At 41.5% G+C, this 144,179-nt stretch overlaps 6 protein-coding genes and 1 long non-coding RNA gene across 15 annotated transcripts; 2 read left to right on the top strand and 5 right to left on the bottom strand.

Annotated features, from left to right (window-relative positions):
* Window positions 1-12,984: 12,984 nt before the first annotated feature.
* LOC100692222 (SLAM family member 7) lies at window positions 12,985-45,329 on the bottom strand. Of its 5 annotated transcripts, XM_019359422.2 has the most exons (7): window positions 45,237-45,329; window positions 45,024-45,138; window positions 27,471-27,773; window positions 19,070-19,360; window positions 18,874-18,993; window positions 13,929-13,990; window positions 12,985-13,395 (listed from the first exon to the last, which is right to left on the bottom strand). In XM_019359422.2, the coding sequence occupies exons 2-7, from the start codon at window positions 45,058-45,060 to the stop codon at window positions 13,282-13,284; spliced, it is 927 nt and encodes a 308-aa protein (XP_019214967.1). In that variant the 5' UTR covers window positions 45,061-45,138; window positions 45,237-45,329; the 3' UTR covers window positions 12,985-13,281. The 5 variants fall into 5 exon arrangements, with proteins under 5 accessions (XP_019214967.1, XP_019214970.1, XP_005462585.2 ...); XM_019359425.2 differs by having other exon boundaries at window positions 18,870-18,993; window positions 45,024-45,280; XM_005462528.4 differs by having other exon boundaries at window positions 45,024-45,280.
* An 11,164-nt stretch (window positions 45,330-56,493) lies between these two features.
* Window positions 56,494-76,459, top strand: LOC109202346 (uncharacterized). 2 transcript variants are annotated; one of them, XM_019359427.2, is made up of 6 exons: window positions 56,494-56,565; window positions 70,655-70,957; window positions 74,505-74,795; window positions 74,872-74,994; window positions 75,610-75,659; window positions 75,913-76,459. In XM_019359427.2, exons 1-6 carry the CDS (start codon window positions 56,532-56,534, stop codon window positions 75,994-75,996), a joined length of 885 nt encoding a protein of 294 aa, XP_019214972.1. In that variant the 5' UTR covers window positions 56,494-56,531; the 3' UTR covers window positions 75,997-76,459. The 2 variants fall into 2 exon arrangements, with proteins under 2 accessions (XP_019214972.1, XP_019214973.1); XM_019359428.2 differs by lacking the exon at window positions 75,610-75,659 and having other exon boundaries at window positions 56,496-56,565; window positions 75,913-75,962.
* On the bottom strand, window positions 59,287-61,000 carry LOC109202350 (uncharacterized). The gene is made up of 3 exons (XR_002062272.2): window positions 60,702-61,000; window positions 60,540-60,610; window positions 59,287-59,722 (listed from the first exon to the last, which is right to left on the bottom strand). It is a non-coding gene; the product is annotated as an uncharacterized LOC109202350 (long non-coding RNA).
* Window positions 64,561-68,738, bottom strand: LOC109202349 (uncharacterized). Its single transcript, XM_025908080.1, has 3 exons — window positions 68,387-68,738; window positions 68,225-68,295; window positions 64,561-67,407 (listed from the first exon to the last, which is right to left on the bottom strand). The coding sequence occupies exon 3, from the start codon at window positions 66,795-66,797 to the stop codon at window positions 65,031-65,033; it is 1,767 nt and encodes a 588-aa protein (XP_025763865.1). The 5' UTR covers window positions 66,798-67,407; window positions 68,225-68,295; window positions 68,387-68,738; the 3' UTR covers window positions 64,561-65,030.
* Window positions 76,460-87,969: 11,510 nt separating the features above from the next.
* On the bottom strand, window positions 87,970-108,457 carry LOC109202345 (uncharacterized). 2 transcript variants are annotated; one of them, XM_025908082.1, is made up of 6 exons: window positions 107,836-108,457; window positions 105,572-105,648; window positions 95,037-95,068; window positions 94,663-94,778; window positions 94,456-94,491; window positions 87,970-88,989 (listed from the first exon to the last, which is right to left on the bottom strand). In XM_025908082.1, the coding sequence occupies exons 2-6, from the start codon at window positions 105,603-105,605 to the stop codon at window positions 88,248-88,250; spliced, it is 960 nt and encodes a 319-aa protein (XP_025763867.1). In that variant the 5' UTR covers window positions 105,606-105,648; window positions 107,836-108,457; the 3' UTR covers window positions 87,970-88,247. The 2 variants fall into 2 exon arrangements, with proteins under 2 accessions (XP_025763867.1, XP_019214971.1); XM_019359426.2 differs by lacking the exon at window positions 105,572-105,648 and having other exon boundaries at window positions 107,836-108,010.
* Window positions 108,458-112,275: 3,818 nt separating this feature from the next.
* On the top strand, window positions 112,276-127,252 carry LOC109202347 (SLAM family member 7). Of its 2 annotated transcripts, none has more exons than XM_019359430.2 (6): window positions 112,276-112,292; window positions 114,425-114,715; window positions 117,046-117,336; window positions 117,413-117,538; window positions 125,960-126,009; window positions 126,263-127,252. In XM_019359430.2, coding segments are annotated over exons 1-6 (843 nt in total). In that variant the 5' UTR covers window positions 112,276-112,291; the 3' UTR covers window positions 126,347-127,252. The 2 variants fall into 2 exon arrangements, with proteins under 2 accessions (XP_019214975.1, XP_019214974.1); XM_019359429.2 differs by lacking the exon at window positions 112,276-112,292 and adding an exon at window positions 112,716-112,803.
* On the bottom strand, window positions 126,823-143,294 carry LOC106096819 (SLAM family member 7). Of its 2 annotated transcripts, none has more exons than XM_025908084.1 (5): window positions 143,088-143,294; window positions 140,219-140,521; window positions 139,034-139,324; window positions 138,861-138,957; window positions 126,823-126,891 (listed from the first exon to the last, which is right to left on the bottom strand). In XM_025908084.1, the coding sequence occupies exons 1-5, from the start codon at window positions 143,122-143,124 to the stop codon at window positions 126,852-126,854; spliced, it is 768 nt and encodes a 255-aa protein (XP_025763869.1). In that variant the 5' UTR covers window positions 143,125-143,294; the 3' UTR covers window positions 126,823-126,851. The 2 variants fall into 2 exon arrangements, with proteins under 2 accessions (XP_025763869.1, XP_025763868.1); XM_025908083.1 differs by lacking the exon at window positions 126,823-126,891 and adding an exon at window positions 137,847-138,482.
* Window positions 143,295-144,179: the final 885 nt, after the last annotated feature.

Here is a 144,179-nt window from a genome sequence, read left to right as displayed (position 1 = left end):
GCCATGCACAAATAATCTCAGGGTGGTTACATTCCTTTCAACACCAAGGTGAGCCACCCATAGATACTTGGTGATGTGACCCTCTTTCGCCTCTTAGTCTTATATCTATTGATCTGGCTGACCTTCCTCTTGGTGTCAGAAATAATTGTATTTTGATGCCTACACTTAAGGTTTGGCATAATATTGCTGCCCATGTCAGAAGAAGAGGTTTCTCTAGTGCACTGCAGCCTCTAATTAGGAATAAAGCTTTCCTTCCAGGTGTTGGCATTAGTATATTTGATGATTGGCGTTCTAAAAATCTAAGATTTGTTTGCAATCTCTTTGAAAGGGGTAGTTTTATGGCCTTTAATCAAATTGAAATTAAATATAATTTACCACAGAAAGACTTCTTTGGGTTCCTGCAAGTAAGACATTTTGTAAATTTTTCCAGCCAATCAACCTGTTTTGAATCCTGTTGAAAGCTTTTTCCTTAAATTTAATGAGGAAATAATCACAAAAAAGAAATGTATCTCTCTTTGTTATGGGAAATTATTGTCTTTGAATTTTGTAACCACTGATAAGGCCAGGGTTCGGTGGGAAACTGACCTCGAAGTTCAGCTTAGTGCAGAAGGATGGTCCCAAACTTTTAGATCTGCCAAGAAATTGTTTTCCTGTAACCGACTCCAGGGGTCCGTTCTTCATACCTCACTAAGTAAGTTAGCTGGATTTGATTGTTGACGATTTCGCGTGATCTTGGATTGTTCGGTTCTCCGAAGCTCATCCGGGACTTGCTGTCATAGCAACAGATCCGTAAGCGTAAACCTGCTCGGGAGCAGGTTTACTTTATGTAAACAGGATTAGATCGCGGCCACTCAGGTATGTCCGCTGCAGTTATATGAAAGCAACAGCGATATTTCGCCACTGTTTTACCATAAATAAATATTATCAATGTAACTAAAGATAATGCAGCATTTGATTCTTTTATTGATTTCATACAGATACATACAGGTCATTTCCTAAAAAAAGGGAAATGTACTAGTAATCATTCTATGTCATGTATTTGATTATTTCAGATGTAATTCATATTTTAGAGTAGTAATAGTAAATTACTACGTGCAATCAAGATGAGAGACCACGGCTATAAAAGCGAAGGTGGATTTGGGAAGTCTGTCGCAGCCATGTCCTGTCCGTTTGTACGCGAGCAAGGAAGGTGCAAGATTGATAAGGAGAGTTTACAGAATTCAGCGTATATTGCGGGATAGACAGGATCCTTTAGCTCAGCGCGACGGTGTGCTCATAGAGAGATATCGATTTTCCCGTGAGGGTATTATTTACTTAACACTCTCTCTCTCTCTCTCTCTCTCTATATATATATATCTCCCGACTTACTGTGCATGCTTCAGTCACCCCTTGCATGGGAACAGGTAAAAGTGATGGAGTGTTATGTAAAACTACACAAAAAAAACCCCACAATGTCAATAAATGTCACAGTACAAAAAGCCGGGGTGTGACGAGGGGGTGCAGGACCACCACCTGTCTTTATTTGCTCTGCCCTTTTCTTGGTTGCTGTTATAAACAAACAAACAGATTATTCCAGGGTCTCTTGTCATAGACTAAAAGCAATATAAGTGATAAATATTACCATTCTGTGGAATATTCTTATATTTCACTTTTACTTGTTCCCATGTTCTAGTGGGTCCTGTTGTGGCTCTAATGTGAAAGAGGATATAATGTAATATAATATAATAAATTACTTACGAGTTTAATTTGTCAGCAACTTTCTGCCAGCCCTCTCTCCTTGCTTTTGCAGCCTTTGCAGTGTTCCCCTGCGTTTTAATTAAACTCTGAAACTCCTGAAATCCCTCAATCAAGAGTTCTTGGTCTGCTGCCGTAAAATACTGAGCGCGCTCCTTCGACATCTTCGCCGACCAATCAAAGGGTTGCCGATCAATGTTTCTACTATCGATGCGTAGCCCCTTTTAAGCCACCCAGTGATCTCAGATTACTTCATCCAGCTATACTAATCGTCAACAACAGGTGTGTTCGGAGAACCGGATTAGCGAGCTCAAAGTTGGAGCGATGATTTGATCTTGGATGTGTCATTTGATCTTGGATGTAGTAAGCGAGGTACGAAGAACAGGCCCCAGGAAAGCCATTACAGAATCTTACATAGACTGCAGCGTACGCCAGAGTTTCTAAATAAAATTCATCCTCAGATTTCTCCTCTTTGTGTAAAGTGCAATACGGCTGTGGGGACCTACTATCGTGGCTCAAGAGTTGGCAGTTTGTCTTGTAATCGGAAGGTTGCTGGTTCGAGCCCCGGCTCGGACGGTCTTGGTCATTGTGTCCTTGGGCAAGACACTTCACCCGTTGCCTACTGGTGGTGGTCAGAGGGCCCGGTGGCGCCAGTGTCCGGCAGCCTCGCCTCTGTCAGTGCGCCCCAGGGTGGCTGTGGCTACAATGTAGCTGCCATCACCAGTGTGTGAATGTGTGGATGACTGAATGTATAAAGTGCTTTGGGGTCCTTAGGGACTAAGTAAAGCGCTATACAAATAGAGGCCATTCACTACCATTGCATATGGCAATGTCCTTTAAATACTAGGTTTTGGAAAAATATTGCTATAGAGCTTCGCTCAATCTTTCAGCAGACGATCCCACTGAACCCTGTGCTGTTCGTTCTGGGTCTATCTATAGAAGGGCTCTCTCTGTCTTCTGTACAGATGCTTTTGTTATGTAAACTTTTATGTAGCCAAGTACAGGATAGGGTAGGGGAAGTTTAAGCAAGATGGAGAGAATGGGCCAATAGCTAGATTCGTAGGAGGGATAAGGTGAGTTGCGTGGAGAAGAATGACTGGAGCCACAGGTAAAGTTGCTTTGAACTGTATTGAACTATTTAGCAACAATTTAACAGCACTTCATAAACAGGAATGAAAACATAAAATAAAGTACAGTGACAGCAATAATAATAACCATCAGAATCCTATGTGAGCTCAGATATGTCAGTCTTGCCGGCTTAATAGTCAGTGTTCAGTCAAGTCAAATCCAAAAGGTCAAAAGTTTGTGATTGGTGCGATTTCGTCCTACCGCACTGTTGCAATTGTTCGTGAGAGAAGAGCAACCTGCCCTTCTGGGCCAACTCAGAATGGCTGTGGTTCGGTTCAAAGGGAAAGGCTCGCCATCTTCCTCGTCAGGAAGAAATCCAGGTCTCACGATCCCACAAAAAAAACCTAGCCTGTAAACAACAGGGCTATTATACACTATGATATATATGGCCATATGTAAATAATGTAAGTGCTATAACAAAACAAGCACAAAACATTAATTCTAATTTCTAACTATAGTCTACAGTGCATCTTAATCATGAATGCAATCTTTAAATCACAATCAGCTTATTCTATCATCAAGGTGCACATTTCTATCAGAAATCATAAACCATGAACTATGGTAGATTATTTTTTATAGTACTGCCCCTTTAACTGGATTACAGGAGCATTGCTTTGCACTGCATAGCAATGAAGCAATATGTTACTTACACTCAATGTACAGAATAAAATTACCAAAAAATATACAAAAGCCCACAGGCTGTAGTTTTACAGTGTGTGGTAAGGCATTGGCACAATAAGAACATGCAGGGACATCTATGCAGTGCCGCTCAAGCATCAAATGTAACAAAAAAATAAAATAGATTCATGACCTTTAAGATCAAATTAACTTATCCCAACATCTTATTTTAGTGCGTTTAATATTCAACAAGTAATACTAAACCATCATCAGCACACAAGCTGAGTGCTCAGAGCAGCTGAACTCCGTGAGAAACCCCGTGTGTTCTCCCACAGTGAAAACGTGGTTGGCTCCAGCTGCAGCTATGAGCGTTAGGCTAGTTAGCTTTTCAATTAGCCTGATTCGCCCAGTCCCAGTTTAACTCACCAGCACGCTTCTAATGTTCAACTCTCAGAGAGGATCTTGTCCGCTTCATCTGCACCCGTGCAGATCTACAACATTGAAATTGGGTCATTATATTCCCTGTTAACTTCTTGTTAGCTTTTTAGCTTCAAGGTTAGCTTAACAGCTTCCGACTCACCGCGATGGTTTCAAAGTCCAAAATGTTCACAACAAATCACGTCCGGTTCTCCAAGGTCCATGCAGATCTCCGGTATGGATATTTGCTCAATTTATCAAGTTAATGGTTATTTTCCAGCAACAAGCTTGGCGGTGAAAATCAGCAATGGTCTCGTGCACCTCCGTCTCTCTCTGTGTCTGAGCACAAGTGACGGTACAGAGCAATACAATACAATACAATTTTATTTATATAGCACATTTAAAAACCCGAAGGCACACCAAAGTGCTTCACAGTAATATGGAGAGTCAACATAAGTCAATAACAGGGTACAAATCGGGCACTAGCACAGACAGGATAGAGGCACTAACAGACCAGGAGAGTTAGATAAATACAAAATCTGCTAAGACAAAAACAGCAGTAAAATTAATAAAAAATAATAAATTTAATAAAACCTAATAAAAGATTTAAAAGTTTAAAATTTAAAACATTTAAAAGGGTGTTAACTGGTCAGGAAAGCCAAGTCAAATAGATATGCTTTTAATCTTGATTTGAAGAATTGGATAGAGTCCAAGGCTCGAATAGAAGCAGGGAGGTTATTCCATAGGTTGGGTGCAACTGAAGCGAAGGCACGATCGCCTCTGGTCTTCAGTCTAAACTTAGGTTGGGCCAGGAGTAACTGACCTGATGATCTTAATGCACGACAAGGAGTGTACAAATTGAGGAGGTCAGTGAGGTAGCTGGGCGCAATGTTATTCAGGATTTTAAAAGTGAGTAGCAAGATTTTAAACTCAATGCGATATTTGATAGGTAACCAGTGTAGATCAACAAGAGCCGGAGTAATAGGGTCAAATTTTCTAGCTCCAGTAAGAAGGCGAGCCGCAGCATTCTGAACGAGCTGCAGCCTTCGAAGAGAGAAGGCTTGGAGACCACAGTAGAGAGAATTACAATAATCTAACCTGGAGCTCACGAAAGCGTGGATAAGTTTTTCCAGGTCCCTGTGTGGTATATAATGCTTAGCTTTAGAAATCAGGCGCAGTTGAAAAAAAACAGATTTAACTACAGATTATACTTGCTTATCGAGCTTAAAGGAGCTGTCCAAATAGACACCCAGGTTACGCATAGAATCAGAGAGAGAGTTAGCTAGGGGCCCCAGCAGGGCAACAAGCTGGTCTCGAGGAATATGGCTGTCGAACACCATAACTTCAGTTTTTTTCTCATTTAAAACGAGAGAATTTTCTGACAGCCAATCTTTAACCTCTCTCAGGCAATCGTACAGGGAGCTCAGTGATGCTGACAAACCATCAGTCAGTTGACAATAGATTTGAATGTCATCAGCGTAAAAGTGATAGGAAATATTGTATTTTTCAAATACGGAGCCCAAGGGTAGCACATACAAAGAGAATAATAAAGGGTCCAATACAGACCCCTGGGGCACACCACAGCAGAGAGGGGCAACAGAGGAAGAGTATCCGCCCATCACAACAGAGTAGGATCTATCTGTGAGGTAAGAATTAAACCAATTAAGGGCAGAACCCTTGATACCTACAACATGCTCTAGCCTCCTCAAGAGTATATTATGATCAACCATGTCAAAGGCTGAAGACAGATCCAATATATCAGAGAATGGTTCTGTGTCAGCGTCATCTTCTGATGTTGAGAAAACGTCAGATGACCTCGCCTTCTTCCTCTTTGTGAGCGTTCTTGTAAAATCTAAATCTGAGACCAAACAGTCTGTGTCTCTGTCAGCAGAACTAGACGTGGCCATCAACCGTCTGAGAGATCTGATCAAGCCTGAACTCAGCAGCACAGAGTCCACCACGAGTCTCATGAATAACGGGAAACAGTTCATGAAGAAAATAGCCAAATCCCTCATCAAGGAGTTTGGCTCCCCAGAAAGTGTCTTAAATGCTGCGATGGAAAGTGATTCATCTTTCGATGAGGCTGTGGTAAGGCATCTAAAAATCAGCCTTGGAGTCATCCCCAGTCCTCCAAAGAAATCCAAAATTTCCAGGTTCTTTTTAGCGGTGGGAAAAGCTCTGCGAAAGCCTTTAGGTGGTGCATTAAAGCCAACGATGATTAAAATCACCATCCTGGCTTTCCCCCACTGCCCTGCTTCTTTTAACATCTTGAGGCAGAATTTTAGCACCAAATCAAAATTTAAACTATAACATTTTTAGCTCGGCCCTCAAATCCAAATTTTAACAACTGTAGTTCACGCCGTCTCGCCTCCTTTTTGATTTCCATCCCCCCCAACCGGTCGCAGCGGATGGCCGCCCCTTCTGAGCCTGGTTCCATTGGAAGTTTCTTCCTGTTAAAGGGAGTTTTTCTTCCCCACAGTTGCCCAGTGCTTGCTCAGAGGGGGATCACTTGATTGTTGGGGTTCTCTGTAGCACTGTAGGGTTTTGACCTTACAGTACAAACAGGGAGGAGACTTTGTGATTTGGCTTGATTTTTAAAATATATCATTCGGCATCAAATAAAAAAATCTAAATGAAAAATACATTCCAACTTTCTTTGTGTTTTTCTTCTGTTATCAAATATGTAGAAAGTGTTGCAGGTGTGATTTCAGTCATTTTGCATCAACATGTAGCCAACGTGTCTGTTTGTGATCATGTTGCATCTGTTTTTGTCTGATTTGTGTCTTAGTTTAGTCGGTTTACATCTATTCTGTGGACCAGTTTAGTTGTCTTGCATGTATTTATGGCAGAATGTGTGGATCCTGTTTGACAGTTTTGTCTTAATGCTTCACTTTGGTTGTTGGTGTTTGTGCTCATTTTGCTTCTACATGTAGACCTGCCATCTGAAAATCAGCACCTCGCCCACTTGGACCATTTCCTTTTAGTCCAGGGGTTAGCACCTTTGTTCTTTCACTGACCTTGTGGAGTAACATGAAAACAAGCACAAAGCAGTAAAAGCATCGTCAGTTTCATTGACCTGTAGACCCTTCTGCTCCCGCTCTTTTATTGCCAACATGAATTTATGTAAACTTTTCTCACTTAGTGGAACAAATGATTTAAAAGCGCTGACTGAGCTCTTCAAACTGTAGTCACATTTATAAAAGTCGGTGTAACTGCACTGGTGATGGATCAACTTTTCGTTGATGACTTACTTGGCCTTTGTGTATCAGTGAAGATGATATTAGCCAAAGCTTTCACTGGAAGTCAGTTACTGGTGTCCAGCGTTAGACCTTTTCTCACTGTGTGCGTGTGCAGTGTGCTGCTTTGAACAGGTAAAGGAAACCAGCATTAATGAAATACTAGTCAGATGTTCTACAAGTTTACACAACGAGACATTGAGACCTGAATTAAAACTAAAAGCCACCTTTGAGTGAAGCTTGGAGATGAACAAACACTGTTTAATCCATAAGAACAACTAATGACAAACAACATTTCACAGCTTCTACTGAGGGAGGCGCTACATAACCAGCCCACTGGATTACTAAGAACCTGTGAGACAGGCCACAGCATGTGAGACTGAGCAGAGCTCGCTCTGATGTGATGATGTGCAGTCCAGGAGGATCTGTTAGATCACAGGAAAGAGAAACGTTTCAGCAGTTACATGAGCTCACAGAGTTTGAATATACAGAGAGCACAGCTGGGGTCACTTTGTTGGGATGATGATGACGATGATGCAGGGGTTCTGCTGCCTAGTAAGAAAATGATTAGCTCGTCCCCGTACTCATCTCCAAAAATGAACCTGGAAGCAGTTTTGAAGCTGGGGTCTCTCAGAGGTCAGTGAAATTTTGTAGTGCGCTCAGTCTGTGAGAAAGAAACTTGTGATTTTATTGTACTTTTGTGAAATCGTGAGCTGATATTTTTCTGTATGTTGATGTTTTTGTCATCTTTAGTCAATTCAATTCAATTCAATTCAATTTTATTTATATAGTGCCAAATCACAACAAAAGTCGCCTCAAGGCGCTTTATATGTAGATATAGTCCTCCTCCATTCCAGAGGAACAGGCATAGAAAACTAATTTTTAAAGATAACTGTGTGAAATCATTTCACCAGCCTCACACTGATCCCGCTCAGCTCCATCTGTGACACAGCAGCTAAATACTGATAGCTGATAATACGCAGACTGACATTAAAGGAGACACCACACAATAAACCTTTGTTACCTCGTTGAGAACTCATTATTATGACCTCAGGGTGCAGGAAGAGAGAGAGCAGGAACGTTTCAGTAGGCTGGCAGGGCTGGAGACAAAACAGAACGTGAGTCAAAGGATGAACTCACTGAGGACAGCAAGACTGGCACAAAGATCTGAGGACGAGTGGGAACCAAAGCCAGTGAATAATGGAAGTGTTGATGAGACCAGGTGTGTCGTTGCTAAAGGGCACATGTGGAAGGAACAAAGAGGCAGACAGGAAGGAGGCAGATGGGACATAACAAAGCGCCTCAGCCAAGAAAGACCCCACAGACAGTGAGTTATTAACATCTGGCTTCTGTTTTTAATGAACATGCCCACTCATCTTACTGATCTCAGTCAATGAAGCTCTGTGATGTTTTATTTTTTAAATACATTTTTCAATTAAATTCACTAAATTACAACAACAGTTTATTATGAAGTAAATGTAAAGAGAGAGCACACCAATGCAATGACCACACAGCACCACCAGGGGGCAGAAGCGTCTCACTGGTGACAAGTTTTACACCAGAAAAATGAATAGAAGCAAAGAAAAGACTGTTTAACAGATTTTATGTGAGTACATTTTAGTAAGAGATGCACAGGAAGCTGATTCAAAAGGCTGCGGGTTTGAATCCGAGAACAAGAAAACAATGACTAGAATAAAATGTGCTCAAGTTTGTTTAGATGATAGGGTGCAGCTGTAGACCAGAGGAAAGGAAAGAATTTGGGTGTGTGTGTGTTTTATGTTGGTTTAGCTGTATGCCTGGGTGTGTGTAATTGTAGAGAGAGAGGGATTTATTGACAGTGGGGGTCTGCCTGTCATAAAGGAAATAGGAAGCCACAGCTGGGGGTGGACAGGTGTGCACAGAATAGAGTAAAAGTAGATGTAAGTCATGAGCATACAGTAAGATGTTGGTTACATGAGTGTTTTTTGTCATTACTGATCATGCACCCAGCATCCACTCTGCACATGCTTACGTAGCACACACACACACACACGCACACACACACACACACACACACACACACTCACTCAAGTATCAGCACAACCTGGTACCACACAAACACCCCCACACAGGGGTGCTCCTAGCCTGTTTGGGGCCTGGGTTTAAATGTTTTTGCCGATGCCATGATGCCGCCCCCAGCACGATGTTGCCCTGGGCAACCGCCCATGTCGCCCATATCAAAAACCGCTACACACACCACTCTGGCGGTGAGTTGCTGTTGTTGCCATATAAGGGAATCCCCACAGTTTTATAGCATGTTTTAAAGCTCATGGGGAACCTCCCCCAAAGGGTGAGGCTGAATGTATATATGTGTAGGACTGAGGGAGGGGCTGCCCCTCAGATCTGCTGGTTACAATTGCAGGATCTCCCTCTGCGCAGAGGTTCGGTTTAAATAAAAGCATAACAAGTGTTTGTGATGTCAGAGTTTCTTTTCAGCTACGTGACAAACAGATGTGATTTATAACAGTTTGAATGTGAGTGTGCAGGTCTGTGAAGCCCCCAGAGGCCCTCCACACGATAAAGAGGGTCTGTGGGTGGGTTGTAGAGGGAATTGTGTAGGGTGTGGTACATTCTTCAGAGTTAATAACCCTGAGAGATAAAGAAAGAGCCAGAGGAGGTGGAGGTCTGGTGCTTATTCTGGCTGCCTCGCTGTGTTTTCATGCTTCTCTATGAAGCTGTCACAGAAAGTGTTTCTCTCCTGTTTCTTATTAAATATTCAAAGGTTGATTATTAGTTTGTTTAATATTTACATTCATGTTTTTCTTTAGTATGTTCAGTTCTTACTGTTTCAGTTTGTGGGAGTTTATTTTATTCCCTCCGTTTTTCTTATCCTCTCGTGTTCCCTCGATTACGTTCTTTCATGTTTCGGTGTTTCCACATTTTCTTGTGATTCTCACCTTCCTGTTTTTCTTTCAGTTCTATTATAACTGTTATTTTGCTAGTTACTTGTCTCCATCTTCTCTGATTGCCTTGCTGTATATTTGTAGCGCTGTCACGTGTGCTCCCTGTAAACACACATTTCACAGTGTTTAACCTGCAGAAACGTCGCTGCCTCTCATAGCTTTGGTTCGTCGGAGTGATGGATTTGCAAACTGTAACATTAATCTGAAGGAAATGTTCTCCGACCTTATTGTTTTCACTCAGACTCAGTTTTACACTTTTTTATACGTGATTCCAAAGAACCAAACATATGTCACTGAGACAGATCAGCTATTAGAGTCATAAATAATAATACATGAACAGTTACAGCCCAGCTTTCACATAATCATTAACTGACTCTCACATCTGGAGCCAGACATCACGTCTGCATGTGTGCTGAAATGGTGAAAAACATTAGAATAAAGAAAATTGTTCAAAACATTCCCCGTGAACCGGGAGAGCCTGTACATCACATCCTGTCCTCGTCGGTAAAATTATCCCATCGACTGTGGCTCCTGCCATCAGCTCCTGACCTGTAACACTGATGGCAGCTGAGAGGAGTGTGGATATAATAAAGTAGCTGAAAACAAACTCCACACTTCCTGTTCTCAGTTTTCCAGGTGAAACATGATCTGACAGGACAGGTAAAGTCTGCAGAGCAGCATGTTAGAATATCCAGTAGAAATAAGGACATTTACAGCCTGGTATCTGCAGCCTTACAGATCATTGGTTCTGCAGTGTTTTGAGAATAAACTCGGCCTCTCCCTGTCTGTGAGCAGCTGTTGATAAATAATTCAGAGGAGTTGTTTCTGGCTCTGGTTTCTGTGCATTCCTCATTAGTGTGTCACTCATGACACCCACAGCAACTCATGCTTCACCCTGTGAGTCTTCCCCTGGATATCAGCTGTTTGAAGACTTTAAGGGGAAAGTTGCCGTCCCTCCATCCAGCGTGATGTAGAGGGCGACCAGAGGGGCGTTAAGGGTCGCTGACCAGAACCATGTGCACTGCTACCTAACCAGCGCCAAAATCCTCAGACCTAATTTATAAGTCATTTGGTATCTTCCAAACAAGCTCACTTCCTGTTTTACTGACCTCTGAGGTTAAGAGTCCACCACAAAAATGTCCTTTTAGTTTCCAGCAGCACTCAGTGACTGTAGCAGCGTTATCAGTAATACTAACTTCACCATAACAGTCTAATAAGTTCAGTCTTTATTGGCATGCAAATATAAATAAATTCATTGTTAAAAATTACAGATTGTGTCATTAGTTACATGTTAATTACACGTTTGTAGATATCAGAATATGTGGGCAGAAGAAAGAAAAATATGTTAGCTGTCACACTACTAAAGTAAGACTGACATCACACAGGCACAGGTGTATTATTGATTAGGACATTATAAACTAATAATTGTTGTAGAACATATGTGTGGTCACGTTTAGCTCCAGAACAGGACAGAAACCAAATCTTAAAACGTATAAAACCACCAAATATTAATTAATATTAATTAAATCATTAATAAACACCAAAATTAATTAAATGTGCCTTTGCATAGGCACACTTAATAATAATAATAATACTAATAACAATAATGATGTTGAACTGATATTAAGGGGAAGATATGGAAACCCCAACAAAACACGCATTAAGAGGCTCTAATGTCTGTGTCTCAATCTCACGGCCCATGTCACCTCTACTGGCGGCCCACATAATGACGTGAAGAAATATTTTTTTTAAATTATTATTCAAAAAATGATTTAATATGAAGGCAATAGTCAGAGTGTTACAGGCAAAGCCCTAAAGACTGTAGCCTCATGGGCAGTGTAGTCCGTGCTGCAGGGAGAATGGACTGCTATACCCGTGATGTGTCTGTGAGCGAGGGAGGGAGAAAAAGGAAAAGTCCGAGCTGTCACGGAGCAGAAACGGGAGCTGGAAGCATGTAAATATAATAATAACCACTGCAGCCAAACAGAGTGCCTGACGAGCCCAGCTGTAAGTAAGCTATTAAGACTCGACTGTACACTGTGTTCGTGTTTTTCTCTGAAACAATAAGTTCGGTTGGAGCAGCCTTTCAGCGCCTCTCTCTGTCTCTCGCTAACAAAGTTGACCCAGACAACAAAGTAAAGCTAGTTTTCGGCTACGAGCCCGACATGAACCCACCGTATTAGCCAGAGGTCCCTTTACTACGGTTCGGAGCCGCGGACCTGTTTTATATACGCGCGGAATAGTTTTCTATACGAGATCGCTGCAAAAAGTGCAGCTTTACCTAATGTCCACCTACTGTTACTCATTTATATTAAGATTTAAACATCTAGTTGGTATTGGTATGGCGAGTAACCTTCAGTAATAGTAATAAATCACAGCAATAGTACATTCATGTAGTTGTTAAAAGCTTGATAATATATTAAGTAATCCAAAGTATTCAGAATACGTTACTCTCAATGAGTAATGTAATAGAATACGTTACAAAATACATTTTGGGGCATGTAATCTGTAGTGGAATACATTTTAAAAGTAACCTTCCCAACACTGGTTATTACATATTTCTCCAATGGAAAAGTGTCTTTTTTTGGTAAGAGAAGTTCCAGATGATGTTGATCCACTGCAGGATGAAAGGTTTTTGGGAACAAGTCTGAACATAAATCACCAAAAGTATCAGCCAATAGTCCGGGTGAGATTCCACCATCAGCCTGCACAGTCTGAGGTGAACAAGGAAGATAATTTTAACACTGGATGGAGAAAACATGTAAAGACTGACTCGCTGCACGTCTTGTGGTACAAAATTGTGTAACTCAAAAGTGGAACCTGGTTGATCTCTTCCACACAAAGCCGATGTTTGGACATCATGGCTGCTTCGCTGCATTCAGTCGACAGCTTTAACTATGAAACCAGTTCAGCTGTACCTGAGCTGAGTGTGTTAGTTGTTTTTAAATCATTGACTCATTTCCCAAATTCCTTCATGCACAGACTTTTTATTAGCTGCAGGAAGTGAAAACAAGCTTTGCTGTGAATTAAACTGAAACGTGAGATTCAATAACAGAAATCTAACAGGGTGACACAGAGGCACATGCAGTTTATAAAATAAATGAAATGATATAAATAAAATAAAAGCAACTAATTCAGTCAAAAAAAACAATAACCTGAAATGTTTTCTTTCTGGAAACTCTCAGTTGGGAATTTCTCATTTGGTCTCAGGTATTTTCAGCATCGTTGTCCGTGATCATGCGATGGACCTCCAGCTTATCGTATACTGTGGTCAGGTTGGTGTGGTAGATCGTTGTTGATGACTCTGGTAAATTTTCCCCCTGGAGAGGAGAAAATACAGGCATCAGATAACAGAGTAAAGTGGAAGAGATGAAATAGATACTGCTGTTCCAGTAACAGCATCAGGGCGTTCCTGTTATCACAGTCCATCCTGCTGATGTAAACGGGGCTACTGAGCATGACTCAATAAATGGCAGGAAATGAGCTTCAAGGTTATTGTTTTATTTTCCTTGGAAAAAAGAAGGAATTCTCCAAAATGTTCATGTCAGGTAAACAACGCTGTAAACGCAGACGCCACACCAGCCGAGTATTTATGGTAGACACACGCACGCACGCACACACACGCACACGCACACACACACACTCAGGGATTGAACCACAGCCTTCTGATTGGCAGATGACCTGTGCACACCTGAGCCTTTGTGTGCTGCAGCTGCTATTTGCATTCAGTTTCCAGGAACTGGTGAGAACAAACACAGCATGTTTGCTAACAGACATGATGACATCTGCCCTGCAGACAGGCTGGATGAGCACAGCTGCTAATGATAGAGTTTCTCAGTGAAACATCACCAACCTGTCTGTTGTTGGTTATTTGTATTTCACTATATTGGACCTCTTCCTGCGTGCCTGCGGGGCCTGCAAAACATACAAAGCTGAAGTTAAATTTAAACTGATATCACACTTTAAAACCACAAACTGACAAGAAAGAGTGAAACAAAAAAGTGAAAGAACAGAAAATAATCAGGTCATGGACGCATGGAGGCAATAAAATGCTTCTGATGTTTTATGGTTCAGAGGAGAAAAAAGAGGGAGCAGGAATAAACTCTCAGAAATCAGGCAGCAAAAATGTTTGGGAAAGTACAAGAGGATGCTGGAAAATGGGGAAAACTGTGGGGAAGTCCATCGTGTTACAAAGTAAACCACATCAGCCACACCTGTGCTGGCTTTTCTGACCATCACAGCTCTCTCTACAATCCTGTGGAGTCTTTAGTTTAGAAATCTCCATGAGAAGACAGCTGCTGCTGCCTGGAGCTATAGATTTGAACTGATGCCAGGAAATGAAAGCACATGGAAACAATAACACACAAAGACTCTGTAAGGTTTGTACCAGTCAGCACAAACTGTTAAATACAAATTTCTTGATAAAAACTGAAGTTGAACGAGCAGAGAAAGGTGTTCCAAGGACATGTGTATGTTATTCATGTGTATATAAAACGAGTCTCAGTGAAACCAGAATGAATCCACACAGATTCATGTTCATGGGAAACAAATGTCTCCATAGTAACTCTGTTTGCATCACATCCTCCATCAGGCAGGTGACGCTGGTGGTCATAGAAACACTTCAGGTGCTTGGCTGCACAAAGGAGAGATACACAACCCTTACATGACCTTCAGACTCACAAACATACCTGTGCTGTGTGCTTGGCTGACTCTAGATGAGCGTTTGACTCTTGCATATGCTGAGCGAGCACAGACACGTCGAGGCCTGAAGCAAACTCTAAAACTCTCACAGCCGTCACAAAAACAAAGAACAGGAGGAGAAAAAACTGTTCACCTCCATGTAACATCTGGCAGATGTTATGATGTTCATAAAAGAAGAAGTTCTAAGTTCCCCTCTGCTTTTAATTAAACTGAGCTTCCTCTTATAATTACCTATAATACAGCAGCAACGCTGAACCGATGCTAACACTAATCAACAGCGTGCATGAATTTTAGGCGAAGTGTTAAATTCATGAGTTAAAAAGGTAAAAATAAGTATCTTTATTTATGTACCCAGTGTGTGTGTACAGGCTGTTTCTAAAAGCAGCATGATGTGAGGTTACTGACTCAGCAGCCAGTTGACGCCTGATAACGAGCCGAAGGTTAAAATCTCACACAGTCTTTCTAACTTCATCTACAGACTTCCCGTCTGCTATCAAGTGTTATTTCCTCTCCTGCTCCTCTTCTCGGTTTGCTTCACCAGCTCTGTGCAGGCTTCAGGTATGAACTTTGACTCTCATGCATCAGTGGAGTGTGACTCTGCAGCGCTGCAAACCTGATAGAAGAGAAGGTGTTGAACCTCTCAGGAGCCACAGCTTTGCTCTTTATGTGCCCAACACTGAGCTGAGCTACATCAAAGCTCTCAACTCTGATTAATCACCAATCAGATCAAATCACCTGGTGGAGTTAATGCACTACAACTGTCACCAAGGTGCTGCTTAGCAACCACCATTAAACAGCAGGATGGAGGAAGAACTGCAAACCAACTAAGGTCTGTGAAGCAGGATTTCATCATAGTCGGGTGATGACAGGGTTAACCTGGTGTTCAGTATTACCAAAGCCTCTGAGGTAAATCACCTGAGTAAGAGATCAGCAGGTATGAGGTCACTGCCTGATGATGAGTCAGGTCTCCATAAAACAGAGTCGCCGTTCCCAGAAGAGTTCTTGGAGCTTTGTGTGGACAGTGGGAGGGTCTAAAGTTTCCCCACTAGTGTCAAATCTCTGTTTTATTTTCTCCTAAAACAGGATCTTATATCAAATGTTCATGTTTGAGTTCTTTATTTTCACACCTCATGAGGCGATAACCAGCTTTGTGTAACAGCTGACTGCTGATGTTTGGTAAGTGATCCTGATGATGGAAAGATAACTATAAATCGTCATAACTCACTTTGATTGTCTAACACACTTTCTCAGGCTTCTGTACATGTTGAACCTGTGTTTTTATATCACTGGAAACTGAATGTGAGTATTTTTAAAGCATTTTAAAGCTTCTTTTTAAAAATTGTGATTTAGATCAAACTGCCTGGACCTGACAGCTGACATGAGAGGAGATTATTTTCATTCGTTCTCATAGTTCAAAACTCAGGTATACTTTTCAACTCTAATAAAAAACAACAACACAAATTTGACACTTTTCATTGGCTGAATACTTTGACTGTGTGATTATAGTCTGCAGGTAATCAGTCTGCTGAGGTAACAACTATGATGACCAATAACAGTTTAACATTAACAAACACTGAAGAACCAACAGCAGTCATGACAGAAACATCACTTTCACCACCAGAGCCAGGAAGTAACAAAGTACAAATACTCTGTTACTGTATGTAAGTGGATTTCTTTTGGTATGTCTACATTTACCTCTTTAAAAAACAGACTTGTTACTCTCAGTACTTCAGTGTGTAGCTCGCCCTGCAGAAGAGGAGCGAGCATAAAGGGAGCAACATGTTGTGTCAGGTAATTTAAAATGCAGCGTTTCTATCAGCTCAACAAACGTCATTAACACACAAACTGTTTGTGTGCAGTTTGTCTCACAGTGTGTCGCAGCCAAAGGTCCAGCTGCTGATTTCACAGGGAGGGAAAAGTGTTTGTACAGAAATATTTACTGCTTCAAACTGGAGCAACACACAGAATAAAGAGATTAAAGTAACGACCTGATACTGATGTGAACATTTGGATCAAACAGCCAACCTCAGCCATGTAAAGCCAATAATAACTAAACCTGTCAACTTCATCATGAAGCAAAAAAACAGTCCAAACTCCACCAGGTGGAGGTGCATGAAGCAAAGTGAACAACCTGCAGAACTACAGGTGAAAATCTGTAGTTTCAACATCGACCTGCAGATGATCAACGATGGATGTTCTTAAAAAGAGTCAGTAGCTTTTACTCTGAAGTGCTAACAGGACAAAGATGTGAAACTGATGCTGTTTGTCTTTAGCTCATTAGGTCGGCCGGGAAGTTGAAATTGATTTGATAACAAAGTGAAAGCTACAGTTTAACGTACTTTTAATAACAGATTCTTCTTTATATAAGATCAGTTGTGTGAATTCAGCTGAAAACATTCTTTCTTCCCCTTCATCACATGATAACGCCCAGAAGCTCAGAGCTCACACGCTGCTTCTCATTGATAACAGTTAGTGGGTGCGGTTACTTGGCTGCTGCTCTGGCTCCTCGTGTCCTCTTTCACTTTCCTGCATTAACGTCTGACCCTCCTCCACCTTACATCCTGCCTCGCCCTCCTCTGTCCTGCTGTCTACACACAGACGACTGAGTGAATGTTCTGTTCTGAAAAGCTTCAAACTACTGCAGATTTCTGAAAACCTTTTATGTTTTCAGGTAAAGAAACTATTTGATTTTTAACAATAGAAACATAATCGCTACATAAAAATGATCAGCTATTGCTGAAAACAGACGTCCTTGTATTTGAATCAACCTGCACAAATGTAGCATCACTGGAAGTCCAGGATGTCCTCTTCGCAGTACAGTAGGATCAAATTAATCACAAAGTTTGCCTGATGTAGATCTCTCAGACACGTCTCCCACAGAGGGCGAGTATCAATTAAGGTCATTGATTTTTAATCATTGCTGATGTGAGCAGGCAGCACTGAGAGGAAGAAGAGTCCCAACTATCAGAACCAGAAGCACAAAGACAGATTCACTGATGTTATGACCAAAACTATGAAGAAACAAAAGGACTGTTGATGGACACAGCTGGGGAACGAGACACAGGTGGAGGTAATCGAGACAATGAGACTGTAAGAAAGAAAGAACTACAAAGTAAAACATGGACAACAACCACTGAAGCAGGAAGACATGAACATAAAAACACTAAACATGAGAGAACTGTGTCAAAAAGGAAAACAGGAATAATGTTTGAAAACACAGCGGGGAAGGAAACGGGAAAGACACAAAGAAGGAAACCAGAATATCATCACACTTAAGTCTGACACTGAAAGTGACCCAATAATCTCACAAGACATGAAAGTCACAGTTAGAAGAAGTCAGACAGACAGGAAGATGATTAGTCCTCAGTATTAATAGATACAGGAACCCAAACGTTAGCTTAACAATGAAACTCCCCGAACTTCTTCAACAAAAACCATTTGTCCACGACACACAACCTCACAGAGTCCCACATCCTGCTTTTAGTACTTGAGTCCAGAGTGGGCGTGTCCTCCTGAGACCAGCCTGCTCATTACATCCTCTGTAGTGGATTCAATACTTTTGTTCTCAGGAGGATAAACGACGACAGACCCAAAGGAGTTAATGAGCAGAGACATTTACAGTTTTGAAGTGAACAGAGGTTTACCTTCAGTACGTGTTTGCTTTCTTTTCAGTCAGTTCCTGTTGTCATATATAAGACGCACAGTTTACATGTTAATGGAGATTTAAAAACCTTATACGGAGTAAATGCACTTTAACTTTTGCTCTAAGCTCGTCAGGTTTAGTCAGATGTGATCACAGTGACAGCTGCATGTGTCTACTGAAGCAGTTCATATGAACCAGAAGATCCTCTGTGACACAACATGGCAGCATCAGCCTGTTCTTAGTGCTGATAGTGATGCACTGGAAGCAGCTCATAGTTCCACTAACAGGACAAAGACTCTACTGAAGTCGGTCAAACGCAGACGTGTTACAGCTGACGGGGCTGAAATGTGTTTTTGTCTAATGTGATCTGGATCTGAAGGTTTAGACCTACAAGCTCCAAAGAGGTTAGAAGTAAATAGAATAAATAAAATAAAAAGAGAAAATAAATACCTGCCTTGTGCCTGTCCGTTTGTCTTTGTTTTGTTTCGGGGAAGATACTTTGACTTGATGAAAAAAGCAGCAAGTATGATCATCACAACCGACAGGACACAGAAGATTATAATGAGGATGTTATCTGTCAAACAGGAAATCAGATGTCAGCAAACACAGTGAACAACATGTTTAAAAATCACAGTTGGAAATAATCTCACAGCTTCTTGGTTCAGTCGAGCTGTTGGTGTCGTTGTTGGTGTCTCCACAGGTCGTTCTCACATGGACAGGAAGAGTTTTATTCTCTGCAGGGTTTGCAGCCACACATCTGTAAGAGGAGCTGAAGTCCTGTTTGTGCACAGTGAGAGGCAGAGAGAGCGCAGAGCTGCTCTGGTTCAGTCTCTGCTCGTCTTTAAACCACAGCAGTTTGGTCTCTCTGTCCACCAAACACAGTAAGGAGCAGCTCTCAGAGCTCACACTCACTTTCTTCACTGCAGGAGTCGGTACAGAGTCTGGGGACGAAATTGATGGAGAATAAAAGTTAACACCAGAAAAATGTGTTTTTACTTTCGGGACAGCAGAGCTCTGGTTATAATTGCTTTAATGCAGTCAGTGAACATTAATATGAAATTGCTCATCTCAAATTTTAATTTTTGTACCGTAGCAGCTTTGCCTGATTTTTAGCCCCGCCCCACACCAGCCTTCTTCTGATTGGCTGTCCCTCACAAAAAAAACTGTTTTGAATAATGCCGGCTTCTCTGATTCGATCACGTTTTTATCACAACAGAAATATTGCTAAGTGCTGCTGTGTAACACTGAAGGGAAATCATGTATTATATAAATAACACATGCTTCATGTTTGGATTACAGTAGTTCCTTGTTCACATTTGTAAGCCGAAACTCGCTGGAACATCTGCAGCTTGTACCAGCTTCCATCTTTGAACCTTTGCAGCCAAACCAGCAGGAGATGATGGTCTGCTTACATCACACAAGGCTGAAAACTAAAGGAGACAAAGCTTTGGTCACAGCGTCACACTCTGCAACTCTCCCCCTCTGAGTTTGAGCTCCGTGGACTCAGTGGTTTAAGAAACAAATAAAAACTCATCTTTGTAAACTTGCCTTTAGTTCTTTTTAAGCTCTTTGTGATGGCTGTCTTTAAAGGTGCTATATGAATACAATTTTATTTACTTACTGGGGCTTCTCTGGTCAAAACCATTGAACTATTGTATTAAGGATATCTTTATCCGATATATCTTACAGATCCAAACACAGGACAGTCTAAGCTCATCTGTTTGATTAGACAAAATCAGCAGGGAGGTAAATTCAGCTGTGGGCTGAGGTCAGGCTCTGGTACAAAGATGCAGCAGCAGAATGAGCAGCAGGAGGAAGACTGTGGTGGAAACACTGAGCTGGCAGCTGGAAATGTGAGGTCTGCCACAGCAGTGTGGGCACTGAGAGGAAAAACAGGAAGCAGAAAAGGAAACATGGCAGTTTAAGCTAGAACATAACAATCGCATCAGATTAGAAACATGCAGTGAAGAGTTGCTGTCAGAGAGTGAGGGGAGATGTGATCATCTACAAAGGAAGTCAACACGTTTCCAGACAGTCAGTCCTGGAAAGCCTCACAGAGCTGCACATGTTCACATCACTGACAGACTGCTGGTTTCAGTTCTTTGAATTTAAACTTTATGAAAGCAGCACTTTGGTCAATATTTCTGAGATGAAGGAAAAAAGACTGGATGAGCTTTGACATTTGTGGCAACGTCAGATCAGGATTCACTGAGGCAGGAGAGGCTGTCGGGGTGTTCAGGCTGACAGAAAAGTATAACTGTGTGTCGTCTGCATAGCAACAGAGAATTCACTGATATCAGGTCCAAGGATTGATCCCTGCGGGACTCCACACAGCAGCGGGCCAGACGAGGACTCACACTGATTAATATGAATTCTGAAGTGTCGATTTGATAAAGTGAAGAAAAGCAGCAGCGATGAGCAGCATGATCAACAAGGCTGCAGACACGTCGAGCAGGAAACAAACGTCTTCACCTTTGAGTGCAGAAGTATCATTAGTAACTTTAATAACGCTGTGTTTCTGCCTGTAACTGGAATTTATTGAAGATGTTTCCTCCAACAATCTGAAGAAGCTGATGAACAACTTTTAAAGGATTTTTGGAAACAAACAAGTTTGGAAATCGTCCATTAAACAACTGAAACGGTGGGATTGTTTTTCCCAGCAGAGCAAAGACGCCGGCTGCTTTAAAGTAATCTGTAAGCAGTCAGATGATGATTTATCAGCCAGAGACAAAAGAAAATGATTTAGGAGAGGTGATGTCACTGACAGGATGAGGTGTGCATGACGAGCTCTGCAACGTTTCAGTATCTGAAGACGTGGGAGTGAAAGCAGAATGAGGAGGATGAAGGAATCTGCTGATGGCGTCAAACACGAAGCCCGAGTTTGTTTTCATTAATCAAACATGAGATGTTTTCACGTCTTTGACGAGCTGGTTCTGTGTGATCAATAACTCCTTTATATGGAGAATGAACATGAGATCAGGCTTCTTCCGTCTACATTCAGCTTTTCTGCACTTTGTGTTGATGTGATCACTGATCCAGGGGGAAGGATTGATGATTGGGACTAATCTGACTTTGCAGTAAGGAAAGAAAAGTGCAGAAAACCTGAGTGCTCATTAAAGATGTGAGATTTAGATAACAGTCGATACAGAACTGTGTCAAAGAGCATGAATGTGTGATCGCAGGTCAGACATGTGGAAGGAATTTAGAGATAAACTGAGAGTAAATCCAGATCTGAGGTTTGGGGCCGGTAACATGTTGCATTAAATAAAATGATTTTTGTAATGTTAATAAATCCTGTATCAGGGCAGTTAAATAAATCATCCATATGTAGATTAAATGATTTGATCAAAATAAATTTTTACAGGTCAGAAGAGATTAAAGAATTAATTCAGGAAAAATTTGCAGGATTTCGGAGGTCATCAGATTACAACACGCCCTCATACAGACTGGCGACCTCTACAGGTTGGTCCCGCTCTAAGACAGCTGGGATAGGCTCCACCCCCCTGCGACCCTGGAAAGGGTAAGTGGAAGAGAATGGATGATTACAACACAGTAAACTGGATCTTTACATGAATTTTAATGGTTAGAAAGTTGGAGGAGTAAAAAGAACCAGAATTAAATGGGACACAGTTTAGATGATCCTTATAAACCACTGGTGCTCCTCCACCATAAAGACTCCATCACACAGTGCAGATCAGTACTGAGTCTGGGTGCACAACTATGGAAAACATTGGAGTTTTTCCTCTCTGTTCCTTATAATCGCAGGAATTGATAAAGATGAGGTGGCCGACTTTGACACTGAGAAAACAGGTGAAGTCGTGGTATCGGTGGTTATGCAGGTTAGCAGGTGTGACACGGTTTAGTAGTGATGGTGAGAAAATATCAGTAATAACATGACTTTAGGCGACACGCTGGTCTGGGCTCAGTCCTACATGAGTGAAAGGTTAATTCAATGATTGTGGGCAGATTGAACCCCAGAGGTTTGGGTGAAGCGGATCTTGTTTCTAGGTTCAGGGCGCTGGAGGACTGTCTTTATTCCTGTAGCAGCCCTTCAGCCAAATGTGCAGCTGGTGCAGATGGCTGAACAAAAGCAAACAGGGAGAGGACCAGGAGACTCTTCACAAGGTGCACAAAACCTTGTTCGATGGTCTCCAACTGACTGTTTTTAAGTCATTAGTGCTGAGTCTTTGTGGTGAGTTTTCAACAGCTGTAATATCCTCCACACAGGCGCCATAATAGCAAAAGGCACGGCCACCATGTTGGACTGTAGAGGTGCCCACAACAACACTGTGGACAGGCATGGCTTTGAGGAGATGGCAGATGATGTGGACCTCGCGGGCACTACAAGCATTTGAGGTTGGAGATGCAGCCGTCGAGGCAACAGGAGTGGCAGGAGTAGTGCTCTGGAGAGAAAAGCCTGGATGCTCAGCTTGGGTGTCATGCAGGTGTTTGCACTATAGCCAGGTAACTGGGAAGAGAAATGGCAAGGAAGCCCAGGAGAGGACACAGCTGCAGCAGCCAATCACAAGAATCGGCAGGCTGACGAGTGAGGTTAGTGAGGCATCCCTGTCGGTGAGCCATTCCCCTCCTCAGTGCCGAGTGGCGCCTGGTTTAGTGAGGATGTAGATGGAGTACCACCCTTATTGTCCTTTACCACCACCCACACATCTGGGTTGCAGGTTGCAGACTCTGGACTTTGACCTCGCCCCTGAGGAGCGGTCACATCTCATCAGACATAGATAAGAGATCGACTGAGACGACTGGCCCTCCTGTAGATGTGGCTGAACTGGTTCCAGTGGAAAGTGGTTTGTGAGCAGCTGGGACTGAGCACCGAGTGAACGGGGAGCAGGTTTCTCTACTGAGACGCGCAGTTCAGTTGTCGGGTATCGTCTTGTAAAAGTATGTCAGTAGGTAAAGCCCACAGACAGCCGTAGCTTCAGGGCAGCAAACAGTTAGCAGACAAGCTAAAAACAAGGCTAGCTAGCATAGCCCTGGTAACAGACTAACAAAGTTTGGAGGTTCGGCAAGAAGACGTCTCAGTCTCAAAACCACCCAAGAAATAGTAAAGCCATAGAAAACACATGTGGTTTGTCCTGTTCAACAACCTGCCCACTGTGGGCGTTCACAGGGATGTTTGCTGGCAAACTCTTTATAATAAAGAGAACCCGATAAAGAGTAATGTGACTATTGTGGGGAAGATGAAATAAGAGAACATTTTTTTAATTTCACTGTCATAAAAATGCAGATTAGAGACAGTGATTTATTCCAATCTTAAACTGGATATCACTGATATACTGAACAAGCAGTGAAAGATGTCAGGACATCTTCTATTTACTAACACATGCTGCTTGTTCAATAGTATTTTATGTGATGTCTTTGAGGGCAGGGGCATAGTGCGGTAACGTGTTTGTGTAACAACCACAAGAGTGTGGGAGGAGACAGCGGTGAGAGCTGTGCAGCAAACAGCACAAACACAGTGAACAAAGGAACAGTGGTGTGCATGTGTGAGTCTGCAGTGGCAGACGTGATAAAAACAGACGCTTTGGTGTTTGAAGTAAAAATCTGCCAAAATCAGCTCTGTGATGACCTCCTGCAAAAAAAGGGAGGAGCTAAAATGATCTCTCTTTTTGAGGATTATTCTGGTGCGTACTACAAACCAACTGGTGGCAGTAAAGTCCCACACTGTCTATTGTAGACCATGTGGGTCTGCCCACACCTCCCCATATGAACTGTAAGGGTCTGTTTGTTGGGTAAGCAGCGATCCTGGAGCAGAGCTTTGGATTTTAGGTGAGCTGCTCTGATGTCACAAACAACACAAATTCTTTTTGTGCTCGTTTCCTTCAACCAGCAGCTTCTGACTGTTCTGTTCAATCATTTGTCTAAACAAACTCGGTCATATCTTTCCTGTGAAGCTCTGTGGACTCAAAACCTCAACTTGTGTGGAAGCCTTTCTTCTTCCTCTACAAGGAAACAGATTTTCTTCCTGTCTCAAATGATTGGTGTTACTGGTTAAATTACCCACAGGTGACGTGATGATGGTGATGAGAGAAGCTTTACTGCAGAACTGTCTGAAAACAAACCACACGAGTAGGTAGGGCTGGACTACATCATACCGTTCACGGTAATACCGGTGTAATTTTGGGCAACGATAGGAAAATGAAATATCGCGATAGAATGTGGGTAAAACACGCATGCGCAGTGCCTTTGTTTACATACGCACATGGCGGCGACGCAGAATGAGAAGAGCGAAAGTGGATCGTTAAATGAAACGGATGAACCAGAATGTGTTTGTAAAAATGCTGCGACTTCAGTGGTGTGGAACTGGTTTAGCTTTCGTCCGTCAGATACACAACAAAGCACTATTTTTGGTAGCGCATGCTAGCGGGCCGTCGTTATTACCGTGTTGTTTGGAAAATACGGCGCACTTAAAATCAATCCTTTGATTTTTCTGAAAATGGACAGTGTCCCTTATAATCCCGTGTGCCTTATGTATGAATTCTGGTTGTGTTTACTGACCTCGAAACGATTTTATGTACACGGCGCTCGAAAATCTGTCAGATGTTTCAGTACGACTTTGCTAAGCTACGAAGCCACACCGCTTGGTGGATTGTCGGAGCATTACGGCTATCGTAGGCAGGAGCCTCGCGGAGTGATACGTACTGTGCTTCAACATAATATTACCGTATTGTGTGTGTATAACCTCTTTTTAAGTTTTGTGGATATTCTACATGGTTATGCTGAGGATATGTCGGCCAGTTTCCACTGGAAATGCCTTTTGGTTAAACTGTCAGTGAGGAATTTGCATTTGCACTGTTAATTTTTTATATAACTTTAATGCACATAAAAAACAGCTGCTTGTTTAAGTGAAAATACATTGATGGGTTTTTTGCACTAATAAAGTTGTGGAGTTGTAAAGTATTTTGTCTAGTGTCAATTATATCGTCAGTTATATCGTTATCGCAAATTTTCAAATGTATATCGTGATAAATATTTTTGGTCATATCGCCCTGCTCTACGAGTAGGGATGGGTACCAGTATCTGATGCCATGATGGTACCGGTTCTGACATAAACGGTAGTAACCAGACCGAAAACCAGCGCACATTTTGTGTTTGTTTTTTTTCCCTGAGATGTCATACACTTTGGATTCTAGCCAATCATTTTACGTTTCCAAGGATAGTAGGCGGGCCCAGGTATGTATGTTCTTTTAGAGCAGAGCTACAGATTAAAAATGCCGAAGGCGAAGCGATCAAAAGTCTGGCTGTACTTCACAGCAAAAGATGCAAACTCAGCAGCCTGCAACAAGTGCTTTAAGCTGATACTGTGATACTGTCAAAGAAGGTAACACCTCAAATCTGATGAAACACCTGGCGACATATAGCATTTTTTAAAGCCGAGAAATGCGCCGTGTTTGATAGCTTGCTGCGAGACCTCACACCGTGCACATCTACTGCAGGTGTGGTGCCTGTTATTGGACCCGGAGTTAGCAACATCCCCCAAGAACCCGAAGAGTAGAGTCCTGGCCCCTAGCCCTGCCAGTGTAGCAGAAATGATGAGGATGATGATGTCAGCAGCAGCTGTTCTTCCTGCGTGAGTAGCTTCATGTTGTTCGTGTGCAACGTTGAGTAGGCTAACCACGTTATTACATTAATGCATGTAAGGTGAACTAGCAAACACCGTCGTAGTTACATGCGGCTGTCTTCTTGTTTGATGGCAGATGCTCCCTTCACCCTGGCCAAAAAGGCTAAAATGACCAAAGAAAAAGTGGAAAACAGTTAAACATGAGAGGTTTTTGGACAAAGTTTGTGTTTTTTCCATTGTTTAAGCACTGCTTCCAGCCAAGAGTGAGACCATATATGCCCTATAGCTGCAGAAAAGGCTAACATTGTTATCTTTTTACAAAAAAACAGCTAAACATGAGAGGTTTTTGGACAAAGTTTGTGTTCTCCATTCTTTAAGCACCGGTTCCAGCACTGTTTAAGCACCGGCACCATTTCAAAAGTACCAGTTTGGTACTGGTATCGGATAAAACCTAAACGATACCCATCCCTACAGAGGAGAGACAGCAGACGGCCAAACCACCATTATATCCATTTGAATCTCATTATAAAGGTTTATGAGGCATTTCTCAGGTTTCCTGTCAAACTAGCATCACTATCAGTAGAAGATGCTGAAGAGGACACAGAAGAAACAAACGCTCTGATTCAAATCCTCATTAAAGGAAGAAAACAACACAAAGACGGGACATTATTCTGTGTATGGGAGCGTTCCCATAACTACATGACTATCGTTGGTTTCTATGACACAGACAGCAGCTTTGTAGTCAGACACAAACATTACAGCAGAGTGTGTTGCTTCATGAGTGGAAACCACAGCTTGTGTTTTGTAATGTGTTCCTCTCACAGCAGCAGCCACAGGAAGTCACCATCAACAGCAAACCCATCAAAATAAAAGTGTCTGTTCTGCTTTTTAGGCTGTGTAACACTGTAGGCCATACAAGACTGACAGGTGGCAGCTGGGCTGTTCAAATATACACGTTTCACTGTAAGAAGTAACTGTTAATGCTTCATAAAGAAGTTCAATACCTTAGAAACTCACAGGGTGCTGTGCTGAGCTGTGATTGGTCCATAGTTAGGCACTAGTGGGAACATGGCCAATGAGGCTTTGTGTTACTTCTCTGTGGATTAACGTGACCATGAAATGGGAAACATGTTCAAGTAAACAGGAAGTTTTGTGTTTTGTTAAAAAAAAAGCTGTTAAATAAAAACGTGTTAATTTCAGTTGTTCTGCAGGATTTTCTAAGAACAGTGTTTAAACTTTCTGCTTTGTCCTGTTCTTTCATTCACTTTGTACAGATCAGTAATGTTGGTGAAAACACTGAAGTCAGAGCTGATTCTTCCTTTCACACCAGACATTTGTGGGATTATAAGAACAAAAAGCTGTTTTTATTCTGAAGTGATGATACGACCAAACTAATGAGGAACATACAGACTGAGGTCACATATGAAGCTGTTACACAAAAATATACATACCAGAATAAATATCAGACTTACCGTACACTGTCAGCTTATATGATGATGTGAAAACGTTTCCTGTTTTAGAGTCGACAGTATAAATCCCTGAGTCGTTCCTCTGCAGCTCTGTGAGTGTAAAGAGTCCAGAGTTTCTGTCCCACTGAAGTCTGTTCTTGTAAATGTCCTCTGATAAGTCAAATATCCCGCCTTTCACATCAGCAATAATCGTTCTTCCATATAACAGATATCCTTTCTCCAGCACAGGTGCAGGTAGAGTGATGTTTCCTCCCACAGTGCCCGTCAGGTTCTTCTTCACTTCCTCAGAAGCAGAAAATCTCATCACTGTAAAATATGAAGAGATCCAACAGTCAGTGAGAACTTTAATGAAAGTGATCAGAGATCTTACAAAGAGCCACAGAAAGTAAGTGAGGATTAAATCCAGGCAGCATGAAGCACGAGGAGGGTGAGGCTGATACATGTGAGCTGCATCAGTGACAGCAGGAACTCAGCCTCACACATTTTACACAAATCACAACAAGTTCTTACTTTTTGATCTGGTTGTGACAAACTAAACATTTACAGCTGCAAAAAGGTCGTTGGTGTCAAATAATGTTCAAATCTCATGAAGCCACATTTTATTCACAATAGAAGATAGAAAACATTTCACATGTTTAAACTGAGAGAGCTCATTTTTAATCTGATGGCAGCAACACGTCTGTAAACGCTGGACGGGCTCATGTTTCCTGTCTGTGAGCTGAGGACAGCAGCTGTTCGGTTCAAGCTGCTCATTTAGTTTACATTTCAACATACAGAGTAAATTTGATGTCTGAGGTACACATAAATGTATTTGGATTATAGGGCTGTAATATGAGTTTATTATAGTGAAACAAGAGTACCAATAAATGTGGACAAACCCTAATTTAGTAAAATGAAGAAGAAATAGATTTTAGAAAAAGAAAAACATAAAAAGATATCATGCACATGCAAAAGCAGCTAAAAGTATACAGGTCAAATCTGTCAGCACAACCAGCTTGAGGAAGTTTTTACACTAAAAAAAACTGATAACTGTGAGCTGCCTAAAAGTATACAAGTATACACACGTCAATGTAAAAACTGAGTTTTCAAAAATCTCCACCCTGGCAGGAGTTTTTAAAAGTCTCAGTTTCCTGTGACCAAAAACGCCGTTCACGAAGAGCGCAAACGCATAAAAATATGTGTTTTCAAAAATACCCATGTACGTGTGGATGTAGCCTGAGGGCGTGTCCAAATTCACGGGCTGCATCCTTCTGAGGACGCATTTGTAGACTGATTACGTCACAGCGACGCGACGAAGGCTGTCCAAATTCGTAGACTCCTCCGAATGCAGCCGACAAATGCTGGGGCATAGTTTTAAAATTACTCTTATTAATTTTTCTGGGTGACAAAATAAACTCTTAACATATTTTCAGGTGAGAATGTAGCTGTGGAAACTTCAAATATCTGCTCGGTTTATCAAGATGTTGCATATTTGCTAGTGATGTGCGATACCACTTGTGATATTCTTGATTAGGGTCTTGAAAAGATCAGAAAAGAAGGACGTGGATACGTGCTTTATTGAACAGCAGGACATCACACACTAACTTGTTGTTTTCTTAGTGGTGCACAAACTACCCTTTTTTGTTATACGTTGGTCAACCAAGAACTAGCCCTGTAACAGGCACTTCTGTATTTTACCACTAGGGGGGGCAACAATTCACTATTACACCACTCATTTCCTTTCCGATCTGATAACAAGTAAAATTCAGGGTGGTATCGGCGATACTGATCCAATACCAATACTTTGTACATAAACTTTTTTTAAACTGTATCTTTTTTATTGTATCTCAAATTATGGCTTCATAATGATTACAGGACGTCAGATTACTTGTTCTTATCACTTGATGCAGAATTATTATATAGAAAAACAAAACAAAAAAAACCTGAAGTTGTGCGCTATTTGAGCACCTCGCCTGCCTGCAGCACTAAAGTACTCTTTGAGAGACGTCTGTCTCGCCCTAGCAGCACCTGTCCTTCTCCTCCTCTTTAGTTTGCCTCAACATACGCTCGTCATATTCTGTGATATGATTTACTCTGAGGTGTCTGACGAGGTTAGTGGTGTTGCCACAACACCTCACTGTCTTGCCACATGTATGTCTGCACATAACATTCTGTATTTTACCACTGGGGGGGCAACAATTCACTCTATCACATTCCTCCCCTTTTAGATTTGTAATTGAAATAAGCAACCCTTTAAAGAATGTATTTCACTGCCCCCCCCGAAAAGAAATATTCTGCGGCCCTTACGAACAATGAACAAATGTAGCCATTACTTTTATTATTAAACTGTTCACTTCTAAAATAACTGGCAGTAAATAACTAAAACATAATTCTACATTTTCAAAGATTCAGTCTCTTTGGGGGAACTCTGCGTCTCTCTGGGTATCTGCGTTCCACAGATGGGCTTTGGGTGGTTTCTGGGGTGGATACTGGTGGTTCATCGGTTGTCTGTTTAGGGTGTTAAGGGGTGTGATGTTAAAATCCCAGGTGGACTTGGTGGTATCTCTGGAACAACACCGTCCATAATCACTTCTGGTCATCCCTCTGGAACCGGTGAAAATATAACTGGGGATTTCTCCAAAGTCTGTCTCCATGGTAACAGGTGGTCCACAGGTATTGTGCGTGTTCTCTGTCCCTCTTGTATCAGGTAAGTAACACTTCCCATTTTCTTCAGAACTGTTCCATGAGTCCATTTTGTCCCCCCCCCCCCCCCGAAGTTTCGGATACGCACAGCATCTCCCTCCGAAAAAACACGAACAGGTTGGGTTCTGCAATCATGGTGTCGCTTCTGCTCAGACTGTTTCTGTTCAATGTGTCTGCTTAGTTCAGGCTTCAGCAGGCTGATCGTTTCAGGATTTGTACTGACCTCTCTGCTGCCCCGTGTGATGCAGGATGATAGGCAGGAACAGCTGTGTGTCTGATCCCATTTAACTCCAAAAACTGATTGAATTCCTTTGACACAAGTTGAGGTCCATTGTCTGAAACAAGCTCTTCTGGAAGTCCATATGAAGCAAATAACCCTCTCAAAACCTCAATGGTGTTGTGTGAGGTAATGGATGACATAGGGAACACTTCCAACCATTTTGAATGACTGTCAATGACAACTAAAAAGTACGGCTTGCCTTTTTCACAAAATCAATGTGAATCCGTTGCCAGACTCTCTCAGGCCACTTCCAAGGATGGAGTGGTGCAACGGGTGGTGACTTCTGTACAGCCTGACAGACTGGGCAGCTTTGAACCAGTTCTTGTACATCACCATCACAGCCTGACCACCACAGGTAGCTGCAGGCTAGTGCTTTCATATGACAGATACCTGGATGTTCATGATGCAGATCTTCCAGTACTTTCTGTTGGTAAACTGGTGGAATGATGACCCGTTGTCCCCAAAGAACACATCCTTGTTCTGCTGACAGCTCGTGTCTGCGTGTAAAGTAAGGCTTAAGTGATTTGTCTTGCATATAACTCGGCCACCCATTCATGGTGTAACTCCAGACCTTGCTGAGGATTGGATCCTTCATGGTTGCTCTCTCAATGTCTTTAGCTACTATTGGTAGCTCTTCCACATGTGAGAAATAGAAGATACTCCCTTCCTCTGCAGTGTTGTCTGGCGTATTCCGAGGTAAACGTGAGAACGCATCCGCATTGGCATGTTCAGCTGATCTTCTATACTCAATGTCATCATTGTATGCCATTAGAATAAGAGCCCAGCGTTGCATTCTTAGTGCAGCGAGTGTTGGGACAGCTGACTTTGGCCCTAGTATAGCCAGCAGTGGCTTATGATCTGTTATGAGGGTGAATTTCCTTCCATACAGATATTTATGGAATTTCTTTACTCCAAAAATTATGGCAAGGGCCTCTTTTTCTATCTGGGCATACTTTCGCTCAGCTTCAGTTAATGTTCTTGATGCGAATGCCACAGGCCTTTCCTTTCCATTTTCCATGACATGAGAGATGACCGCGCCCACCCCGTAAGGTGACGCATCGCAGGCTAACTTCAATGGCAGATTTGTGCTGTAATGCACCAACACTTTGTTCTGCAGAAGTAGACTTTTTGCATCTTTGAATGCTTTTGCACATTCCATGGTCCAAATCCATTTAGCATCTTTTCTCAACAGGTTATGCAAAGGCTGAAGAATGGTGGATGGATTTTCCAAAAATCGACTGTAGTAATTTAGAAGACCAAGAAAGGACTTCAGTTCAGTGACGTTTGTTGGTTCTGGTGCATTTGCTATGGCTGCTACCTTTTCCTCTAAAGGATGCAGTCCATCCCCGTCAATACGATGTCCCAGGTACTCCACACTGCTCTGAAGAAAATGGCACTTGGAAAGCTTCACTCTGACACCATGCTTCTCCAGACGTGTGAGCACTTCCTCCAACCTCTTCAAATGCTCCTTTTCAGATGAAGCAGTGATGAGGATGTCATCCAAAAAGCAGGTCAAATCCTTCAGGGGATGGAGCATGTGATCCATCACAGACTGGAATAGAGCCGGAGCACTGGAAACACCATAGCTGAGGCGATTGTACTTATAGAGACCTTTGTGTGTGTTGATGACCAGATACTTCTCTGATTCTTCATCTAACTGTAGCTGCTGATAGGCATGAGAAAGGTCAAGTTTACTGAAGGATGTTCCTCCAGCTAAAGTAGCAAACAAATCTTCCGTATTAGGAAGTGGATATCTTTCCTCTTCAACACACTGGTTGACACTGACTTTGTCGTCACCACATATCCTAATTGTTTTGTCTGCTTTTGGCACAGTAACAATAGGGGATGCCCACTCACTTTTCTCAACCTTTGAAATAACCTTCACCCTTTCCAACCTGTCCAGCTCTTTTCCCACAGCTTCTTTTAGTGCATAAGGAACTGGGCGAGCTTTACAGAAAATTGGTGGTGTTTGGTTTAGTGTGGATTCTAGCTTTAAATCCTTTGATGCAGCCTTGGTCATCCGAAAACACTGCCTGATGACGCTGAATCACTTCTAGTACTCCTGGCTTTGCTTTGCAAGTTCCATGGATATGGCAATCTCACATGCACGTGGAAATGTAAGATCTTTTTCCGATAGTAGCTTGTGCTGCACGGCATCAGAACGCAGCCCACTAACAAAACGATCCCTCAGGGCCTCATCCAAATATTGTCCAAAATCACATGTGGCTGACAACTGCCTCAGGGCGACAACATAGTCAGAAACCGCCTCCCCTTCTTTCTGGTTACGTTTCTGAAAACGAAAACGCTCAGCTATCACCACTGGAGTCGGCTTATAATGCGCACTTAACGCTGCAGTCAGCGCTGCATATCCCATAGTACTCGGTACCCTCGGAGACACAAGATTCTTTAGCAGCCTGTATGTATCTGCTCCGATCACAGAGAGAAACGTGCACACTTTCTTCTCATCGGAAACATCATTTGCCAACATCCATTGCTCCAACCGCTCCAAATATGGCTCAAAATCTTCCTTCGATTCATTATACTCTTCAACACGACCCACATGCATCGCCATGTTAGCTCACCAAAACTGTTCCGCTGCAGCTGTGAAGAAAAACGTCTTGTTTTTTCCTTTACATGTGAACACAGCCCTTCTACAGCCTCTGTCACGCTGTGGAAATCTTTAGAATCCTCGTCGCCAGTTGTGATATTCTTGATTAGGGTCTTGAAAAGATCAGAAGAGAAGGACGTGGATACGTGCTTTATTGAACAGCAGGACATCACACACTAACTTGTTGTTTTCTTAGTGGTGCACAAACTACCCTTTTTTGTTATACGTTGGTCAACCAAGAACTAGCCCTGTAACAGGCACTTCTGTATTTTACCACTGGGGGAGGCAACAATTCACTATTACACCACTCATTTCCTTTCCGATCTGATAACAAGTAAAATTCAGGGTGGTATCGGCGATACTGATCCAATACCAATACTTTGTACATAAACTTTTTTTAAACTGTATCTTTTTTATTGTATCTCAAATTATGGCTTCATAATGATTACAGGACGTCAGATTACTTGTTCTTATCACTTGATGCAGATTATATAGAAATAATTTTTTTTTAAAAACTGAAGTTGTGCGCTATTTGAGCACCTCGCCTGCCTGCAGCACTAAAGTAGTCTTTGAGAGACGTCTGTCTCGCCCTAGCAGCACCTGTCCTTCTCCTCCTCTTCAGTTTGCCTCAACATACGCTCGTCATATTCTGTGATATGATTTACTCTGAGGTGTCTGACGAGGTTAGTGGTGTTGCCACAACACCTCACTGTCTTGCCACATGTATGTCTGCACATAACTCCATTTACACTCAGCCATTGTTGTGAGTGCGCATGCCGGGGGCTGCCACACATTTATACAGCTGTATTTAACATATGACTATGAAAGGCAGAAGAGGAAGTAGTTCCTTCGAATGTAGACAATCCAAATGGTATCGTTTCTTTCCACTTTGTTCCTGTAAATGATAAACTAAAAAATTACCCAAAATTAATAAAATATTGATATTTTAATATGAGAATTGATTCTAGAACATATGGGAGGAATCGATAATTCAGTATCAATCCGCTCATCACTAATATTTGCAAAAGCGCTCCGACGTGTTCGGAGCCGTCTGTTACCCACCAGCTCGAGGGTCACTGAAGCCGCCGAGAACGGCACAGCTCCCGGCACATCATTTTCAGATCACCGTGGACTTTGGCTACTCAGGTTAAACGTAATATATAAGTCACTTAGACAACCTAAAAATGTTATTGTTTGGCTTCTTCAGAGTTTTATTTGTTCGTGAGTAAATCGGTTTGGCTGAGATTAAAGTTACTAGATTAGATTTCACTAGCTGGGCCCACGTCCTCATTTTAGGTTTGACAGTGTTTTAGTAGGTAAAGGTGATGCTTGGACATGAATTGAGCTGCAGTTTGGGGAAGGCCTCGAAGAGGACTGGCGACAGCTCCCAGGCCTGGCAGATCCCCGTGTACTAAATAGAAGTGAAGAAGTTAAGAATTGAGAACTAGGAGGGAGGGAGGAGCACGTAAACGAGAATGAACAGTTTGTAGAACTGGGGGAACCTATGTAGGTGACAACCGGAAGGAGCATGTTTGGATGCGTGGTCCCGCTCCTGAAATTCTGATACATAATCTCCAATAGATTAAAAAAAAAAAGAAAACTTTTTTAATGCCCCGGGTGGTTTTCACACAGCTGAATAGACGTCAAACAGAAAACTGATTAAACAGAAGTGTGAGACAGTCAAGAGTTTACGCCAGTGTCCTGTTATATTTTAGATAGCAAGGAGCAGACGGCTGAGTTTATTAAACTCCACCGACACAGCAGTGACACAAATCTGAAGGCTAGACCGTCCAATTTCACAGACGTTTACTTCCAACCTACTCGACCTTCTGAGGACCCGGCCCACGTAGACCGTGAAGACCGGGTGCTCAGGAGGATGCAGCCTATGAATTTGGACACGACTAAAGACTCTCTTTATACCCGATCATGTCACTGACCTGTGACAGGATGTTTAGGTTATGATGTTTTTGTAGTTCGTTGTGTTGGAAGTTTAGTTCGTATTAATTATTCTTTGCTTTGATTTTATATTTAGTTATATTTGTTTCCATGTTGTCTCAGCTCGGTGTCTCGTCTCCCCTGTCGGTCACGTACGCCCATCGTCTCTCGTTCCCTCTTCTTGTGTCCCCTCTGTTGTAGTCTCCTCTTCTCTCTCATGCTTCCTCCCTCTCCTCCTCCTCACTCTCTCTTTCATACCAAGCTAGTGTGTCCCGGTTGACATCTCTTCATGTTTCCTGTTTTGTTTTGAAAGGCTTGCTTTTTCATGTTTAGCGTGTTCAGTTTTTTATTTCCCCTGTGGCGTCATGTTTATTTGTGTCAGCTGCAGGGGTGGGTTTGAATTATCGATTAAAATCGATTCTGGCTTGGATAACGTGATATCGATTCATTAAAATCCTGAATCGATTTTTAAATATAAATTTATTTTGCCTGACGCCAGAATCTCAGGTTAAACCTCACAAAATTTCAACAACCACCAAACAGCTAAAACAGTAAATGAGAGCAGGTACACGGATTCTGCACAAAGATGTAAACACAAAGCGCGGACCCGGCGATGGATCAGAATCAGCGAGATGTCGCCGTTCTCACCTGACAGCCCGTACACGGAGACGCCGTTGGGTCTGAAGGTCGACAGCTCACTGATTCTGATGTTTCGCCGGGGCCGCGCTTTGTGTGCTGCTGCAGGTTTTCTCTCTCTCCAACCAAAATTCACTGCATGGACCATCGACTACCTTACCAACAGACCACAGTATGTGAGGCTCCATGACTGTGTGTCCGAGGTGGTAATATGCAGCACGGGAGCACCACAGGGCACGGTTCTCTCACCTTTCCTGTTCAGCCTTTACACTTCAGACTTCCGTTATAATTCGGACGATTGCCATCTACAGAAGTTCTCAGATGATACAGCCATCATTGGATGCGTATCAGACAGGAATGATCAGGAGTACAGGGGGGTCATCAGTGACTTTGTTGGCTGGTGTGAGACCAACGTACTCCAAATCAACGCCGGCAAGACAAAGGAGATGATCATAGACTTCAGGAGGAAGTCACCCCCTACAACACCGGTGAGCATCCAAGGGAAAGACATTGAGATAGTGGACTCTTATAAGTACCTGGGTGTTCACCTCAACAATAAACTGGACTGGGCTACAAATACAGACATCCTGTATAAGAAGGGCCAGAGTCGACTCCACCTGCTGAGGAGACTGAGGTCCTTCGGAGTCTGCAGGACTCTGTTAAGGACATTCTATGACACTGTGGTAGCATCTGCCCTTTTCTGTGCAGTGGCCTGCTGGGGGAGTGGATGCACGGACAGGGACAGGAGCAGGATTGACAAACTGGTGCGGAGGTCTAGCTCCGTGCTGGGATGTCCCCTGGAGTCTGTGGGGGTGGTTGGCGAGAGGAGGATGTTAGTAAAGCTGACATCCATCATGAACAGCCCACATCACCCACTGCATGAGTATGTGAGTGGGCTGAGCAGCTCCTTTAGTCAGAGACTGAAACACCCTCGGTGCAGGAAGGAGCGCTTTCGCAGATCATTCATCCCAACAGCAGTTAGACTCCATAACTCCTCAATCACAATGTCATAAGTCACTGGACACTGTGAACATCCACGGTCACCACTTCATGCATAATGGACCTTCCATGTGTATGGACATGTGCAGGTATATATGTATGTATATGTATACATATGTATATTTAGTGTGTACATGTGTGTGTGTACATGTCTATAAATAGGAATAGTAGTGGTACAATAGCTATATCAAGCGATATAGTTTGTCTTCCATATTTCCAACCATATCCATAATCACATACTGTGTATGCTACCATTGTATATAGTGGATTATATTACTTTTTTCATTGATTGTACTTATTTGTATTTTTTTTGTATTTCCTTCTGATATCTGTACCTGAGCTGAGGTGACGCAAAAATTTCCCCGTCGTGGGATCAATAAAGTTTTATCTTATCTTATAAACAGCAGTAAAAAACATCCAAACTACGCTTCACATAGACATCGTCATGAATTCCCTCTGACGTCTGTACTGAATTTTCCGGAGGAACCCACCCGAGGGATTAAGAAAGTTTCATCTAATCTAATCTTACTTTTGTACGGAGCCCCACAAGGGACATGGGAGGAAAAAAAAAAAAAAAAAAAAATTAAGATGAACTTTTGCGAGATCTTCCAAAATAGGAATTCCAACAATGGTGGCAGCTAATTAGTTGTAATATTAATCTTTCTGGGTCACAAAATAAACTTTTAAGATATTTTGAGGCGTGAATGTAGCTGTGTAAATATAAAATATCTGCTTGGTTTACAAGACATCACATATTTGCAAAAGTGCTCCGACGTTTTTGGAGATGTCTGACACCCACCATCTCGAAGCTAACGGGAGGTCGAGACCTACTACAGCTGGGGGGAACACCGCTCTCCTGGCACATCGTGCATCGGCGTCCGGAGAATGCGGCCAAAACTTTTGCGAGATCTCACAAAAGTTCATCTTAATTTTTTTTGTCCCATGTCCCTTGCGGGGCTCCGTACGTTTGCTGTTTTGCTTCCACCACGATAAAAATCACACTTCATGCACAGGTCTAAGGAGCTTGGAAAGAAGAGCGTCTGGACTTGTTTAAATTGCTTGAAGACTTCTTCAGTTCTAAGGTCAAATTGTGGAGAGTCCCAGATTTAAACCCAGTGGGAGTTTCCCCCCAAAGAGGGACAAAGGACCCCCTGATGATCCTCTACCTAATCACATGAGCCAAGATGTGAAAATGGGTGTGGGTCCCAATCAGCCAGGGTTTCAGATGAGCTCATTGTGAAACCTGGCCCCACCCTATCATGTGATTTCCTGAGGTCAGATGGCCCAGGGTGTCAGTGTGCGTCAAGGCATCTGGGAAGGATCTCAGAACTGGATTATAGATGGCAGAAAGTTGGTTTATGATACCAACTGTCTGCCATCTATAATCTGTTTTATAAAAACTTTATTTTATTTGAATGACTTCCAAAAAGGAAGCCTAATTTCTGCTGTTCAATACAGAAGAAATTTTTTAAAATGATGCCAAACTGCAAAACTCTCAGCTGTGTCTGTAATCAAACCTCTGTAACTTTGCTCTGTTTCACCTTCAGCAGCATCATCACAGGTTGTAGAGCAGATCAGCTACTGATTGAAAGGTTGGTGGTTCGATTCCTGGCTCCCCCAGTCTGCATGCCAAATATCCTTGGGCAAGATACTAACCCCAAGTTGCCCTCCGATGCTTCATCAGAGTGTGACTGTGTGTGAACGTAGTTTAGTTTGCACTTGTGTTTAGAAGTGCTTGCATGAGTGGGTGCGAATGGATGAATGAGGCATGTTGTAGAGAGCGCTTTGAGAACTCCGGGAGAGTAGAAAAGGGCTGTATAAGAATCAGTCCATTTACCATCAGGTAATCTTCAGATGTTGGTAGAGCAGGGCGATATGACCAAAAATATTTATCACGATATACATTTGAAAATTTGCGATAACGATATAACTGACGATATAATTGACACTAGACAAAATACTTTACAACTCCACAACTTTATTAGTGCAAAAAAACATCAATGTATTTTCACTTAAACAAGCAGCTGTTTTTTTATGTGCATTAAAGTTATATAGAAATTTAACAGTACAAATGCAAATTCCTCACTGACAGTTTAACAAAAGGCATTTCCAGTGGAAACTGGCCGACATATCCTCAGCATAACCATGTATAATATCCACAAAACTTAAAAAGAGGTTAAACACACACAATACGGTAATATTATGTTGAAGCACAGTACGTATCACTCCGCGAGGCTCCTGCCTGCGATAGCCGTAATGCTCCGACAATCCATCAAGAGTTGCGGGTTCGTAGCTTAGCAAAGTCGTACTAAAACCTTTGACAGATTTTCGAGCGCCGTGTACATAAAATCGTTTCGAGGTCAGTAAACACAACCAGAATTCATACATAAGGCACGCGGGATTATAAGGGGCACTGTCGAGTTTCAGAAAAATCAAAGGATTGATTTTAAGTGCGCCGTATTTTCCAAACAACACGGTAATAACGACGGCCCGCTAGCATGCGCTACCAAAAATAGTGCTTTGTTGTGTATCTGACGGACGAAAGCTAAACCAGTTCCACACCACTGAAGTCGCAGCATTTTTACAAACACATTCTGGTTCGTCCGTTTCATTCAACGATCCGCTTTCGCTCTTCTCATTCTCCGTCGGCAGCACGTTTTTTTCTGCCATGTGCGTATGAAAACAAAGGCACTGCGCATGCGCGTGTTACTCATATTCGATCGCCATATTTTCTTATCATTGCCTAACATTATACCGGTATTACCGTGAACGGTATGATTTGGCCCACCCCTAGATGTTGGTTCATGGTCTTCTTCAGTTTTTGTTCTACTGCAGAATATTTTAAGGTTATCTGCTATAAAAAGTCAGGACAGGAAAATCTCCTTCATGTCTTTCTGTTTTATCCTCAGTTACTTTGACACAAAGGCCTCTGCTGTGATGTCACACCTCTGATCAAGTCTCACAGTGTCAGCTTTCTTTTTATAGATAAATACAGCGCTTCCTCCCTGTTACGTGGTTCACATTTTGCGGCCTCGCTGTTTCGCAGATTTTTTTTGGTGCAATTTTGCATGCTTTTTTTTTTTTTTTTTAACAGTGCATCCTGATTGGCTGTAGACCATCGTCAATCGATCTCGTGCCGCGTCTCCTGTCCAGTACAGAATGTGTTCAGTTTGTCAAATCTACATAAATCTTCAATCGCTAGCAGAGTGAGTGTATGTTTGTAAGTTTTCTCCCCAACAAACAACAATGTCGATGAAACGTCGTCACCTGCGGGTTTCTTTGGTTTCATTCTATAACACTGAACTTATTTTCCTACCAAGGTTTGAACTTTGAGTGTTTAAACAAGAGAAAAAAAGTGAAAATATTCACGTCTGTCTGAGAAAAGTGCATAAAGTGTGTAGTGAGGGGTTTTACAGCCTTAAATCATCTATAATAATTTTAAAAAATGAAGTTTGCTACTTTGCGGATTTCACCCATTGTGGGTTATTTTTAGAACCGCTGTATATTAAAAATATAAAAATATGGACATGTACTCATAAATGATCAGAATTATAATATTTCTGAGGCAGAATTTCCCCGATTCAAATGGAATTGAATCGATTCTAGAAGTCAGTGACGATACCCAGCCTTTGGCTACGTCCACACGTACACGGGTATTTTTGAAAACGCAGATTTTTCTATGCGTTTGCACCTTTCGTCCACACGTAAACGGCGTTTTCGGTCACTGAAAACGGAGATTTTTAAAAACGCTTGCCAGGGTGGAGATTTTCGAAAACTCTGTTTTTGCGTTTACGTGTGGACGAAGAAAACGGAGAAAGCACAGCATCAAAGGTGTGCGCCTATTTTGACGTCACGTTACTGTTTCGGGTAAATGAATTTCTACAATGGCGGACTTACACAAAATACTGTTACTGTTAATTTTACTCTCTGCAGTGTTTAAAAGCTTACACACACACAGTTACTGTCCCTCCACACAGGCCTCCTTTCTGCTTCTACCATTTCCCACCCAGGCTTTACGTCTGGACGGGATTTTTAAAAAACACAAAAACAGAAAATACCCGTGTATGTGTGGACGTAGTCAGCTGTGTTTCCATCTCCCTTATTGCCACTCTGTCTATTTAAGTCCTCTGTCTTCCTTCATTTGGTGTCAGGTCATCTGTCTTTTTCCTGTTTCCTGGAGCTTATTTCACGTTTTCAAGTATCAGTTTTTCCAGGCTCATGTTTAGGTTTTTTCATGGTTTAGGTAATAAATGGTAAATGGCCTGTATAGCGCTTTACTTAGTCCCTAAGCACCACAAAGGGCTTTACACGTTCAGTCGCCCACCCATTCAAACCCACAAAGATGTCATGCACATGCAAAAGGAGCCAATATCAAATAAAACTATCCAGGTCAAATCTGTCAGCACAACCAGCTCGAGGAAGTTTTCACACTAAAAAACTGTGATAACTGTGAGCTGTGCATTAAAGTTACACAGTGTGGATGAAATACTGGAGCCTGTAGGCACATCGTGCATATTTACATGTTCTTGCTGATACAAGATATTAAAGGTTTTTGCTGCTGGAAATAAAAACACAACCAAACATGGTGTAAAGACTATGAGGAGCTTTTGTTGAAGACAGACACGCGTTATTTATACGTCGTCTGTCTTACACAGTGTTTCATGTTTACTGAGTCAGAGTCAGGAGGAGACTCTGAACTGGATGCAGCTCTGGATCGATGCTTAATGGCTCCTAATGTAATATTCATGTCTTCCACATCCTGTTCAGGACAGAGATTTATAACATTTATAACCTTCCTCAATTTCTTTGGCAAACAGAAACTGTGTCCTGTAATAACACTGAGAGTATTAGTTTGACTGTTGGTGATAACTGAGGGACTTTTTCGTGTTTGTCATAAACGCTATCAGTGACCAGCAGGCCACAAAATGTTGGTAGTTTCAGTGTGTGTGTTATTTATATATATATATATATATATATTATATATATATTTTAGGGCTGTTCGATATAACGATATATATCGGATGACGATAGAAAAACGTCTATCGTTTCATTTTACGCTATCGTTTGTTTCGTGGTGTCGCAAAATGAACTGTTTACGGCAATATTTTTTCATCATTTTGATGCTCACTGTAGTGGCTATATTAATTTCTTAAAGTTCTCTCTTTCTCTTATATTTAATATAACCACACTACGGACGGACAAGCGCTTGTTTTTTATGCGTTTTCGTTAGCAACAACGACGGTAAAACCATGGCGTGTCCGCTTGTTTATTTTCCACATAAACCTTTCACAATAAAGCTCAAGATCCTGTTGAGGCTTTTCAAAATAAAACGAGTCACGTGAAAGATGCAGAGTATTTACGGATGAGAAGCAAAAAAGAGCCGTCAGGTGCTAAAAAATAAACCTTAGACTCAAACGTTAGAACAGACTTTTCCCCGCAGCACGCTGTGTAATAAATACTCACAAAGAAAACGGCGGCCGTTACAACCTATGTCTAAAAATGTATCGTTTCATGCATCGGTTAAAACACTCGACTCCAGGTACACGACGCCCAGCTGGAAACACTTCACGCAAGTCGAGCTGCCCGAGATTCACAGAATTTACAGGAAATGTTACATTTTTGTAATTTATATCGTTATATCGACGATAGATGTCTTAATATCGGGATATGAGATTTTGGTCATATCGCACAGCCCTAATATATATATATATATATATATATATATATATATACAGCTGCAGAAGCCGGGGCCGCTTTTCCCGCCAGTGTCTTAGCAAAACATTTTTTTTAAAGTAAGTTCTGTATATTTTTAGTCACATTTTAATTTTTGTTTGATAAGTTAACTTTTATTTTTCTATTTGAATCGTTCTTATTCCTGACGTTTTATTAAGAATTTGAATAAACAAAGTCCAAACTGTGAACTAAACTAGAGGATCTTTTTATTTTAGGTCACAGCTTTGATTCAGACTCCAGTCGAATCATCTGAAGCTTTATGAGGAACGATGCTGCGCATGTTTTTGAATCGGCCCTTTCAAACTTCAGTTTATGAAAACTGGTTCCTGCATCTTTGCTGTGACTGATGACCTTCACTGACTTCACCTTTTCTGTCCACATAAATGTTCCAACATGTTTACTATAAAATATTATGAGTGACAACATCAGATCATCAGGTTACTTCTGTGTTTCTCTTCACTGTCAGAGTTGAGCTAATGTGCTCTTCATAAACAGACGGAGCTTCCTGCTTAACACACACAAATAAACCAACAAAAATAATTTGATTATTTACTCTCTGCTTTTTTACTCTACTCCCATCTAAGACAGAACAAAACCAAAAACACTGTTTTGATCCTGAACAGCAAATTTTAAACACCAACGATCGCCTTCGATATAATTATCTGTATATAGTAAAAGTGTATAATTAATGCTTCTGATCATCAGCTGTCCTCAGCACTTGTTGCTGTCGCACCATTTAAACTATGAACTTCTGAAAAGAAACGTCTGAACTGAAACTCCGAATATAAAATATTACAAACGACTTCATTAAAGACAGAGTGTCATGGTTACAAGTCCTCAAAGATTTTATTAAAACATTTTAAACTATATAGTAAAACATCTGGACTGTTAGACAGTTTGAGTTAAACTTTGATACTGTTGATCATCGATATGATCCAACAATTTGCAAGTTTGTACGCAGGCAAAGTCCAATGTCCAAAACTTGAAAGTTGTATTTTATGGTTTATTATCCAGTTTGGCGAGCATTAAACAAAGATCCATAGCCCCGCCCCAGTGCATGCTGGTCCTAAATCAGTCCCTTTATTTATAGAAAATGGTCCTGCAGTTCTTCCTGACTGACTCAACAAGATAAACAACAAAACAAAAACATGAAGCAAGTTTTAACCTACAAATAAACTTTTAAATAACCCAAAAATATAAGTAAACCAACAACAAACTTTAACAAATTTCAAAATAATAAAAATAAAGAACAAATAGCTTCGACATCAGGTTTAAGCTCCTTGTTATTCTCATTATATATCCTGCCATTAGACCTTGTTATTATTAGTTTTAAAATGATTTCCTATCATCTGTAAGCAGACGTGAACTGGGTAAACTGGGATGGTCTTAAGGGAATTATAGTTGGATGGCACAAATGTTTCTGCAGCTGAACGCAGACGAGTGTTTAACTCTCCAGAGAGCATCAAGCACCAAATTATCATCATCTGGGATCTTTCTCATCCAGAGTTAAAGTCACTGCTCACGATCTCGGGTTGATTTTTCATCTGTCTCTGACTTTTGATGCTCACATCAAGTCTGTGATCCGCTCTTGTTTTTTCCATTTAAGAAATATTGTTAAACTCAGGTGTTGAACCAAACACTTTTTTTCTTCTAAATGTGATGAATTTGTGTTTGTAATGTTCTCATATTCATATATTTTCTATTCTTACTGAGACCTCTGCACCACTTTATTCTGTACAATCACCAGTTAATCTCACTCGTGTGTGTTTATGGACTGTGGCAGGAAGCCAAAGCAGCTGGAGAACTCATGTAAGCACAGGAAGAACCAAAGAACTATTACATGTTTTAATATTAGTTTCTATGTTTTATGTTGGGTTTTTTTTTTCAGTTATCTGCAAATTATTTGCTGCACCAAACTGCATGAAAGCTGCTGTAAAAATAAGGTTTCACTGATTATAAAGTGGTGTTCCTCAGGGTTCTGTTCTTGGTCCTCTGTTGTTTATTAACAGCCAAATATCCTTCAATAATCCTGCAGCTGACAGATATTTAAAATACCAACAAGTGCACACAGTCCCACATGAGTGTATAAATATGACCTGGATATAAGTGAGACCAATAATCAGTCCAAGTATCAGTGGACTAGCTTACTGTGAGAGAGTACAGACCACAGGAAGACAATGTGAGAACTTTTTCTCTTAAAGATGTTAAATGTGTCATGAAATGAATAAAAATGGAAGAACTAAATACATAAATCTGTATGTGACAAACAGCACGTTGCATTTTTTAAATCTGTGTTTTGTTGGTTAATAACAAATAAACCTGCAGGTTAAACACTTGCAGCTCGTCGGTGCTCTGACCAACGACGCAGAGATGTCGCTCTGTGAAGCTGCTTTCAATAGAAATCACTTAGTGTCGGTCAGTGTTCACGAGGCCGCTCGTTTTTACTGTGTTTCTACTTTGACCTGTTTCACGGACGCAGCCCGTGTACGTGTTAATCTGTAGATCATCTTTATTTATAAGAGAATTTGGCGCTATATAAATAAAATTGAATTGAAAATGATAAAAAACTTTAAACGCAAAGTGCTGCACACTGGAAGTAAATAATAAAACTACAGTTAGTCTCTGTGAGCATCACAGCCGGTCTGATCTCTGTCACAGTGAAATGCAGCTGCTGTAAACTCACCAACGAGAAGGACAATAACTCTCATACTTGACTCCATCGCAGAGTTAAACGGAGACGGTCATGACCAAATATCCCTGCTGCTGTGTCTCCTCACAAGCTGTCCGTCAAAGAAACACTTTTTAAAAAACGAGAGGAAAAAATATCATAAATACTTAGAATTCAGACTGGAACTAAGCCTGACCCATAAAAGCACGGGCTTAGTCCAAAACGCACCGAGTCTGCAAACAAGCTTCAGCTGGCAGACTCCTCCTCCTCCTCCTCCTCCTGCTATACACCCTAAAATGGGAAAACTCCGCGAGGTGAAGAAAGCACGAGAGTTATCATTATGGGGAACTTTGTAAAAGAGTCCCAGAGGATCTCAGTGACGCTGTGATGGTGGATGTTACTGTGCTGGGAAACTACAAATGTCAGACTACATCTCTGAGAGTCTGCTGCTCTCTGTGAGTTTAAACCTTCATACAGATTAGAAACACATGAAAAATGACCAAAGCGCTCAGATTTTAATTTAGTCTTTGTTTCATATTTTAATTTGTTACATTTACTTTTGTATTTTCCTCCATTTACATCACAGCTGATCTCTGACTGCATTTGTTCCCCTGCTTCACTTTATGCAGTGTGTGTGTGTGTGTGTGTGTGTGTATGTTCTTTCTGGTCATTGTTCAGTTTCCTGTTGGACTCCTGATCTGTTTCACATTAAAGGTCGTATTTCTCAGGCTCCTGCGTCATTTCCTGTCATTGGTTCACAGATTCACTGGTTTTATTCTGGATTTCTGTTTCTCAGATTATTGATAATCCTAAAGATGGAAACACAGCAGTGCTTTAACTGTGAGCAGAGCTAATGCTAACTGAATGATGGAAACAAGGAGCAACTTTATAAAAAAGATTTTATTTCCTCTCCTAAAGGAGGTAACAAAGGAAGCACTGAAGCACCTTTCCTTTGTTCCTTACTTCCTAACTGATCCAGCTCGTTTACTGCTGCGCTGATGCTTCAGAGACTCACTTCAGTCTGTCACAGATCAGGAACTGAGACATTTGTAAGATCAGTTTGTGGGTCAGAGGCAGGACAGAGGACACAGAGAAATGAGGAAAGGTCAGAGGGAAGAGGAGGGCAGCAAATTTCCTCTTCTGTTTTACACTGTGGAAGCGAACGTGTCTGTTTTTTAAACAGCAGCTGTAAACAAAGATGGCAGCTGCTGCTCAAATAGAACCAGCCTGAGAAACTGGTTTAGAGAACAAACAACGACATCCTGACTGGTTTCCTGTGTGTGACAAACAGCTTTGCTGCTGATGTTCAGACTCAGTAAGAAACGTCTCCATGCTGACTGAAAGCTTCATCAGGCCTCAGTGCCGACTACAAGCACTCACTGTGGTCTCAAAAAGCGTCCACAGAATTATTTCAAATGATAAATAAATAGTGTTTATGATGCCTGTGATTATAAACATGTCCGAGTCGTGTCACCATGTCAGTGTGACGTCAGAGTGATGAAGCACAAAATATATTTGTGCTTAAATATATGTTTAAATGAATTCACGAGTCCATCAACAGCTGCAGTGACAAATGTTCTTGTTTAAATATAAAATTCACATTAACACACACACACACACACACACACACACACACACACACAGTAGTGCACTGCTCAGCGCTCACTCACAGATGCAAAGATTAAATTATCCAAATTACAAAAGAAACAAAGAAGAATTCATTTTGAAATAGTCGATAAAATACAAACAAATACCAGCAATAACCAGGAAAACCAGTGGACTTCATCCTCTGAGGCCTGCATGGTCCTTCAGCCTGCCTGCACACAGACTTCAGTAAATGCATCTGAAACATTTACAAACACATGTTGACCTTACAGATACATAAAAGCTCTGGCTTGGTGTAAAAGGCACGGCCTTCGTCTTTGGCCTGGCTGATTATTTTTCTCTGGGACCAAGTAGCTGGACAAGAGTCGTAAACAGGATGTGACAGGATGTGGCTGCTCGTTATCTGGGAACAATGAATTAGCTGTACATGCAACAGTGGCACTGGCAGAGTACTAGCAGCAGAAGTTGCAGCAGCAGGACTGCAGAGCTAAACCACATCATGTTTCCTGTTCTGTCAAATGTGGAACAAAAGCGCCTTTAACAGAAGAGCTGCTGCGCTGCTGTCTGGCTACTCGGTCTGGTCTGGTGTGCCACAGCTCTGCAGAGCCACTGAAGACATCATCAGCTCTGCTTTCATTTCTGCAGCCACGACCACAGCACACAGCGTTTCTCACGCAGCACGCGGTCTCTGGCTTTCAACCTTTCCACCTGTGGGACCCTTCTCACACTAGATGCAACAGTTCACACACGTGCAGACCGCACAGGTTCATGACTGACAGCTGTGGAAAAAACACACCTCTAGTCTTTTTGGAAAGTTGTTGAATTAAAGACGATGTTTGAGGCAGGAGCATCATTGCTCCTCCAACACAGCAGTTTGATGCATCAGCCCACACAGTGTTATAAATATGGACTGTGTTTATTAGAGAACCGTGCAGCGGTCAGGTCTAAACTCCCACTCAGACCCACCTGTACAACTTTCTATCTGAGCACACGTTCTCCAGTTTTCTGAGAACAGAAACATGATCTGTGGATGTTATACATCAGTCAGTTATTGAAACAGGATGCAGATCAGAGATCTACAGAAATGTTTTGGCCTTTCCAAAAAGCTTTAAATCTACTTCAGATTCTATCACGGAAACTTGCTTCTTCCAACCACATGAAGACCTGAGACAGTGAGAAAACCCTCTGTGAGGCATCTATCTCAGTTTCCTCTGTAGTGTTTCAGACTGAGTGAGCAGACCTGAGATTATGAAACAGGTCATGCTTCTCATCTTAGTGCAGTTACCTTAAGTTTATAGTTTATAATGCAGGAAATGGATCTGCTGGTTTTTAGAGTGTCTGTTTTTCCTGTCCTGTGCTTCAGCTGGTGTTTGACTTGGACGTGATAGTGAAACTATAAATTATGCAAATTAATTGGAAAAGCACCAGCTGCTCTTCATAACGGCTGAAACAGTCAATAAAAGAAGAGGAACTGATCTGACCTACATCCTCCTGTGAAGATCAGTGAGCACAGTCTTCATCAGCTTTTATTGTTTGGACCAAAACATCGAACACGTGATGCACAAAAACAAACAGAAGCAAAACAAACGACATGATATCATTTTAGTTCCTGTTACACTGAGTCAGGCCACCATCAACACTAATGCAATATATTAATGCACTTTTTAAATGGAGTAAACTGAGCTCAGACACTGGGAGGCTGTGAGTGTGCACGTTTGGTGTGAATAAGTCCAGACTTGTAAAACATTTCTTCACATTTCATTGACACACAGAGGAACTCTGCTTTTCTTCACTCTGAATTCATCTTCTCAGTTTTTCTGTTAATCTGCAGAGAAGCAGTGAAACAAACAGAGACAAATATTTAAACTTGGTGTTTATGGGACGAGTTTTTGGGAAGATTTGTTTTGCAGAAGCTCGCTGTGAAAAAAAAAAGGATCAGGGTGTCCTGATGTTTTAAACAAGAAAAGGAAGAAACTGAGATTCTGGTTCCTTCCAGTCTCCTGACAAACAGCAGCAGGGAGAGTTTCATACATTTCATACTTTTGTGCATATTTGAGGATGTAAAGCTCCAGAGAGCCATCGACTTCCAGCTCTCTCTCTCTTTGTGAGAATCAGATTACATTTACTGGCTTATAAACACATTCAGATCTTTACGTTATAATTGTACAGGAGTCAGTGTTAATTTACAGGTTTTCAGGAAGTTTGGTATATTTTATATCTCAGTAGACGTTTAGGCTCTGCTGAAAAAATGTCCTCGTTCATCCTCAGGTTACACCCATGCTGACAAAAAATTCCCAAATGCTTTTGTCTCATTGTTGCTGTATCACGTCAGCTTCATCTGATCTCATCAGATTTCACTGAGAACAATACTTTTTGTATTTAAGCCCGATGTGTCTGCAGGGTCACAGCGAGCAGACGACAAAGACCAAAACACGAAACATTTGATCCTGTTTATGAGAATTCAACAACACAGAGAAACGCACGGCTCTGTCAGCTTTATGATATTTTATCTTCAGACACATTTCAGTGAAATTCAGCTCTGATCGTCCTCCACCACAGCAGCATTCATCGTTTCCACCTCCACGTGTGAAGGTTTCAGATAAATGTTGAAGTTAAAACTGGTTATAACTGAATAAATAACTCCTCAACTGAAGGTGACCTGAGAGCACGATAAAGCATATTTACACATGTCGTTAGTGAAATATTGCAGAGGGGGAAGCATAAAACACAGCTGTGACAGATGGTGACCAAGGTGAAGCCACGCCCCCTACACAGACAAAGACAGACAGGTGCTTTCATCCTGACGCACCTTCATGCTTTCAAATTCATGTGAACTGTGTCAAAGAGGAAGAAGGATCCACTGTTAGTGTGTTCAGATCCAACCCTGCACTTGGTTCCTGTCCTCGTTATCTCAGTGCTCCTGTTTGCTCACTTTGTGCTGTTTCATGTTTCACAAAGAAGAAAAACGACCTGAAGTCAAGATAATAACATCACTTTAGCTCTGACTGCATCAGACGGAGCGGCGACAGCTGCTGTTGTTCGTTTGATAAGCTGGTGAAGTCAAACCATAAAAAGAACAAAGACTCACACAGAGAGTGACTCCTCTACCTGATGACCTGCATGTGGATGAGTCTGTGTTATTGTGACAACATTAAGCTTGTTTTCAGAGCACACATGACCTGCATGCACACACAGCACAGAGCATGATCTCACAGAGCTTTGGGGCTTTCACAGCAGGCTGCTGCTCTCTGATTTGCATAAAATTTGCATAAACAAATGTGTCCCGCCTGCTTTGGCTGAAAGGTTGACGTGTGATTACTAAACTAAGCTGCTGCCCAGAGCTGAAACATGAAGCCAACAACAAAAAACTGCATGCCATCTTTTATATACAGTCTCAGAGTGTCACAGACAAAGGGCCAGACATTTGGAAGCTCATTGGACTGGAAGCTGTAGCTCCTCCTCTTTTCATGAAGATAGAAAACCACCTGGAGAGGGCGTGGAACCATCTCAGGCCACAAAGATCAAAACTCCCTGCCTGTGGGCGATGGGAATCACTTCTCTAACAGGTGTGATTCATCCAGGATGAGTCTCCAACATCGACCGCAGACACACCCACCCCCACATCACACCTCCTCCACACACCCTGGCCACTGCTCCCCAACCACAGCATCCAGCACACATGTCACGGTCCTGGGTCGGTGACCCAGTGTTTGGATTTTGCATTATTATTATTGATCTGTGGCTCCATCCTGGTTCACGACTGCTGGTGTTTGGTTGCTGTTTTGTATCCTCGCTCTTCGGTTCTTCAGTCTGTGATTTTTAGCTCTGAGGTTTAGTTCTGTCTTCATGTTTATTTTCTTGTTCCACAGTCAGTCGTGTCTCATATCGGAGTTTGTTACTCCTGTCTCTGTCTCCATGTTCCCTTTGTTCAGTGTTCACTCTCTGCCTCTGTCGTGTGTTTCCTGTTTTACTTTGACAGTCTGTGTCCTGTGTGCAGTGCGGCTGGTTTTGCTTCCCCTCGTCTTGTTAGCTTTGATTACCACCTGTTCCCCATCCTTTCATTATCCTGCCTGTGTGTTTAAGTCCTGTGTTTCTCTCTGTCAGCGATGTGCTGCCTTCACTGCTGTGTTATGATAGTTTTCCAGTTGTTTTTTCATTCTTTAGCTTCCCCAGTCCAGCTCGAGGGCCAGTGTCCTGCAGGTTTTAGATCTCACCCTGGGTCAGCACACCTGAGTCACATGATTAGCTCATTACCAGGCCTCTGGAGAACTTCAAGCCATGTTGAAGAGGTGATTTAGCCATTTAAATCAGCTGTGATGGATCAAGGACACATCTAAAACCTGCAGGACACCGGCCCTCGAGGCGTGGCGTTGGACACCCCTGGCTTAGAGTTTCTTGTTTTGCTTCCTTGTATTCATGAAGAGTTTTTTCAACAATAAAAGCTGCACTTTAAGTTTAACTTCCTGTTCCTGAGTCCTGCATTTGGGTCCTTCATCCTACTTGCAGCACAGCACCTGACATGACAACACATCCAGCACACGGCCCGTCTCTCTCAACCATCCAGGTTAGAAGGGAACTGAGGAGGATCAGAGCAAAGATGGCAGCGGCTCCAGCAGGCTGAAGGGTTGTCAGGTCCTGTTCAGATCACCTGTGTAATTTGAACAAAGTATTTTATTCTATTTTATTGTTTTTCTTAATTTTTGCTGCTCTAAACTTTGTACTGTTCACTTTGTGCCGTGACCAAGCACGTTTCCCACTTGTGGGACTGATAGACGTTTATCTTATCTTATAAACTGACAGCAGCTGTTAGAGCAGGATGAAATGCAGACAGGTGAGTCAGGCAGGTGAAGGGAGATTCCAGAGGCTGAGATAAATTAAAAAAAAAAGAAGAAGTGAGTAAGACTGAATCAGTACATGAGTTGAAAGATAATCATCATCACCAAACTGATTTATTTCAGTGGTTTTAATTCACACCTTTAATTTCACACTTTTGTCCACAGTCCAAACTCCTCATCGCTGCCTCTATGACGGGGTGGGAGCTCCAGGCCTCGAGGGCCGGTGTCCTGCAGATCTCACCCTGGGTCAGCACACCTGAGTCACATGATTAGCTCATCACCAGGCCTCTGGAGAACTTCATGACATGTTGAGGAGGTCATTTAGACATTTGAATCAGCTGTGATGGATCAAGGACGCATCTAAACCCGCAGGACACCGACCCTCGAGGAGCTCCCACCCTGCTCTATGAACTCACAGTGCGCCCCCTTGTGTTCAGTGAGAAAAGTCCAGCTGATGCAGAAAGTGTTCACAAATTTGGTCTTAATTTACTTCATTATTACATTTTATTATTTAAAATTTCTGATCATCTTCCTGACTGAGTAGTTGTGTGATGACTCTGTGAGGTCTGTTTGGAGGTGATGTGAAGAAATGAGCAGGTGTGTCACAGCTGGATTAAATGTGGTCTGTAAGTGAAGCACAGGCCTGACTCACAGACTCCAACAGACACATTTCAACATGTCTGGAAGCTGCAGAACATGATGAAGCTGGTTATGATTATGCAACCATGTCAGCAGCTGTGAAACATGTGATCATTTACATCAAACCTGCTTTCAACGCTTTAATATTTCCTCAAACACATCATCGACTGAAGGGTTTGACTGTTTCTTATGAATATTAAAGAGTTTATTAACATTAAATGATGAGATTTATTTTAGTTTTTATATATTTAGAGGTTTGTTCAGCATAATTAATCAAAGCATCAAAGTCTGTTGTTCCTGAGGCCTCACAGAGGAGCTCAGAGGCAGCAGGCTGCAGTCTTTCTGTGTTTCAGTGTAAAATCAAATGTTCATGTGCCAAAGATAAAAATAATGATAATTAAAAATAACTTTTAGATGCGACAGTTCATTTTTCTCAGAGTGGAGGTCAGAGGTCACTAAAGGAGGACTGAACGTGTCATTTGAACCTTGCTGAGGTCACAGTTCAGCTTCAGTTGTTGATTCTTAGCAAAGTGAACCTGTGAGTGTCGGAGCATCTGTAACTTCATATATGAAACAGTTGTATGGCTGCTGTGGTGAACTCGTGCGCTGCACATCAAACTGAACTCAGCTCAATCTTCTTTTCCACAAAGTCACGATATTTATGGCTGAAACAGGCTGAAAGCTGCAGGCTGGGTCTGTACGAACATCACATGAGTCAGAGAGTAATCAGAGTAAAGTATAATACTCAAGGAATAATTATATGGTCGTATAAAGTTTTCTTTATTTGCAGCAGAGTTCAGAAAGATGACACAGTCTCAGCTTTAATTTAAAAATGCTGAATGATTTAAAAGTGTGAATGTTTGTAAATATTAATATAATGATAATAAATGAGTTTCTGTTTCCGTCCTCTGCAGGACTCTGCAGTGAACACAGGGGGGCGCCTGTGAGTGCAGTGATGAGCTCTCTCAGGCTTCAGCTTCACATGTTTGAACTGTGGACAAAGGTGTGAAAACAAAGTGATGAAGTTTAAACCATGAGAATAAATCAGAGCTCAGTGATGGTTTCACTGTGAGGGTCGTCCTGAATATCTGCCTGCAGTCAGGACCTGAAATGAAACTCAAACTGGAACTAAAACGTTTGTTTTGCTGCTCTCCTGTCGTGTGAACTCGCAGCTCAAACCCAGAGTTAGTTTAACGAGTTCATAACCAGCTTCGTGTGACCGTTTATCTCTGACGTGAATCCAGATAACAGGAACGTGCTGAACTCAGAGCTAGCACAGCGCCACCTGCCCACTGACTCCGTCCCTCCTTCACAGAGTTCCTCATATTTTTGTTCTTTATGGTTTGGTCCCGTTTCTGTTTGCACATTTACAGTTTTCATCCTGCTCTCTGTCTGTTAGTGGAGCTGTGGGCACATCCTTCAGGCCCTTCGTGCTCGACACGAGTGTAAATATGATGCTAATGATGTTGTGTGAGCTGACACAGGAGCAGGAGCTGTGCAGCATCTGCTGACAGTTCAGGTCTGCAGACGTTTATATCACAAACACCTCCAAGTACAGCAGCTTTCATTCTGAAGGAGTTTTCAGTTATTCCTCCATGAATGTGTCTGAGTGCTGCCAGCATGTTAACACTCAACCTGTTAATGTGACAGTGATCAGTAAAAGTCTCAGGTGGTGTTGGAAGCTTCTCACAGGCTCAGACACACACAGCTGTGAGAGGCTTCTGTGGTTGTTTCTGTAGAAAGCTGAGAGCTGCCGAGCTCACGACGTCTCTGCTGTGCTGTCACGTCTCAGACTGTGGTCGACCTCACTGACCTGAGACCGTGGACAGTGTGCAGCGTTCCTCTGAACCACACTGTAGAGCTTTCACAGAACAGGAAGCACACGTGGTTTCCTCAGCAGACAACAGATCATCATGCTGCAGCAGCAAGAGGGACAATCTACTGTGCTGCACTTACAGCAACGTTTAGAGCAGCATTTACTGTGAATTAATTGCAGTACTTATTGTAGTAGTTACAGTAGTATTCATTGCAGTATTCATTGCAGTATTCAGAGCAGTACTGCTTCTTCTGTGTGTCGAGCTGTCAGGCAGTGCTGCAAGTTTCTGGGAGAGAAATGTGATGATCTGTGACGGCAGCATCAGGACCGGATGAGTTCAACATAACTGTGACTGCATCAGACACTCCCTGCAGTACTTACATGTACTTGTACACGAGTAAAAATATTTGGTGTGGGAGGTTTTGTACCGTGCTTGTTCGTAGCTGTGTTGTGGACAGAGACCTCCAACAGAAGCAGGCTCAGGGAGGGGCGGGGCCACCTGCTGAGAACTGATGGGGGGAAGAGAAGGAGAACAGAGACGAGGACACAACAGGAACTGTGGGAGAAACGAGGCAACGTTAATGACATGCAACAGAAACACACGGGGAGTGAAAAGAAGGCAACATAACCAAAGGAAGGTCGAAGGTCACCTGGTCCAGCCCTAACTATATGCTTTAGCAAAAAGGAAAGTTTGAAGCCTAATCTTGAAAGTAGAGATAGTGTCTGTCTCCTGAATCCAAACTGGAAGCTGGTTCCACAGAAGAGGGGCCTGAAAACTGAAGGCTCTGCCTCCCATTCTACTTTTAAATACTCTAGGAACAACAAGTACTGAAACATGATGTCACTGAGTCATTTTCATTTATATTATGACCTCTGACCTCTGTGTCATGGCTCTGTGGGCAGCAGTAAATATTCTCTGGGAAAACTCCCATCAGGCAGTGTGGATTGATGTGGCTGACAGGTGTGGACAGGTATGTTGATGCATACAGTTTGTATCTGTTTCAGTTTCAGAGCCAAACTTTGGGAGAAGAATCTTCAACTGAGTCCCAGAAACATGATTTACTGACAGAAACAGACTTTTTAAAGCACGTCTGAGTTTGTCCTGATGTGGTTGTGATGGTTGTGTCACTGATTTGGATGAAATGTTATCAGAACAAGTCGTAACTGGATGGATCAGAGCTTCAGCTGTAGCTGTGTCCTGTAACTCTGCACTGAGAGTTCAGCCCACGTTCCTGCACACAGAGACACTTTCATGTTTCCTGTTGCTCTGAGCTTCTATGTTAAACTGTATGTCAGAATACAGCTGATAATGGGACTGTTACTGTGTTCTGATTGTTACAGTAATATTTACTTTAATACTTTAAGTACCTACAGTCTCAGCCTGCAGGTGGCGCTGAAACAGTCTGCTCACTGTCCAGTCCCCCACATAGTTTAAAAAGCTCTACTCTCAGACAGGATGCCAACAATCCTTTTAAACTCTGCACAGCATCAGTCCAACCCTGAGCTAACATCTGGTTCTTCCTAGTCCTCCATATAGCCAGCTTGGGCGTACCAAACAAAAATGTATCAGAACCAGAGTCCGTCTTTTCTTCAGGGATTGCCAAATCTCCTCCACAGTCCTCCCCAGCACGACTTCATGTGACACCACCAAGTGTCCCCATTGACATCCTTGTGAGATGACCCAGTTTGATAATACCAGCCTCCACAAACCTGCTGGTTATTGTGGCAGAAGAAAACACAGTACTTGAAAAAAAAGTCATTTTAAAAACAGCGGCTCTTCAAAAAGTCACATCCCAGGTGTGTGGTCAGGAGTCTGTGTCACCTTCAGCGCCTTCCAGGCGTCGACCACTGAGCATTAAAGGTGTAAGTCCAGACGGATCAGCCTCAGCCAGTTTTAGAAGAAAAAGCTGTTTATCTAATCCAAGCTGGCCCGCTCTCCTGAGAAGCAACGAGCAGAAGTCAGCCAGCAGTAGCCACAGTCGTACAGCAGCCTCTGTGCAGTCTGTAGGCTAAAAGCTGCAGTTCTGGATAAAACGTCCATTAGTCCTTGTTCCCCCTCTGACACAGGAAGATACAGGGCCAATGCTGACCAGACCAGACAAACTTCACCAGAAGCTGCTGCACCTCTTCCAGACGACCAGGTGGTGGCACTAAAATAGTAAGTGTGTGCATAAGGATGAGGCAGCTACGTATCTACTACATCTAGATACCAACGAGACATCCGCTCTCTGAGCTGGCTGACAAACCCCGGCTCTTTCAGAAAATAACAACCGCTGTATTCATCCATGAAATGTTTCATGTCCCACCTGCTCTCCTACAGCCAACAGCACCTGCTCGAGGGTGGTGCTCGGCTGCAGCTCCACCCTGACTCCATGCTTCAAGGATGGCGTCCCACTGGACGCCATCTCTGCCAAAAACACAACAAACTAACAATCACAGACAGCTCTGAAACGATCACACAACAAACACAGGAAGAAAACTGAAAAAGCATTTAATGAAAAACTCAGTCTCACTCACACCCACCAAACTCCCAGCATGCAGTGCGAGTGAGCGAGAGAGAGAGAGAGAGAGAGAGAGGCTATTTTGGCTTCTTCATGTAAAAAGCCTCCACAGTAACAGGAAGTCACGATGCCTCAGATGAGCTTTATTCTCATGTTTTTAGGTAAGTTCGAACTTCTTCGTTGTTGTTCAGAGTCCTAAAATTCATTCTTCTGTGTATCAGTGACAAAAACAGGTGTTTGGCTCATTCTTAGAGCGATGCAGCTTTTACCTGTGAACAAACTGTTCAGTCAGAAACGTGTTTGTTGAACAAACAGCTGACAGACCAACAGAAGCAGCTTCAGCTTCACTACATCTGTCAGCAGATGTTTGCTCTGCCAGATGTGGAGGATAAAGTTTGTCTTTGGATCCTTCCAGGCTTCATAACGAGAGCAGAAATCAGCTTTATGAGAAAGTTTGAAGAACAGTGTGATCATAATGATCTCACAGACATCACATTATTATGATATGAAAGGAAGGTTGGAGGTTGGCCTATAATTAGCAGCTGGGTCTACAGATGCTTTTAAGTAAAGGTTTAACTACAGCCACCTTGAAGGCCTGTGGTACATAGCCGATTATTAGAGATAGGTTGATCATATTTAAGATTGAAGCATTAATTAATGGCAGGACTACTTTGAGCAGTTTTGTAGGAATGGGGTCTAAAAGACACGTTGATGGTTTGGAGGAAGTAATTATTGAAGTTAACTCAGAAAGACCGGTTGGTGTCACAGGCTGGGTCTCTGACTCTGAGTATATTTTTGTATTCGTCTAATGTTCGATTTGTGATTATAGTTCATGTGTTATTCTTATTTAGCTTCAGTTGAGGTTAAAGGCAGCCATTATTTATTATTGTTGCCATGGTTTCTATGTTTGTCTAGTTTTAGACTTCATAGTGACCCTTCATGTTTCATAGTTTAATCAGTGTTCATAGTTTTCTTAGTTGATCTCAGACTTTTGCTTTATTTTTCTAAGTTCAAGCTTCAGCCACAAATAAAGGCTTTTGTTAAGTTTATTCTGTCTCCTCATCAGCGTCTAAATTTGGGTCCTCCACTCTTTCTCTACTCGTTCTGCCTCCCGCAGACCGTGAGAAAAAGAGTCTAACTTAACATCGATGGTACTAAAAGTAGCTGTAGATAATATTACATCTGTGAGATGATTATTGGTAATTTTCTCTCTAATGATAAAAATGTTATTTGTGAAGAAGTTCATGAAGTCATTACTAGTTAACGTTAAAGGGATTGTTGGCTCAGTAGAGCTCTGACTGTTTGTCAGCCTGGCTACAGTGCTGAAGAGAAACCTGGGGTTGTTCTTATTTTCTTCAATCAGTGATGAATAGTAAGATGTTCTGGCTTTGCGGAGGGCTTTCTTATAAAGCAGCAAACTATTTCTCCAGGCTAAATGATGATCCTCTAAATTTGTGACACGCCATTTCCTCTCCAGCTTATGAGTTATCTGCTTTAGGCTACGTGTTTGAGAACTTACGGGGTGCTGCAGCTCAGGCGGTAGAGCAGGTCATCTACTGATCGGAAGGTTGGTGGTTCGATTTCTGGCTCCCCTAGTCTGTATGCCAAACATCCTTGGGCAAGATAGTAACCCCAAATTGCTCTCTGATGCATCTATCGGACTGTGAGTGTGTGTGAGTGTTAGCTAGAACACAAATGTGCTTGTGTGAATGCACAAGTTGTATAAAGTGCTTTAAGTGCTCAGAAGAGTAGAAAAGCGCTGTATAAGAACCCGTCCATTTACCATTTATACCACGGAGTCAGGTACTTCTGATTTGAGACCTTAGTTTTCACAGGAGCTACAGTATCCAGAGTCGTACGTAGTGAGGAGGTAAAAGTATTAACAAGATGATCGACCTCTGTTGGAGTAGCGTTCAGATAGCTGCTCTGCTCTGTGTTGGTACAGGGCATTGAAGATGATAACAGTGGGTGGATTATATTCTTAAACTTAGTTACAGCACTTTCAGAAAGACATCTACTGTGATAAAGTCTACTCTCCACTGCTGTGTAATCAATTATTGTAAATTTTCTATTTCCTGTTTTACTTTGACAGTCTCATATCCTGTGTCATTCTGGTTGCTTCCTTCCTGTCTCCTGTGTGTGTGATTAGTCCCAGCTGGTCCTCATCCCCTCGTTACTGCTTGGTGTATTTAGTCCTCTGTTCTCTGGCTGTTGGTTCGTCTGCTCTTCTCCTTCTGTGTTTCCAGGTTTCTATTTCGAGGGTTCAGGCATCTTGTCTCAGGTAGTGTTTTATGTTTAGCTCACCCCAGTTTAGATGGTTTTTAGTAGTGATGGCCAAATGAAGCTTTCTGAAGCACTGAAGCTTGTATTGAAAAACGGTTCATTACTCGAAGCTTTTCAACACAGTCCTCTCTGGTGACATCTGGTGGCCAAAAATATGAAGAGCAGTTTGAATCCACAAAATAAAACCAACTGCTTCATAATGATAGCCCACTCTACAGAGTGGAACTCTGTCTGATATTGGGCTGCTGTTGTGTTGCTTTGAACGTGTATTTTTTGGTGTTAAAAAATGTAGTTTATTTGTTTAATAAATAATTTTGACCAGTAAACTTTCTTTGTGTGAACATGCACCATGGTTTGGTCTTTCTTTGCTTGTGACTTCTTGATGTTGGTAAATACAATAATTGAAAAATACCACGTTACATATAACATACATATAATAATGCACATTATGCAGTATGTGTAGCACTCACCTGGAGTTGTATACAGAACCAATGGATAACTACCAAGGTAATGAGTAATTTGGGCTAGTATCAGAAGATAAAGAACGACTCTTAGAGCTCTGGTATATGAATGGCAGAGAAACCAGACAAACACAGTTGTGTGGCTTAAAAGTGCTTTAGTGATTTTAAGCCCTTTAAAAGGAATTTGTGAACAACACAGTGTTACAACAGGTTTTAACAGAACTTCCAGTATAAAAATTTCCCCCAAAGTAGCAAAACAATAGAATAAAATAAAATTGTGCACAAGTAAAAGTATTAGTCGTTTTTAAGTCCAAATGGTACCGGTGGGGCCCATGACAAACGGGTGTATTGCAATAGAGTCCGTCCAATGGTAAGAGTGTGTGTGATTGTCTATCCTACCGTACTACTTGTACAGTAGAAGATTGTAGTCCATCAATGTGCAAATGAGTGTGCGTGTGTATGTATATCGTCTCCTAGGATCTTGGGTCGGCTCGCCATCCAGTGAACACTGGAACGCTCTCGGTTCTGGAATCGCTGACCTGGCCTTGGATTCGTCCCATATAAAAAACCTGACCTATAAACAATGGTCAAATATATGTCACGAACAATTTAGGAGTAACTCTCACAAATTAAACTAAAGTAGTGTCACAGTGCAGTAACTACTATTCAGATCAGCTATCATCAATTCAATCATCATCAGTTCAATCATCATCAGTTCAATCATGTTGTACAACATTAAAATATCAAGTTTCAAAGTATCAATATCCAAAATTTCACAGTATCAAGGTTCGATACTTGTTTGTAACCTGCAGTAACATTAAAGATTATCTACAGGGTTTCAAACATTCAGGAATTATAGTCACCATATAATTCACTTTCATTGTAAACATTAATCACATTCATCAGAATAAACTCACTGTACATATATATCTAATCACAAATAAATAAGTGTATTACCCCTTTTAAGAAATGGAATAATATGCAAATGCTTATCATAAATTGAACAAAGTGCAAACAATCAGGTTCAATAACATGTAAACACAAGACTCAGTCCACAAATAGGAGTATTAAAATAGACGTGCTTAATCCCGCTTGTACCATAGGCCTACTAGTACAAGTGGAAATACACTAAAAATTACCTCCAAGTATTCAATACTGAGTATTGTAAAACAACTGATTGACATCAAAATTAAACAGGAAGCAGGATAAAGTCTGCTTACAATTATCTCTGATAAAGTTATTTTTAGCTGCTTTAACCATTTACAGCGTTTCACATGTTAAATGACTTAGTTAACGATATAACTAGCATAACAGCAGTGCGTTTCAGAGACATCCAACAACTGTACCCACACTCCACACATCACGTGTCTGATTAGCCACATTTAGCTTACCGCCGTCGAGTGTATGCTCAGCGTTTACGTGAAGCCACAGCTCAGTAAACCTTCCGGTTTCGCTCTGCCCTCTACGACAACAAGTGCAAAACCATATTTTGTGAAAAATATCAGTTTAGATGGTATTTTTTAACTCGTTAGATGTTAATTTCTCCAGCTTACCGATAACAAAGTTTTAGTCCGCCTGCTCTGTTCGGCTGTAGAAGCAAGAGACTGCAAACTTGGGAGCTGGCACTAAGGAGGGACAAGAGCTGCCTAGAGCTTCACCGATTGGCTGACATGTGAGGAGTGGAGTAAAACAATAGGCTCTCATCAGAGCTCATCAACCCTCTGAGAAAACTTAACCCTTGTTTGACCAGAGCATATCATATATAAATCTGTGTCCCTTTTATGTTTAAATAAATGTATTGATCTCGTTTCACTTTCATTAAACAAGGACAGTAAGAACAGGAACAATGAACATAAAATGTTTTTTCTTTGGTTTTGGTTGTTCAGGTTTCACTTCCTTGGCTGCAGAGAGGAATCCACAGGGGAGTAAGAGGTCACTGTGTAGGGTGCGTATGGGGCCATCCCCGCCCTCCGGTTTAACGGTGTAGACGGGGAGGTCTCCAGCTCGTTTCACCACCACATAGACGGTCTGCTCCCATTTATCGGCGAGTTTGTGCTTCCCTCGAATGCGTATGTTCCTGACCAGCACTCGGTCCCCGATTTCCAAGGTAGATGTGGTCACATGTTTGTCAAATCTGGTTTTGTTCCTTTCGGCTACCTTTGCAGCACTCCACGTAGCTATTTTATAGCTCTCCTCAAGATGGGATTTGAGGTCCTTAACATATTGAGAGTGTGACTTGTTTTGTTGTTCTCTCACAGGTAACCCGAAAGCTAAGTCGACAGGCAACCGTGGCTGCCGCCCAAACATCAGCTCATACGGTGTGAATCCAGTTACCTCGTTCTTGGTACAGTTGTACGCATGAACTAAAGGCTTTACAAAATCCTTCCAATGTGACTTGTCTTTGTTCTCCAGAGTTCCAAGCATACTTAAGAGTGTTCGGTTAAAACGCTCCACCGGGTTGCCCCTGGGGTGGTACGGGGTAGTCCGAATCTTCTGTATGCCTGCTACTTCACACAGCCCTTTGATCAGCTGAGATTCAAAATCCGGCCCTTGATCGCTGTGTAATTTTTCAGGAATGCCATAGTGTACTATGAAATGGTCCCACAGACACTTTGCGACAGTCCCAGCTTTTTGGTTCGATGTTGGGATAGCGACTGCATATTTAGTAAAATGATCTGCGATGACAAGAACATCTTTCACATTACTGCTGTCTGGTTCAATGGATAGGAAATCCATGCAGACTAACTCAAGGGGTCTTGTCGTCATGATATTCACCAAAGGTGCAGCCTTCTCAGGTAACGTTTTCCTGCGTACACACCTGTGGCAGGTCTTTATCTTTTTCTCCACATCTGAGGACATTCTCGGCCAGTAGAACCTGGCTCTGACCAGATCGAGTGTGCGCTCTATTCCCATATGACCCATGTTGTCATGTAGGCTTGTCAACACAGACTCTCGCAGGTCTTCAGGTAAGACCAACTGGTAATGTTTATTACCGCCTTCTTGGCGTGTTCTGTAGAGAATGTCATTGCACAGCTCGAACCTGTTCAACTCTCTCAGCAACAGGACTACGTCTGGAAGTTCTTTCCTCAATGTGGGAGGGGGTTTCTCCCCACTCTCCATCTGGGTGATAATATGTCTGACGCACCGATCAGATCTCTGGCTGTCCCTGATATCTGCCTGTGAGAGGTGGGGAATGATGTGTAGGCCTCCCAACGTCTCTTCATGCTCAAAGCTGTCAGGTACAGCATCTCTAGAAATGGCAAGACTTTCGACAAGGGATATACCTGCATCATCACCCAAAGCTTCAGAGGTGGTCGAATGATAAACAAACTGTCTCTCACAGATAGCATGAACAACGTCCTGATCGACTGAGTCGATATTGTCTGGATCTGACAGATGTTTTGCGAACTGACATATCCGGTCTCTCTCTTTTTGAGATGTAAGGTCATCAGGTAGCTTGCCATGAGGACGACGCGAGAGTCCATCGGCATCTCCATTTTGTTTTCCAGAACGATACTGGAGTCTGAAATTGAAGGTAGAGAGGGCCGCCAACCACCTGTAGCTGGTTGCATCGAGTTTTGCTGAGGTGAGGATGTAGGTCAGAGGGTTTGAGTCTGTGACAACGGTGAACTGATTGCCATAGAGGTAGTCACTCAGCTTCTCTGTTACAGCCCACTTTAAAGCCAAAAACTCGAGCTTGTGTGCTGGATAGCGTGACTCACTACACGACAAACCTCTGCTCGCGTAGGCGATAACCCGCAGCTGTCCCTCCTGCTCCTGGTATAAGGCTGCTCCAAGGCCCGTGGTGCTCGCATCTGTATGAAGGATGTAAGGCAGCTCTGGGTCAGCAAAGGCCAGGACTGGAGGCGACGTTAGCTTGTCAATGATGGCCTCAAACGCTTTCTGGCAAGCCGGGGTCCATCGCCCGTAAAACGGCTCCTTCGGATCATGATACTGATTACTCCTCCCTTTTGATTTGCAATGCTTCCTCAGTGGTGGATAACCGGACGTTAGATCGTTCAGCGGCTTCACAATACTTGAGTAGCCTTTAACAAACCGTCTGTAATACCCACAGAACCCGAGGAAGGATCTCAGCTCCTTGAGGTTCTGAGGGACTGGCCAAGTTTTAAGTGTGGCCGTCTTTTCTGGGTCAGTTTCCACTCCGTGCTGAGAAACAACATGCCCCAAGTACCGAACTGAGGACTGGAAGAACTTGCACTTCTCAGGAGACAGCTTTAACCCATACTCCTTTAAGCGTTCCAGGACCTTCATGAGTCTGGCTTCATGCTCCTCAAGGGTTTTGGAGAAAACTATCAGATCATCCAGGAAAACAACAACTTCCTTCAGATTTATGTCTCCCATGCATTTCTCCATAAGTCTCTGAAAAGTACTTGGCGCGTTTGTCACTCCCTGTGGCATACGGTTGAACTCCCAGAAACCTAGTGGACAGACAAAGGCAGTCTTGGGCTTATCACTCTCTGCGACTTCGATCTGATAATAGCCGGACTTAAGATCGAGTGTACTGAACCACTTGGAACCTGAGAGTGCGGTGAAGGTGTCATCCAGTCTTGGGAGGGCGTATGCGTCTTTCACTGTTTGTAAGTTTAACTTACGGTAGTCAACACACAGGCGTACCTGACCGTTCTTCTTCCTGACCACAACAATTGGCGAGGAGAATGGGGACTCGCTCTCGCGGATTACTCCAGTTGCGAGAAGCTCTTGCAGATGCTTTCGAACAGCCTCTATGTCGTGTGGGTGAATCGGTCGGGCTCTGTGTTTGAATGGTGTCTCATCTGATAGCTTAATGTGGTGTTTGACCTTGTCCGTCCTTCCAAAATCCAGATCAGTCTGGGCGAAGACCTCTGGCATACTGCTCAGCTTTTGAGTAATGCGGTCTTTCCAGTCAGAAGGGATAGGCGAGTCGGCAAAGTCAAATGTCACACTAGAGGTCTTAGATGGTTCACACTCTGATGGCTCACTCACAATTTGCTTGTGGGATAGGACAGTCTGTATTGCACTGAGTTCGGCAATCACGCTCTTAGCCGGGATGGTAATGTCATGCTCTGACTCATTGGAAACTACTACAGGTAGTTTGCACGACTGGTTACTTGGCAAGTCAAGGAGACAGGTCTGCACTAAAAGCCCCCCAGGCAGGGAAGATGCTGAAGGATATTCCAACAGGGCAGATCTCTCAGTGTAAAATTCCTTGATTGATACTGTCCCCTCAAGAACGACTGTTTTCCCAGCTGGGACGATTACTTCATCCTTGCCACGCATCCTCACTAATCCAACGTTTTCATCTGAACATTGCTTTTGCCGCAACTCCAGTACTTTGAGTACGGTTCTGTACCCATGAGGAATGGGATGGTAGCCCTCTGGGTTCGCGTCTGTGTACATTTCATACACTACATCAAGAGTGTTTGTTCCAATCAATACACAAGTCTTCGTTAATGTCTCGGTGTCTGGGACTACTAGAGCTAGCGTTTTGACTTCTAGTTCAGCACCAAGAAAGTCTTTAGGAAAGGTGATTCCAATCTCAACATAACCCAGGTAAGGTACAAGCTGCCCATTGGCTCCTTCAACTTCCAGAAGGTCATGGAGTGGCTCTATCGGTTGCTCAGACAAATACTGGTCATAGTAGGACTTGGTGACAGTGGTCACTTGAGAACCCGTATCAAGGAGACATCTGCACACCTTACCTTTGATCGTGACTTGACCTGTACTCTTCGTGCCTATGAGCCTCTTAGGTAGTCTGAAAGGCTGTTCTCCAACATGGGACTGCCTCAAAGTGGCCTGTGCTCTTGGTTTAGCTTGACTTCCAGGTTTAGCGGGACGACGTTGACCTGCTTCAGTCCCAGTTTGCCCCACAACTGAGACTGCGTCTAAAAATCCTGGTGAGCAGATGGAGTGTTTTGCATGTCCCAAATGCGACGCTTCTCTCTCAATTGCTTCGTCTTATCAGCGACAAGAGTGGGGTCTGGGTCATTACTGCAACTTGCTGAGATGTGGCCATCCTGACCACACTTGAAGCAGTACCAAGGTTTTGGCTGGGTGCCCTGCCGCAAGTTGGCAGGCTTCGCACTTGTGACCTTGATGTTAGGTGTTGCCATAGCCATCTCACGTAAATCACACTCAGCTTTGCCCTTGGGCTGCGAGCTTTTCTTCTGTTTCTTTGCCATCAAATTAGTAAGCTGACTCTGTAGAGATGCAACTTGCTTCCTCAGATCTGTCAATGGGTCAGAATCAGAGTGAGTCACTGTCTGTAGCTCACTACAGGTGCAAGTCTTTTGACAGTGTGCCACAACCCGCTGCCGGGTTGAGCCAAGGTGTTTCTTCATCCGTGTGGCTTTAGCTGCCAGTCTATCTTCTTCTGTTCGGAGCATTAATAGAAGTTCTGAGAATGTTGGAGGTTGGCTTTTCTTATTTTCAAGATTAAGATCTGAGAGCAAGGTGTGGTCCCAACATCCACGACAAAACTGCTTGAGAATGTGTTTATCGGCATCCTCAGCAGAGACTCCTCCCCTCTTCAGAGTGAGGTTCAATGCGCCCTGAAGACGGCAGAGGTACGCAGAGGCCTTTTCACCAGGATCCTGAAGAGTGTTCATGAATTGGGCCAAAAGCTCCTCTCCGTCCTCCACTGTTCCAAAAGCTGCATCTAACAACTGAAGGTAAGTTTCAGGTGAAGCTTCTGGGCTCAGTCTGTTGACAATGTCAGCTGCAGGGGACAACAAGCTCTCAAAGATCTTTCTAGATTTTTGAAGTTCAGACATGGCGGGGTCTTTCCTGAGAAGTTCGACATGTGAACGCCATGTGTCATAATCTGTCTCACCGTTGGGTCTGGGAATCCTACCAGAGAATGAGCGGAGTCTCATTGGAGAATATGAATGTGCAATCAAGTCATCTTTCTTCACGATGTGTTCCATAATGACTTTCTGAATTTCAGGTGGGTTGAAACTGTTTGCCGCACTAAGTGGGCTCTTTTTGAAATCAACAGGTAGGTGTGGCTCCGCACCACCTTGAATCAATCCTACCTGTGGTGGATCTTCAGACAACTGCTGGCGTGCAATCTCAGAAGTTTCAAGAGAGGGGTGAAGCTGGTTCTCCCTGTTTGGATCACCAACTTGCATGGAGGAGAGCATACATTCATCATCGGTCTCTGAACTCCCAATGATTTCACTGATCTCTGTCATCATCGACTTCAGTACCTCTTCAAAACTTTTGCCACTCAGTTTTGCCACCTGCTTTATTTCATCTAAGTAGGATTTGGTAGCACTGCCACCCACCTTGGCAGTGTAAACGCTAGAGAGAGCTCTTACATGGTATTTTACACCGGGCTTCCCTTCAACTTCATATGTGTATGGCAAAAGATCAGTTAAGGCATCAATGGAGTTACCACTTCGGTACTCAACGATCACGTTTTTGAAAAACTCAGAGTTGGAATCTACAACTGGGACGGCTCTAAAGGTACCATACTGCTTTAAAAAGTCTAGAATCTCTTCATCATCTGATGAATTGAGTATACCACTAACAATTACGGCATTGGGGACTTTGATACCTGAGCTCAATACAAAATCCATCTTGTGGCAATAGCAAAAGATGTTTCTATGACAATATACACACTTTAAAGAGGTTTCACTGCTGATATTCATGCACCAAAGAGCTCCTGGCTGGCTCGCCACTTTTGTAGCACTCACCTGGAGTTGTATACAGAACCAATGGATAACTACCAAGGTAATGAGTAATTTGGGCTAGTATCAGAAGATAAAGAACGACTCTTAGAGCTCTGGTATATGAATGGCAGAGAAACCAGACAAACACAGTTGTGTGGCTTAAAAGTGCTTTAGTGATTTTAAGCCCTTTAAAAGGAATTTGTGAACAACACAGTGTTACAACAGGTTTTAACAGAACTTCCAGTATAAAAATTTCCCCCAAAGTAGCAAAACAATAGAATAAAATAAAATTGTGCACAAGTAAAAGTATTAGTCTTTTTTAAGTCCAAATGGTACCGGTGGGGCCCATGACAAACGGGTGTATTGCAATAGAGTCCGTCCAATGGTAAGAGTGTGTGTGATTGTCTATCCTACCGTACTACTTGTACAGTAGAAGATTGTAGTCCATCAATGTGCAAATGAGTGTGCGTGTGTATGTATATCGTCTCCTAGGATCTTGGGTCGGCTCGCCATCCAGTGAACACTGGAACGCTCTCGGTTCTGGAATCGCTGACCTGGCCTTGGATTCGTCCCATATAAAAAACCTGACCTATAAACAATGGTCAAATATATGTCACGAACAATTTAGGAGTAACTCTCACAAATTAAACTAAAGTAGTGTCACAGTGCAGTAACTACTATTCAGATCAGCTATCATCAATTCAATCATCATCAGTTCAATCATCATCAGTTCAATCATGTTGTACAACATTAAAATATCAAGTTTCAAAGTATCAATATCCAAAATTTCACAGTATCAAGGTTCGATACTTGTTTGTAACCTGCAGTAACATTAAAGATTATCTACAAGGTTTCAAACATTCAGGAATTATAGTCACCATATAATTCACTTTCATTGTAAACATTAATCACATTCATCAGAATAAACTCACTGTACATATATATCTAATCACAAATAAATAAGTATATTACCCCTTTTAAGAAATGGAATAATATGCAAATGCTTATCATAAATTGAACAAAGTGCAAACAATCAGGTTCAATAACATGTAAACACAAGACTCAGTCCACAAATAGGAGTATTAAAATAGACGTGCTTAATCCCGCTTGTACCATAGGCCTACTAGTACAAGTGGAAATACACTAAAAATTACCTCCAAGTATTCAATACTGAGTATTGTAAAACAACTGATTGACATCAAAATTAAACAGGAAGCAGGATAAAGTCTGCTTACAATTATCTCTGATAAAGTTATTTTTAGCTGCTTTAACCATTTACACCGTTTCACATGTTAAATGACTTAGTTAACGATATAACTAACATAACAGCAGTGCGTTTCAGAGACATCCAACAACTGTACCCACACTCCACACATCACGTGTCTGATTAGCCACATTTAGCTTACCGCCGTCGAGTGTATGCTCAGCGTTTACGTGAAGCCACAGCTCAGTAAACCTTCCGGTTTCGCTCTGCCCTCTACGACAACAAGTGCAAAACCATATTTTGTGAAAAATATCAGTTTAGATGGTATTTTTTAACTCGTTAGATGTTAATTTCTCCAGCTTACCGATAACAAAGTTTTAGTCCGCCTGCTCTGTTCGGCTGTAGAAGCAAGAGACTGCAAACTTGGGAGCTGGCACTAAGGAGGGACAAGAGCTGCCTAGAGCTTCACCGATTGGCTGACATGTGAGGAGTGGAGTAAAACAATAGGCTCTCATCAGAGCTCATCAACCCTCTGAGAAAACTTAACCCTTGTTTGACCAGAGCATATCATATATAAATCTGTGTCCCTTTTATGTTTAAATAAATGTATTGATCTCGTTTCACTTTCATTAAACAAGGACAGTAAGAACAGGAACAATGAACATAAAATGTTTTACTTTTTCTTCTCTTTTGTTTGAGATGATTTTAGGAACTGGGTTACATATGCTTCTGCTGTGAGGTCCTGCCTCCATGTACTTATGCATTTAATCTCTAGACGGGTATATTTATAAATAATATTATATTAGGGAAATTTTCCTATACATATTTTTGACCTGGGAGTAGAATTGATTGTGAAATGGAAAGGGAAATGCTCATGAACTTGCAAATTAAAAACATGATGCATTTAAGGTAACCCTTTTTCATTTTTATTTAAGAAGAAAATTAGTTCCACTGTGCGATGGCCGAATCTGTTCCTTTTCGTGGAGATAATTTGTCCTGCCTTAAGGAAAATCCCTTCACATGGCACAGAAGAGGCTGGAGTGCAGAAAAACTGGTAGAGATGCAGTTATGGCTCCACAAACTATCAGCTAAAGAGAATAAATAAATTAAATTGCTGCACATTTTGTAGACTAACATTTTAAGATTATTTTTTAAAATAAAATATATCTTTTTATAACATTAAATGTTACGAGTCAAATGGAAGTTATTTAATGATATTTATATTATGAAAAGCAGATTTTTACATTTTAAGTTTTTCCCGTTTTCAGATAAAATAAAGACGCACAAAACAAAAGCAAACAGCCAGAACACAAAGCTGGAAAACCCACCGACCAAAATAAACTCAAAATACTCCCACACAACAGAACCAAATCTCTCAGTAGAATGATCAGTGGTTCGCTATCTGTCACCATCAAGACACTCCACAAATCCCGCAAATGATTCACTTCGTTCCATTTGAATCAGGTACCGAAGCAGTTACGTGCGTAATGAAGCTTCGGACGTCACTGGTCACGTGACTTTTGCCAAACGAAGCAAGCCTCGACACAGTGCTTCTGAACCAGTGTGTTGTTTTTTTCGACACACGCTCCGGAGCGTCAGCTTCAAGCGGGCCATCACTATTGTTTGTAGTTTAGTTCAGACAATTAACGTCTCGCTTGTTGTTCATCACCTGCCTCCATTGTCTGCTGTTGGGTCCACACCCTCTCTTCTCCAAACTGTCTGCCTCCACAGACGTGACAACAGCTCACAGTTATCATTGTTTTTTACTGTGAACTTCCTGGAGCTGGTTGTGTTCACAGATGTTAGTTTTATTTGACGTTAGATACTTTTATACATGATTACTTCTGTTTTCTTCAAGTCTATTTTGTCTTTTTACTTAAGATTTGTCCATTGTTTTATTTCACTATTGTAAACCTCAGATATCAAATTTACTGCACGTTTGGTTGTCGAACCTTTCAAACACTTTTTTCTTTCTTTGTGCTTTAATTTGAAACTTTGAGGTTTATTTAAAACTGAGCAGTTGAATAAAATCATGTTGAATCTCTGTTGTATTAAACTGAGATATTTTACTGTTTCATGAGATCATTTTGTATTTGATGGCAGCAGATCTCAGGTCAGTGACATGATCGGGTACAAAGAGTCTGAGAGAGGCCGAGTTTCTCTGAAATAAACAAGTTGATCAGTCTGCACATCTGCAGAGGCTCCATCAGAGCTGACAGGTGGATGCAGAGGAAACATGAGCCCGTCCAGCGTTTACAGACGTGTTGCTGCCATCAGATTCAAAATGAGCTCTCTCAGTTTAAACATGTGAAATGTTTTCTATCTTCTATTGTGAATAAAATGTGGCTTCATGAGATTTGAACATTATTTGACACCAACGACCTTTTTGCAGCTGTAAATGTTTAGTTTGTCACAACCAGATCAAAAAGTAAGAACTTGTTGTGATTTGTGTAAAATGTGTGAGGCTGAGTTCCTGCTGTCACTGATGCAGCTCACATGTATCAGCCTCACCCTCCTCGTGCTTCATGCTGCCTGGATTTAATCCTCACTTCCTTTCTGTGGCTCTTTGTAAGATCTCTGATCACTTTCATTAAAGTTCTCACTGACTGTTGGATCTCTTCATATTTTACAGTGATGAGATTTTCTGCTTCTGAGGAAGTGAAGAAGAACCTGACGGGCACTGTGGGAGGAAACATCACTCTACCTGCACCTGTGCAGGAGAAAGCATTTCTGTCATATGGAGGAAAGAATATTGCTGATGTGAATAAGGGGGAATTTGAAATATTTGGGGAAATTTACATGAACCGACTTCAGTGGGACAGAAACTCTGGACTCTTTACACTCACAGAGCTGCAGAGGGACGACTCAGGGATTTATACTGTCGACTCTAAAACAGGAAACGTTTTCACATCATCATATAAGCTGACAGTGTACGGTAAGTCTGATATTTATTCTGGTATGTATATTTTTGTGTAACAGCTTCATATGTGACCTCAGTCTGTATGTTCCTCATTAGTTTGGTCATGTCATCAGAATAAAAACAGCTTTTTGTTCTTATAATCCCACAAATGTCTGGTGTGAAAGGAAGAATCAGCTCTGACTTCAGTGTTTTCACCAACATTACTGATCTGTACAAAGTGAATGAAAGAACAGGACAAAGCAGAAAGTTTAAACACTGTTCTTAGAAAATCCTGCAGAACAACTGAAATTAACACGTTTTTATTTAACAGCTTTTTTTAACAAAACACAAAACTTCCTGTTTACTTGAACATGTTTCCCATTTCATGGTCACGTTAATCCACAGAGAAGTAACACAAAGCCTCATTGGCCATGTTCCCACTAGTGCCTAACTATCGACCAATCACAGCTCAGCAGAGCAGCCTGTGAGTTTCTAAGGTATTGAACTTCTTTATGAAGCATTAACAGTTACTTCTTACAGTGAAACGTGTATATTTGAACAGCCCAGCTGCCACCTGTCAGTCTTGTATGGCCTACAGTGTTACACAGCCTAACAAGCAGAACAGCCACTTTTATTTTGATGGGTTTGTTGTTGATGGTGACTTCCTGTGGCTGCTGCTGTGAGAGGAACACATTACAAAACACAAGCTGTGGTTTCCACTCATGAAGCAACACACTCTGCTGTAATGTTTGTGTCTGACTACAAAGCTGCTGTCTGTGTCATAGAAACCAATGACAGTCATGTAGTTATGGGAACGCTCCCATACACAGAATAATGTCCCGTCTTTGTGTTTCCTGCTGTGAGTCTGTGGAATAGGAAACCTTTCAAATGTCCAAATAAATGGATCAGACAGCTGATGGAGCTCAGCACTGAAGCTGAGGATGCTGCTGCTGCTCAAAGACCTGCCTGAGGTGAAGGAAACCACACGTTGGCATCTTTAGATCCTCACAAACTCCCAACATCCTGTTTCATAAACCTGGATGTGAAAACCATCAGCCTCCTTAAGTCTGACTCAGGCTGTTTGTTCTCAGCAGCTTCCTGAAGTTTCATATCACTGATGGTGTCGTTCAGCTCCATCGTACAGCTGAGACTTCTTCACGAAAGTGATTTGTCAGAAACATCAAACTCACCTTTACAGCTCCATCACTTTGAGATGAGCTGAAACAAACATGCTGAGCTGCAGCTGCATGTTTGTTTGCAGGTCAGTCACTTCCTGAGAAAAATGCACGACTTCATATCTTTGCAGAGACGTGAAGGTTGAATTAAACATTTATAGCCTGGATTTTAAATCCTGATTTATAATAGAATTATAAATAATTACTACTTCTTTGGTGATGCTCTGATGGCTCCTCCAGTTCAATAAATTCACTGTCCTTTGTCTTCTTCACATTAAATTTGGATTTTTATCATCTTTTCACATCAGAATCAAAGTGAAACTAGACGAATGTGGACAAAGCATCATGGATGAGCTGTGGTGCACAGCAGGAGTTTAACCTGTTTAAAGCTTTTTGTTCTTGTTAATGGACTTTTTTCTTCCTTTAATGAGGATTTGAATCAGAGCGTTTGTTTCTTCTGTGTCCTCTTCAGCACCTTCTACTGATAGTGATGGTAGTTTTGACAGTTTGACAGGAAACCTGAGAAATGCCTCATAAACCTTTATAATGAGATTGAAATGTATATAATGGTGGTTTGGCTGTCTGCTGTCTCTCCTGTGGGTTTGTTTTCAGACAGTTCTGCAGTAAAGCTTCTCTCATCACCATCATCATGTTACCTGTGGTTGATTTAACCAGTAACACCAAGAACTTGAGACAGGAAGAAAATCTGTTTCCTTGTAGAGGAAGAAGAAAGGCTTCCACAGAAGTTGAGGTTTTGAGTCCACAGAGCTTCACAGGAAAGATGTGACCGAGCTTGTTTAGACAAATGATTGAACAGAACAGTCAGAAGCTGCTGGTTGAAGGAAACAAGCACAAAAAGAGTTTGTGTTGATTGTGACATCAGAGTAGCTCACCTGAAATCCAAAGCTCTGCTCCAGGATCACTGCTTACCCAACAAACAGACCCTTACAGTTCATATGGGGAGGTGTGGGCAGACCCACATGGTCTACAACAGACAGTGTGGGACTTTACTGCCACCAATTGGTTTGTAGTACGCACCAGAATAATCCTCAAAAAGAGAGGTTGTTTTAGCTCCTCCCTTTTTTACAGGAGGTCATCACAGAGCTGACTTGGCAGATTTTTACTCCACATGTTGCTCCAAACACCAAAGCGTCTGTTTTTATCACGTCTGCCACTGCAGACTCACACATGCACACACTGTTCCTTTGTTCACTGTGTTTGTGCTGTTTGCTGCACAGCTCTCACCGCTGTCTCTGCTCCCAGCACACTACTCATAAAGAAATCAGAGAGAGATTATTGGGCAACTACTGGCAGACTCCACCCTGGGATCTTGTGCTTGATATTCAAACATTCAAACACACTATGAGGAGCTCCATAGTGTGTTTGAATGTGACATCACTGGTACTGCTCTCAGATGGTTATCAAACAGAGACTTTAGAATTTAAATGAGGGAAGATTTGGTCAGAATTATCACAGCAGCGCTCTGAACAACCAGCAGATGCTCCACGGAGTTTTTACTCTGGCAAGTGAACAACGAATTACAGTAATAAATACACGAATAATGATTTCACTTCAGAGCGTGACACAGTGGTTCTTAGAAATGATAAAAACACGATCGAACCAGAGATTTGGCACTAGAAGCCAAAGTAGTTTAAAACAGTTTTTTGTGAGGGGCAGCCAATCAGAAGAAGGCTGGTATGGGGTGGGGCTAAAATCAGGCAAAGCTCCTGTGGGAAAATATTAGAGCAGGTGGCATGTTTCAGTTCCCCTCTGACGTGCAGAGAGAAGGAGCAGGTTGTAAAGAACAGAAAAGCAGGAAACTACAGAGGGACAGTTGGGAGAGTACCTTTCTATGTGAGCGTTAGGGGGTGTGTCCTTGGGTGTGCTTGATGAGGAAACAACATGTACTCTTTTCACGAGGGTGAGCACGAGGGTGGGCTCACCTGTAGCCCCTGTGACTAAGCATGTAATCTAAAGGTTGCAAGATGCTTGTGTGACTACTACACAACTATAGGTGCAGTCCTTTAAGGAAGCACCCGGAGCCTTAATAATAATCACACACTGAGGAATTGCTCCTCAGATCCACCTGATGCTTGCTGTGACTGCATGTAGTGGGATCTCCCAATGCACATTGGTAATAAAGCTTTGATGAAAAATACTCCAGCCTCATCTGACCCTTCTTCTCCAGCTGGGATATCAAACGGATCGGTGAGGTCAAGAAGAAGTAAACCTCAACACTCCTCTAGTAAAATCTGGAAATGAGCAGTTTCATATTAATGTTCACTGACTGCATTAAAGCAGCAATAACCAGAGCTCTGCTGTCCTGATGAAGTTCACTAACAAAAAGAAGAAAGTTAAAAACATTTTTCTGATGTTAACTTTTGTTCTCCATCAACTTTCGTCCCCAGACTCTGTACCGACTCCTGCAGTGAAGAAAGTGAGTGTGAGCTCTGAGAGCTGCTCCTTACTGTGTTTGGTGGACAGAGAGACCAAACTGCTGTGGTTTAAAGACGAGCAGAGACTGAACCAGAGCAGCTCTGCGCTCTCTCTGCCTCTCACTGTGCACAAACAGGACTTCAACTCCTCTTACAGATGTGTGGCTGCAAACCCTGCAGAGAATAAAACTCTTCCTGTCCATGTGAGAACGACCTGTGGAGACACCAACAACGACACCAACAGCTCGACTGAACCAAGAAGCTGTGAGATTATTTCCAACTGTGATTTTTAAACATGTTGTTCACTGTGTTTGCTGACATCTGATTTCCTGTTTGACAGATAACATCCTCATTATAATCTTCTCTGTCCTGAGTGCTACCCTCATCATCATCATCATCCTCATCATGAGGAGGAAGCATCCTGTCCAAGACAAGTTTAACCTCCTACAAGCTGCAGGCAGGGGTTTGTGTTCTGGAATATTTCTTTTCATATTTGTAATCTTGTTCTGAGACGTGAAGATCAAAGTGTGAAACATGTTTATGGAGGAAGTGCAGCAACAACCCTCCATGACCAAACCACCAAACCAAAGCGGTGCTACAGCACAGAAACAGCTGTGAGCAGACCGCTGCAGAACACCAAGACATGACAGATTATTAGTTACTACAAACGTAAGAAGTAATCCGAGTATTTTCACTGGACCGACTCTGAGGAAAGTTTCAGGTTTGAAGCTCAGGTCCACCTGATTCTGACAGACGCAACAAATGAGCCAAAAATCATTTGAAGCTGAAAGTGTGAATGTGCTGCCAGGTGAGTGTCACCTGTCTGCTGCTTGGAGGTCATTTCCTGTCACATGTGTTCCAGCTGATACAGCTGTGATGAGCCGGCTGTCTTTAAACAGCTGAAACAAGAGACACACAAAGCTACTTTCTACATTTACTCAGCTCCACACATTCACCAACTGTAACTGATTACAGTAGTAACTAGTTACTCCTGACACTGCAGAGTATGATGAAGACGTGGACAGAGTAGGTGTCACATGTCTAACCTGAAGCTTCCATGAACTTTGTGTTTCCACAGCTCCTGTGGATGAAGTGGTCCTTTATACTGACACAGGTGACAGCAGACAGGTGGGTACCTGCTCACACCGTCAGCTCAGAGCTCATGTTCATGCAGCTCAGTGGAAGCTGACTACATGCAGACACACGACAAACACATGAAACACTAAAGTCAGGAGTGTGTTGGAGTCACAGTTCTACTGCTGGAACATGAACTTCCACACAGATCACATTCTCCCTCTGGCTGCTCTCCACCAGGAGAAGAAGCTGTCTCCCACTTCCATGTTTCACTGCGTTGCTCATTCCCGTGTTTTTCCTTCTCCAGGGTGGGATTTTAGCGGCTGTATCAGGAACCAGTGATGGCTCCAGTCTGACAGCAGTGTCTTATAAACTGGTGCTCGTCACATGATGACAGACTCTGCTGATAACATCTGAGACCTGAAGCTGCTTTCAGCTGCTCCCTAATTTACAAGGAGTGACCAGAGTGAACAGACGCCACCTTCCAGGGATTTGTGTCTCCTCCACTTTTTTCTAGAAAAGTCTAATTGTTGTGAGATGATGTAATTTCTTTAGAACGTCACAGTGAACTCTTTTTCTTTCCACTTTCAAGCTCTAACATTGTTAGGATCATTCCTCTGACGAGTAGCTTCATGGTAAAAAGTGCAAATTTCAGCCTCCATCCTCGAAACTGTTCTGTTAACAGGTACGTCAGATATTAAATATGGGAATCACAGATGCTCAGACTGAGAATTTTTCTTAAAATCCATTTATTGATATATACTGACCAACAGTCAAATTGTGTCACAGAGATGTTCACACATACTTTTTCGTAAAATTGGACACTGTAATAAAAATGCCACCCTGAGTATTGTGGAAGGCACCAACAATTAAATGTATTGTTAATATTATTATTAGTATTGTATAAAAAGCAGTAGTCTGTACCCACGACCCAGCTGTACCACATATCATATCAAAGTGTCAGTTCATTAAAATGATGGTTTCAAAGACAGACAGATGCTTTATGCTATGAGAAGTGAGCTACTGGAACAAGAAGTCATCAGTGGGCAACAGACGACAACAGGGCGTTGTTGGAATGCAACTATGCAGCGGAAGGGTTACATGAATAGGATGAGGGACCTGTGGACTCTTCCATACCCAACATCCACACTAACGATGAAACAACTAGTAGCTCAGTGTTCCAACATTTGACAGAAGCGACTCCTCCCACTGCCACAGACTGACGAGGTACAAGACACATGCTACGGCAAGGGGGAGCCAGGACGCCAGGTCAGGGGGGAGATACCATCACCCCCAGCTGAGATTGGGTACCAAGGCCCAAGTGCGATGGAAGAATTGAGTGGGAGAGGAACTGACCTGAAATGGTGAAGCTTGAAACCTGGATTCTCCGTAGCCGGTTACCAAGGCTATGTGAAGTACCCTCAGAAGGTCTGCTAGATGATGTGAATGCAGGACTACGGACGATACCTACCGCCACCGTTACCGAGACTAGCCAGCTGATCTACACTACGGCAGCAGTGATCAGTGAGATGCTTGGCTACAAGCTGAACAGCCACAAGGAGGAGACTAGAGGCCAAGATCAAGGTAGCACAGAGGGAGGTTAGCCAACTACTGGAGCTGCACGAAAGGTGCAATGAAGAAATAGGTTCATCATCATCTCATTGGAAATAACTTGTAAGAACAGTTTCAGTCCGGCTTCCGTTCATGTCACAGAAACAGCCTTAGTAAAAATCACCAATGATCTTCTGCTTGCAGCCTACTCTGGACTTATATCCATCCTCATTCTCCTTGACCTTACAGCAGCTTTTGACACTATCTCCCACTGCATCCTCCTTCACAGATTAGCATCTATTGGCATCAATGGTACAGTACTCACCTGGTTCAATTCTTATCTCTCCAGCCGCTCACAGTTTGTTCAATTACTCCCTCACAGATCAGTATCTACTCCAGTTAATTCCGGTGTACCGCAAGGCTCTGTCCTGGGTCCTTTACTTTTTATCATCTATCTCCTACCCCTAGATAATATTTTCAGGAAGCATAACATCCAGTTTCACTGCTACGCAGATGACACCCAGCTCTACCTATCCTCCAAACCCACAGCTACTGTCTCACCTACATCCATTTCTGACTGTTTAAGTGAAATCAAGGTCTGGTTTACTCACAACTTTCTTACACTTAATGGCAATAAAACAGAATTCATTTTAATAGGCACCAGATCAAAACTGACTACAGTTCCAACCAGTCTTCCGTTATCCATTGATAACTCTGTTATCACACCCTCCTTTCAGGTTAAGAGTCTTGGTGTCATCCTTGATAGCACTCTGTCCTTCACAGCACATATAAATAATATCACTTGGTCTTCCTACTTTCATCTCTGTAATATTAACCAAGGGCGTTTCTCAATATGCGTACTTGTGCGTACTTGCGTTCTCGTGTACTCGTGATACGTCATCAGTCGGAGACCAAGTACTGTTCCAATTCGAAGTACGCATCAAGCCGAGAACGCGAAAAAGTCCCGGATGTGTTCTCGCTCCGCCCGTTTTATCGAGCATGCATCGGTGTGGACTTGGTACAGCTAAATATCCCAGAATGCATTTCGTCCAAAACTCAACAGCGGACTCCCGGCACATCGTTTTCAACCCCTCCCCGCTCGCGGTCTTCTCACTACTCAGGTTAAAGAAACCCCAGCAGCTGTCTATAGTATTGAGTGTCCACTAGAATAGAAATAAAAGCGTTCTAACATCTCACCTGCTTGTTTTTATTAAGGTATGTACACGTATGTACATGTACACTATTTTTATTAATAGAGGTTTCACTACTGAGGTTAAAAATGATATATGAGTCACTTAGATCACTTCTAAATGTTAATGTTTGGTTTATTTCAGTGTTTTATTTGTTCCTGAGTAAACCGGTTTGGCTGTGATTACAGTTAAGCTTCATAACATGTTACTCACAGTTAAATTAGGAGGGGACGGCAGTAAAAACTCCGGACCTGTGACATCATCACGTACGCAGGTGTTCCAATTGTACAAATCGCGAGTCCGTGCTCGCGTTCTCGGCGGGTACGTACTCACCGAGAACGCGAGTACGTACTCGCGTACTTGAGCATTGAGAAACGGCCCATCTTCGTCCCTCACTCACACCACACAGTACCGCCATACTTGTCAATGCTCTTGTCACATCTCGTCTGGATCACTGTAATTCTCTTAAGGTTTACCTCATGAATCTCTCCATAAACTGCAGTTGGTTCAAAATACAGCTGCTCGTATTATTTCCAGAACTAGATCCACTGAACATATAACACCTGTTCTTAAACAGCTCCATTGGCTCCCAATTCACCTCCGTGTCAATTTCAAGATCCTGCTTCTCACTTTCAAAGCGCTTCATAATCTCGCTCCTCCATATCTATCAGATCTTCTCCGTACATACTCACCCCCTCGTACACTCCGCTCTTCTTCAGCTTCCCTTCTGTCTGTTCCACCTGCTCGCCTGACTACCGTGGGACTCAGAGCCTTTAGTTGTTCTGCCCGAGACTTTGGATGCACTTCCACTTGCTCTACGGACCACACACTGTCTCACCACTTTTAAATCACTACTCAAAACTCATCTATTTAGAATTGCATACACCTGATCTGTCTTAGGCCATTTTTACCATTTTTACCTTGCTCAGTTTTTACACTTGCTTTCATACTTTTATGACTGTTTATGTCTAAATTTTATCTAGCATGTTTGCTATATATACATTTTTCTTATGTTTTTTATGGTATTGTTTACGTGTTACTGAAAGGTGACCTTGAGGGTCTGAAAGGCGCCTATAAATAAAATGTATTATTAAATACCTAAGAAGCACAGCAAGCACTCCATACCTGAGCAAAGCAAAGACTCACAAGCTTGGCCAGCTGCTTGAGGAGGTACACCAGAGAGATAGAAGGCAGGAAAATAAACCAGCTGTTCTCCACAGAACCAGCCAAGCTGTACTCTCAGTGGCAGGGGAACGATATGAGAACAGCACCTCCAAGGCTGGAGATGCAAAACTGGAAGAGCATGTGGGAGAAAGATGCAACCCATAACAGCAATGCTCAGCTCAACTAAACATATAAGTGCTCATAAGACTCAAACACTTTCACTGAGAATAATAGAAAGTACATTACATCTCCACCCTTATTGATTAAAAATACTAAATTATACAAAGAAAGTTTCTAGTTTAATGCTATACAACATCAACAACGTTGCATACTCAGAGAAGTTTCACAATGTGCATCATTCAGTGTCAGAGATACAAGTTTACACTTTGTGTTCATCCTCACTCTCACTATACTCTCGTCCTCATCTGAGTCTAAAATTTGTAAGAAAAAAAAATGGTAGAAAGGAAAAACTTTCAAAAATGTCAGATTACAGATGGAAATATGAAACAGCATTCGTTAATTTAAATTGTTCATTTATTAAAAACTGTTGTCAAGATAAGGAAGCCATTTAGTGTGAGACACATTTATTAAACCTTATCATTAAATCCACCAGCCGATGTTTCCAATTTAGTAACTGTTCCTGTAAAAAACCTTTATCAGCAGAACTGTTAGGGCTCAAGGTGCACACACATCACCAAACATCACCCACTCTCCTTTGTGCCGTTCTATTTTTGCTGTTTGCTGTCAGGAACAGTGAGTACGACTGAACCTGTGTTTGTAATATTTGGAGATTCATGTAAACGTGTGTCTTTTATAAAATGACTAGAAAAGTCACATCGATGACCACCAGAACTTAAAAACATACCAAACCTTTCAGGCAAAACCAGCCTGACTGTTCCATCAGGTTTTGTCTGCCTTCCATTAGATTAGGGCCCCTCCCCTCACTCTTTTGTTCCAACGCAGCTTTAGGTTGAAAGGGCAGAGCACCTCGTATACTCAAATCTTCTTGCAGTGCCTGATAGGAACCCAAGTGGCACGACCCTCGACCTTTACTGCTGCGGGGTTGTCAGCTGTGTGTGGAATGGCCTCAGCTTCCTGCTGGGGCTCTGAACAGCACCCAGCCTCAGTCTAGAGTTCCCACCATGGGATGATTTCTTCCAGTAAGGCTCTGGCTACTGGACCTGTATCTCCTTTACTAGAAGGAAATACGTCTGACCATTTGGAAAGCATGTCAACCATCATCAAGCTACAGTTTAGTTTCAGTTCAGTAAACTTTACTTACAGGTTATCAAAAGGCTTATCTGAGCATGGAGGTACTACCTGTAGAGTTTTAATACCTTAAATTGTAGGAAAAGTTAGAGTAAACCTGGAATCCCTCCTTTGACACATGGTCCCTCCCATGCGTCAGCAGAACTAGGAGAGTATAAAAAGATAAAGTTAGATACAGTATTTCTTAGGTTATATCAGGGCTTCTCCTCTGGAGTAGCTTCACTCCAGACCTGTAAAGCTGTGTTAGGAGATGAAGTTAGTGTGTTTGCATGTTAAGTCTGTTTAGTTCCTGGTTCCGCCACTGCATTCACACTACAACTGCCTAGAAAACAGAATCTGTGAGTTAAAATGAACGTCACATTTACAAACAACTGTAAGTCAAAGGATTAATAAGCCATCCAGCTACAAGTTTCTCATGTGCAATGGATTTTCCTAAATCAGTAAAAACACTATTGCTTCCATAATATGTTCAATCATGGATCATCCCATGTGCTTATTCAAAATGACTTTAAATAGTATTAAAACAAGTGAGGAAGTCACTCACTTGTTTTAATATTATGAGCTCAACAACTTGAGCAGTGATATGATAGTGAGCCCAACACTGAGACGTTCTGTGATCACTGCACATCCTGCTTTATTTTCACTGGTGTCTGTCTGTGTGATGCTGAATCAGGAATAAAAACATTAACCAACTGTGTGTCCTGCAGGTCAGGTCTGGATAAACAGATTCCAGATATGGCTGCTATAAAGCCATGTGGTTAACCACACGCTCCTGTGGGAGAAGTGATGCTGGTTTTAACACAGCACTTTTTTTTTCTTTTTAACTGTGGCACTTGGCATTTTCCACACTACAGTGTGGCTTTATAAGCAACGAGCAGCTAGTAAACACGTAGCTTTTCTCTACAAGAATCAGTGATGCAGCTAAAGTCTGCAGGGCCCACAAGCTCATGTCAACCTAGAACATCTTTCCCTCCTCTTGTCACTGTCATTCCCCGCTCCTGCTAAAAAACACATACATCCACCCTTTTTCCCGCTGTCTGGGTGATGTTTACCAGCATTGGATAATCCTAAAGGTGGTGCAGTCACATTTGCTGCGATTGCTGCGACTGCAGCAAATGTGGGACTCCAAAACAAACATTTCACTGTTAGGCTATCATTTTTAACTCTGTACCACTCCTCCTCCTATCTATTCAATCAATTCAATTTTATTTATATAGCGCCAAATCAAGTCGCTTTATATTGTACAGTATAATATAATGCGCCTTATAATATAATGAGTCTTATCTCTCATCAGGGCCCTGTAAAGAATAGTATGATGTGCAGTGCACACTCTCAGCGGCCATTAAACAGGCATCTGGAGGCATGCAGTCACGTGTGGTTTGTAAAAAGCTTTCAGTGAGTGGCGCCTCCCCCAGCTTCCACTCATAAGCCAAGGCAGGGGTCACAGGGCTGTATTTCACCATTGCATAGCCACATTCTGTCTGTGTGATTGTAATACCATCATGTCAGGAGATCAAATTTACGTTTAATTTACACATTAAGTCTTGAACCAGTAAATTTACTGGACATAAGTCTGACTAAAGAAAACCATGTTTGAACTTTTGGCCTTGCCTGTCAATACTGGACAAGGGAAAGGTGAAATCCTCCCTGTGAACATGCAGAGTGGGTGTATTCCAGGGTCACGTAAGGGGTGGGAAAGGGGAGGACATGAGTCCAGGTCATTCTCGACTTTCAGGGCCTGGAGAGCAGCCTGTACTGGGGCATAAGAAGAAGAACAAACGGGTGAACAGAAAAATGATTTGTTGTCTGCTGTGTTTTACAGAGGGGGAGAGGGGCCGACATGGGCCCTGTGTCACCTTTCTCCCTCCCTCCTCCTTTCTCACTTTTAGGTGCTTTTTTCAAAGCTACTTTCTTTTCTCTCCATCCACATTTTCAAACACATCTGTTTTCATCATTCAACCTATGCACGTCAGCCCATTTAACTCCTTTCTTTGGCCACAAATTGGAGCATGTGCAACAGCCCTCACCATGGCCACCCAAACCCGGCCGTGCTGGCTGTTTTCCTGGATCTGGATCCCATGTTACTTGCCAAGCTATTCGGCTTTAATTCAATTCAATTCAATTTTCAATTCAATTCAATTTTATTTATATAGCGCCAAATCACAACAAAAGTCGCCTCAAGGCGCTTTATATTGTACAGTAGATAGCACAATAATAAATACAGAGAAAAGCCCAACAATCATATGACCCCCTATGAGCAAGCACTTTGGCGACAGTGGGAAGGAAAAACTCCCTTTTAACAGGAAGAAACCTCCAGCAGAACCAGGCTCAGGGAGGGGCGGCCATCTGCTGCGACCGGTTGGGGTGAAGAAGGAAAACAGGATAAAGACATGCTGTGGAAGAGAGACAGAGATTAATAACAGATATGATTCGATGCAGAGAGGTCTATTAACACATAGTGAGTGAGAAAGGTGAGTGGAAGGGAAAAACTCAATGCATCATGGGAATCCCCCGGCAGCCTACGTCTATTGCAGCATAACTAAGGGAGGATTCAGGGTCACCTGGTCCAGCCCTAACTATATGCTTTAGCAAAAAGGAAAGTTTTAAGCCTAATCTTGAAAGTAGAGATAGTGTCTGTCTCCCGAATCCAAACTGGAAGCTGGTTCCACAGAAGAGGGGCCTGAAAACTGAAGGCTCTGCCTCCCATTCTACTTTTAAATACTCTAGGAACAACAAGTAAGCCTGCAGAGCGAGAGCGAAGTGCTCTAATGGGGTGATATGGTGCTACAAGGTCATTAAGATAAGATGGGGCCTGATTATTTAAGACTTTGTATGTGAGGAGCAGGATTTTGAATTCAATTCTGGATTTAACAGGAAGCCAATGAAGGGAAGCCAAAACAGGAGAAATCTGCTCTCTCTTTCTAGTCCCTGTCAGGACTCTTGCTGCAGCATTTTGGATCAGCTGAAGGCTTTTCAGCGAGTTTTTAGGACATCCTGATAATAAAGAATTACAGTAGTCCAGCCTGGAAGTAATAAATGCATGAACTAGTTTTTCAGCATCACTCTGAGACAGGATATTTCTAATTTTAGAGATGTTGCGCAAATGGAAGAAAGCAGTCTTACATATTTGTTTAATATGTGCGTTGAAGGACATGTCCTGGTCAAAAATGACTCCAAGGTTTCTCACAGTGTTACTGGAGGCCAAGGTAATGCCATCCAGAGTAAGAATCTGCTTAGATACCATATTTCTAAGATTTTCAGGGCCGAGTACAATAACCTCAGTTTGATCTGAATTAAGAAGCAGAAAGTTAGCGGCCATCCAGGTCTTTGTCTTTAAGGCATTCCTGCAGTTTAACTAATTGGTGTGTGTTACCTGGCTTCATGGATAGATAGAGCTGCGTGTCATCTGCATAGCAGTGAAAATTTATGCTATGTCTTCTAATGATGCTGCCTAAGGGAAGCATGTATAATGTAAATAGAATTGGTCCTAGCACTGAACCCTGTGGAACTCCATATTTAACCTTAGTGTGTGAAGAGGACTCTCCATTTACATGTACAAATTGGAGTCTACTAGATAGATATGATACAAACCACTGCAGTGCAGTACCTGTAATACCTACAGCATGTTCTAATCGCTCTAATAGGATATTATGGTCAACAGTATCAAACGCAGCACTGAGGTCTAGCAGGACAAGCACAGAGATGAGTCCACTGTCAGAGGCCATAAGAAGATCATTTGTAACCTTCACTAAAGCTGTTTCTGTGCTGTGATGAGCTCTGAAACCTGACTGAAACTCTTCAAATAAGCCATTCCTCTGCAGATGATCTGTTAGCTGTTTGACAACTACTCTTTCAAGGATGTTTGATATGAAAGGAAGGTTGGAGATTGGCCTATAATTAGCTAAGACAGCTGGGTCTAGAGATGGCTTTTCAAGTAAAGGTTTAACTACAGCCACCTTGAAGGCCTGTGGTACATAGCCGATTATTAGAGATAGGTTGATCATATTTAAGATCGAAGAATTAATTAATGGCAGGACTTCTTTGAGCAGTTTTGTAGGAATGGGGTCTAAAAGACACGTTGATGGTTTGGAGGAATTAATTATTGAAGTTAACTCAGAAAGATCAATTGGAGAAAAAGAGTCTAACTTAACACCGATGGTACTAAAAGTAGCTGTAGATAATATTACATCTGTGGGATGATTATTGGTAATTTTTTCTCTAATGATAAAAATTTTATTTGTGAAGAAGTTCATGAAGTCATTACTAGTTAACGTTAAAGGGATGGTTGGCTCAGTAGAGCTCTGACTGTTTGTCAGCCTGGCTACAGTGCTGAAGAGAAACCTGGGGTTGTTCTTATTTTCTTCAATCAGTGACTAATAGTAAGATGTTCTGACTTTGCGGAGGGCTTTCTTATAAAGCAGCAAACTATTTCTCCAGGCTAAATGATGATCCTCTAAATTTGTGACACGCCATTTCCTCTCCAGCTTACGAGTTATCTGCTTTAGGCTACGTGTTTGAGAATTATACCACGGAGTCAGGTACTTCGGATTTGAGGCCTTAGTTTTCACAGGAGCTACAGTATCCAGAGTCGTACGTAGTGAGGAGGTAAAATTATTAACAAGATAATCGACCTCTGTTGGAGTAGCGTTCAGATAGCTGCTCTGCTCTATGTTGGTACAGGGCATTGAAGATGATAACAGTGGGTGGATTATATTCTTAAACTTAGTTACAGCACTTTCAGAAAGACATCTACTTTGATAAAGTCTACTCTCCACTGCTGTGTAATCAATTATTGTAAATGTAAATGTTATCAGGAAATGATCAGAGAGCAGAGGGTTTTCAGGAAACACTGTTAAATGTTCAGTTTCTATGCCATATGTTAAAACAAGATCTAGAGTGTGATTAAAGTGGTGGGTGGGTTCTTTTACATTTTGAGAGAAGCCAATTGAGTCTAATAACAGATTAAATGCGATGTTGAGGCTGTCATTTTTAGCTCTCGGAGGAGGTGGATGCATCTTTCACCCTCTTCTTCCCTTACCTTCCCTGCTCAGCTTCTATGTCCTTGTCTAGTCTGGTCTGATTCTAACCCTGAGCCAGCCAGCAAATGCAATATGGGAAAGATCTTGGAGAAGCTCACGGCTCTTTAACGGGAGATTGATACACCTGGTGACCAGTGATGGACATCAGGAACAACTGTAAAATTCAGATGCAGTTTGTTCATCCTAAAACAACATAACCAACATCTTTCATGCCTCCCTTCCGATGTAGACGGTGGTTTAGCATCACTAGGATGCGCAGGAACTGCAGCTGTCCTTGGTGCTACTGTGTACATTGGCATATACCCCTGTTGCTTGTCTCATGTTTTTATGGTGTTGTGCAGATGCATGTGCTTTTTATGTGCTGAAGGAGTTTTTGTTGTCTGTTCTCATTCTGATCCCCGATTAGGGATTAGAATGAGCAGAGTTTCTTTGTCCTCCTTGACCACCCATCTGTATTACACATTTCATTGTTTTCTGTGTGCTACCTGTTCTGACCTGTCTCCCCATCGTGACGTTTCTATATTGTATGTACAGTCGGAGGAGATTCAATTTCACTGGCAGGCACCTGCAAGTGACAAATGAAGGCTTCATTCAATTCAATTCATTCAATCATCCTCAGCGAGGCCTTTTGCCTTGTACGGATCAATTTAAAATTGAATTGATTCAAAACGTGCTCTGGCACAACAGCCCGTTCTCACTCCCGGGGCGTACCATACCGACGTTTTGTCACGTCCCACGGTGTTCGTGAGGAACGCGAAAGGTGACCTTCCGCGTTGGTATGGTACGCAGTGGGTTATGGACGAATTGCAGTGGAATAACGGTCCCGCCATGTGTTCCAGCCCTAATCCTAACCTTAACCAGCAGTTAAATGACGCAAAATAGTGTTTTCAAAAGCAATTTTAAGAAAATGAACGAAAATGTGTAGATTGAGTCTAAACGGTTCTAATGTTTTCTCATTTTTCCGATCTCCTCACATAGGAACGTGTTGGGTACCCGAAAGCGTAAAATGTTACGCTTAGGGAGTGAGAACGTGTGGCACAATCATCGGCATCGGTTGCTACTGACAACAAGAAATAAAGCCGGTCCATGTTATGGAACCATTTGTTAATGGTGGAGGGTTTAACACTATGCAACATATTCAGTTTAAGAATTTATATTCAATTTGAATTGTTGCTGAGCTCAAAGTGTTAGTGCTGTCTTATTTTAACAAACAACACTGTCATATCGTGCCTCTCCTCTAGGCCTGCCCCTGTGCTGAAGGTTTATTTAGCAACAATTATCACATAATCAATAAGGTGAATCACTATTTTACTGTGGTGGCGAGGCTTGTGTGGCTAATAAGAAGCTTTAAAAAAAATTTGAATCACAAAAGGGAGAAAAATATTCAATCATTTAATCAATGCAGATGACAAAAATGGGGACAATGAAAAAAACCCACTACATGAGGCTCTTTAATGTGGATTCAGCAAGTTTAGAAGTTAAGCTCCCACATTAACCCACATGTCCAAATGGTTTGTGACATGACCCATAAACTTTGGTCAAGTATTATTCACATGTATATCATAACTTTATGCCACCTGTTGATTTGCACTGCTTGCAGTGAGATTTAATAATTAGGACCAATGTGTAACTTTAATCATGTTATGGTCGACTGTGACAAAGCAAAGGTGACCCACCTGAAGATGGCGCCTGGTCCGACCCCTGACCTGCATGTGTTGTTTTTGGCTGGATGACAAGGAGGGGAAAGTTACCCATCAGCTGCAGGAGGAGTCATGGAGGGTCAGAGGTGACATCGGGGCTCTTTTCTGTCTGTGTTGCTCTACACCCGGGCTTTGCTCAGCTTGCTTTGCTGTGTGTTGGCTTGCTGTTCTCTGTGTTGTAATGTTTCAGTGTTCATGTGATTCTGTTTATTCTGTTTCAATAATTACTGTTTCCAGAGGATCTATTTGAGTGATTGGATTGTAATTGGATCTAAAAAGCTGGATCTCCACACCACTGGCTGGAGAAGGTTATCCAGCGAGTCCAGCGTTTCTGTGGACTGACCCGTGAAGAGAAAACCTGCAGCATCTTTACCTCAAACTTCATATTCAATCATAGAAACAGAAAATACAACATCGAGCTTTAAAAGAAGGACAGACCAGATCCAAGCTGTGACATGTTTTAATGCAGTTTATTAAGCTTTAATCAGAAACAGTATCAGAGGCTATAAATGGATTACACTCGCTCCACACACACTGTTTGTGTTTCAGTTCACAGACACAATCAGAGGCGCAGACAGTATCGTGGACTAGAATGACCAGAGTGCACGATGGCAGCTGTGATTTCAGGAGCACATGTTAATCTTGCTGTGACGAACACACACATTTAAAGTTAAACATGGATGCATGTTACTCTTCCTCTTGGTCTTATTCTCTTTCTCCCCATGGTTGCTAACCACCTAAAATACATTTATGTGCTACAGCACCATTGGTATTGCAGATAAGACACTTCATTTCATCCATTTCTGGCTGCCTGTAGCATCGGAATATATGCTGGAGACCATTTGACCTTTTATCTTTGACCTTTGGCCCTTGATCTGCGATTGCGTCCCCAAGCCTCTCAAGTGATCCACGCAGTTCATTCACACGATCCTGATTATTATTCTTATCATCAGGTCTAAATACATCTGAAAACACAACAACATAATTCGTCCAGTTCGTTATTGCTTGTAATTTACTGAGAATATTCCGATCGTTGTTTGGGTTGGTACATGTTTCACCACATGGGGAGGCACGGACGTAGAAAACCATCAGATCATCTTTGGAGTTTTTCCTAATTTTGTCCTTATCTTTGAAATAGTCCAGGGTTCGGGACTCAGCATGAGCAGCCTGAGCAAACAGAATTCTTTCAATAGATTGTACATCACAAAATTTGTCAATATCAGCCCATGTATTTATCTCCTTTCTATTACATTTTTTTGGGACATCACGCCACTGTACACGTTCATTAGGACACTGATAGAGAACATTGCGCCATCTCAGCACTGTGGCTGCCACCACTCTGTTACCTATGTATACATCACAGTTTAGAATCTTCGTCCTCACAGCTTCACCATCATCAGTGACTTTGCTCATATCAAACTTGTCTTTATTGAGTGGGACGCTCACAGCCACACTGAACATGGGGAACTTTCTGTCAAAGCAAACAGAGAATATTCACCTGTAAAACATTTTCTTTATAATGTGCAGATTAAAGTATCCAGAGTGTTAAACCAGACAAAGTGAGTTCAGTCTCATTTTTCTCAGGAAACCAGTCTTTTTCTTTTTAGTATTTTTTTAAGCCCCAAAATTGAGAACAACTTAAACATCCAGTTATGAATAACAGTGAGTTTGTGATGATGCATTTGTATGAGGTGCCGTAAGGGACATTATTACTGAAACGCTCTCACACCAGTGTTGGGAAGGTTACTTTTAAAATGTATTCCATTACAGATTACTGAATACATGCCCCAAAATGTATTCTGTAACGTATTCCGTTATGTTACTCAATGAGAGTAACGTATTCTGAATACTTTGGATTACTTAATATATTATCATGCTTTTTACAACTACGTGAATGTACTATTGCTGTGATTTATTACTGATACTGAAGGTCCGCGGCTCCGAACCGTAGTAAAGGGACCTCTGGCTAATACGTCCGGTTCCCTGTCGGGCTGGTAGCTGAAAACTAGCTTTACTTTGTTGTCTGGGTCACTTTGCTAGCGAGAGACAGAGAGAGGCGTTGAAAGGCTGCTCCAACGGAACTTATTGTTTCGGAGGAAAACAGGAACACAGTGTACAGTTGAGTCTTAATACAGCTGGGCTCATCAGGCTCTCTGTTTAGCTGCAGTGGTTATTATTATATTTACATGCTTCCAGCTCCCGTTTTTGCTCCGTGACAGCTCGGACTTTTCCTTTCTCTCCCTCCCTCGCTCACAGACACATAACGTGTATGGCAGTCCATTCTCCCTGCAGCACGGACTACACTGCCCATGATGCTACATTCTTTAGAGCTATGCCTGTAGCATTCTGCCTATTAGCTTAGCACAACAACAACAAAAAGGCGCTCTGTGTTTCCTGGGTGTAACCAGGTTGTAACCATGGCAACCGTAATGCTGCCGCCTGGAACAACAGAACATAGCTGTCAAACAAACCCAAACAGTCCTGACCCGCGACAATATGAAACAGGAAAGTACCGCCGTGTAATCCATTTATTTCACCAAAGTAACTGTATTCTAAATACCACCTTTTTAAACGGTAACTGTAACGGAATATAGTTACTCGTATTTTGTATTTTAAATACGTAACGGCGGTACATGTATTCCATTACTCCCCAACACTGTCTCACACACACTACTGAAACGCACTCACGCACTCCACTGAAACCAGAGGCATTTCCGCTGAACAGGAAGTTGTTTCCTGACAAGGAAACTGATAGAAAAAGTGTTATATTGCAAAACACTACAAGGATGTCTACTCAACAACCTGCTAGTACAGTGGTCCCCAACCTTTTTTGCGCCACGTACCATTTATGGCCGACAATAATTTCACGGACGGGCCTTTAAGTTGTCTTGGATAAATACAGTAAAATAAAACCAGTACCGCTACCAAAAAAAGAAGATTTATTCATAACACACGGGAAAAGACCCAGGGAAACCGAGTTAACAATATAAACGATATAAAATTTAAAAAAACGATAAATACCCTGAAAACAATAAATTTCAAGCTCAAGCCTCAACTCTTGTGACCCTGTACCAAACGAATCACAGACCGGTACTGGTCCAGGACCTGGGGGTTGGGGACGGCTGTGCTTGTAGCTTAAGTGAAGCAGCCACATTACTTAACAATGTTTTAGCTTCCTTGAATCAAGGAATGGATTCAAGGTGCAACAGGGAATTCGGCAAGTATGTCCTGTTTCCCCTAAGCTTTTTATATTGGCAACTCAGTTGTTAACACTATTAATCAAAAATTCTAACGACATACAAGGAATATCAATTTTTAATGAAGACTTCAAAATAAGTCAATTCGCAGATGATACATCTATTTTTTTGAAAGATAAATACGTGGTAGAGAAAACTAAATTTTCTCTAAAGCTTCTCGTTTATCTCTCAGCATCAAAAAATGTGAACTACTCCCGATTCATACAAGCTCTGACTCCTCAATAGCTTTGGTTAGAGTTAAACCTAAAGTTAAATATATAGGGCTGATAATATCTAAAAAACCCAATTAGCAGAGAAGACACTAATATTTCTAACTGTATCATGGAGATGAAGAAGTCACTTAGCCACTGGTTAACCAGAGACCTCGCTATTTTTGGCAGAAACATCCTATCTAAAGCTGAAGGCATCTCCAAATTGATTTATCCTTGTCACTCTCTATATATCTCCTCTAAAAACATTAATAAGGCTAACACAGTTATTTTCAAATTGTTGTGGAGGAATAAAACCCATTACATTGAAATATCTCAGCTTGTGAAGGAATACAATAAAGGTGGTATCAAAACTCCAGAATTAGAATTTATGGTTGGCACCCTTAGAATTAAATGGTTAAAATCTGAGATAATGAGATATACCCACAACTTCTCCCCATAATTAAACCTTATGGAATTATAGGGTAATAACACTTAATCAAAAATCAATTTTCAAGAGCGACTGGTTTAAACAAAGATTATATTTATAACAGATTTGTTGGATGATGGTGTCCGAGACAGATTATGTCCTCAGTACCCCAGAACGCAGGAGGAAAACTCGCCTGTGTCACATTAACATGTTGAAACCCTACCATGATAGGGAAACCCACGAGACTGTTACCAGCGCAGCGACCCCCAGTTCTGTCTCTGCTGCCGTGCTGAGCGTAGAGGCGAGTGCTGACGATGATCTGCAAATGCTATCTGAGGGACAACAGTGTGGGCGGCTGGCGAATTCAGCTTATTTAGCTGAGGTAACAGCCCACTTGTCTCATCTTTCACCTTCACAGTGCAACGATGTACTTAGCCTACTGCACTCCTACCCTTCTCTCTTTGGTGATGTGCCCTCGCGTACTAGTGTTTGTGAACATGATATCAATGTTGGTGACGCAACCCCAATCAAACAGCACGCGTACCGCTGCCCCATGGGAAAGCGCGAGGTGATGAAGAAGGAAGTCAGTTATTTAGTAGAGAATGGTTTGTCTTCAACGGTGTCATTCTAAGTTACACAGACTTTTCAGAAAAATATTGTCTAAACTGCTCTCAAAGAGAATATAACAAATTTTGTGAACTGGTCCCACTGCCTCTGCTTCATTTGACTGAAAATTTTATGATATACAATAAGTTCCCATCAGTGCTCCCAAATTTATTGCTAGGGCAATGTCAGCTGTTTGATAAAAATGCAATAATAGATTTATTAGTGGTTTCTTCAAAGACAAAATATTTCATATTTACAACAGAATGGTTACATTGCATGGTTCTAATTTAGTTATTTCATATACTCTGGATAAAGCATACTAAAAATATATGAAATAGCCTATTCTACCTAAAGTTAAAGAAACACACTTAAAGTAATAAACAAAATTAATTCTGTGGCAGAATTACTAAAAAAGAGATTTGGTTTTGAGGTGGATCAGTGTTGTTTTTGTACTGATGAAAATGAAACCCTAGAAGATCTTTTTTTCTACGCCCTATCACACAATGCATTTGGTGCAACTTAAAAAATTGGATTTCCCTAAATATTAATGATGTGCAACTATCATACATTTTTTTATATGGATCATCTAGCATTGGGTGTCTCAGACATTAACATCATCATACTTTTGAGTAAATATCATCTCCATTGTGCTAAATGGAGGAACGCTAAGCCTTCTCTCCCTGGTTTTATTAATGATTTTAAGATATTTATTTCTTTGCTAAAAAAGACAAAAAGCACATATGCCAAACAAATTAACCAGGATAATGCCTGTCTGCTATTCTAAATTTTGACTTATGCTGAGGCTTATATATTGTTAAGTAATGCCGCTGCTTCACTTAGGCTACTAGCAGATTGCTGAGTAGACATCTGTGTAGTGGTTTGTTTGAAATCTACCACTTTTTCCTTCAGTTTCCTTGTCAAGTAACAAATTTCCCACGTGTGGGACTAATAAAGGTTATCTTATCTTATCTTAAGAAACAACTTCTTGTTCAACTGAAACACCTTCCTGTTTAACTTTTTTTTTTTAAAGGAACTTTATTTACAAACAGTATAACATACAAGGCACCATCATTAATCCGAATATGTAATATCCTCGGTTGAGCATTATAGCAAGAAAAAAACAAAACAAAACAAAACAAACAACAACAAAAAAAAAAAATAGACACAAAGCTATAAAAAGAAAGAACAGTCAATGAAGGATTTGAACCAAAGGCAAAAAATACCATGAGCAAAAAAGGGCAGTCATGATTATAAAATAGGGAGGTTTGTTTTTTTGTTTTTTTTAACATAGATTAAACTCGTTAAATAAAACAACAAGTTTATGAGCTTTCTTATTATTCACAAGTTTCAGCGATTTAGCCCAGAGTTTAAAGTCATTCAGCCATCTGTTTATACATGGTTTAGCTTTAAAATATCTGCATTTGTGAATAAAATATTTTCCCATTAACAAAAACGTCCTAATCAACAAGTCAAAATCTGCATTCTCAGCAAGTTTTCCAAATTTTATTACTGTCACCGTCAAATGTGGTAACTGAATTCTCCTGGACTGTAGCCAGCTCCACATGTCAGTCCAGAAGGAGTGCACTGATTCACAGTAGAAAAACAAGTGATCCAGACTTTCAATATCATTTTCACAAAATGTGCAGGCGTTCACATCTAAGTTAAATTTCCGTCTTAAGAATTCATTGGTTGGATAAACCTCATTAATGATTTTAAAGTGAACCTCTTTTACTTTAGGGGAAAGAGGAAGTGAAATATACTTTTTTTCTTATCGCCTTAACCTCCATGGACTCAAATTCTTTAAGAATATAATTTCTTTTAACCGGATTAGGGCAAATTTCATTTATCAAAATATTCCTGATCACCTTGTTTGTAAACCTGCTGTCACCAAATTCAACTCCAGCTATGCAGAGCTGTCTCAGTCCAGGAGAAACTTTAGAGTGCACAATATCTTCTTTTATCATTGATCTCAAAGGGACTGAGATGGCTTTTATTAAGGATTTATATCTCTTAGCAGTACATCTTACATCAAATTTCTCACAAAACGTCTCATGTTTTAATAAGACCCCATTCTCATCCATAAAATGAGCTACAGCCCAAATCCCTTTAGATCTCCATTCATCCATGTACACAGATTTCCTACACAAACGGATATACCTGTTGTTCCATATAGGGGTATTGTGAGGAGTAAAGTTATGTTTATAGATTAATTTCCAGTAGAGAAGGACCTGCTGATGGAAAGCTGAGAGTTTGCCTTCCTGTTCAACTGAAATGCCTTGGTTTTTCAGTAGTGTGTGTGAGAGCGTTTCAGTAATAATGTCCCTTACGGCACCTCATACATTTGTTCTGTCAGTCTCTGCTTCTACGTGCAGTTCTAATGATCTCAGCTTGCTTCTGTTACTATAAAGTACACTGTAAGTACTGTGCTGCAGATTAAAGTGACCTTTGTTACTGACCTGTTGCCGTCTGCACCAATGTAGCTTGGTGTGTACCTGCCAAAAGACACAAACACAGGTTCTGATGTTGATTTCATTGGAAAGATTTACATGAAACCACAACAATGTTGGTTTGTTTCACTGAGAGTTTGTGAAAGGACAGAGGGGCTGATCTGTGTCAGAGTCATGTTCAGTTTTTCTTTAGTATTTCACAGAAAGTTCACTCACCTGTTCAGAATTTCTTGTACAATTGGTGCGAGCTGGTTTGGGTCAATAACAGTCGCACCGTTTCTAACGGTCATCAAAACAACGACCGCTACAGAAACCCAGTAAGGACCAGCCATCTGAGTGGGTTTAGCAAACAGAGACAACAATACCAATAAGAAGACTGAATATATTACAGCATCAAATGTAATCTGTTCAACAAAACTATCTCTAATTCTCCCAGATTATCAGCTCTGCTTTCAGGGATTTTTGTCAGCATTCAGCACCAACTTATAAGTGAATATGGTCAATGTTAGAGAGGAGCAAGTCTTCAAACTCCGACTGAAGGTGCACCAAAAACTCATGAAACAACAGTGAGACGAGAGTCAAGTACAAACCTTCACAGCTGCTGCCCAAAGGAAGAAGAGACCTGAAACCAACAGAAATAAAAGGTTATTTCTCTCATATTTCTCTCAGCACTGACTTTCAGTCTGTGTCCCCGAGTCAGTGTGAGGAGTGAAACAGGTTTATGTTGCTGGGATCATTCATGCTTTTCATAAAGGCCTTTTGAAAGTAACTATGTTCTCAAAAGTGGTCACGGTACAAAGAGCGTAGAGCCTCTTTCAAGTCCTTTCAAGCTTTTATGGGACATGATAAAAATAATTTGGTCCTTACCAGTGCTGGATTTTTACTCAAGAAAGCAGTATATTACAGATTACTCGTTAGTTTTCTTAACCTCCTAAACTCTTTCATGGCATGCATTTTTAATTTTTCTTTGCTATTTGGGCTGACTGGGACCTGATGAATGTAAAAACAAACAATTACCAAGTTTTTTTTCTTTACCTAATTTTTGTTTCTGAGAAAAACGAGATCCACATATGAGGACATTCGTTTTAAATTTTGATAGAACAGCAGCAGTATAATGTGCTCGTAACTGGATATCAGGCCCTTGTAGAGAAAAATTAAGTATTTTGGTCGAAAGAACCCAAAATGTGATGTCCACATATATGGACGCCAGGTCCTAGAAGGTTAAAAATAATTAATTGCTGGAGAAAGTAATTTGTTACAATAGTTGTTACATTACTTTTTACATTTTGTCTTATAATTACCGGTTATAGTCCTGCACATCAGAAGGATACAGTCCTACACAAAAGCACAAATCTTTGTCCTAATGAGGAAACACGTACAATCTTTCTTTTAGTGTTTATGTATGACTACAAATGAAAACCAGCATAAAGAAACTTTCCACAGTAGAAATGGAGGCCACAGGATGATTGTTCACCTCTGCTCTTGTTGCCTCTTGAAAAACTGGATTCTTCATCTTTAAAATCAGTTAAAGATGAGTTCTTACATAACCATCATCTTTATCATTGTATTAATTATCATTTCATCCAAGCATTTATTGAAGTTGCTGGCATTATGTTATAATTGGTATTACAGGGGTTATCATAATCAAATATTAACATGTTTATTACAGGTGCAGTTATAACCACTTTAAATCGTTGAGTTAAATCTATAATCTTAAAAGCTTATATGCTGAGTATATTGTTACAGTAAAATAGTAGCTGAGCAAAGGCCTGAATGTATTCAGCTTCTTGTTGCATTTGAGTTTGCCTAGCAACAGGTGACGCAAAGAGGAGGACAAGTCCATGGGGACCTCAAAGGCCTGAGATCATCACCATATTTGAAAGAGGATGCCAGAAAGGGGAACTTCTGTCTCTGCATTTATCTCTTAGAATAGATCATTGTCTGTACAAGGGGCAAAGAATGTTCTTAAGATGCAAATTATGTGCTTGTAAACGCATGAGGGGGCGTTATAATACCCTGACAATATAAAACAATCTGAAGTGTATTTTTGGTTGGGGATTTACAACTGATGGTTTCCAGTGTACGTCTCCCCACGCTGCGTGTATTCATTAAAATCAATTGTTTGATCGACCTCTACTGGACCATCATTGTTTTACTCTCGTCCTCAATTTCGGACCCATAACATTTGGTGCATTGGCCGAGGGTTGAGGAGAGAGAGTTGGAGGTTGAGACCGAGAGGGTCCGAGGCGCTCCAACGGGCAGACACGAGTCAGTGGTCGAAGTGAGTGGACATAAGCCGGCTTATACAAAGGTAAGGCACATACCTGTTGAATTTTCCAAAGTGTGCCAAATTGAATATGACAAATTAAAGTCTACTCACTGAAATTACTGGTCAATGTCTGTTTTGATTTTGGTGAAAATCTCATGAGAACTAAAGTATAAGTTGAAGTAAAGATAATGAAACGTTGAAAAAGTAAAGAGTAAAGAGAATAAGAGAAATTAAGTAAAGAGTAAAGAGAATAAGTGTATTTAAAGCAGTTGGACTGCAGAGTGAATTTAGAGTTATAGGTTATTGGCGAAGTGTTTGTGACAGTTAAGTCTCAATTGAATATAAAGCCGGGCTTGGACATCAATAGAATTGCGTGTGTGATTTTATGGGGTGTTTTCAAAGTAATTAAATTATCTTAGGACGGGACTATGGGATAGTCTTAGGAAGCGCACAGCTCAGATGTGACGGTCTCTCCTGGTCAAGGACACTTGACCCTGACCTATCGGCGAATAGGGTTAGTCCAGTTTGGCAATCTGTGAGGTACGGGGCATCCCAAAATACGCTAAAGTGATTGGATCACTTTTTACTGTCCGGGACGGTAGGTTGCGCTTTTTTGGTCAGTAGAAACCGGGTTTCGGGCGTGTAACTTTAACTTAAAACTTTGGGGAAGCCTGGGATGTGAAATGCCCAAAAATAGAGCTTCAGGCAGAGTTTGGGTTGGTTCATGCTTATAAATTGTGTTAGGGCATTAGAAATGAGGCCGCGGTCTGGGACCGATAAACGGTAAATTGGTCGCAAAAAACTCAGGGGGTTTATCCGCTGGGCGGTTATCGTAAATTTGTCAAAATTGTGTAGGTGTTTTAAAAGGCCTAAAATCTGTGCAGTTGTAATTAAAAAGACGTCTGTGTAATATAAAATAAGAGATCTTTGTGGGAGAGAAGTCTCTGTGTCAGCAGTGCACAGCAGTGCACAGCCGGATGTGCACTGATGGTGTGTGTGTGAGAATGTAAATGAGCAGCGGTGACGCGCAGAGAGGGTGGTTTCGGTTTCGAGAGTATTGAGTTTATAACTATTGTTTGAAAATTTTGCTAAATGCCTGTAATTAAGAGGCTGGTTTTGCTTATTACGAAAGTATAAATACAGTTCGAATATATTAGTGTGGATGTATAGTAAGTGACTGAATTTTGATAGATGTATATATCTTGAGCCATAAATGCTGGTGTGTTTTATTTTTTCAGTTATGTGTGTGTGGTGAGAAGCTGCGAGGACGATGAGAGGTTTCAGTTTCTTTTTCTTTTGACTTGCTCTTTCTGATTATGGAAGGCATGTCCAAGATACTCGTATGAAAGCGTATCTTGAGTGATTTTAACCGTGTGAATGCTGTCAGTATTTGATTTGAATGTCTCTGCATGATTTGTCTGAGTGAGTGAAAAAGGGAGAAGTTTGAGAGAAAAGGCAGTGTGTGTGAGACGAGTCATGGCGTCTGAAAGAGGTTAGAACATTTAAAAGTGTGTATGAAATATATTTCTTTTGTGATGTAAAATAGGATGTTTAAAGTTTGAAAGTGCTTTTAATTCAAGAAATGCATGAGTGATGGTATGAGAGGTTGAGTTTATTTTTATGTTTGAAAGAGCTCTATTTAAAAGTGTGAGTGAAATGAAGGTGTATTGTTTTTAGATCAAGATTTAGTAGAATTACTGATTGTTTGTAGACTGTGAAATTTAAAGGGAGACAGAGTCTGCCTGTTGCCTGCAGAAACAGGAAGTATGTGTGTGTGTGTGTGTGTTTGTGGGACAGGAAACGCATGCCCATAAAAGGTAACTGAGTGTGTAAAGAGAGAACACAGAGAGACAGATGAGTTAAACTCGAGGGAGATGAAGCAAAACAGAGGTTTTAAGAATAAGAAATGAAAAGAATACTAATTCTATGCTTTAGTGTGCCAATACAGGTGGACTTCTCTCAACGTTGGAACCTTGAGTGCAGCACCATAACAATAGATTAACAGAATTGGGAGAAAATAAGCCAGTCTTTGGCTCGAAATTGTGCGGCTTGATCTCTCACTTTGTCCCTGAAACTGAGAAGAAACTCAAAGGACAGTCAAGGACAGTCAATTTCCTGATGAAGACCGACAGAACATCGTGGACTTGAAGAATTAACTGAAGCTAAAAGCAGTGCAAGCGAAAGCAGTAACACTGACGAAGAATGATGAGTCCAGCAGTATGAAAGATGCAACATGCATGCTGGTGAAGAACAGTGTGAAGGGTCTGCTTGAAGGCACTGACTCTCATATTTGCCAAGCTTGGAGCAGTCTTGGAAGAGAAGACTGAAAAGATGAATCGAGAAGAAAACAGAGCAAATGAAAATAAGACTGAAGGCACTGAATGTGATATTTTGCCATGCTGGGACTTAACTTAAAGGAAAAGATTGTAAAGAAACAGAGAAGAAGACAACAGCTGAGTTGAGACTGTGTTTGCTGGAACTTTGAAGCCCGAACAGGACACTGTGAATGAAAAAGGACCAGTGAGAGATGAAGCTGGACAAGTTTGACTAAGAGAATACAGGATATGATTGGATGGAGAAATTGAAGCCGGAACTCATGACTGTTTAGGGATGTCCACCACAGCATAACAAAGAGGTAAACATTAGAAAAGGTAAGAATAATGAAAGAAAATAATTGTCATTATATTAATGAATTGAAAACACACATACACAAGTTGTTACATGTGAGATTATTTTTGAAACGAATCAGAAGTGAGATAGTTTGAATCTAAAGTTCAGTGGAAAGATGCATAAATTAAATATGAATATATAGGATGCAATGAAGAAAGCAGCTTACACTCAATTAACATGAAATGCAACGAGGAAAATGCTTATATTCATATTCATGACACAAACATGACATAACTGGTATTTGTGACAGGAAAGAGAGAGAAGTGGGTCGTTTAAGCAATGATGATAATAATGAAAATGTCTTAGTTTTGTTATTTTCAGGAGTAAAGCAGACTTGGACCAACTCTCCAGACCCACCAGTCGGAAGGAAATTGTAGGTTAAAATCAATGGATAAGTTAAGGCAAGTTTCTGGTTGAATTGTTCACAGCATGATGTGTCCAGGAACCTGAAAAGCAAGCCCTAGCTCCTGGCTGAAGACCAGGAGGGTGGTAATTTAAGGTGGGAAATCAAAGTTTGGGTTAGTAATTCGGGGAAAAAGAAAACTGACTGCTTAACTGGAGAATTGGGAAGTGTCTGGGAGACTGTGAAGCCATAGATACAAAAATAACACACACAAACAGAAAATGCATTAACCTTACAAAGACAAGCTCATGAAGATTAATGAATAGATATTGAATAAACCTGGCTAAGAACACAAGCATAACCAATGAAGATCAGCTTGCTACTTGTATGAGTGATAGAATGGTGTGAATGTTTAATAAAATAGACTTAAAGCTTGAAGTTGAAGTTGACTCAGAGGAGTTATATGACAGGGGAGTGAGTTATGGAAATTAACAGAAGAAAAGGGATTAAAGCAGTTTTAAAAGAGTGACTTAGGAGTGCTCTCGTACTGAGTGATCAAAACCAGTGATTATTATAGAGAGAAAATGAAAATAATTCAATAATGTGATAAGGTTTAAACATGTATTTCTCTTGTCAAGTTGGCTGTTGAGCTGTGAGTCACTATGCAAATTAGCTGGAGTGAGTGAGTGACAAAGACACTTCCTGTGTCTGTGTCTCGGAGGCTTTCAGTTCAAGAGAGCGGTGGCTGTTGTGTTGAGGATTATTTGGCGAAATATATAATGGTAAAGTATCAGGATATTTGATTACGGTGGTCAGGTCTGTTCAGAGGTGCAGATGTGAACAGGAAATTTATAATTTAGTGATGGTACGTTGTTGAAATCGGTTTATATCTTATGCTGAAGGAAAACATGGTGGAGTGAGGAAGGGAGACATTGTGCAAACGGTCTTTGATCTTTTGACGAGGTTTTCGGTGCGTTGAAAGGGTGAACTTTGAGATTGTTTCTGATTTTGGAGGCTGTTGTTTCGATTTCAAGAGAGGGAGTTTGATTAGACATGGATATGTCTGAGAGGGGCCCCAAAAATTTTTGTAGTAGTGCACTCAGAAAAAACCTGTCAGGTGATTTTGTTTTGTACTTTGATGAGCTAATAATCAGCTCTCTTTCTTTCTCATTTTTGCTCTAAGCAGGCCTGGAAGAAAGTGAACTAACAGCGCTGACAAAATTTCCGGATAAACAAATATGAGGTGACTTTTCCAGATTTCAATGGGTGGAGGAAAGGCTACCTGTGGGGACCTGATCAGATTGAAAGTCCCTGTCTAAAAGGATTGTAGCGAGCCAATCCAGACAAAGCAGAAAGAACTATTTTCTAAAAAAGAGAAAACAAAATAAAACAAATGAATGAGCTCATGTTGCTGAGAGTGAAGACTCTGATTATTTGCGAGGGAGTCCACACTATCAGCAAGACCTGATGTTAATGCATGTGAGTGAGTGTGTGACTGGACCAAGGTGGGGATGAATAAAATGTTGACAAACAGGAGGAGTGGAAGACTTAATTCTGGGGATGCTGATGTTTGCTTGGAGGGAATTTTTGTTTTATTTACTGGGTTTGGATTATGTTATTACATTATAAAATGCTAAATGCTAAAAGGGAAATATTTTTTGATATAACTCATGTTACCATTAACTGAAGAAACACATGATTGATGACTGTTCTGTTTTAAGTTTAGTTTTTGTTATAACACTGATTGGATCATGAAGGGGGAGAGTTGAGTATGAAATGTAAAGTACAGGTTTTGTTTCCAGGAAATTCCAAGGATCCAGACTTTTGCATGGAGCAAGGAGTTTGAGAAGAGTTGACATGATGATTAAATTGATTTTATTCCTTAAACACAGGTTTACAGGGCTGGAGCAGATCCACCAGAGAGGAGGATGGCTGAGGAGTTTGGAGAGATGATATGACTAACCGTTTTCCTTTAATTTCTTAAGCCCGGGTGATGCACTTTGAGTTTTTATTTATTTGGACACATCTGGTGTGTCCAAATATAAAGGGGGGAATTTAAGGGGTAATTTGAAATGGGTTCTAGGATCATTTTATGACTTTTTGAGTTTTTGATAATTTAGATATGATAAAACTGAGGCAGAAATTGTTATTTTTAAATAAAGTTATTTTTGAAGTAAAATGAAACTCCCCTGCTTGAGTTAAAATAGACGAGGCCAAAGGCCTGTAGCTTTTAACTGTATAGCTCTTAACTTGCAGGGATGGCGTGGAGTGTAATGAATGAATGCAAAACATGCTTACAGACACAAACATGACATAGATTTATTTTATAGGGTAAAGGTGGAACACATGTTGCTTTGTTTCTGCTTAGCAACCACTGAGGCAGAAGGTGTTAAAGATAAGTATGCAATAAGTGAACAGGAAACATGTGAGGGTGAGACGGGTGAAACAAAATGTTGTAAATAATGGAAACTTGTCTAACTGGCATTAACAGTAATTTTTGCATGTTATGTATATGCCTGAAGCAAAAAGAGGCGTAAATCCTGATAGAAATTTTGAAGTGTGCTTTCTAGCGCAGATTTAGGCTGACATGGGGATGGTGTATATTTTACCCGGGGTGTGTTTTATAAAACTAAAAGTGTTGCTCACACACATAAAGAGCATTGAGATTAAGTAAAGTTAATAAAAAGGATAAAGCCCAGAACATGATATTGTGAACCAAGTTTGAATAATTAAAGGAACATTGGATGAACACAGTAGATTAGTGAGGTGTAGCAGAGAGAGGCTTTTTGTTTTCTATCCTTTACAGGAGAAGATTTCAGGACCACAGCGACCATAGGGGGGCGAGAATCCTGGAAGCCCCAGACCGAACGGAACCAACCAGAGAAAGGAGAAAAACAGAGCACAAATACACCTAGTTGTTTATGTTACAAAGAAGATCAAAAGCTTGTTAGACACAGGTTATAATGGAAGCATAAAAGGGATGAGAGGAACTTTACATAACATAGAAATCCTGCAACAATTCGTAAATTGCCCAAACACAGTGTTCAGACCGGATATGTGCTACCCGTTAAAGGGGGCAAAGAAATCAGGCCTAAGTTTGAAAAATGAAACGGGTTAACTCGATAGAGGATGTTTCCAAAGGTAGAGAAAATAATGTAGGACCTTTTACCAGGAGAAAGCTAATTGTATCTTTTACACTTTACAGTGTGCACTGAGGGAAGTCAGGAATAGTTTAAACTAGGATTGAAAAAAATTAAACTAGGTGAAAAAAGGGGGTGTAGCAAGTAGATTTAGGGCAGCTCACAGCCTGGCGTAAACGCAAGGTGCCGTCACACAGCTTAAGTTATTTGTTTGATTTATTTTTATGACAAAATAATAAGGAAACATTGAAAACATACAACCCGTTGAGGAGAATGATAGGGTTGGGGAATTGAAAGGTTCTGTTTGTTTAGCATAATGTACTAGAAAGTATACAAAGTTTATATAACATGATGCAAACACACGAATCAGAGACACGTAATGAGAAAACTGATTAGAATGTTCCTACAACTACATGTTTATTGTATGCAATGATATTAACTATGGCTGTGTTGTTTATTGTCTATATTTTGCAGGGCACTCCGGACCACTTGTCTGAACACGGAGGCCAGTCCAGCCCAGCACTTCCTGAGACTGTAGTTGCTAAAACAGGATCGGTAAAAAAGACAAAAGCGCGAGGTGTCAGGTAAAGGTGATGAGTGTCTCAGCATGAATAAGGGCATAGAGTTGAATTATGGTAAAGGGTCTACCAGCTCATTCACATTTGATTTGGGTGACATCATTAAGTGTACAGGAGCTAGTAGTAGCTGGAGAGTGTATGATGTACGGGTCTGCAATCACCCCATGATATGCTATGGGTAAATTTAGTTGATGCAAAGTCTAAGCCGCTCGCAGAAAGCTTAATCACCACTCTGACTGATCAGATGGTAACTTCGGGAACAGTAGCTCAAAAGGAACAGGAACCAAAAGGGAGAGTACTTCTGACAACAGATGACTTTAGACTGAAGCCTAAGGAGTTGATAAAGCGCGCCACGGGTTTCAAGGACAGTAACCTCTGGCTTGATTGGGTGGCTCAAAATGCTAGAGAACAACATGTATCTGACTGTGTTGCCTGTGCTTCAGCTAGGTCACGGTTGTGTACAGAGCCCGCACCATTGCATTAGAGGATGAGTGGGGCTATGATTGTATGTTACAGTTAACTAGAAGTGAAGTGACTACTGGCAACTGTACTTTGTTGTCCAGACTTTTCCCTGCCATTTCAAAGCAGACAGCAGTGGGACCATTTATGCTAAAATAAGATAATTACATGTTTCAAGTTTTCTACAGATAATGAAAAGTACAAGGTGGGAGAGATCGACCCAACTAGGTGTGCTGTCACACTCATGGGACGAACCACCAACAATGTAAGTGACCCTAGCACGGTAATTGGAACATGGGCAAGAAGTGGGCTCTATTATTACTGTGGGGAAAATACTCATGTTCCTATGGGAAGCGTAGGGACATGTGCGATGGTGCGATTGGGAGCTCCGCTCATGCTTATTGGAAACCAGGTAAAGGCTATTCCACAACATAACACGCGAACTTTAGCTGCCATACGTAAGAGATACATTTTGGCCAAAAGAGGGACCCAGGGTACCCATGCACATGATCCTCGTTTGAACTCGCCGACCTGGATAGACTCCATAGGAGTGCCCAGGGGAGTTCCTAATGAGTACAAGCTGGTAAGTCAGGTAGTTGCAGGATTGGAGAGTAGATTTCTTTGGGTAACGCCTAATAGAAATGTTGGCCGCATTATGTTCATTACAACCTGCTGAGACTCTCTAACCAAACCAGGGACGCCATGATGGGGTTCGCAGAACAATTGGGTCCGAGTTCACTGACGGGAGAGCAAAATCGAATTGTCTAAAACCATGCATGAGCACTCAGGTATCGAAAATCTGCTGGCGTCCTGGATGACATCTGTGTTTGGACAATGGAAAGGTGTGGCTATGTCAGTGATGTTTTCTTTGACTGTATTTTTGGGAATACTGGTCATCGCTAGTTGTTGTATCATTCCTTGTGTCAGAGGATTGTTGGTAAAGATAATGGCAAGGGTTGCGAACCCTGGCTGGGTTGAGGGCATCTATTAGATGAACTAAGAACCCATAGAGTGGGGCAGGGAGTGATACAACATAAGGTGTGGTGACATTCCTTGTCGGAATGTCAGAAGGAACGTGGGGATTCAGAAATTCTTTTATTCCTACTATAAAATCTGCATTATTATGATTGCATTAAGAACATGTTTTACAGCATTGTTTATCAGTAATATTGTTTACAGGGTTCATATTGCATTGAATATGTTTGTCATCACATTCATTCTATTCACAGGTTTAGTTCATTTTATACACATTGCATATCTGTGCTAGTTTAGAGTTGATGTTCTATCCAAGAGGGTTTTAAGCTTCACTGGTGAGAGTGTCCAGGTGATACATGTTGAGGGAAGATGAGAACATAGGAGGTTAATTGCATGCATGCTTACAATACACATAAATCTAGTAGCAGGCCTGAGCGAGGGCCCAAGTGTCTTCTGCTTCTTATTTGAGACCTGCGCCAATTCAGTTTACTTAGTGATTGGTGACGAGGGTCCATTCCACTAGATTTCCGCTAGAGAGGGACCCAGGAAAGGAGCAGAGACCACTTAAGCATGAAGTGTTTTCAAGTGGGAGCTGGCGTTTTATTACTGGACCACCTAGATGACATGAGGTTATTGTCTGATTTGCTGAGTCAGGGGACGGCTAGAGAGGGTCAGAGCGAAGGCAGTGGACCTGGGAATGGTGGTTTCGGGGCCCATGATGCCATTAATGGATCCAGAGGTGACAGAGGGGGTCGAGGAGTGACGTCTCTGGAAGAGACGTCAAGAGAGGGAATTGAAGAATTATAGGGATTATTTTACATAACCATCATCTTTATCATTGTATTAATTATCATTTCATCCAAGCATTTATTGAAGTTGCTGGCATTATGTTATAATTGGTATTACAGAGGTTATCATAATCAAATATTAACATGTTTATTACAGGTGCAGTTATAACCACTTTAAATCGTTGAGTTAAATCTATAATCTTAAAAGCTTATATGCTGAGTACATTGTTACAGTAAAATAGTAGCTGAGTGAAGGCCTGAATGTATTCAGCTTCTTGTTGCATTTGAGTTTGCCTAGCAACAGGTGACGCAAAGAGGAGGACAAGTCCATGGGGACCTCAAAGGCCTGTGATCATCACCATATTTGAAAGAGGATGCCAGAAAGGGGAACTTCTGTCTCTGCATTTATCTCTTAGAATAGATCATTGTCTGTACAAGGGGCAAATAATGTTCTTAAGATGCAAATTATGTGCTTGTAAACGCAAGAGGGGGCGTTATAATACCCTGACAATATAAAACAATCTGAAGTGTATTTTTGGTTGGGGATTTACAACTGATGGTTTCCAGTGTACGTCTCCCCACGCTGCGTGTATTCATTAAAATCAATTGTTTGATCGACCTCTACTGGACCATCATTGTTTTACTCTCGTCCTCAATTTCGGACCCATAACATGAGCTTTGCATTAGCATGTTGTCAGTGCAGGTGCTTGCAAGGAGCTGAAGTTTACACTTTACCACCAAACTCTCATTTTCTTTGTGCAATAAAAATTAATGTTCATATCGCCTCTCCTCAAAAGCTGTATCACTGCACCTCTCCAAGATTCTCCTCCTTCTGCACATGAATTGAAATCAGCTGATTGTGAGCAGAAAAACACATTTTTATAGTGTTTTAGTTTTTGTGTGCAGATAACTGAAAAACCTTTGGAATGCAGCTAATTATATATTTGTAACTGTAATATGATTACTGAATTTAGTACAGTAGCATGATACGCTACATTGCTGAAAAATGTAATGTGATTACAACAAGTGACATATTACATGGTGTCATCAGTTCTTAAACATGTCTGTGAAAAATAAAGTCCTCCTTTATTGTTTTATTGTTGAACTGTTAAAGTCCATGACGTTACAATTAGAAAAAGACTGAAGCTTGTTTGGAAATGTTGCAGCAGAACACACCTTCTCTCTTAAAAGAACAGGACAGCACAGATTAGGTATGCAAAGTTGCATCTGAACAAATCACAAGACTTTTGGAACGATGTCCTCTGGACAGACAGGACCAAAGTGGAGATGTTTGGAGAAAACCAATGTGAACATATCAAGTGTCAGCAGTGTGTTGGAGGGCTGATGATCTGGACACCTTGTAGTTACTGAGTCGACTAAAGGAAACTTTAGTCCTTGAATAAAAAATTGACCCGGTGTTATGAAAATCCTTTTTCAATGGAGATCTTTATTTTATTTTTTAAGTATGCTTAAAAATTCAAATCATGATTATTTTCCATCATTATTTTTTGATCGTGAGGAGAAAATGCCTCTCGACCCGATTCATTCTACATTCAGCCAAGTAAAATTTGTGTACCTGCTGAGTTTGGAAAAGTCTGACTGATGCTGGAGGCTCTGTTTCCTTTTCAGTATGAGGTGCTGCTGAGGTGGGTGTGGTTACAAGGAGAAGACATTATTATAGAAGGCTGGCTAGTGTAGGGGGAAGAAGTGCTCTTTATTTTGTCGTGAAAATATTATGCATGGTGGTGGAGAATTTGAAAGCTTTAATGTTAAGAGAGAAAATCCACCAATGCCAAGCTGGGAATTTTACCCTGGTAATATTTACTTCAACCAGTATCACTCACCAAAATGCATACAGGTCAAATTTTCTACATTCGGTGGTAAAGACATGTTCCTATAAGGGCATGGAGCTATTCACGGAGTGTGACCATCATCAGCCTGCCGCCTATAAAAAATGTCTCCTCCTTGTAACTACATCCACTGCACCAGCACCTCGTACTCAACAGAGCCTCCAGCATCACTTACAGATCTTTCTCCACCACAGCAGGTACAAATTCTACTAGTAGACAGAGATGTCTGATCACTCAGAAACAAAATACACAAAGGAAAAATAAACCAACCATGACGTTTATCAGACTTCCATGATCATTTTCAAAGTGACTCTTACCTGTAGTGACTGATGTCAGATGGACACTGTTGCTGTCCTCCGTTGTTCTCCCAGTGTGTTCTGGTTGTAGGCGTCAGTGCAACGAACAGTCAGAAGGAAGATTTTTAAAGGGAGAAATTAGACCAACCCCCAGTAAGCGGACCCACAAGCCTATCTGAACATTCAAATATTGAAGAACAAGAGAAGATAACGGTGTTATCAGTGAAATGTGAGTTACAATGAACATACAGAGGTCCTTTGTTCATCTGTCAGAGAAATAAAACACTTTCAAGTTACAGTTTTCAGTAATAATGATGATGACTGTCTGCATGGAACTTCTAGATTTATTCATGTGATGGTTTCATTTATGTACTTGTGTGACACTGTGACAGACTCCTGCAGACCAGCCAGTTATTAAGAGAGACACCTGAGTACATCACTTTATACAGTCTTTTTCTCAATTAAAGAAATACAGGAAACAACATATATTAAAGAGATGTTAAAGAGAATAAAGAGGAAAAGGGCGAAGCAAAATTAGACAGTAAGATACAAAATGCAAACTAAACTGTGTTTATCTAAGAAACTTAGTAGCATCCATAGAGACCATATCCATTTTTACTGTAAATGCACAATGCTGCTATGTGAGACCGACCTCTTACATTTATTACATGAAATGTTAGATTCGGTTTTTATTAATATGACATCCAGTCATTTCTTCAATTTCAATATTTACACAAGGACAATAAAGTATTTTATGTCTTAAATGAAATAGTATTATTTGAATTCAGGAGATAAGAGAAACAGGTGAATGAGGCCATATCTGAAGCACCTTTATCTGAAACTCCAAAAGCATTCAAACGAATTCATTTAATGATTAAACTGAGCAGTGGAGACAAACGACCAGTTTTTCATTTGACTTTTGACACTGCAGCTCCTTTTATCCACTTTGTCTCAGACAGTGACCTTTGTATTCTTGCAGCTGTTTTGGTGTAGAAATGTTTAGTTTTACATCTCTTCATGGATAACTAGGTATTCCTATATGTGAAAGAATATACTTTTCAGAGGTTCATCAGACTGGACAAACTGGACTACAAGTATTACAACCAGGAAATGTAAAGCTAACTCTCCTTTTTTAAAATTCTGTCTAATCTGGCAGCTTCTGCAGTCACCATCATGATTTGAATTGACTATTGTGTGATATTAGTTTGTCAAAAAAAGTCAAGATATAAGTTAAAATATTTATGTTTAAAGCATAAATATCAGCTGTCAAAGGAGTTTGCAAAGAAAAGCGTCTGGACTTCTTTGAGTTGCTTGAAGACGTTTCACCTCTCATCCGAGAAGCTTCTTCAGTTCTAAGGTCAAATGGCCGAGAGTCCCAGATTTAAACCCAGTGGGAGTATCCCCCCAAAGAGGGACAAAGGACCCCCTGGTGATCCTCTAATCACATGAGCCAAGGTGTGAAAGTGGGTGTGGGACCTAATCAGCCAGGGTTTCGGGTGAGCTCATTGTGAAACCTGGCCCCACCCTATCATGTGATTTCCTGAGGTCAGATGGCCCAGGATGTGAGTGGGCGTTAAGGCGTCTGGGGAGGGAACTCAAAACTGGATTATAGATGGCAGACAGTTGGTGTCGTAAACCACCGCCTCTGTTCAAAGATGGTCGCTCACAGTGGACATAGATGGCCTCTTTCACTCCTCTTTCAAACCATCTGTCCTCTCTGTCCAATATGTGAACATTGGCATCCTCGAAAGAGTGACCTTTGACCTTAAGATGCAGATGAACTGCTGAGTCTTCTCCTGTGGAGGTGGCTCTTCTATGTTGTGCCATGCGCTTGTGAAGTGGCTGTTTGGTCTCGCCAATGTAGAGGTCTGGGCATTCCTCGCTGCACTGTACAGCATACACCACGTTGTTAAGTTTGTGTTTTGCAGTTTTGTCTTTCGGGTGAACCAGTTTCTGTCTGAGTGTGTTGCTGGGTCTGAAGTACACTGGGATGTCGTGCTTGGAGAAAACTCTCCTGAGTTTCTCTGATACACCGGCTACATAGGGGATGACAACGTTGTTGCGTCTGTCTTTCTTATCCTCCCTCGCTGGTGTCTGATCTTCTTTTCTGTGCATCTTTGCTGACTTTATAAACGCCCAGTTAGGATAACCGCATGTTTTAAAATGTTGTAAAATGTTGTAAAATGTTCCGTCTCAACCAAGTACTGTATGCTTTTTATATTTTTAGTATTGTGTCACACAAACTGAAGCACCCCCAAAATGGGCTAAAATCGCCCCTGGTCTGTACGAACATCACATGAGTCAGAGAGTAATCAGAGTAAAGTATAATACTCAAGGAATAATCATATGGTCGTATAAAGTTTTCTTTATTTGCAGCAGAGTTCAGAAAGATGACACAGTCTCAGCTTTAATTTAAAAATGCTGAATGATTTAAAAGTGTGAATGTTTGTAAATATTAATATAATGATAATAAATGAGTTTTTGTTTCCGTCCTCTGCAGGACTCTGCAGTGAACACAGGGGGGCGCCTGTGAGTGCAGTGAGGAGCTCTCTCAGGCTTCAGCTTCACATGTTTGAACTGTGGACAAAGGTGTGAAAACAAAGTGATGAAGTTTAAACCATGAGAATAAATCAGAGCTCAGTGATGGTTTCACTGTGAGGGTCGTCCTGAATATCTGCCTGCAGTCAGGACCTGAAATGAAACTCAAACTGGAACTAAAACGTTTGTTTTGCTGCTCTCCTGTCGTGTGAACTCGCAGCTCAAACCCAGAGTTAGTTTAACGAGTTCATAACCAGCTTCGTGTGACCGTTTATCTCTGACGTGAATCCAGATAACAGGAACGTGCTGAACTCAGAGCTAGCACAGCGCCACCTGCCCACTGACTCCGTCCCTCCTTCACAGAGTTCCTCATATTTTTGTTCTTTATGGTTTGGTCCCGTTTCTGTTTGCACATTTACAGTTTTCATCCTGCTCTCTGTCTGTTAGTGGAGCTGTGGGCACATCCTTCAGGCCCTTCGTGCTCGACACGAGTGTAAATATGATGCTAATGATGTTGTGTGAGCTGACACAGGAGCAGGAGCTGTGCAGCATCTGCTGACAGTTCAGGTCTGCAGACGTTTTTATCACAAACACCTCCAAGTACGGCAGCTTTCATTCTGAAGGAGTTTGCAGTTATTCCTGCATGAATGTGTCTGTGAGTGCTGCCAGCATGTTAACACTCAACCTGTTAATGTGACAGTGATCAGTAAAAGTCTCAGGTGGTGTTGGAAGCTTCTCACAGGCTCAGACACACAGAGCTGTGAGAGGCTTCTGTGGTTGTTTCTGTAGAAAGCTGAGAGCTGCCGAGCTCACGACGTCTCTGCTGTGCTGTCACGTCTCAGACTGTGGTCGACCTCACTGACCTGAGACCGTGGACAGTGTGCAGCGTTCCTCTGAACCACACTGTAGAGCTTTCACAGAACAGGAAGCACACGTGGTTTCCTCAGCAGACAACAGATCATCATGCTGCAGCAGCAAGAGGGACAATCTACTGTGCTGTAAATACTGCTGTACTTCAGTACGTCACTATTTATTGCAGTGTTTACTGTGAATTAATTGCAGTAGATATTGTGGTAGTTACAGTAGTATACATTGTAGTTTTCAGAGCAGTACTGCTTCTGTCAGGCAGTGCTGCATGTTTGTGGGAGAGAAATGTGATGATCTGTGACGGCAGCATCAGGACCGGACGAGTTCAGCATAACTGTAACTGCATCAGACACTCCCTGCAGTACTTACATGTACTTGTACACGAGTAAAAATATATGGTGTGGGAGGTTTTGCACTGTGCTTGTTCGTAGCTGTGTTGTGGACAGAGACCTCCAACAGAAGCAGGCTCAGGGAGGGGCGGGGCCACCTGCTGACACCTGATGGGGGGAAGAGAAGGAGAACAGAGACGAGGCAACGTTAATGACATGCAGCACACGGGGAGTGAAAAGAAGGCAACATAACCAAAGGAAGGTCGAAGGTCACCTGGTCCAGCCCTAACTATATGCTTTAGCAAAAAGGAAAGTTTTAAGCCTAATCTTGAAAGTAGAGATAGTGTCTGTCTCCTGAATCCAAACTGGAAGCTGGTTCCACAGAAGAGGGGCCTGAAAACTGAAGGCTCTGCCTCCCATTCTACTTTTAAATACTCTAGGAACAACAAGTAGGCCTGCAGTGTGAGAGCGAAGTGCTCTAATAGGGTGATATGGTACTATCTAATCCAAGCTGGCCCGCTCTCCTGAGAAGCAACGAGCAGAAGTCAGCCAGCAGTAGCCACAGGGGTACAGCAGCCTCTGTGCAGTCTGTAGGCTAAAAGCTGCAGTTCTGGATAAAACGTCCATTAGTCCTTGTCCCCCCTCTGACACAGGAAGATACAGGGCCAATGCTGACCAGACCAGACAAACTTCACCAGAAGCTGCTGCACCTCTTCCAGACGACCAGGTGGTGGCACTAAAACAGTAAATGTGTGCATAAGGATGAGGCAGCTACGTATCTACTACATCTAGATACCAACGAGACATCCGCTCTGAGCTGGCTGACAAACCCCTGCTCTTTCAGAAAATAACAACCGCTGTATTCATCCATGAAGCGTATGAAATGTTTCCATGTCCCACCTGCTCTCCTACAGCCAACAGCACCTGCTCGAGGGTGGTGCTCGGCTGCAGCTCCACCCTGACTCCATGCTTCAAGGATGGCGTCCCACTGGACGCCATCTCTGCCAAGAACACAACAAACTAACAATCACAGACAGCTCTGAAACGATCACACAACAAACACAGGAAGAAAACTGAAAAAGCATTTAATGAAAAACTCAGTCTCACTCACACCCACCAAACTCCCAGCATGCAGTGCAAGCGAGTGAGATAAACAGAGAGAGAGAGAGAGAGGCTATTTTGGCTTCATGTAAAAAGCCTCCACAGTAACAGGAAGTCACGATGCCTCAGATGAGCTTTATTCTCATGTTTTTAGGTAAGTTCGAACTTCTTCGTTGTTGTTCAGAGTCCTAAAATTCATTCTTCTGTGTATCAGTGACAAAAACAGGTGTTTGGCTCATTCTTAGAGCGATGCAGCTTTGACCTGTGAACAAACTGTTCAGTCAGAAACGTGTTTGTTGAACAAACAGCTGACAGACCAACAGAAGCAGCTTCAGCTTCACTACATCTGTCAGCAGATGTTTGGTCTGCCAGATGTGGAGGATAAAGTTTGTCTTTGGATCCTTCCAGGCTTCATAACGAGAGCAGAAATCAGCTTTATGACAAAGTTTGAAGAACAGTGTGATCATAATGATCTCACAGACATCACATTATTATGATATGAAAGGAAGGTTGGAGGTTGGCCTATAATTAGCAGCTGGGTCTACAGATGCTTTTAAGTAAAGGTTTAACTACAGCCAGCTTGAAGGCCTGTGGTACATAGCTGATTATTAGAGATAGGTTGATCATATTTAAGATTGAAGCATTAATTAATGGCAGGACTTCTTTGAGCAGTTTTGTAGGAATGGGGTCTAAAAGACACGTTGATGGTTTGGAGGAAGTAATTATTGAAGTTAACTCAGAAAGACCGGTTGGTGTCACAGGCTGGGTCTCTGACTCTGAGTATATTTTTGTATTCGTCTAATGTTCGATTTGTGATTATAGTTCATGTGTTATTCTTATTTAGCTTCAGTTGAGGTTAAAGGCAGCCATTATTTATTATTGTTGCCATGGTTTCTATGTTTGTCTAGTTTTAGACTTCATAGTGTCCCCTCATGTTTCATAGTATAATCAGTGTATACATATATATATATATATACACACATATATATGTGTGTGTGTGTATATATATACATTAGTCATATAATCCAAATAAATAACAGTGTATTGTAACAAAATCATATAAACCTCAGATATCAAATTTACTGCACATGTTTGGTCGTCGAACCTTTCAAACAGTTTTTTCTTTCTTTGTGCTTTAATTTGAAACTTTGAGGTTTATTTAAAACTGAGCAGTTGAATAAAATCATGTTGAATCTCTGTTGTATTAAACGGAGATATTTTACTGTTTCATGAGATCATTTTGTGTCCAGATCTCAGGTCAGTGACATGATCGGGTACAAAGAGTCTGAGAGAGGCCGAGTTTCTCAGAAATGAACAAGTTGATCAGCCTGCACATCTCAGAGGCTCCATCAGAGCTGACAGGTGGATGCAGAGGAAACATGAGCCCGTCCAGCGTTTACAGACGTGTTGCTGCCATCAGATTAAAATTGAGCTCTCTCAGTTTAAACATGTGAAATGTTTTCTATCTTCTATTGTGAATAAAATATGGCTTCATGAGATTTGAACATTATTTGACACCAACGACCTTTTTGCAGCTGTAAATGTTTAGTTTGTCACAACCAGATCAAAAAGTAAGAACTTGTTGTGATTTGTGTAAAATGTGTGAGGCTGAGTTCCTGCTGTCACTGATGCAGCTCACATGTATCAGCCTCACCCTCCTCGTGCTTCATGCTGCCTGGATTTAATCCTCACTTACTTTCTGTGGCTCTTTGTAAGATCTCTGATCACTTTCATTAAAGTTCTCACTGACTGTTGGATCTCTTCATATTTTACAGTGATGAGATTTTCTGCTTCTGAGGAAGTGAAGAAGAACCTGACGGGCACTGTGGGAGGAAACATCACTCTACCTGCACCTGTGCTGGAGGAAGGATTTCTGTCATATGGAGGAAAGATTATTGTTATGGTGAATAATGGAGAATTTAAAGTATACAAGAACCGACTTCAGTGGGACAGAAACTCTGGACTCTTTACACTCACAGAGCTGCAGAGGAACGACTCAGGGATTTATACTGTCGACTCTAAAACAGGAAACGATTTCACATCATCATATAAGCTGACAGTGTACGGTAAGTCTGATATTTATTCTGGTATGTATATTTTTGTGTAACAGCTTCATATGTGACCTCAGTCTGTATGTTCCTCATTAGTTTGGTCGTATCATCCCTTCAGAATAAAAAGCAGCTTTTTGTTCTTATAATCCCACAAATGTCAGGTGTGAAAGGAAGAATCAGCTCTGACTTCAGTGTTTTCACCAACATTACTGATCTGTACAAAGTGAATGAAAGAACAGGACAAAGCAGAAAGTTTAAACACTGTTCTTAGAAAATCCTGCAGAACAACTGAAATTAACACGTTTTTATTTAACAGCTTTTTTTTCCCAAAACACAAAACTTCCTGTTTACTTGAACATGTTTCCCATTTCATGGTCACGTTAATCCACAGAGAAGTAACACAAAGCCTCATTGGCCATGTTCCCACTAGTGCCTAACTATGGACCAATCACAGCTCAGCAGAGCAGCCTGTGAGTTTCTAAGGTATTGAACTTCTTTATGAAGCATTAACAGTTACTTCTTACAGTGAAACGTGTATATTTGAACAGCCCAGCTGCCACCTGTCAGTCTTGTATGGCCTACAGTGTTACACAGCCTAACAAGCAGAACAGCCACTTTTATTTTGATGGGTTTGTTGTTGATGGTGACTTCCTGTGGCTGCTGCTGTGAGAGGAACACATTACAAAACACAAGCTGTGGTTTCCACTCATGAAGCAACACACTCTGCTGTAATGTTTGTGTCTGACTACAAAGCTGCTGTCTGTGTCATAGAAACCAATGACAGTCATGTAGTTATGGGAACGCTCCCATACACAGAATAATGTCCCGTCTTTGTGTTGTTTTCTTCCTTTAATGAGGATTTGAATCAGAGCGTTTGTTTCTTCTGTGTCCTCTTCAGCACCTTCTACTGATAGTGATGCTAGTTTGACAGGAAACCTGAGAAATCCCTCATAAACCTTTATAATGAGATTCAAATGGATATAATGGTGGTTTGGCCGTCTGCTGTCTCTCGTGTGTTTGTTTTCAGACAGTTGGGATGAAAGTTGAAATGAGCAGTTTCATATTAATCAAAGGAGTTTGCAAAGAAAAGCGTCTGGACTTCTTTAAGTTGCTTGAAGACGTTTCACCTCTCATCCGAGAAGCTTCTTCAGTTCTAAGGTCAAATGGCCGAGAGTCCCAGATTTAAACCCAGTGGGAGTATCCCCCCCAAGGAGGGACAAAGGACCCCCTGGTGATCCTCTAATCACATGCGCCAAGGTGTGAAAGCGGGTGTGGGACCTAATCAGCCAGGGTTTCAGGTGAGCTCATTGTGAAACCTAGCCCCACCCTATCATGTGATTTCCTGAGGTCAGATGGCCCAGGATGTGAGTGGGCGTTAAGGCGTCTGGGGAGGGAACTCAAAACTGGATTATAGATGGCAGACAGTTGGTGTCGTAAACCACAACCTCTGTTCAAAGATGGTCGCTCACAGTGGACATAGATGGCCTCTTTCACTCCTCTTTCAAACCATCTGTCCTCTCTGTCCAATATGTGAACATTGGCATCCTCGAAAGAGTGACCTTTATCCTTAAGATGCAGGTGGACTGCTGAGTCTTGTCCTGTGGAGGTGGCTCTTCTATGTTGGCTCTTCTACTGCTCTTCTATCAGCAGTCCACCTGCATCTTAAGGATAAAGGTCACTCTTTCGAGGATGCCAATGTTCACATATTGGACAGAGAGGACAGATGGTTTGAAAGAGGAGTGAAAGAGGCCATCTATGTCCACTGTGAGCGACCATCTTTGAACAGAGGCGGTGGTTTACGACACCAACTGTCTGCCATCTATAATCCAGTTTTGAGTTCCCTCCCCAAAGGCCTTAACGCCCACTCACATCCTGGGCCATCTGACCTCAGGAAATCACATGATAGGGTGGGGCTAGGTTTCACAATGAGCTCACCCGAAACCCTGGCTGATTAGGTCCCACACCCGCTTTCACACCTGGGCGCATGTGATTAGAGGATCACCAGGGGGTCCTTTGTCCCTCCTTGGGGGGATACTCCCACTGGGTTTAAATCTGGGACTCTTGGCCATTTGACCTTAGAACTGAAGAAGCTTCTCGGATGAGAGGTGAAACGTCTTCAAGCAACTTAAAGAAGTCCAGACGCTTTTCTTTGCAAGCTCCTTTGACTACGATGACCTGGATGACTGAGAACCTTCACAGACAGTTTCATATTAATGTTCACTGACTGCATCAAAGCAGCAGTAACCAGAGCTCTGCTGTCCTGATGAAGTTCACTAACAAAAAGAAGAAAGTTAAAAACATTTTTCTGATGTTAACTTTTGTTCTCCATCAACTTTCGTCCCCAGACTCTGTACCGACTCCTGCAGTGAAGAAAGTGAGTGTGAGCTCTGAGAGCTGCTCCTTACTGTGTTTGGTGGACAGAGAGACCAAACTGCTGTGGTTTAAAGACGAGCAGAGACTGAACCAGAGCAGCTCTGCGCTCTCTCTGCCTCTCACTGTGCACAAACAGGACTTCAGCTCCTCTTACAGATGTGTGGCTGCAAACCCTGCAGAGGAGAAAACTCTTCCTGTCCATGTGAATACGACCTGTGGAGACACCAACAACGACACCAACAGCTCGACTGAACCAAGAAACTGTGAGATTATTTCTAACTGTGATGTTTAAACATGTTGTTCACTGTGTTTGCTGACATCTGATTTCCTGTTTGACAGATAACATCCTCATTATAATCTTCTGTGTCCTGAGTGCTACCCTCATCATCATCATCATCATCCTCATCATGAGGAGGAAGCATCCTGTCCAAGACAAGTTTAACCTCCTACAAGCTGCAGGCAGGGGTTTGTGTTCTGGAATATTTCTTTTCATATTTGTAATCTTGTTCTGAGACGTGAAGATCAAAGTGTGAAACATGTTTATGGAGGAAGTGCAGCAACAACCCTCCATGACCAAACCACCAAACCAAAGCGGTGCTACAGCACAGAAACAGCTGTGAGCAGACCGCTGCAGAACACCAAGACATGACAGATTATTAGTTACTACAAATGTAAGAAGTAATCCGAGTATTTTCACTGGACTGACTCTGAGGAAAGTTTCAGGTTTGAAGCTCAGGTCCACCTGGTTCTGACAGACGCAACAAATGAGCCAAAAATCATTTGAAGCTGAAAGTGTGAATGTGCTGTGTTAAGGTTCAAAAATATAGGGAAGGAAACACAGGAGGAATGCAAGTAACCACACTGGTCCAAAGGGTAAAGACGATGATTTTAATGAAATGACACGCGTGGGAGAATGAGCGGACTCTGTAAGCAGACAGCCCCACAATCTCATCCTCCTAACATCAAAATACAGTTTTATATGCATCAGAGTATATTTAGTGACGCCCCCTCATTGCGTCATCACATACATCAGCTTCAAAACCACAAATGTTCTATTTGACAACTTAAGGCACAATTAAAAAGTACACTGGCTTCCATCTTCTCCCCGGTGGTTTCCCGTAAGCCAGCTCAGCTCTCGCATCGTGCATCTACTGCTTCATCAGTCAACTTTCACCTACACCCTAACAGTGTGTGTGTGTATGTGTGTCTGTGCGTACACGTGCGAGGGCGCGTGCATGCTGTGTACTGCGTACGTGTCATGACCTCTCACTATTTGTCTGTCTGTGCGTGCAGAGTTTGCATCTGCTTTTCTGAACCTTAGTTGACCTCAACTTAAGCAACTTGAACTTTCCCCTATCAGTGATTCCTCTAACTAAGTGTGCATGTGGTTACGTGTATGTCCGAACCAAGACTATATATGTGTACTCTACTGAATTAATGTTTTGATCAAAAGCCTCTACTAAAAGCTTAAATCAAAGATAAATGCATAATAACTCTTTGGCTCTTTGGCTTGCACTCGCTCTGCTTTCGGTTTCACTTCTGCAAAAGCACACCGTTTCCTGTCAGCCTGCAATCAGCTTCTCCCCCACTGAAGACTATGTGTAAGAATATAAAACATTCGAAAACCTTTAAATTATAGATTCAACCTGTAATAAACCTGTTAATATTTGATTATGATAACCCCTGTAATACAAATTATAACCTAATGCCAGCACTTCAATAAATGCTTGGATGAAATGATAATTAATGCAATGATAAAGATGATGGTTATGAACAGTAACCCTAAAATAATTCCTATAATTCTACACTTCCCTCTCTTGACCTCTTGACCACAAGAGGTCACCATACATTATGTTGGGTCACTCCTTGGCCCATTCAGCTGCTCCCCTGTCCATCCCAGACATCCTGGACATTAGGATCACTGTTCTTAGCTCTGACCCTCTCTTGGCATCCTGTGACTTAACAAATCAGACAACCTCATGTCATCTAGGTGGTCTTAGTTATAAAATGCCCGCTCCCACTTGAGAACACTTCATGCTTAAGTGGTCTCTGCTCCTCTTCTGGGTCCCACTCTAGTGGAAATCTGGCCACCTGCAAAGGAAACAAAACACTTTCTCCCTACTATGCTCTAAGTTACTCTGTTCCTCGATTGTTCTCAAAACATGAACCTAATTTCGTATTTGGTTTTTGACTTTTATTCCTATATAATCTTAAACATCACTCATCTCAATCTACAGCTTTCTAACAGTCTTACAGCACGGCTGTCATACGTTTCCTGTTTTTCCTTATCTGATCATCAACATCCTGTACACAAAACTGTCACTGCTGCAAGGGCCTACCCTTCATCTAAAGTCACCTCTCACAAGCAAAATCATCATAAAATCATTATAAGGGCTTATTCTACTAAAAGGATCAAAGAAAAACAACCACTTTAATCACTAAGTGTAAGCACCTAGTTAATTGCTCCTAGATAAACTTCATCATAGCTAAAAACTGAACTCTAACTGTATTTTGAACTCCCATTTCCTGGGTGATAACCTGTTTGAATCTATCATTTTATTTCATTTTGCTGCTTTTAATGTAATGACTCCTTCTAACTTAAACTTTATCAGACTTAACCAACATATATAAGCTTTCTCCCTTTGCTTCTGTTTTCTGTATTTCTGTATTCTGTAACTGCTTTTTATATAAGAGGACTAAGTTAGAGCTGCATCTGTTATCTCAATATTTTATATGTCACTCAGTTTAGTTACAAGCAAAACTCCTATTCAGTTCCTCTTTCTGTCCTTTGTTATTGGGCCAACTCAAATTCAGTTAAAAGCTAAAGGAATTTCAGGCCCTAGGCCTCACCTATGTTTAAACCATATGTGTTTGTAAGCGTGAATGCTGTTTATCCTTCTGTTGCTCCAAGTCCCCTACAATATATCGACTGAGACATAACGCTCATCGAAGCTTATGACCTTCAACTGGACCGAACCACAACTCTGTTAATGAGCACGATTGCAATGTGTAAGAAAAAATCATTTCTACATATATAATCTCCAATATTATTCATTTGAGTCCATAACACTTTTAACATCCTCATAAAAAGCTCTCCTCTACCCTAAAAATAAATCTATTTACTATCTGTTTCTAAAGCCTACATTATAACAACATTCTAGCATCATGTCACTGTTACAACTTATCCTAAAAATCAAAAAGAAATCCCACATTTTCTACTCATAAAATCTTCACTATTTTCCCCAAAGCATATCCTTTATTCCCACAATTTCCCCTTTAAGTTTGGTGTACAACTTCTTATTAACCCCAGCAATTTATCTTCTAAACAGAATTCGGTTCATTTTACTCCTTTCTTTAGAATTAACAATCTCTGCCTCAGTTTTACCATCTCTAAATTATCAAACAACCCCAATCATTATAAAATCCTAGTAAAACCCCTTTCAAATTAAACAAATTAAATCTTAAATCTTAAACCCCTCTCTTTTTTTTGACACATCTCATGTGGCAAAAAACTCAAAATGCTCCACCCAAGCTTAGGAAATTACAAGGGAAAAAAGGTTAGTCATATCATTTCTCAGAACAGCTCAGCAATTGTCCTCTCCGGTATTTTGCCCCAGCCCTGAAAACCTGTGTTTAAGGAACAAAATCAATTTTATCATCATGTCAAATCTTCTCCAACTCGTTGCTCCATCGAACTCTGGATCCTTGGAACTCCCTGGAAACAAAACCTGTACTTTACATTTCATACTCTCCCTCTATGATCCAGTCTGTGTCATGACAAAAACAAACTTAAACAAAACAGTTATTAATCATGTGTCACCTCAGTTCATGGTAACTTAAGTTACACCAAACAATGTTTCCCTTTTAGCATTTAGCATTCTATAATGTAATAACATGGTCTAACCCAAATCAACAAAGCAGAAATTCACTCAAAGGAACATCAGCATCCCCAGATTTAAGTCTTCCACTTCTCCTGTTTGTCAACCTTTTATTTATTTCCCCCCTTGGTCCAATCACTCACATTCACTCCCATGCATTCACACATGATATTTTTTGCTGATCTGCAGCCCTCCGCGCTCTATACTTTTGACTGGATTGAATCGATCAATCCATTTTTAGACAGAGACTTGCCGCCAATCAGTCTCTGATTGTAATCAATTATAACTCTGTAAAGCCCACCTGATTTTCGTACTTGGTAATTTTGTCAACGCCGTCCGTTCACTCTCTTCCAGGCCTGCTTAGAACAAAAATGAAAAAAGAGAGCTGATTATTAGCTCATCAAAGTACCAAACAAAATCACCTGACAGGTTTTTTCCTGAGTGCACTTACTACTACAAAAAATTTTTTCTCTGGGCCCCTCTCAGACCTATCCAGGTCCAATCAAACTCCCTCTCTTGAAATAAAACAACAGCCTCAAAAATCTGAAACAATCTTAAATTTCACCCGTTCAACACACCGAAAACCTCGTCAAAAGATCAAAGACCGTTTGCACAATGTCACCCTTCCTCACTTTACCATGTGTTCATTCAGCACAAGATAAAAACCAATTTCAACCACATATCATCCTTAAAATATAAATTTCCTGTCCAAATCTGCCCCTCTGAACAGGCCTGACCACCGTAATCAACTATCCTGATACTTTACCATTATATTTCTCCAAATACTCTTCATCAGCCCCGATCTCTCTTGAACTGAAAGCCTCCGACACACACGCACACAGGAAGTGTCTTTGTCACTCACTCACTCCAGCTAATTTGCATAAACCCACAGCTCAACAGCCAACTTAACAAAAGGAATACATGTTTAAACCTTATCACATTATTGAATTATTTTCATTTTCTTTCTATACTAATCACTTACTTTGATAAATCAGTGCAAGAGCACTCCTAAGTAATTACTCCTCTTTTGTTTTTTGTTTTTTTTTCCATAACTCACTCCCTTGTCATACAGCTTCGTTTGAGTTATTCCACAACTCTATTTTATCCAAGTGTGTTTTAAGTGTATTTTCTTCAACATTCACACCATTTTAACCCTCATGAAATTAGCAGGCTGATTTAATTACGTATGTTTGTGTTCTTAGCCAGGTTTTAAATCATTATCTGTTCATTAATCTTCATGAGCTTGTCTGTGTAAGGTTAGTGCATTTTCTGTTTGTATGTGTGATTCTTATAAATGTTTCTTTATGATCTTTGTGATCTTGTAAATGTTTCTTTTCCAGTGTTCCAAACTCCTTTTGACAGGGTGTATTTTCTCTCTTTGGCTCATCACTGGTCATTGTGAATGACATTTCCCCTTCGTCTGTGCCCAGTGGCCTTACCTGTTAAATCCCGTCTCCTCCAGTGACTCCAAGGTCACTCCGGGACTTAGGTTCGAGCAATCGTGACTGCGCCTTGCCTTAGGTTGTCCCAGGGTTTCGAGGTGGGATCTTACCCGTCATGGGCTGTCCAGCCTTCCATGCCCGCCTACTACAGGGGCCAACTGGGCAAGAGTGTTATCAGGTCTAGGGGACACACTGGTTCTGGAAATTAAAGGAGTGTAAACTGCTTTCTTTATTAAACTTTCCAACCATAATTTCACATGTAACAGTTTGTGTACGTGCATTTTCAATTCATTAATGTAATTGTTAATTCCTGTATTTATTTCTCTCGGTCTGTCTCTTTTCTAAACCCTGTAATTAATATAATTTTATTACTTTATTACTTTTTCTTAACACATGCATTCGCTTCATCTTCTTAGAATTTAACTCTGTCTATTTCCCTGGGTGCTCCCCTGACATCCTCAGTCACACACACACCTTCCTCTCACACACAGCAGCACAGTATTTCCTATTTCTCTTTCCTGTTCCTACAGATTAATCAAACACTTGTTTTTTTTTTTTTTTCATATTTACAGTCTACAAACCCTCTTTAGTTTTACTAAGTCTTGGTCTAAAAACAATACACCTTCCTTTCACTCACACACATTTAAATAGAGCTCTTCCACACATCATAACCTCACTCATGCGTTTCTTAAATTAAAAGCACTTTCAAACTTTAGCACATCCTACTTTTCATCACACAAGAAATATATTTCACACTCCTTTATTCCATACACACCTTTAAAAGTTCTAACCTCTTTAGTCATTCAGTAATCGTCTCACACACACTGCCTTTTCTCTCTCAAACTTCCATTTTCCACTCACTCAGACAAATCATGCAGAGTCACTCAAATCAAATACTGACAGCATTCACACAGTTAAAATCACACAAAATACGCTTTCATACGAATATTTTGGACATGCCTTCCATGATCAGAAAGAGCAAGTCAAAAGAAAAAAGAAAAAGAAAACTGAAACCTCTCATCGTCCTCACAGCTTCTCCCCACACACACATAACTGAAGACAAAACACACCAGCATTTATGGCTCACGAAATATACATCTATCCATATTCAGTCATTTACTATACATCCACACTAATATATTCAAACTGTATTTACACTCTCATAATAAGCAAAACCAACCTCTTATATACAGGCATTTAGCAAAAAGCTCAGTCCTCTCGAAAACTGAAACCACCCTCTCTGCGCGTCACTACTGCTCATTTGCATTTACACACCATCCGTGCACATCCGGCTGTGCATTACTGACACAGAGACTGATCCTACTCATAGATCTCATATTTTATATTACAGACGTCTTATTAATTACAACTGCACAGATTTTTTTAGGCCTCTTAAATCCTATAAATTTCGACAAATTTACCCATAACGGTCCAACCGATAAAAGTCCCTGACTTTTTTGCGACCAATTTTAGCCAGTATTCCGTCCCTGACGGTGGCCCGATTGCTAAGGCCCTAACCAAATTTATCGTAGCCAAAAAAGCGCAGATAGGGGATTCGATCGATCCCCTAGCAATTTCGGAGTTTCCCAACCTCTCCCCCGCTGTCGACGGTACTATCCCTACTCAGCGGTAGGTCAAGGGTCAGCGTCCTGCCCAGGCGCAAGCGTTACCAAGGAGAAAATGCGCTTCTTAAGGGTCCCAGACTCCTCGTCCTCAAGTAATTTTAGAATAATTTGAAACAACAATCTACACCCAAAACAGGATTAAGATTAAGGACAACCCTCAACAGTTTTAGAGATTCCCCAGTCCTCTTCGGATGTTGCCCGAAACTATCCCTAGTCATCGCTAGGTGAAGGATAAATTTCTCTATCCAGCAGGGAGCGTCACCTCCGAGAAAGTTCTTAAGGGTTGCATAACCAATGGGACTTGAACCCACACAATGACCAAATTCCCTATCATTCTAAAAGTTCTGCTTTAATTCTCTTTTCATTCCTTTATTCTCATTACTCAGTACTGTCACTTATACTTCCTTATCATTATCATTACTTCAACCTTCAACTTTTCACCAAAATCAAAGCAGACATCTACCAGTAATTTCAGTGAGTAGACTTTCAATTTACACAGCCCAATTTGACACACTTTGGTTCATAAGATCAACAGGTGGTGCCTACCTTTTGTTATATGCCAGCTTGTCACTCACTTAGACCACTGACCAATGCCTGAGCGCCTGACGCCTCGGACCTTTCTCCGTCCTGTCTCACTTCCCCCCTCGGACGAAGCCCCCAAATGTTAAGGTTCAAAAATATAGGGAAGGAAACACAGGAGGAATGCAAGTAACCACACTGGTCCAAAGGGTAAAGACGATGATTTTAATGAAATGACACGCGTGGGAGAATGAGCGGACTCCGTAAGCAGACAGCCCCACAATCTCATCCTCCTAACATCAAAATACAGTTTTATATGCATCAGAGTATATTTAGTGACGCCCCCTCATTGCGTCATCACATACATCAGCTTCAAAACCACAAATGTTCTATTTGACAACTTAAGGCACAATTAAAAAGTACACTGGCTTCCATCTTCTCCCCGGTGGTTTCCCGTAAGCCAGCTCAGCTCTCGCATCGTGCATCTACTGCTTCATCAGTCAACTTTCACCTACACCCTAACAGTGTGTGTGTGTATGTGTGTCTGTGCGTACACGTGCGAGGGCGCGTGCATGCTGTGTACTGCGTACGTGTCATGACCTCTCACTATTTGTCTGTCTGTGCGTGCAGAGTTTGCATCTGCTTTTCTGAACCTTAGTTGACCTCAACTTAAGCAACTTGAACTTTCCCCTATCAGTGATTCCTCTAACTAAGTGTGCATGTGGTTACGTGTATGTCCGAACCAAGACTATATATGTGTACTCTACTGAATTAATGTTTTGATCAAAAGCCTCTACTAAAAGCTTAAATCAAAGATAAATGCATAATAACTCTTTGGCTCTTTGGCTTGCACTCGCTCTGCTTTCGGTTTCACTTCTGCAAAAGCACACCGTTTCCTGTCAGCCTGCAATCAGCTTCTCCCCCACTGAAGACTATGTGTAAGAATATAAAACATTCGAAAACCTTTAAATTATAGATTCAACCTGTAATAAACCTGTTAATATTTGATTATGATAACCCCTGTAATACAAATTATAACCTAATGCCAGCACTTCAATAAATGCTTGGATGAAATGATAATTAATGCAATGATAAAGATGATGGTTATGAACAGTAACCCTAAAATAATTCCTATAATTCTACAGCTGCCAGGTGAGTGTCACCTGTCTGCTACTTGGAGGTCATTTCCTGTCACATGTGTTCCAGCTGATACAGCTGTGATGAGCCGGCTGTCTTTAAACAGCTGAAACAAGAGACACACAAAGCTGTTTTCTACATTTACTCAGCTCCACACATTCACCAACTGTAACTGATTACAGTAGTAACTAGTTACTCCTGACACTGCAGAGTATGATGAAGACGTGGACAGAGTAGGTGTCACATGTCTAACCTGAAGTTTCCATGAACTTTGTGTTTCCACAGCTCCTGTGGATGAAGTGGTCCTTTATACTGACACAGGTGACAGCAGACAGGTGGGTACCTGCTCACACCGTCAGCTCAGAGCTCATGTTCATGCAGCTCAGTGGAAGCTGACTACATGCAGACACACGACAAACACATGAAACACTAAAGTCAGGAGTGTGTTGGAGTCACAGTTCTTCTGCTGGAACATGAACTTCCACACAGATCACATTCTCCCTCTGGCTGCTCTCCACCAGGAGAAGAAGCTGTCTCCCACTTCCATGTTTCACTGCGTTGCTCATTCCCGTGTTTTTCCTTCTCCAGGGTGGGATTTTAGCGGCTGTATCAGGAACCAGTGATGGCTCCAGTCTGACAGCAGTGTCTTATAAACTGGTGCTCGTCACATGAGAGAGGTGTGACTGGCTGCAACATCCGAGGAAAGCTGGACTCTGGAAAGAAGTTTTCCTTTGGTATTGATGATTTGGATTGGTTATGACTAAAGTGTATTTTTACAGTGTGAATGTGCCACAGAAGAGTTTTCACCTACGTCATCATGACCTCTGACCTGCTCCTCTGACACTGATCGTAAAAGACTGTATCCAGACAATGGACAGAGGACGCAGCTGTACGTCATGTTTACCTGTCAAATCATTCAAATGATGCAACAAAGCAAAGACTTTTCTCTCTGTCACCTACCTGCTGCCTTGAGTCCTCTCTCCTCGCATCTCTTCCTCGCCTCCTCTGTTTGCATCCTCAGAGGGAGGGTCAAGGATGAGGGGAGAGGAGGTGAGGGAAGGAAACTCGCCTGTACCAGGTGAGAAGACGGACTTTGGAAGAATCTGAGGTGAACCTTCACGTCTCCTCTTCATGGTTTACCTTCATGGACTCTGAAGGCCTGGTAGTAGGTCTGGGACTAGTAGGACCAGGTCTGTGTGTGAGGAGGAGCAGCTGGGCTTGGAAGAAAGGAGCAGAGACTGAATCACATTTGATTCTGATCAATATTCCTTTAAAGGTTTATTTGTGATGTGACTGCATGTAGATCTCCAGGACGAGCCTCACTGCTGCTCTGAGGACTGAAAGCTTCACTGAGCTCTGATTTATTTCTCTGCTTTTAATTCACACCTTTAATTTCACACTTTTGTCCACAGTTCAAACTCCAGCAGCTCACAGAGCTCATCACTGCCTCCGTCAGCTCACAGGGCGCCCCCGTGTGGTCACTGACGAGCTGTTCACAAATTACTTTTAGATTTGATGTCATTTATTCTCATCTTCCTGACTGTTGCTGCAAATACATGAAATAAATAACAGAAGCTTTGTGAGTGTTTCTGAACTCTTCCTACTTTTTGACTTCCAAACCTAAAACAGGAAACATCCACACACATCCTCAGCTCCACGTGGAGCAGATCAAAATGACCATAGCAAAGAGCTAACGGTTCACACAGTGCAGAGCTGCTTATTTCCTGCAGTTAGTGACGTTTGGAGCACAGCTGCTGTCAATGTTAATGAACATGCCCACTCATCTTAGTGATCACAGTCAATGAAGCTCTGTGGTGTTTTATTTTTTTAAATACATTCTTCAATTAAATTCACTAAATCACAACAGTTTATTATGAAGTAAATGTAAAGAGAGAGCACATCAATGCAATGACCACACAGCACCACCAGGGGGCAGAAGCGTCTCACTGGTGACAAGTTTTACACCAGAAAAATGAATAGAAGCAAAGAAAAGACTGTTTAACAGATTTTATGTGAGTACATTTTAGTAAGAGATGCACAGGAAGCTGATTCAAAAGGCTGCGGGTTTGAATCTGTGAACAAGAAAACAATGACTAGAATAAAATGTGCTCAAGTTTGTTTAGATGATAGGGTGCAGCAGAATTTGTGTGTGTGTGTGTGTGTGTGTGTGTTTTATGTTGGTTTAGCTGTATGCCTGGGTGTGTGTAATTGTAGAGAGAGAGGGATTTATTGACAGTGGGGGTCTGCCTGTCATAAAGGAAATAGGAAGCCACAGCTGGGGGTGGACAGGTGTGCACAGAATAGAGTAAAAGTAGATGTAAGTCATGAGGATACAATGTTTCAGTAAGATGTTGGTTACATGAGTGTTTTTTGTCATTACTGATCATGCACCCAGCATCCACTCTGCACATGTTTATGTAGCACACACACACACACACACACACACACACACACACACACACACTCACTCAAGTATCAGCACAGACTGGTACCACACAGACACCCCCACACAGGGGTGCTCCTAGCCTGTTTGGGGCCTGGGTTTAAATGTTTTTGCCGATACCATGATGCCGCCCCCAGCACGATGTCGCCCTGGGCAACTGCCCATGTCGCCCCTATCAAAAACCGCGACACACACCACTCTGGCCATTAGTTGCTGTTGTTGCCATATAAGGGAATCCCCACAGTTTTATAGCATGTTTCAAAGCTCATGCGGAACCTCCCCCAAAGGGTGAGGCTGAATGTATATATGTGTAGGACTGAGGGAGGGGCTGCCCCTCAGATCTGCTGGTTACAATTGCAGGATCTCCCTCTGCGCAGAGGTTCGGTTTAAATAAAAGCATAACAAGTGTTTGTGATGTCAGAGTTTCTTTTCAGCTGCGTGACAAACAGATGTGATTTATAACAGTTTGAATGTGAGTGTGCAGGTCTGTGAAGCCCCCAGAGGCCCTCCACACGATAATGACGGGTCTGTGGGTGGGTTGTAGAGGGAATTGTGTAGGGTGTGGTACATTATTGAAAGTTAATAACCCTGCAACAGACAAAGAAAGAGCAGGAGGAGGTGCTTATTCTGGCTGCCTTGCTGTGTTTTCATGCTTCTCTATGAAGCTGTCACAGAAAGTGTTTCTCTCCTGTTTCTTATTAAATATTCAAAGGTTGATTATTAGTTTAATATTTACATTCTCACCTTCCTGTTTTTCTTTCAGTTCTATTATAACTGTTATTTTGCTAGTTACTTGTCTCCATCTTCTCTGATTGCCTTGCTGTATATTTGTAGCGCTGTCACGTGTGCTCCCTGTAAACACACATTTCACAGTGTTTAACCTGCAGAAACGTCGCTGCCTCTCATAGCTTTGGTTCGTCGGAGTGATGGATTTGCACACTGTAACATTAATCTGAAGGAAATGTTCTCCGACCTTATTGTTTTCACTCAGACTCAGTTTTACACTTTTTTATACGTGATTAAAAAACAAACAAACATATGTCACTGAGACAGATCAGCTATTAGAGTCATAAAAAATAATACATGAACAGTTACAGCCCAACTTTCACATAATCATTAACTGACTCTCACATCTGGAGCCAGACATCATGTCTGCATGTGTGCTGAAATGGTGAAAAACATTAAAACAAAGAAAATTGTTCAAAACATTCCCCGTGAACCGGGAGAGCCTGTACATCACATCCTGTCCTCGTCGGTAAAATTATCCCATCGACTGTGGCTCCTGCCATCAGCTCCTGACCTGTAACACTGATGGCAGCTGAGAGGAGTGTGGATATAATAAAGTAGCTGAAAACAAACTCCACACTTCCTGTTCTCAGTTTTCCAGGTGAAACATGATCTGACAGGACAGGTAAAGTCTGCAGAGCAGCATGTTAGAATATCCAGTAGAAATAAGGACATTTACAGCCTGGTATCTGCAGCCTTACAGATCATTGGTTCTGCAGTGTTTTGAGAATAAACTCGGCCTCTCCCTGTCTGTGAGCAGCTGTTGATAAATAATTCAGAGGAGTTGTTTCTGGCTCTGGTTTCTGTGCATTCCTCATTAGTGTGTCACTCATGACACCCACAGCAACTCATGCTTCACCCTGTGAGTCTTCCCCTGGATATCAGCTGTTTGAAGACTTTAAGGGGAAAGCCGCTGCCCCCCCCTCCAGTGTGATGTAGAGGGCGACCAGAGGGGCGTTAAGGGTCGCTGACCAGAACCATGTACACTGCTACCTAGTTACATGTTAATTACTTAATATCTCAGAATATTATATCTCAGGGCATTTCGTTGCCCTGTACCTGTGACATGTGCAATGACAATAAAGTTGAATTCTATTCTATTCTAATATGTGGGCAGAAGAAAAAAATATTTTAGCTGTCAGACATTACTAAAGTTAAACTGACATCACACAGGGACAGGTGTATTATTGATTAGGACATTATAAACTAATAAATGTTGTTGAACATATCAGTGGTCACGTTTAGCTCCAGAACAGGACAGAAACCAAAGCTTAAAACGTATAAAACTACCAAATATTCATTAATATTAATTAATTAATTGATTAATAACCACCAAAATTAATTAAGTGTGCCTTTGCATAGGAACACTTAACAACAACAACAACAATAACAATAATAATAATAACAATAATAACAATAATAATAACAATAATAACAATAAGAGGACATGACCAGTAAGAAGTACATAAATGACAAACAGAACAGACCCCAGGTCAGATCTTTGGGTGGGAGTTCAGAGAATGAACTGGGTGTGGACATTTACCAGCCTGTTTCTGTGCTATGGAGGAGGTGGAAACCACATGTTATTGTTCATGAAGGTTATTGGCAGAGAGGTGAGCATGAACCTCAGAAGCCGTTTCCTCCAGGATTTTAAACACAAAGGGAAAACTGGACGCAGGACGAAAGCGACTGAATCACTGGATTGTGCAGGAGTGCAGTTATTATAGCTGAGAGACGAACAGATACCAGAGGTGAGGTGTAAGCTGGCTTTAACTGAGTCAGCAGAAAAGAGGGTCTGATTGACAGATGGATGGATTTCTGATTGAGGTCAGATATTTCAGTATTCAGCAGTATTACAGTAAGCTGGCGAGTACACATGAGGTGCAGAGAGTTGGCTGGACTATGTTGTTGACTGTTGAGAAGACGGCTCCAGAGCTGCTTTGACCGGACCTGGCTGGACCTGTTTAAGGAGTAGATGGTGCTGCTGAGTGTCCTTGTAATGTTCAACATGGTTATTACCAGTGTTGGGAAGTAATGGAGTACATGTACCGCCGTTACGTATTTAAAATACAAAATATGAGTAACTGTATTCTGTTACAGTTACCGTTTAAAAAGGTGGTATTTAGAATACAGTTACTTTGTTGAAATAAAGGGATTCCACGGCGGTATCTTCATGTTACGTATGTTCGGCTATGCCCTCTCTATTTTTGGTAATTCCACGCCGGTGGAAACACAAACAAAACACGCATTAAGAGCCTCTAATGTCTGTGTCTCAGTCTCACGGCCCATGTCACCTCTACTTGTGGCTGCAAAATGACGTGAAGAAATATTTTTAAAAATTATTATTCAAAAAATGATTTAATATGAAGGACATAGGCAGAGTGTTACAGGCACAGCATGTATGAAGCATGTAAATATAACAATAACCACTGCAGCCAAGAAGAGTGCCTGACGAGCCCAGTTGTAAGTAAGCTATTAAGACTCAACTGTACACTGTGTTCGTGTTTTCCTCCAAAACAATAAGTTCCGTTGGAGCAGCCTTTCAACGCCTCTCTCTGTCTCTCGCTAGCAAAGTTGACCCAGACAACAAAGCAAAGCTAGTTTTCGGCTACGAGCCCAACATGAACCCACCGTATTAGCCAGAGGTCCCTTTACTACGGTTCGGAGCCGCGGACCTGTTTTATATACGCGCGGAATAGTTTTCTATACGAGATCGCTGCAAAAAGTGCAGCTTTACCTAATGTCCACCTACTGTTACTCATTTATATTAAGATTTAAACATCTAGTTGGTGTTGGTATGGCGAGTAACCTTCAGTAAAAGTAATAAATCACACAGCAATAGGACATTCATGTAGTTGTTAAAAGCTTGATAATATACTGAGTAATCCAAAGTATTCAGAATACGTTACTCTCATTGAGTTACGTAACGGAATACGTTACAAAATACATTTTGGGGCATGTAATCTGTAATCTGTAGTGGAATACATTTTAAAAGTAACCTTCCCAACACTGGTTATTACACATTTCTCGATTGGAAAAAAGTCTTTTTTTTGTAAGAGAAGTTCCAGATGATGTTGATCCACTGCTGCTGCTGGAGAACCAGAGGACGGCTCTGGACCAATGGAAGCATCCAGGGTAGATTTATGGGAGTATCACCTGACAAGCAACAGGTAACACTAGTCTGCAGGGCAGAAGGAAGGACCCACATGCTGAGCAAAGTTTGATGTCAGATAACAGAGTAAAGTGGAAGAGATGAAATAGATACTGCTGTTCCTGTAACAGCATTAGGGTGTTCCTGTCTGTAGTGGCAATTCCTTTACCTTTGACAAAACTAACGTCCCACAATTTAAAGTCCACAAGCCACTGCTGCACTGAGGTAATATTTCGTACGCAGGCAAAAGAAGTCCATTGTCCAAACTTGAAAGTTGCGTTTTTACGGTTTATTTATCCAGTTTGGCAAGCAATAACAAGAATCCTTCCTGCTGCTTCTCCTGCTCTGGTAAAAAACAAACAAACATAGGCCCACCCCAATGCATGCTGGTCCTATGCCAGTCTCTTTATTTATAGAAAAAAAATGGCCCTACAGCTCTTACTAACTAATTTAACAAAATAACAACAAACAAACAAAACATTGAAACAAAATATTAACCAACAAATAAACTTGTAAATAAACCCCAAAATATAAATAAACTAACAACAAACTTTAATTTCAAAATAATAAAAATAAAGAACAAATAGCTCCAACACTCCGGCCCCTAATTGTGCATACAATCACAATTACTTTAAAGTCCCAAAAGGAGGAGCTATTCCCTTAAACAGGTCCTTAATCTTTGTTGAGGGTTTTCTTCACGATGAGGCTTCCAGTAGCAAAATAAGTTTTGTCACTGGCCTTTCCAAAACACTAGTCTTTGTCTGTAGTCTCACAGAACGCACCAAGCCTTTTGCATCCTGGTTTACATTTAAGACTTTCGCCATCATCCACGATCCTCTTGGAGCTGTAGCGTCTGCAATTAAAACAACATCTCCAGGTATAAGGCATCTTTTAGTCTTCATCCATTTTTGCCTTTCTTGCATCAGAGGTAGGTACTCCGAAAGCCATCTCTTCCAGAACAACTCTGCCATGTACTGTACCTGTTTCCACCTTTTTCTGACATGCAGATCACTTGGATGAAACAGTCCTGGGCCCTGTTTCAGAAAGCCGGTTTAGTGCAAACTCTGAGTAAGTATACCCTGAGTTAACGAAAACTCTGGGTTTTCGGTTTCACAAAGCGAGTTTAGATTAATTCTGAGTGAGTTACTATGACGACACACTCCGTGAAGCTAACCTGCCCCCTAGCAGGTTTACTTCAACCCTGACTTTCTCCGCCTCTTTGTCGGAAACCTGACTGTAGGAAGTGTCAGACATGGCGTGCCCCTTACTTGAAGAGCCAGTAGATGTTGAAGCCCAAATTCTCCGCAGAGCTCTCCGCCGGGAGAGAGTGATTAGAGCGCGTTTGGACATTTTATCATTTCCTGATGATTTTCTGTGTGAACGTTACCGTTTTTCAGCACAATCGATAATTTATTTGAATAACATCCTCAGGCCTTATATTGCTCATGTGACACATCGCGGACATTCTCTCCGTTCTGTACATATTATTTGTATTGCACTTCGTTTTTTTGCAAACGGGAGCTTTCTGTATAATATTGGTGACGCTGAGCACGTTTCCAAGGCTACCGTCTGTCGGGCAGTCAGGAATGTTACAGTTGCACTGAAACGTCTCCTGTACTCGTTTGTGGTGTTCCCCGGTCATAGACCCACAAGATTTATCAAAGAGGGATTCCACAAAATTGCAGGTATCAGGATGAACAAAACTTAATTCATGATGTGGTGATACTTGAACTACTACTTAAATTTTACATTTATTTTCAGGGTTCCCAGGCGTGATTGGCTGTATAGATGGCATTTACCCCTCCGCACTCTTAAGTCTTTTCCTACAATATATCGGCCCAGACAGTCACGCTGAACGAAGCTTATGACCTTCACAAGACTGAGTGACAACGCCTATGAGCACAATTGCAATGTGTGTATGAAAAATGATTATAACTGCTTATTCTAGTAAAAGAAATCAAACAGTTTCAATTCTAACATTTTTCCTTCTTTCACAAAAGCCTGTGTTTCATTCTGCCTGCTGTCCCACAGTTTCCCCTTAAGTGTGGTACTCAGCTTCTCATGAACACAGGCATTTTATCTTCTAAAAGGGATTCAGTTTACTTTAATCAGTTAAGCTTAAACCTGAAAACAATGATTTATGCGTAAATCATACACTGATCATGCAATCCATTCTTTCAAATTAGACCTAAAATTGCTGGCTTTTCTGACCATCACAGCTCTCTCTACAATCCTGTGGAGTCTTTAGTTTAGAAATCTCCATGAGAAGACAGCTGCTGCTGCCTGGAGCTATAGATTTGAACTGATGCCAGGAAATGAAAGCACATGGAAACAATAACACACAAAGACTCTGTAAGGTTTGTACCAGTCAGCACAAACTGTTAAATACAAATTTCTTGATAAAAACTGAAGTTGAACGAGCAGAGAAAGGTGTTCCAAGGACATGTGTATGTTATTCATGTGTATATAAAACGAGTCTCAGTGAAACCAGAATGAATCCACACAGATTCATGTTCATGGGAAACAAATGTCTCCATAGTAACTCTGTTTGCATCACATCCTCCATCAGGCAGGTGACGCTGGTGGTCATAGAAACACTTCAGGTGCTTGGCTGCACAAAGGAGAGATACACAACCCTTACATGACCTTCAGACTCACAAACATACCTGTGCTGTGTGCTTGGCTGACTCTAGATGAGCGTTTGACTCTTGCATATGCTGAGCGAGCACAGACACGTCGAGGCCTGAAGCAAACTCTAAAACTCTCACAGCCGTCGCAAAAACAAAGAACCAGAGTACAGAAAAAACTGTGTTCACCTCCATGTAACATCTGGCAGATGTGGTAGATGTTATGACGTTCATAAAAGGAGAAGTTCTAAGTTCCCCTCTGCTTTTAATTAAACTGAGCTTCCTCTTATAATTACCTATAATACAGCAGCAACGCTGAACCGATGCTAACACTAATCAACAGCGTGAATAACTTTTTAGCAAAGTGTTAAATTCATGAGTTAAAAAGGTAAAAATAAGTATCTTTATTTATGTACCCAGTGTGTGTGTACAGGCTGTTTCTAAAAGCAGCATGATGTGAGGTTACTGACTCAGCAGCCAGTTGATGCCTGATAACGAGCCGAAGGTTAAAATCTCACAGTTAAAATCTCACACAGTCTTTCTAACTTCATCTGCTATCAAGTGTTATTTCCTCTCCTGCTCCTCTTCTCGGTTTGCTTCACCAGCTCTGTGCAGGCTTCAGGTATGAACTTTGACTCTCATGCATCAGTGGAGTGTGACTCTGCAGCGCTGCAAACCTTATAGAAGAGAAGGTGTCGAACCTCTGAGGAGCCACAGCTTTGCTCTTTATGTGCAAAGCTGTGGTAAATAGACTGATTCTTATATAGCACTTTTCTACTCTCACGTAGTACTCAAAGCGCTCTATACAACATGCCTCATTCACCTAATCACCCAATGGGCCTAAAGTTTCCCCACTAGTGGCAAATCTCTGTTTTATTTTCTCCTAAAACAGGATCTTATATCAAATGTTCATGTTTGAATTCTTTATTTTTATTCTTGACTCATATTCAGAGTGTTAAACAGCACCATCACGAATCCATCAGATTCTCCTGCGTTTTCATGATCAAGGCTTCTTTCCTGGTTTCAGATATGAGAAACTTTATAAATATAACAGTAGAGCCTGAAATATGAGGCTGATATATTTTCTGGTTTTAACTGTTTGCTGATAAAGCTACAGAAAGATCAGTATCAGCATTTATAACAGCAAATGAATTAAAAAGTAAAAAAATAAAATAAAGAAGAGACGGAGAAACAACCTTTGTCCACCAGATGTTACCAGCTGGGCAAACAAATAATCCACAACTTGTGATATTAAACTTTTCATTTTCAAACTGCATTGTCCTTTTATGTCTGTAAAGGTTCTCAGTCATCCAGGTCATCGTAGTCTAAAGAACTTGGAAAGAAAAGCGTCTGGACTTCTTTGAGTGGCTTGAAGACGTTTCACCTCTCATCCGAGAAGCTTCTTCAGTTCTAGGGTCAAATGGTGGAGAGTCCCAGATTTAAACCCACCGAGAGGGACAAAAGGACCCCCTGATGATGCTCTACCTAATCACATGAGCCAAGGTGTGCAAACGGGTGTGGGTCACAATCAGCCAGGGTTTCGGGTGAGCTCATTGTGAAATCTGGCCCCACCCTATCATGTGATTTCCTGAGGTCAGATGGCCCAGAATGTGAGTGTTAAGGCGTCTGGAGAGGGAACTCAAAACTGGATTATAGATGTCTTGTCCTGTGGAGGTGGCTCTTCTATGTTGTTGCACTTGTGAAGTGGCTGTTTGGTCTCTCCGATGTAGAGGTCTGAGCATTCCTCGCTGCACTGTACAGCATACACCACGTTGTTCAGTTTGTGTTTTGGAGTTTTGTCTTTGGGATGAATCAGTAGCCGGTGTATCAGAAAAACTCAGGAGAGTTTTCTCCAAGCACGACATCCCAGTGTACTTCAAACCCAGCAACACACTCAGACAGAAACTGGTTCATCTGAAGTCTTGCAGTCTCGAGCAACTCTATCTTTATCAGTTTTGCTCCTCTGGTATTCCTGCATATACCTTTCTGTGCCCCACTCTTGTATATTGCCAGCTCATCTTAGAACTATAATGCCCAACAGGAGCTTCCATGTGGTACTGTGGAAGCTTATTGGCCGATAGTTGGATGGGACCGGTCCCTTCTGGGCATCCTTAAGGATTAGGACTGTCTGGCCTTCTGTCTCTCTGGACTCTGGCTAAGGAGCTCCATTTAAGAATAAAAGCTTATATGTTCAACACAAGTTACCAGTCAGATAAGGAAAGCCACTTTTATGACACTGAAACTTCGAACTTAAAGCTGAATATACTCTGCTAACCTGACTGTGTAACGCAGCAGTCTGGTAGCTGTAGGGGTGGGAAACACTTCTCCTGTTTACTGTGAAGCAGAAGCTTTTCATTAAGAGAAGTCACAGGAAGATACTGATCATATCAGTTTGATTTATATAACTCTGAATCACAACAACAGTGGCCTCTGCTTTACAGTGTCAGGTATTATCAAGCAAAGACCTCACAATAATAGAATACAGGTTTCACATGAACCCAACACAGTTTGATCTGTAAGAATAAAAACAAGTATTTAGGCAACAAAGTTCCAACAAAAGGTCAGATTTCACATACTGAAAGAAAACTTGGTTTATGTGATGCTCCTCAGGTACCTTTGCTGTCAGTCTCAATTTAAACTTCACATAAAAGTAAACTCATTACATTGTGAAAGTAAACATATTGATCAACCACTGAGCTTTCAGACAGTTTCAACAAGATTCCTACAATTCATCCCAAACAGATATCTGAGTTTCAAAGTGCAGAAAGATTTGAACACGGGCAAAAATCAAACTCCAGATGTGACACAGATTAAAATAAAAAAAGAACCAGAAACAAGAAGAACTTAATTTATACCAGAAGTCAGGAAATTCGTGTTTTATAGGAGGCAAAATATGAAAACACTGGGCTCAATAAAATTAAAAGAATATTACAAAATAAATCAGTTCAAAGGTGAAAACTATTCTAAAGGAGGAGCTCAGAGGGTTGAATCTAAACTGAATGCAGTGATTGTTCATGTGGGATGATAAAGATTTTCTCGATCAGTCCTTTTGGCAGCAGAGATAAAACTGAGCTGCTGGTCCCGCATGTGCTGCAGAGGAAGTTCAGTAGCTGTTGCAGGACTCCACTGTGTTGATTCAAACTGAGTGTTTCCTCAGTGAGTAAAACTGATGCTCTTTGATTTTCAGGCCACAGTAACACGTCTGGGATTACATCAGGTTTTGGTCTCGTACGTAAACGTTCAGATTCAAATCAATCAAAAGGCCCAAAACTGAGCGAGTTTGAGCAAACACAAAAAAACAGCAGCAGACATGAACACCTATGCTTGTATGTTTTTCCTCAGCAGCAATAATATGTATTTAAAAAATGTATAAAAATTTGATCATAACTATGAGTTATAAAGAATGATTTTTATTAACTTTCCTCTGCAGCCTGATTTTTGTCATTTCCTTTAAAAACAAACATTTCCACCATGAATCGATGCTGCAGAGCTAACAGCAGTGTATAAAATGTCACCATAATATCTTTATAATATTTTAGCACCACAATAGCTGCTGTTCAAACATTAATCTCTTCCAGAAATTATGCTTGAATGACATCAGTATTAGGTTTTCTCCTCTAAAGGATCCACGATCATTTGTCAGGTAAAACAATATCAGCTCCAGACTTAATAACACGACAGGCGTAGAAACTGACTGATGACCTGATTTGTTGTTCACCCAACATCATCACCAGAGTCTGAGCATCATGTGCTGATACTATATTCAGATTGTTGTTAACAGTTTTCGTACTTTTTTTCTTCCTGAAAGGGGAAAATACAAGAAGTAAGAAACAGAGTAGTTGGAGTAAAGTAACAGATGAGACTGTTACTGTTTCTTCTTTGGAAAACCAGAAGTGTCTGATCTGCCTGGAACTACTGATTCCAGAGGAAGAACTTACTGGATTATACTGTCAATGAGTTTGATCTGCTTGTAACAATTTACTGTTCACTTGTCTGCCAATAACCTTTATGAACTATATGAAGCAGGTATGACCAGCTGAACAGATGAAACTATTTGTGCTGAACATGTGTACAGGTGTAGTTTGACATAAAGAAACAGAGAATAGTACTCTGAGATCCAAAGACAAATGTAAAAAGATAAATACCCATAATAAAAAAGAAAAAGACACAAATGCTTACCTTGATACTTTGTGAAGATACTTTGACTTGATGACAAAAGCAGCAAGTATGATGATCACAACGAACAGGACACAGAAGATTATAATGAGGATGTTATCTGTCAAACAGGAAATCAAATGTCAGCAAACACAGTGAACAACATGTTTAAAAATGACAGTTAGAAATAATCTCACAGTTTCTTGGTTCAGTCGAGCTGTTGGTGTCGTTGTTGGTGTCTCCACAGGTCGTTCTCACATGGACAGGAAGAGTTTTCTCGTCTGCAGGGTTTGCAGCCACACATCTGTAAGAGGAGCTGAAGTCCTGTTTGTGCACAGTGAGAGGCAGAGAGAGCGCAGAGCTGCTCTGGTTCAGTCTCTGCTCGTCTTTAAACCACAGCAGTTTGGTCTCTCTGTCCACTAAACACAGTAAGGAGCAGCTCTCAGAGCTCACACTCACTTTCTTCACTGCAGGAGTCGGTACAGAGTCTGGGGACGAAATTGATGGAGAACAAAAATCAGTCAGACAATAAATCACATTAGAAAGTATTCTTTTACTGTTTTTGTTAATTTTTGTAAAATCAGCTGCAGGCTGAGGTCAGGCTCTGGTACAACGATGCTGCTGAGATGGAGGCCATTAGAAATGAGCAGCAGGAGGATGAGGGTGGAGGAAACAAAACAGCGATACACTGAAAGGTACTCATTCATTACTGAGAGGTCCATCTGCACTTTCCTATTAGGACCCATCAGTTGGGCTCATTATTACATCATCATAATGATGTCATCATTGAACTTCAGACTAATTGCTTGAATTTGTCACACTGAGACGTCCCTGTGGACAACAAACCATGTACAACATTCAAACTCTGAAGCACACGTGTATCTGAACAGAGACCAAGGTGCTTTATTTTGTAGGGTAAAGACAGTAATACAGAGAAAACCTCAACAGTCAAACGAGCCCCTGTGAGAAAGCCTTTGGCAACAGTGGGAAGAAAAAAATTCATTTTAACAGGAAGAAACCTGAAGCAGAACCAGGCTCAGGGAGGGGCGGCTGCTAGCTGCCAGTGTACTAAAGAAGACAGTTCAAAGACGGCTGTTTGTTAAAGTCTCGTTCTCATTAACAACAACAACAAAACTAAAAACAAACATCAGGTCCAGTGTGAACTCTGCCATCACTTTGTACAGATCAGTAATGTTGGTGAAAACACTGAAGTCAGAGCTGATTCTTCCTTTCACACCTGACATTTGTGGGATTATAAGAACAAAAAGCTGTTTTTATTCTGAAGGGATGATACGACCAAACTAATGAGGAACATACAGACTGAGGTCACATATGAAGCTGTTACACAAAAATATACATACCAGAATAAATATCAGACTTACCGTACACTGTCAGCTTATATGATGATGTGAAAACTTTTCCTGTTTTAGAGTCGACAGTATAAATCCCTGAGTCGTTCCTCTGCAGCTCTGTGAGTGTAAAGAGTCCAGAGTTTCTGTCCCACTGAAGTCGGTTCTTGTACTTTTCCACAAATACTTGAAATTCTCCCTTAATCACATCAGCAATAATCGTTCTTCCATATAACAGATATCCTTTCTCCAGCACAGGTGCAGGTAGAGTGATGTTTCCTCCCACAGTGCCCGTCAGGTTCTTCTTCACTTCCTCAGAAGCAGAAAATCTCATCACTGTAAAATATGAAGAGATCCAACAGTCAGTGAGAACTTTAATGAAAGTGATCAGAGATCTTACAAAGAGCCACAGAAAGTAAGTGAGGATTAAATCCAGGCAGCATGAAGCACGAGGAGGGTGAGGCTGATACATGTGAGCTGCATCAGTGACAGCAGGAACTCAGCCTCACACATTTTACACAAATCACAACAAGTTCTTACTTTTTGATCTGGTTGTGACAAACTAAACATTTACAGCTGCAAAAAGGTCGTTGGTGTCAAATAATGTTCAAATCTCATGAAGCCATATTTTATTCACAATAGAAGATAGAAAACATTTCACATGTTTAAACTGAGAGAGCTCATTTTTAATCTGATGGCAGCAACACGTCTGTAAACGCTGGACGGGCTCATGTTTCCTGTCTGTGAGCTGAGGACAGCAGCTGTTCGCTTCTAGCTGCTCTTTTAGTTTACATTTCAACATACAGAGTAAATTTGATGTCTGAGGTACACATAAATGTATTTGGATTATAGGGCTGTAATATGAGTTTATTATAGTGAAATAAGAGTAACAATAAATGTGGACAAACCCTAATTTAGTCAAATGAAGAAGAAGTAGATTTTAGAAAAATAAAAAATTAAAAAGATATCATGCACATGCAAAAGCAGCTAAAATAAAATAAAACTATACAGGTCAAATCTGTCAGCACAACCAGCTCGAGGAAGTTTCACATTTTAAAACTGTGATAACTGTGAGCTGTGCATTAAAGTTATATCCCACCAGTGTCTTTAGCAAAACGTGGTAAATTCCAGGATGATCCATTTTTTTATGGGGGGAGAAGTAAGTTCAGTATATTTTTAATCACATTTTAATTTTTGTTTGATAAGTTAACTTTTATTTTCTATTTGAGCATCGTTTGCTTCTCTGAGACTTTATTCTGAATCGTTCTTATTCCTGATGTTTTATTAAGAATAAAGAAGAATCAAATAAAAAGAGTCCAAACTGTGAACTAAACTAAAGGTTCATATTATTCTAGGTCACAGCTTTGATTCGGACTCCAGTCGTTTCATCTGAAGCTTTAAAATGAACGATGCTGTGCATGTTTTTGAATCGGTTCTTCTTTTACTTTTTATGGCTTCATGAGGAGAGACTCCGTCTTATATCATCGAGCTTCGTCGCCCTTATTCTCCAAACTGGATCCTCAGATCCACTGATGGTGATTCCAAGGACTCGATTCAAAACAAAGGGAGATCGTAGTTTCTAAACCTTAGCACCAAAACTGTGGAACAGTTTACCTCCCCCTCTACGCACCATTGACTCTGTGGCTTCTTTTAAAAAATAGATGAAAACTCATTGATTTAGACAGATAATGTTCTTGTCTGGTATGTTGTTTCAGTCTGATGTCATTTTAAATTCCCTGTAAAGACTTTGTAATAGATTCTTGTCTTAAAAAGTGAAATAGAAATACATTTGACTTAAAAACAAAAACACGCTTTGATTGTGTAACAACTAATCACCTTATTGATCGAGTTTTAGACCAAACACGTTATTTATCATAAATGTGATGAATTTGTGTTTGTAACGTTCTCATATTCATATGTTTTCTATTCTTACTGAGACCTCTGCAGCGCTTTATCCTGTACGATCACCAGTTAATCTCACTGCTGTTTGTTTATGGACTGTGGCAGGAAGCCAGAGCAGCTGGAGGGAACTCATGGAAGCACAGGACGAACCAAAGAACTATTACATGTTTAAAAATTTGTTTCTATGTTTTTTTCAGTTATCTGCAAATTATTTGCTGCACCAAACTGCATGAAAGCTACTGTAAAAATAAAGTTTCACTGATTATAAAGTGGTGTTCCTCAGGGTTCTGTTCTTGGTCCTCTGTTGTTCATTAACAGCCAAATATCCTTCAATAATCCTCCAGCTGACAGATATTTAAAATACCAACAAGTGCACACAGTCCCACATGAGTGTATAAATATGACTTGGATATAAGTGAAACCAATAATCAGTCCAAGTATCAGTGGACTAGCTTACTGTGAGAGAGTAAAGACTACAGGAAGACAATGTGAGAACTTTTTCTGTTAAAGATGTTAAATGTGTCATGAAATGAATAAAAATGGAAGAACTAAATACATAAATCTGTATGTGACAAACAGCACGTTGCATTTTTAAATCTGTATTTTGTTGGTTAATAACAAATAAACTGGGGGACACAAACCTGCAGGTTAAACACTTGCAGCTCGTCGGTGCTCTGACCAACGACGCAGAGATGTCGCTCTGTGAAGCTGCTTTCAATAGAAATCACTTAGTGTCGGTCAGTGTTCACGAGGCCGCTCGTTTCTACTGTGTTTCTACTTTGACCTGTTTCACGGACGCAGCCCGTGTACGTGTTAATCTGTAGATCATCTTTATTTATAAGAGAATTTGGCGCTATATAAATAAAACTGAATTGAAAATGATAAAACACTTTAAACGCAAAGTGCTGCACACTGGAAGTAAATAATAAAACTACAGTTAGTCTCTGTGAGCATCACATCTTATCTCCGTCACAGTGAAATGCAGCTGCTGTAAACTCACCAACGAGAAGGACAATAACTCTCATACTTGACTCCATCGCAGAGTTAAACGGAGACGGTCATGACCAAATATCCCTGCTGCTGTGTCTCCTCACAAGCTGTCCGTCAAAGAAACACTTTTTAAAAAACGAGAGGAAAAAATATCATAAATACCTAGAATTCAGACTGGAACTAACTCTGACCCATAAAAGCACGGGCTTAGTCCAAAACGCACCGAGAGTCTGCAAACAAGCTTCAGCTGGCAGACTCCTCCTCCTCCTGCTGACTCCTACTCACGCTATAATGGGAAAACTCCGCAAGCTGAAGAAAACACGAGAGTTATCATTATGGGGAACTTTGTAAAGGAGACCCAGAGGATCTCAGTGACGCTGTGATGGTGGATGTTACTGTGCTGGGAAACTACAGGTGCTTTCATCCTGACACATGTTCATGCATTCAAATTCATGTGAACTCTGCCAAAGAGGAAGAAGGATCCACTGTTATCATGTTCAGATCCAACCCTGCACTTGGTTCCTGTCCTCGTTATCTCAGTGCTCCTGTTTGCTCACTTTGTGCTGTTTCATGTTTCACAAAGAAGAAAAACGACCTGGAGTCAAGATAATAACATGACTTTAGCTCTGACTGCATCAGACTGAGCGGCGACAGCTGCTGTTGTTCGTTTGATAAGCTGGTGAAGTCAAACCATAAAAAGAACAAAGACTCACACAGAGTGACTCCTCTACCTGATGACCTGCATGTGGATGAGTCTGTGTTATTGTGACAACATTAAGCTTGTTTTCAGAGCACACATGACCTGCATGCACACACAGCACAGAGCATGATCTCACAGAGCTGCAGTTTCACAGCAGGCTGCTGCTCTCTGATTTGCATAAAGTTTGCATAAACCAAATGTGTCCCGCCTGCTTTGGCTGAAAGGTTGACGTCTGATTACTGAAGCATGAAGCCAACAAAAAGTTACCAAAACTGCAGGCCATCTTTTATATACAGTCTCAGTCTCAGACATTTGGAAGCTCATTGGACTGAATGGAAGCTGTAGCTCCTCCTACTCACGACTGCTGGTGTTTGGTTGCTGTTTTGTATCCTCGCTCTTCAG

This window comes from Oreochromis niloticus, linkage group LG6 (assembly GCF_001858045.2).
Source record: "Oreochromis niloticus isolate F11D_XX linkage group LG6, O_niloticus_UMD_NMBU, whole genome shotgun sequence".
NCBI classification, from domain to species: Eukaryota; Metazoa; Chordata; class Actinopteri; order Cichliformes; family Cichlidae; genus Oreochromis; species Oreochromis niloticus.
This window is presented reverse-complemented; position numbering and strand designations above follow the sequence as displayed.

Coding starts and splice junctions, on each gene's coding strand:
- LOC100692222 (XM_019359422.2), bottom strand. CDS start 45,060: ATGGAGTCAAGTATGAGAGTTATTGTCCTTCTCGTTG. Junction 18,994..19,069: donor CTCGACTGAACCAAGAAGCT/GTGAGATTATTT, acceptor CCTGTTTGACAG/ATAACATCCTCATTATAATC. Junction 13,991..18,873: donor GACAAACGGACAGGCACAAG/GCAGGTATTTAT, acceptor TATGTTTTGCAG/GCCCCGCAGGCACGCAGGAA.
- LOC109202346 (XM_019359427.2), top strand. CDS start 56,532: ATGCCTCAGATGAGCTTTATTCTCATGTTTTTAG. Junction 70,958..74,504: donor ATATAAGCTGACAGTGTACG/GTAAGTCTGATA, acceptor TTTCGTCCCCAG/ACTCTGTACCGACTCCTGCA. Junction 74,995..75,609: donor CCTACAAGCTGCAGGCAGGG/GTTTGTGTTCTG, acceptor GTGTTTCCACAG/CTCCTGTGGATGAAGTGGTC.
- LOC109202349 (XM_025908080.1), bottom strand. CDS start 66,797: ATGAATATCAGCAGTGAAACCTCTTTAAAGTGTGTATATTGTCATAGA.
- LOC109202345 (XM_025908082.1), bottom strand. CDS start 105,605: ATGGCATCATGGGCCCCGAAACCACCATTCCCAG. Junction 95,069..105,571: donor CCCGAAACCACCATTCCCAG/GTCCACTGCCTT, acceptor TGTTGGTTTCAG/GTCTCTTCTTCCTTTGGGCA. Junction 88,990..94,455: donor ATTGGTGCAGACGGCAACAG/GTCAGTAACAAA, acceptor TTGCTTTGACAG/AAAGTTCCCCATGTTCAGTG.
- LOC109202347 (XM_019359429.2), top strand. CDS start 112,770: ATGCCTCAGATGAGCTTTATTCTCATGTTTTTAG. Junction 114,716..117,045: donor ATATAAGCTGACAGTGTACG/GTAAGTCTGATA, acceptor TTTCGTCCCCAG/ACTCTGTACCGACTCCTGCA. Junction 117,337..117,412: donor CTCGACTGAACCAAGAAACT/GTGAGATTATTT, acceptor CCTGTTTGACAG/ATAACATCCTCATTATAATC.
- LOC106096819 (XM_025908083.1), bottom strand. CDS start 143,124: ATGGAGTCAAGTATGAGAGTTATTGTCCTTCTCGTTG. Junction 140,522..143,087: donor AGTTATTGTCCTTCTCGTTG/GTGAGTTTACAG, acceptor CATATTTTACAG/TGATGAGATTTTCTGCTTCT. Junction 138,483..138,860: donor TATCTTCACAAAGTATCAAG/GTAAGCATTTGT, acceptor TTCCCCTTTCAG/GAAGAAAAAAAGTACGAAAA.